The following is a 113,887-nucleotide window of genomic DNA, read 5'->3' as shown; positions in this document are numbered from 1 at the left end:
ATATTTTTATTGGTAATACCGCTCTGAGTGTACGTTGATCAATTGAGAAATAGTCGACCAAAATTAGGGGTGGCAATTTCGGGTTTCAGATCGTGTTCGTATTTGTAAATGGATCAATTTTGAATTAAGTTAAAATTACAAATAAATCAAATATTAAAATACAAACAAATGAAATTCTTAAAAATGGGTCATTTTGGGTTGAGCAGATCATGTTCGTGTCACTTCTGAGTTTTCTCTCTGTAAATCGGGTTACAGGTTAAATCATGTTCGTGTCGAGTTTCGGATCATATCCAATATTACCGCCTCTAACCAAAATGATGTGATTTCGTAAAAAAAATTATGACCAGGCTGCATTTTCTTTGTAAGAGGTCCGAAATTAAAATGCAATAGAAAGTTTTTGTTTTAAATCTCGAGTCTTTGAGTTCACATGTTCGGGAGAACTAAAAAAATAAATAGTTTTCTTCGTTGTCAAGTTTTTGATGTTTATTCAACGGTTAGGCTCTCATCTTTTCAGCATAATTTATCCTCCATGTTACACTAGATGCATGTAGGTAACATTCACAAACAATATCGTTTTTTAAATTATCATTCAAATTTTCAACTTAGTTGTGTAACATTTTCAAACTTTAGCCCGAAAATAAGGAAAACCTTGCCAGTAACTCATCTTCCAATTATTAAAATATGACATTTTGTTAATATCATTTGAAGTTACTTACAATCATGGTTATAAAAATCGGTAATCGATAGTAATCGGTTTAAGTACTGATTATGAGGAGATTAATCGGAGAAATTAATCGGAACAAAAATCGGATATATTTAAATATTTTAATAATATTTAATATATTTACCTTATTTATAATGAAATATATAATTCAAATATAATGTATAAATATTAATCGGATTTCAAAAAATAGATCAGCCAAATATTTTTTAAGGATTAATCGGAGATTTTTTTAAAAATCGGAAATTTTTAGAATACTGCTTACAATTAGTAATACATGATAAATTTACGAATATCTCGACTAATTCATGAGAAAACTAATAATGACAGAGCAAGTTTATCAACATAACTTTTAACAACGGCCCAAAATTAAATTTGTGACCTGTTAAAATCATGATCTCAACCGGTTTAGCTATTCGGGATGGGTCGTATCGTAATACTAGTGCTGCACTAAAGGGAGAGTGAGATATAAGTATAGTAGACTGCGAATAGATGAGGATACAGAAATAAAGCGTAAAAGCTTGGCAAACACGCTGGTCTGCGTTGGTAATTTACCTAAAAGGTAATCCGACACGTCAGATTAGAACATGCTTCCATGTAGTGGTGGGCCCTTGACGCGTCAGCACAGACACTAGAAATAACCCAGGCTAATTGTGGTTTCTTATCCAGTAACAGTACACCACGTGGCAGGATGTGGTGATGACTTTTCAAAAGAAGTGGTGGAGTAGGTGGCAGGGTACGTAAGAGCATGTGGGGCCCGCGTGAATCGCTGTCATTCAATGGAGCTTTTGTTTCCAAGTTGGATTTTAGAATAAGGGCCGCCACTGGGGACATGTGGGTCGGTTTGACGTTTGTCCAAATAACGACTATCACGTTCCGAATCCCAGGAATCTGTTTGCATGTGTTTTTGGTCCCACTTGCCGAACTAGGGCACCACCTAGCATAATTACCATCATATTTTTTGGGTAAGCTTTACGCTCACGAAATAGCCTACAAATCACGTGAACCAAATTATATGGGAAATGTTAACCACAACCTATATTTTAAGTATTAAATACGTATTTTCTCTATCAAAATTTATTCTTACTTCCATAAATATAATTGACCCCCTATATACACAATATGAGCACAAATTATAATATGTCAAGTATTGAAAATTAAGTTTTTATCCACAGCCCTAATAGCCGTTATCCAAATTATACACTTAAAATTAATTTAGGAACAATTTATAAAGTATTTAATTAGTACTACTTTTTCAATTTTTCAAGTTACTATAACAAATTTTGTTTCCTATTTTTAATAAGAATTATGATTACTTATTCTAACGAATCTCAGATTAGCGGTAAACTAATCTAAAACTGTTGCATGATTGTGAATTTTGCCACCGATATGGAATAAAATAGGGGTACATTGCCTATGGAGAAAAGGTCATTCCATATGTCATATCATATATGTTTGTTTGGGCAACAAATCTTCATTTGGTCACCAAGTTAATTTAAACTAGCTTTCTCTTCTTTTCAAATAATGAACAAATGCAGACTAAATAGACTGTGCTTTTGGCCGAGGAGGTGAAGCCTAGATAGCCATGCATGTTCAACATATGTTTGGTGCAAACTGTACATACAATATAATATTTCAGCTTTAACAAACCCCACTTTGGCTGCTCTGCACCAAAGTAATTAAATAATACTTCATGTTATCATCAGAACAAATAAACAACTTATAGACTCAAATTCAGACGATGAAGACAGTGGACTACACGTCAACTGAATCATATCAAATGTATTAGGTACGCATGACAACAAACTACAATTACAATCATGCACATTGGTGCAGTTGCATTATATATGCAGCTTCTCTTATTTAGTATAGGATCGATTTCGGAACAGGTCAGCTTGCTGCAGCAGCCTTGTGATTATTAGTTAGACTAGCCTTACTGATAGAGAATAAGAATAGAATAGTGCGGTCACGAAAATTTAATAATTTCAGGTTTCGTAGAATTTCTGCAATAGGTTACAATACAAAGTCGCAGAGACTTGTTAATATACAAAACTAGGGGCCAAAACCAAACGCATGGCCTTGGTATTACAAGCAGTAATCTCAGATGTGATTCTTGTTTTGAAAATAAGACTGGTTTATGCCAGCTTTATCAAGTTTTTCAATAAAAATAGTGTAAATTCGCTAAATATGAATTAAATTTTAATATATTAGCAGACTCTTGTTTAAATTCTTGAATGGCATCCCATTCTTTTTTCCAAACAATTAAACCAACAGACATAAGTCACATAACACTCATTGCTTCTATAAATAGTCACATAACTTATGCACACTCAAAAACTCATCTACAAAAACTTCTTTATTAGAAATAGTGCCTACAACTTCATCCATTTAATATCGGTTGAAAAAATCATTGATATTAAAAGATTTTTTAATATCGGATATTGTTTTAGCGATGTTAAAACTTGTTAAAGGCATCGGTTTGTAAATTAACCGTAGTCTATTCTCAAATTTAAAAAACAGAAAAACAAGCGGGTCTTGTTTTCCCCGTATTATCACCAAAAAAATTCCCGTCACTTGAAATTTTACTTTTCCCCCTTAGAACAAAATTATATCCACTTATTTCCCCCTTTTTGTTATCTCTCTCTGCTCTCTCTCTTTCACGACAGTTTCTTTATCACCATCTCCTCTCCATCTCACCTCCGTATCTCTCATATATCATAACTCATTTCACCTCAGTCTCAATCACCATACTTGCCTCTCGCCCACCATTTGAAACCCTAATTTACATATTCAATCGAAGAATACATAAATCTAAATTAATAGTTACCATCTCACAAATTCAAAGTACAAACTTGGATTAAGCATGAATCCAACTTGGTTTATCATTACTTTGTTGGTTTGATTTGTGCATTGTACTTTATTTCAAATTATATCCAAAATTAATTGATTATTAACCCATCTTTGTTCACATGTGTAGCTTTATCCAGTTTTGAATTGACTTTATGTTGTGCAAGACATGCCTATAGAATAACAAGACTAAGTCAAATTGACAGCCCTAAAATTTAGTTGTTTGATAATCAACTTTGCATTTTGTATTGTATTACTTGAGTCTGTAAAAATGGTTAGAAGATTAGACTGAAATATTTTTCTGTAAACAATTCAAGACTAAGGAATCAACTCTGAAAGAAGATCAAGTTGGATCCTGCCACAAAGAAATGATACAGAAGTTTGGAGTTGAATAAATCTGTTTTATGAAAAATATTTTAAGCCAAGATATCGACAAGTCACAGATCAAGATAGAGAAGTCATTCGAGAACTCCAGAATGACTTATCGAGAAGTCCAAAATTGCTTATAGAGAAGTCTCAGAAATATCGACAAGTCAAATGAAGATATGAAGATTGAAGATATCGATAAGTCATTTCTGCATATAGAGAACTCAGAGATATCGACAAGTCAAAATGAAGATGTGAAGATTGAAGATATCGACAAGCCAAATTATCATTAAAGATCTCAGAGATATCGACAAGTCAAAATATATAGAGAAATCTCTAAGATATCGACAAGTCAAGTCTACATGTAGAGATCTCAGACATATCGATAAGTCATTTAGCATGCAAATATCAAGAGACCTTGACAAGTCAAATATACCTATAGAGAACTCAGAGATCTCGATAAATCATTATACTCATCGAGATGTCACTTCTCTATAGAACAAACTGGAGATCTTGATATGTCTCCCAAATACCGAATGCAAATAAATGAAGATTCAAGATTATCAGTCAACAAATGATCGATCAACTAGATTGAAAAGTCTACAATGTAGCTGAGGGAAATACAAGATCAAGGGCCAAGATTAACTAGACAAAGGATGGTCACAAACCTACAAGATTCTGCACAGATTTGATAAGCCAAGAATGGAAATAAAAATAGTTCATTTTAGAAAAGGGTTTAGTACATTTTAGTGCAAGTTTTGTAAACTTGTGCTGCTAGTGTATAAAGCATGCACTGGTCCTTAGTTTAGAGGTATCAAACAGTTTTAGATTTTCTTGTATTCTTTCAAGCAAGAAACTGAGTTCTTATAATTTTAAGAACACAGATTTTGTAGTAAGACAAATTTAATTAATACAAATTAAGTTAGTTTTGAAATATTGTGCTTGTTGTTTTAATTCTGCTAACAGAATATCTTTACAAATTAAACTGCTTTGTTCACACACCATAATCCAATATTCAAACAAGCCAAAAATCAAGAAAACACATTCGCCCCTTGTGTTGTACTTAATAGCTAACATTTTACCCGTAGTAAGATAGTCCTATGTACTTTGTTTTGGTTATTTTTATTTTGTTTGTTTATATATTTTTATTTTTCTCTGATTTTTTTATGTAAAAATTGCATTTTTATAGGTTTTAATCAGGTTATTTGGTTCTTTGTTCATATATTTTCGTTGTTTTAGTACAATTTTTGTAGATTTAACTATCCATTTTTCTCAGATGAAAACATATATTCAAGGAAGTTTTTATTCAGCTTTTACCGCTCTTTTTACAATATTTGGTCATGGGGAGTGACATTATGTAGTGTTAGTTAGAGCATACACTTTTGAAGACAAAAAGGAGCCGAAAAACTTTCAGAAGACTGCGCAGGTAAAATTTTCTTCAGGTTTTTTTAAGTATAGTAAATTCATGAGATTATGCTTGTTGTCCTATCCTAATAGCGTGTTTATACTTTTTCAGCGTATATCTTACACAGTTACATATACTATATGAAGCTCGTGACAATACGGAAAACCCCTCACTATCTTAAGGTAAACAACTTAAAACATTCTCTAATTTCAAAAGTTAACACTGTATACAATGAATTTACAAACACAAAAGAAAATTCTTAGAAAACCCCAATTTCCCTAGTCGACCTGAACAACTATAGGTATAAAAAGAAAATAAAAACTTAAAGCACAGGGTGGTGATTTCTGAAACCAAAGACTAACCAGGAGAATTAGATGATCACACTCCTCGTCTGTTGACAAATTCTTGTACAAAAAAACCCTGTATGCTTCAAGTATAGTAGCAATAAAGTAGAGGTTGTTCTGTAGAGACCCCCTGACTGCACATCTTAATATCTTTAATTGAACGCAAATACGCAATGGTAATTGTTGATTTCTTTTATGTTGATTGCTTTTTCTTTATGATTAACTATTGTTAGCAAATACGCAATGCTAAACTGCAATAATACAATACAACTAGTACATCTCAGTTAATTGGCGTGCCTTGTGCATATATGATACATTTTTAAAAGGTTTTGTATATAAATATATTCATACGCTTTTATGTCTGAATATAAATTTTTATTGGACAGAATCAATTTATTTGTTGTCTGCTCGGTCCTTGGTTTATGTGTACTTCTCCCTCTCAATTATTGTAGCAATAAGAGGTCATCTGACGATCCACAATTCATGGATCACTTCACGATTTCAAATATTAGTGGAGGCTCAACCATGTAATGTTTGTTATGGTTTGTAAATCTGCACTGACATGCACAGTTATTGGTTAGTCATTCACCTCTGTTGCAAGATATTGGTATATAGATGTTAGAGAACTACTTGGTTAAACAAAGCTTACACATTTCACCAATGACCTTGTTCTTTCAAATGCGCCATTACAGGCAATGGTAAATTTAAAAGGCAATTTTTTAAAAATTTAATTTCAACTTATTGTGGATAAATGGGAAGAGCACTTGTTTGAGAATCATCTTACCCAGGTTTAACTTGTTAACACTACTGGAAAACCTTGGTGAAAAGAACTAAGAAAAGCCAGTAAAATTACATGCAATTTTTTTTCTGATATAACACTTGAATATGAACTGCTACTTCTTGTAGTTCTCTAATTCAAAATTAAACACCTTTCTCGTCTCACACTCCTGACTCATGGTCTGACCAATTTGTATTCTATTTTATTTCTTTTGGGAAGGGCAAGATATAAATTATGTGCTTATGTTTGGCATATTTCTTGAATAATAAGATATGATAATTAAGAATGTCGTATATTTTTTTTCCATTTCCCACATACAGTTGGATGATGCACTTCAGTCTTCAGTCATATTAGCTGGTTATAAAGTTGCCTTTAGACTTTAAGAATGATTTAATCATCAATTAATTGTCTTTTCTCTTATCAACAAGCTTTGGGTGCAATATTCTTGCTTATGGGTTATCACGTTGTATGTAGTATATGTAATATCCCATATTTTCAAATATTATTATTATTATTATAATTTGGAATTGTTTTTGCGATTTATGTGAATTTTAGTGAATTATATGATAATTGGAATTGATGTTTGGGTGTTTATATGTGATATTATTTGAGTATTTGAATTTTTATATGTCCAGAATAAAATATAGATAATTGTGATATTTTTCTGGTAATTTTTGGACTGTTATATGATTTTATAATAATTTATGTGTTTAATAATTATTTTCTATATAATTACAAAACTATTTTAAAAAGCCCGAAATCGTTCAACCTCAACTGTTTTTGCATTTTTATAACCCGAAACTCTTCCGAAAACTCCTTTCTAACCCAATTTGATAATTCCGGATATTTTTCGTGTTTTGACTTTTTCGATCCGGATTACGGTTTGACCTGTGTGCGGCCCGGCACAAGATTTTCGATACGACGATCATTTCGGTAATCAACAAAACCCGTATTCTCGAGAGACGGGATATTTTTACATTATTTTCGTATATGGTGTTTTATGAAAAGCTCGGTTTTGATAATTATCCAAATCTGGTATTAAATTGTATCGTTTTTATAATTACTTAGTGGCTAAATAATCTATTTTGGATCGTTTTGTAGTTACTTAGCGGCTAAGCAACTAATTTATGGATCCAAAACGATCCAGAACGAACCAATATTCCGTAAATATAAACAGCCTATTTCTTATTTCATTTATTTCGTTTATTCATTTGCAACCAGTAAATACAGAGAAAAACCCTGGAAACCGATACGTTCCTGAGAATCAATCGTACGAACGAAGGCGTTACCGAACTCCGATTCGGGCATGCAGCATATCAAAACGAAGCTCTCGAAATCTTCTTTCTGAATCAATCATCAGTTTTTGCCCAGGAATCAAGGTATTTTTCTTATTTAATTATTTTAATTCGAATTATTTAGTGAATAAAATATGAATTTTTGCAGACATGAATATCTGAGTGTTTTGATGATTCCGTGTTGTAGAGCATGTTTTTCTGGTCAATTTCATATATTATACTTAAAAAATAGAGTTCAATATCATGTAGTAATTGAAGTTTGATTTTTCTGAAAATTTTTAAAAAAGTTATTCTTGGTGTTGTTGAAGAGTTCTGAAAATCAAGGTCAATTTTGAAGGTGTTATTGAACACCAAATCACAAGTATTTGTAACCGTTGTGAAGCCCTTGATGAGAGCTATCTGTTTGTACCTATATCATCAACAGAGGTTGATTATTTAATAATTTCGATTTTTCAATTTTATTAGTTAAATTCGATTTTTGAGTTTAAGGGATTGTTTGATGTTTTGGATGGTTGATTATCGTTCCTGGAGTTCTAAGGATCAATTTGGTATATATTTTTGTTAATTTTAATTCCGATTTCGTGAAGTTCGAGTTTTAGTTTTTTTGAAATTTTGAATCGATTATCCAGTTTAAACCGATGTTTTTGATTGTTCTTGAGGCCTGGAATAGATTATAATTGTTGTGAGGATTATTTTGGTACCAAAATCGGGAATTTTGGTTTAGTATTGAGTAATTTCGAAGGTTCGCCGGAAAATTCAAGAATGTGGTAGGGTTTCGATCGGGAATTAGTTTCCCGGGGTGTTTGTATGATTCTGATCAGCCTGGGGGTTTGGGGAAGGTCAGGGGATTGATTTGGGGCCAAAAACGAAGAGAATCAGTGCAGTTTTTGGCTGTTTGGTGTTACCGGAAGGTGCCGGAATCCGGCACCGGTTTCTGGGTTTTCCAGATCCCGGTGGTCGTGTTCTTCACATTCCGGCCACCCACCACCCTCCTGCCCCGCCCTGTGATCCGGTGGAGAAGATGATAGAAGTACAGAACATGTTTCTGTATTTCTATTTTCTTTTTAATTCAAAATTCTATTTTTTGTTATTCTAAAAATCTTTTTTTTAAAATTCCAAAATTTATTTGGTTAATTATTTGATAATTAACTGAATTCTTTTAAATTTCAAAAATTGTTTTCTTTTATTATTTTCAAAAAATGCAATTTAATTTAATTATTTATAATTTATTTTAGTTAATTATTTATGAATTTAATTAATTGATTAATTCATTTAATCAATTAATTTTATTTATCAATAGTTAAATAAATATAAATTATTTATAATTAATTCAAATAAATCCTAAAAAATTGTTTTTAAGATTTTAAAAATTATATTTTTCTATTTAAAAATAAATTAATATCATTATTAATTGATTTATTCCTACTTATTCGTATTTTATTCGTTGAAAATCAACCGTTCGTCCGTTTAATACGAAATGAACGCCTCTAAACTCAGAAAAATATTCTGCTTTCAATAAAAATACTTTCGAGACCCAAATCTTTTTGTTTCGAAAGGTCGCTTGTTTTACAAATCATTCTGAGTCAATTATTTATCGATAAATCATATTTTGACCCGATTTCAGTTTTAAATGTATCGAATCGAACCTTTTGGCGAACCGAGTCATATGTAATATGAATTATGTGATATGTGATATGTGAGTTACGTGTTTACATGCTATGTGAATTACATGCGTACGTGGGTCAAGAATCTTGCGTTTGACTGTTTTAATTATGTATGGGGTATCGTATGGGTAGACGATAGGGTTTTGACGCGCAATTCGCCGAGTAATTATCGTTTAGACGATTAAAGTTGTATATTTTAATTATAGATGCGGATCATTCGAGTTTATCAGGACAGGGTGTTGGATAAAGAATGAGATGGAATGGCGTTGGATATCTGGCTTCTAGCAATCGCAGGAGCAACATATCAGTAAAGTGTTGAAAAGAAAGACAATGATGTTTTGAGACAGAATGTCAGAATAAATACGTTTTGCGAGTATGACTAACTGCTAAAATCCAAAGACAAGTATCCCTATCATCACTTATTATTCAAGTGATATTTATTTTAAATCTTCTTATGCAAGTATTGCTTTCCCTATTCTCAGTTCGGAATAGATAAATGTTTTACATATCGTTGAATTAAATAATTCTGTTTATGCAAGTACTCATCTGTTATTCTATGTTCAGAATATCTAAGTGATTTTACTTATCTAATTATCGGATTTATAAATGTTTTGGACTTCGAGAAAAATGATTTGGGTGCGAGTTTCCTACCCAAGTAAACGGGGGGATAAAATTATTTCGGGTGTCGATTATTATGACCCCATTTCAATAAAAGGTTTTAAGATTAGATCATAATTGCGTAAGTGACCGGGACGGACGGTCCAGCGGAGGGCTATTTCTAAGTGCCATATGGAATATTATGACACAATTTTTGCCACAAGCAGGTATATTGCCTTTTGTTTAAGTACTCGTGTTTTTGGGGTCACATTTCTACGAATCATGACCTTGTGCTATCACACAGGCTGATCAACATGTGATAGTACGTCCGTCGGAGAATCCTAATCTAAATTATCATATCGTTTTTGATATTCATAGAATAAATGATTTATCAACTGTTTCTGTTTTGGAATAATGGTGAAATGCAGTTTTGATTCAGATTCTGATTTATGATGATACTTACGTTGTTGTTAAATATCAAAGGTGGTATTAGTATAGATGATTGATGTTGACTTCAGTATGGGTGTTGTGAGCATCAAAGTTTGTATTGATATCTAATTTGATATGACAGCAAAATAAGTATTAATTTGAAGAGTTCAGTTTTGAGTAAAGTTTATGATTCAATCCATAATCATTGTTTCTTGTTATTATTGTTTACGATATTTCCGTAAACACTGTTTTGCGAGTTTGATTCTCGTCAAGATTCAAAGTACTGCTGAAGCATTTCGCTCAAAAATATCAAAATGGTTTTGAATACAATTAAGGAATCAATTCTGGGATTCCTCAACTAAAATTTTATGATTCAGCAATTATAATTTTAAATGTTCTGCTCTAATGCAGATGTCGGTTTTATATCAAAATGACCCTATATTCTCTATAATGATCTTGCTGAGCATTTCTTTCGCTCATACTTGCCTGTTTTCAAATTTAACCTCCAGTGAGGATTAGCTTGCGCTGTTTAGCTGCGAAATTCGAGGAAGCAAAGAAAAAGCTCTTGGAAGGTGGTTGGTCCAGGGTTTGCGGGCTAGTGTAAGTTTTATTGTGTAAAGTTGTTTATATTATATTATATTATAGTTGTATATTTTAATTGGGCCTAGTATACTTCTTTTCGAAGTTATACTAGTGGGTTTAGTTTTGAGTTGGAATTTATTGAAAAGAGTTTTAAAAGAAAGTGAAAAATTTATTTGTGGAATTTGGATATCTTGTTTCTAGAACTGTGACCTTAAAAGATCTTGGATTGGTTTGGGGTCATAGATGCTAAATATCTTCCACTGGCATTTATTTATTGATTAAACAGGTTGAGTTGGATTGAAGCTTCATAGTGACGACCAAATCCCCTGACCCCGGATTTGGGGGCGTTACAGTATACCTGATGCACAAGGTATATATGTCCTCACATTTTGTTAACATAGTGTGTATAACTTTCAAGGAACACATTTTTTTCTATTATTATCTTATTTTCCTACAGCTCGGCGGAGGAGTAAAGGTGGAAATTCGCTTCTCGACCACAATATGTTTCTAAAGATATCTAAGAGACGGATGTGATTAATTTTTTCTGACACTAACAACCAGTTGCTTGCTAGCGCAAAAAACTAGAGACTTACCTATACGAACATCTTAATATGGGATGCATTTTTTTTTCTTGCAAGTAACACACATAAAGCCCTGTTAGAAAATATTCTTCATGAAGGAGAATAATATTTTCCCACAATATAATTTATTGCTATTGGTTTTCTTATGAACATGTCACATGTGCTCAATACAAGATCCCTGACTATGTTTACATGTCTCAATACTGCAGGCATCTTCTTTCTTGCATACTTGTTGCTCCTGCAAGCAGGGTAAGTCGTATCGTTGCATTAAGTAGTTTGAATACATGAGGATATTGTAGAGGCTTTCGATTTATTACTGTGTTGTGAGCCTTGTGACAATATTGTTTCAAGTCTCCTTCATTTACTTTGAAGGACTTAGTATGAGGCTATGAGCCCTGCATTGTTTGTTATTTGTTGTTGCCAAAAAGAAAAGAGTTTGAATGTTCACCTAAATTCTTCAAAAATAGTAGTAGGTACAGTATCTTTGATTATCTGTCGTTATACAGTTGAAGTACTTCTGCAGAACTATTTTTTCTTCTTCAATTATACTGCAGTTAAATTATTCGTATCACTTTTAAATTTTGTTGTTCCTGCAGAGGATCACAAAGTTTTAAGGAATCTTCCATAGAAAGAATCAGAAGTTGGCCAAGACATTTTCTGCAGGAATAATCACCCAACATTTTCTTACTAGAGTTTGGAGTGCATCATGGAAATCGTTAAGGCCAGAAAGCCAGCATTGAATCATTTTCCAGTTATTAGTTCGATTAAAGGGTCTCGGATATTAGGATAATAGTACTAATTTGGTTAATGTTTAGAATCTGATTGTTATTTAGGTACTTCGGTGTGAAATAATTTTTTTAGTGTTGGATATTTTTGGATTGGAATGTAACTGATGTCTAATAAATATTTTAACATTGCAAAAGAAGCTAAAAACTGATGTCTAATAAAGATTTTAACATTGCAAAAGAAGCTAAAAACTGATATCTTTCAATGTACTGCACATCGGTTACTAAAATGAAACTCATGTGATGTATCACATTTAACATTGCTCTAGATAAGGAACTGGTGTGTTATAAGATATAAAACATCAGTTTTCTTTAGCTGACCGATGTCTATCTTCACTTTTAACATCGACTAAAAACCGATGTCAAAGACCCTGAACTTTATCTACACATGCGAAAACATCAATTTGAAAAAGAATATCGGTTATTAATCGATGTCTAATGCCATATTTCTAGTAGTGCCTTGATAAGTGGCATTTTATACCACTTAGAACGTCTTAAAATGGCTTAAATTGGTGTCTTGAAATCAAGTATTTTGTGTATTTGATGCGTTTTTCTAGTGTTTATGCATTTCAGGGTATTAGTTGCATTTCGGAGGAGGAATCATCAAGAATAAGCCTTGGCATGTGTTCACCATTGCGAGAGGAAAAGAACGGGCAGATTACGGCGAAGAAGCGGAGCAAACCTGGATTTTTTCCAGTAGGGTCCTGCGCGCCCGCGCAGCAATGCTGAGCGGCCGCGCAGCAGCCTTGCGCGCCCGCGCAGAAATGCTGAGCGGCCGCGCAGGGTCGGGGAAAAGATAAAAATTATTTTAGACTTCTACTTCTGTTTGGCTTTCAACTTCTATCTAATCTGAGTTTTAGGGGACTATTATATAAGTAGATTAGAGACGTTTTCACAGAGAGAATGAAGGAGATTATGTTTTAGATTGTGTTTTGCGCAAGAAGCGAAGGAGATAAGGAAGAAGACCGATTTGGCACACTGCAGCGAAGAGGAAGCATATTTTCTTGTGATTCTTGTTTCGTTGTAACGTTGGATGCTAGTTTTCTTGCTTTGACTTATTTACTCTTGTGACGTACTCTGTTTTAATATAATTAGTTTAGTTATTATTTTCTTGTATTGTTTATCATGATTTTATATGAACCCATGATGGCGATAAGTTCTATTATGGGCTAATTGTGATCATGGGGTTGCAACGGATTTATTATGGAATTCTTTAGTTAATTGTTTAATACGTTAGTGTGTGATGATTGCATGATATCTAGTATTGGTTGTGCGTATTCGTCTTATATGCGTCGCGAACATATAAGATAGGGTGTTAATCTCTTGTGAAGCGACGGTGGATCTTGAGATTTAGAACTTGCCATGCTAGCATAGGTTCATGTACGTTGTGCATGATTAGTGGGTAACTCTAACAGTTTTATTTGCCCTATGTAATCAAAAGGAATAACTTGTGCTTAAATCGTTATGTTGTCAATTTCTGTAGACATATAGGAACTCAACATAATTGATGACTATTCAACTTCTATCTTAATTGTGGATGTTTGGTAGAATGGTATTAGTACAATGAAAGTTGGCTTTTATCAGTTCCGTGTTATTCGATTAATATCATCACTGTCACATGCTAAAGGTAATAACAATGGCTATAGAAGGAAGTAATAATGAAGTTGTGATCTCATGAGTGTTTTATTATTGATAAATTGAAGTGTTAGTTAAGTGGTTAATTAAGTAGTTAATTATAATTAATATTTAATCAACAATTTTAAGTGTTATCTTAACATTGAGAAGTAATCATACATTGGTGAGTGAGTTTAATTAGACAATAACTTAGTCTGAGTCTCTGAGGGAACGAACTAGAAAGTATTCTATATTACTTGCGAACGCGTATACTTGCGTGAATATTAGTGCATGTTTTCGCCCTAACAAGTTTTTGGCGCCGCTGCCGGGGACTCGGCGTATTTGTTTAGTTTATGTACTTACCATCATTGGTCATTAGGACTCAGTGATTAGGACGTAGTAGTTAATTACTCTTTTCGGTTGTGTTTCAGGTACTTTAGCAAGCGTTTATGCAAACTCGTTCTCGTGCTCGCAAGAGGACCTTAGATACAGCTGAGGAGAAAGACGAAGTTCTTGATACTCCGGAGAAGTTAGATTTTGAGGATTCGGATTCAGGAACTGAGCAGAAAGAACCAGTAAACATGGGAGATCGTATTGTTCAAGCTGATCCAGCTCTTATGGATTTTTCTCGGCCTAAAATTGATGACATTCAGTCAAGCATCCTTCATCCGGCTATTCAAGCTAACACCTTTGAAATCAAGCCGGGCACTATTCAGATGGTGCAGAATTCTGTTTCTTTTGGAGGAGCGGCAACTGAAGACCCCAACATGCACATAAGGAATTTTGTCGAGATCTGCAGCACTTTTAAGTATAATGGCGTGACTGATGAGGCTATCAAGTTGAGGCTTTTCCCATTCTCACTGAGGGATAAGGCTAAAGACTGGTTACATTCTGAACCAGCTGGGTCCATCACTACGTGGCAAGATCTTGCGCAAAAGTTTCTAGTGAAGTTTTATCCAATGGCAAAGACTGCTGCTATGAGGAGTGCTCTTACTCAGTTTGCGCAGCAACCTACAGAATCTATGTGCGAGGCTTGGGAACGCTACAAGGAAATGTTGAGAAAATGTCCACATCATGGAATGCCGGATTGGATGGTAATCACTGGTTTTTATAATGGTTTGGGGGCCCAATCTCGGCCCGTGCTCGATGCAGCAGCTGGAGGAGCCTTATGGGCTAAAAGCTATACTGAGGCGTATAATCTTATAGAGACAATGGCTGCAAACGAGCATCAAAACCCAACTCAGAGGATGACGTCAGGCAAGGTCGCAGGTATTCTGGAAGTTGATGCAGCCACCGCTATTGCAGCCCAGCTCCAAGCGCTATCAATGAAGGTTGATTTTTTGGCTACGTATGGAGTTAATCAAATAGCTATGGTTTGTGAGCTTTGTGCAGGTTCTCATGCTACGGATCAGTGTTCTCTTGTCAACGAATCTGTTCAGTATTTGAATAATTATCAGCGACAACAGCAGCCTGTGCCAGCGACCTATCATCCTAACAACAGAAATCATCCAAATTTCAGCTGGGGAAATAATCAGAATGCTATTTAGCCACCATATCAGCAAGGAGTGAGTAAACAGTTTAACCCACCTGGATTCCAGCAACCACAGCAGTATGCTACAAGGCAATCATATCATCAACAAGGAAGTGCAGCTGCATCTACTAGTACTGATTTTGAGGAACTTAAGCTGTTGTGCAAGAGTCAGGCGGTTTCTATCAAGACCTTGGAAAATCAAATCGGTCAATTAGCCAATGCAGTGCTCAATCGTCAACCTGGCACTCTTCCCAGTGACACGGAAGTACCAGGCAGGAAGGAAGCTAAAGATCAAGTCAAGGCTATTACCTTAAGGTCTGGAAAAGTAGCTGATGCTGAAAAGGCAAAAGAAGTCGAAGCTGAAGTTAGAGATGAAGAATCTAAGCAAAAGGAGAAAGTGGCGGAACCAAGGAAGACTACTGTTGAACACACTCTGCCTGAGGCTAATACAGGAGAGAAACAGCTCTATCCTCCACCACCTTTTCCTAAGAGATTGCAGCAACAAAAGCTGGATAGACAGTTCGGGAAGTTTCTGGAGGTGTTCAAGAAACTTCACATCAATATACCTTTCGCTGAGGCTCTGGAACAAATGCCTAGTTATGCGAAGTTTATGAAGACTATTCTTTCAAGGAAGGTAAAACTGGATGACCTTGAAACCGTTGCTCTCACGGAAGAATGCAGCGCTGTTCTGCAGCAAAAGTTACCACCAAAACTGAAAGATCCAGGAAGCTTCACCATTCCTTGCACCATTGGCAATCTAACTTTTGACAAGTGCCTTTGTGATTTGGGAGCAAGCATTAATCTGATGCCCTTGTCGATCTTTAAAAAGCTGGATCTGCCTGATCCAAAACCCACATACATGTCGCTACAATTGGCGGACCGTTCCATTACTTACCCAAGGGGCATAGTTGAGGATGTGCTCGTCAAGGTGGATAAGCTCTTCTTTCCTGCAGATTTTGTTATTCTGGATTTTGAGGAAGATAAGAAGATTCCCATAATCTTGGGGAGGCCTTTCTTGGCTACTGGCCGTACCTTGATAGATGTGCAAAAAGGGGAACTTACTATGCGGGTCCAAGATCAGGATGTGACCTTCAACGTATTCAAGGCAATGAAATTCCCTACAGAAGATGAGGAGTGTTTAAAAGTGGATGTGATTGATTCTGCAGTTACTTCGGAACTCGATCACATGCTAATGTCTGATGCATTGGAAAAGGCCTTAGTGGGGGATTTTGACAGCGATGATGAAGATAGCAACGAGCAATTACAATATCTGAACGCTTCTCCATGGAAGCGAAAGCTCGACATACCATTTGAATCTCTTGGTACTTCTGACCTTAAGAATGCTGAAGGGAAGCTCAAACCATCAATAGAGGAAGCACCTACCTTGGAGCTCAAACCATTACCTGAACACTTGAGGTATGCTTTTTTAGGTGATTCATCTACGTTACCTGTTATTATTTCAGCTAACCTTTCAGGTAGTGAGGAAGACAAGCTCTTAAGGATTTTGAGAGAATTCAAATCGGCTATAGGATGGACCATAGCAGACATCAAGGGGATAAGTCCTTCATATTGTATGCATAAAATTCTGTTAGAGGAAGGTAGTAAGCCAATTGTGGAACAGCAGCGAAGACTGAACCCGATCATGAAGGAGGTGGTGAAGAAAGAAATTCTGAAATGGCTAGATGCAGGCATCATTTATCCTATTTCTGACAGCTCGTGGGTGAGCCCCGTGCAATGTGTACCTAAGAAAGGAGGTATCACTGTGGTCGCAAATGAAAAGAATGAGCTCATCCCTACTCGAACAGTTACAGGATGGAGAGTATGCATGGATTATAGAAAATTGAACAAAGCCACAAGGAAGGATCACTTCCCTCTCCCATTCATTGATCAAATGCTTGACAGATTGGCGGGACATGAGTATTTTTGTCTTCTGGATGGTTATTCCGGGTATAATCAGATTTGTATTGCACCAGAGGATCAGGAAAAGACTACCTTCACTTGTCCATTTGGCACATTTGCTTTTCGTAGAGTATCGTTTGGGTTATGTGGCGCCCCGGCCACCTTTCAGAGATGTATGATGGCTATATTCTCTGACATGATTGGAAATAACGTCGAAGTGTTCATGGATGACTTCTCCGTCTTTGGACACTCATATGATGAATGTTTGAATAATCTGCGCGCCGTACTCAAAAGATGCGTGGAAACTAATTTGGTGCTTAATTGGGAGAAATGTCATTTTATGGTGCGTGAAGGCATTATCCTTGGGCATAAGGTCTCTAGCAAAGGTCTGGAGGTGGACAAGGCCAAGGTGGGAGTCATTGAAAATCTTCCCCCACCTAATTCGATAAAAGGAATCCGTAGTTTTCTCGGTCATGCGGGTTTTTATCGGCGATTCATCAAGGACTTTTCAAAGATATCTAAGCCGTTGTGCAATTTACTTGAGAAAGATGTGCCTTTCAAATTTGATGATGAATGTTTGGCAGCATTCGAGACTCTCAAGGAGAGTTTGATCACGGCACCAGTTATTACAGCACCAGATTGGACAGAACCGTTTGAGATGATGTGTGATGCGAGTGACTATGCGGTAGGTGCAGTTCTGGGACAGCGCAAGAAAAATCTCTTCCATGTGGTCTACTATGCGAGTAAGACTTTAAATGGGGCCCAATTGAACTACACCACTACTGAGAAGGAGCTTTTGGCTATAGTCTTTGGCTTTGAGAAATTTCGATCTTATCTGCTTGGTACGAAAGTAACAGTATTCACTGATCATGCAGCTATTCGCTATCTGGTTTCTAAGAAGGATTCGAAGCCGAGACTCATTCGTTGGGTGTTTTTACTTCAGGAATTTGAGTTAGAGATCAAAGATAGAAAAGGTACCGAGAATCAAGTAGCTGACCATCTCTCTAGGTTGGAGAATCCCGATTCTACTTCACAAGATAGGACGTTAATCAATGAATCTTTTCCGGATGAGCAGTTGTTTGTAATTCAGGAGGAAGAACCATGGTTTGCAGATATTGTAAACTATCTTGTCAGCAATATAATGCCGCTTAATTTGACATCCGCTCAAAAGAAAAAGTTTCTGCATGAGGTGAAGTGGTATATGTGGGATGAACCATATTTGTTTAGACAGGGAGCTGATCAGATCATCAGGAGATGTATCCCGTTCTGTGAGACGGAGGGGATATTACGAGACTGCCATTCCACGGTTTATGGTGGACACTATGGAGGTGAGAAGACGGCAGCTCGTATTCTGCAAGCAGGTTTTTTCTGGCCTACTTTGTTCAAGGATGCTCATCAGTTTGTTTTAAGGTGTGATCGTTGCCAAAGAGTGGGAAATTTGTCAAGGAAGGATGAGATGCCATTAAATGTGATGCTTGAAGTCGAGGTCTTTGATGTATGGGGAATCGATTTCATGGGGCCTTTTATCTCGTCTTGCAATAATCAGTACATCTTGCTGGCAGTCGATTATGTCTCAAAATGGGTCGAAGTTAAAGCTTTACTGACAAATGATGCAAAGGCAGTGCTAAATTTTCTTCATAAGCAAATTTTCACAAGGTTTGGAACGCCTCGGGTAATCATAAGTGATGAAGGATCGCATTTTTGCAACCGTAAGTTCACTTCTATGATGCAGCGTTATAATGTGAATCATCGAGTAGCTACTGCCTATCATCCGCAAACAAATGGTCAAGCGGAAGTGTCTAACAGAGAGATAAAGCGCATTCTAGAGAAGGTTGTTTGTCCGTCAAGGAAGGATTGGTCTTTAAAGCTCGATGAAGCTGTTTGGGCTTACAGAACAGCATACAAAACTCCACTTGGGATGTCACCGTTTCAGTTGGTGTACGGTAAGGGATGTCATCTACCGGCGGAGCTTGAGCATAAGGCCTACTGGGCATTGAAGAAATTGAACCTGGATTTAGATGCAGCTGGTAAGAAAAGAATGCTTCAGCTTAATGAACTTGATGAATTTCGACTGCAAGCGTACGAGAATAACAAAATGTATAAGGAAAAGGTGAAGAGGTGGCACGATAGGAAGCTACATCCTAAGTTATTTGTGCCAGGGCAACAAGTTCTTTTATTCAACTCTCGGCTCCGACTTTTTCTTGGGAAGTTGAAATCAAGGTGGTCTGGACCTTTTATTGTCAAAACTGTGTTTCCACATGGAGCGGTGGAAATTTTTGAGAATGATTCGGACCAAGCATTCAAGGTTAACGGTCAGCGGTTGAAGCACTACTATGGGGACATGGCAAACCGAGAGGTGGTTAGTGCCATTTTGTTGACTACTTGAGAAAGGTACGGAACGTCAAGCTAATGACGAAAAAGAAGCGCTGCGTGGGAGGCAACCCATGAATTGTTGTTACAGGAACCCTTAGAAGTTAATAACCTATCCAAAAACACAAAAAAATCAGAAAACAGGGGCTGAAAATTTTATTTTCCAGAGACCCTCTGCGCGCCCGCGCAGCTATGCTGAGCGGCCGCACAGGGGTCGAGTTTCAGAAAAATTTTTACAGTTCAGAAAAAAAAAAAAACAAAAACACAAAAACCCATCACAGCCCATAAACCCACGAATTCTTTTCCCATTACCCCATGATTTTATCCCTCAACCCCACTCCTAATCTAATTTAACCTACTCCACACCCTATATATACATACACTTATCCCACATATCTCCCACAAATTTCCTACACTTAAACCCTCTCATAAACATCAAAAATCAGTTCTTACACACTTTTATTCACAAATCAATGGCACCCAAGAGAGCACGCACTATTGACAGCAGCATCACAGTTCCTACTGCTGATTCATCAAGGGGTACTGCTGCAAGGCCTTGGTTAACTGACAGAGCTGCGGAGGAGGAGTACACTAGGCTGTTGGGGAAGCCGATTCTGAAGGAGAGGGGGTTTTTACCATCAGGGAGGGATGGTGAGTTGTTGCCCATGATTGCAGAGAAGGGGTGGATAGCTTTTTGTGAGTCACCCGAAGCAGTACCGATGAGTGTTGTTCGCGAGTTCTACGCGAACGCGAAGGCTGAAAAGAATGGGTTTTCTGTAGTTCATGGGCTGACGGTTGATTATCATCCTGCGGCGATTCGCCGTGTGATTGGACAGCGAGAGAGGAAGCCCGAGGAGGAGAACTGGAATGAAAAGACTGCTGAGGATTTTGACTTGGATTTGATTTGTGCGACTCTCTGTCGACCGGGCACAGTTTGGAACCGCAGTCCAGCCAATAATGAGTATCGTCACTTTCCGGCGATCGCCATGAACAGGTTTGCCCGTGCATGGAATGCATTTATATGTGCTAATATTTTGCCTTCTTCACATGCACACGAGGTCACAGTTGAGAGAGCATAGTTGTTGTGGGGAATTCTGAATGAGGAATACTATGTGGACCTTGGTGAGTTTATCTACCAAGGAATTCTGAAGTTTTTGAGGGGAGCAAAACATATGAACATCCCTTATGCATCCACGGTTATGAAGCTATGCCGAGCAGTAGGAGTGAACTGGTCGGCTCATGAGCAGTTGCAGTTGCCAGCAGCTCCGATAGATTCTGGCACTCTGAATGGGATGCAGGAGTGGACCGGTGGTGAGCCTGAGGAGCATGGGCTGGGTTATCGTCTTCCAGGAGGGCGTCCAGCACGAGGTGCTACTATGGCTAGGCCAGGACGTGGTGAGGCTGGTTCTTCGAGAGCTCAGGAGGGTGCTGGGATGGGCGATGCCCAGTATAGGAGGCTTTCACGGCGGATGGATGCCATGTATGAGACGCAGAGCAGGTTTGCTCAGGAGCTCACTCTTGCGTTAGGGACTGCTTTTCGAGGCCTTGGAGCTGATATCCAGTGGCCAGTTTTTGGTGAGGACTCTGCATACCCGCCGCCTGATACTCCACCCACTGAGGGTGATGATGATGATGACTCCGAGTAGGTATACCCTGTGTTCCTTTCTACTACCTTCACTGGGGACAGTGAAGATTTTAAGTTTGGGGGTGGTAGTTAAGGAATATTTTGTGTGTGTCATATAGTTGCATATTCATGATAGTTAGTTCATATAGTTGCATAATTTTTGCCATATAGTTTTTTTATATAGCTTTATTTGTTGTCATATCATATAGCTCATGCATATACCATGATCCCTTTTGCAATGATTTATCGACTAAATTGTGATATTGATGCGAGTGTAGTGATAACATTAAAGTGATATTAAGTTGTGTAGGTTGATATGCATGCTAGAAGCACTTGTATTTTCACTAAGTCTTAGAGAATGCTTAAGGGCTAGATTGTTGTTATGATCTGATTATTTTCGAGGATAATCTATTTATTATGCTTAGAATTTGATAATAGGTTCTTAGTGGTAAAGGCATGAAAAAGAAAAAAAAATGGAGTAAAAATGGAATTTGTTGCTAGGCGTCAAATGGCTAGTAGCCGGCTCGCATGTTATGCGAGTAGTCTAGGGTTGAGCAAGATGGAGCGAAACGCATTTGCTCAGAAGAAAAAAAAAATTTTTTTTTGCATAATTGATCAAGAGTGGGCTCTTTGGTATTCGAGTTATTAAGTTCTTAGGGGACTTTGTGCCTAGTGACCTAAGGCTTTTAGAGTCTGGGATCCGCTAACCTAACGCTCGTTACATGGATACCATTGTATAAGTCTTTTGTGGACCTCACTCATTGCACGGTCAAATAAGCATTTGAGTTGTAAATAAAAAGCACAATTCCGTAGTAAGCTCCAGAGTTCTTGTAGTGTTGTATATCACTTTGTGCCTAGAATTTTTATTCTTTGTATAATCGTAGGATTGCCTTGAAGATAGTCTAGTCATAATAATTGGTCTAGTTCCGAAGCATATCTGTTAAGCATTTGCACACACCACGTTTCTGGCTGTATATCCGTTTGCATGAGTTTATTGATCTTTAGTTGTCTAACTGCATTCGTTGAGATGTGACAATTTGGTTGGTTAATTGTAGTAAGGGGGATCGTTGCATTTTCATATAGATTGCATTCATGCATATTTTTATTTGTTTTGAGTCTGTGATGCTTGAGGACAAGCATCGATTTAAGTTTGGGGGTGTGATAAGTGACATTTTATACCACTTAGAACGTCTTAAAATGGCTTAAATTGGTGTCTTGAAATCAAGTATTTTGTGTATTTGATGCGTTTTTCTAGTGTTTATGCATTTCAGGGTATTAGTTGCATTTCGGAGGAGGAATCATCAAGAATAAGCCTTGGCATGTGTTCACCATTGCGAGAGGAAAAGAACGGGCAGATTACGGCGAAGAAGCGGAGTAAACCTGAATTTTTTCCAGTAGGGTCCTGCGCGCCCGCGCAGCAATGCTGAGCGGCCGCGCAGCAGCCTTGCGCGCCCGCGCAGAAATGCTGAGCGGCCGCGCAGGGTCGGGGAAAAGGATAAATTATTTTAGACTTCTACTTCTGTTTGGCTTCCAACTTCTATGTAATCTGAGTTTTAGGGGACTATTATATAAGTAGATTAGAGACGTTTTCACAGAGAGAATGAAGGAGATTATGTTTTAGATTGTGTTTTGCGCAAGAAGCGAAGGAGATAAGGAAGAAGACCGATTTGGCACACTGCAGCGAAGAGGAAGCATATTTTCTTGTGATTCTTGTTTCGTTGTAACGTTGGATGCTAGTTTTCTTGCTTTGACTTATTTACTCTTGTGACGTACTCTGTTTTAATATAATTAGTTTAGTTATTATTTTCTTGTGTTGTTTATCATGATTTCATATGAACCCATGATGGCGATAAGTTCTATTATGGGCTAATTGTGATCATGGGGTTGCAACGGATTTATTATGGAATTCTTTAGTTAATTGTTTAATACTTTAGTGTGTGATGATTGCATGATATCTAGTATTGGTTGTGCGTATTCGTCTTATGTGCGTCGCGAACATATAAGATAGGGTGTTAATCTCTTGTGAAGCGACGGTGGATCTTGAGATTTAGAACTTGCCATGCTAGCATAGGTTCATGTACGTTGTGCATGATTAGTGGGTAACTCTAACAGTTTTATTTGCCCTATGTAATCAAAAGGAATAACTTGTGCTTAAATCGTTATGTTGTCAATTTTTGTAGACATATAGGAACTCAACATAATTGATGACTATTCAACTTCTATCTTAATTGTGGATATTTGGTAGAATGGTATTAGTACAATGAAAGTTGGCTTTTATCAGTTCCGTGTTATTCGATTAATATCATCACTGTCACATGCTAAAGGTAATAACAATGGCTATAGAAGGAAGTAATAATGAAGTTGTGATCTCATGAGTGTTTTATTATTGATAAATTGAAGTGTTAGTTAAGTGGTTAATTAAGTAGTTAATTATAATTAATATTTAATCAACAATTTTAAGTGTTATCTTAACATTGAGAAGTAATCATACATTGGTGAGTGAGTATAATTAGACAATAACTTAGTCTGAGTCTCTGAGGGAACGAACTAGAAAGTATTCTATATTACTTGCGAACGCGTATACTTGCGTGAATATTAGTGCATGTTTTCGCCTTAACATGCCTCTACTACCTCTGTTGAAGAATCGGAAAGAAATCCATAATATAGCAATACTAATTCTTAAAATATTGTATAAGGGCCTAGTTTTATGAGATTAAAACACATGCCTTTTAAATAATAAAAAAATCACATTTCATATCATTTTGTCTACAAGCAATAATTATTTTATTAGTTACTGATTACTGCAAACATTTGTTATTTTTTAGCTTGGCCCTTGATTATAAAAATATTAAGACTATAATAGAACTAAGAAATAACCATGCTTTGCCAAGCACTACGAATAAAAAAATTTAGATAATTCACTGGAGAAGTGCTTGCACTAAAAGTAACCCTAATTATGAAATTAATGTCGCGGGTCTTACTCCATTGAGAACCTTTTTTTGGTGAGATGTGAGATCTAATCTCAACCATAAAAAATTAAATCTATTATTTATCTAGACCATTCATTTAAATCCAATCATCTTCTCCAACCTTCATCTCTTCCATCTTCTTCTTTCTACTTACCACCCACCACCACCTCCAACAACCAGCAACTACCATTTTTGGCCACCACCACCACCGACGACCACCACCACCTCCGACGACCACCAGAAAATCACCAGCGTCAAATAAAAAATCACCACCGGAAAATCAAAAATCACCACCGGAAAATCAAAAATCACCCCCCATAAATGAAAAATCACCGTCGTTCAAAAAAAATCACCACACTCAGCCACTATTTATCTCTACCAGATCCAACCACCAGCTTCATTCATCACCTCCGACAACCAACATCATAACAAAATCACCACAAATAAACTATAAACACCACAACCATCACACCACCTCCTACAAAATCACCAAAATCAACACAACCATCATAAAAATTAACAAAACTTGATGGAAATAACTCGATCAACAATATAGAATCACCAAGTAATTACCAGGTTGTATAAAATCATAAACACTGAATGAAAATATGAGAAAAATCAAATCGTGTTACTAGATATAGATGAGAGTTCAATTGATCAGAGTTTCATATCGGAAAAAATAGGGTCGGAGTTTCGAGAGCATGTCTGAGAGTGTTTTGGCAGCGGAAATGGCGGAGCTAGTGGTGACAGAATAGTTGGAGTGGTGTTTGGCGGAGTTAGTGGAGGAGAGGAAGAGGGGGGGAGAGAGAGGGAGAGAGAGAGGGAGAGAGAGGGAGAGAGAGAGAGATGATGACGATGATGAACAGATTTGCGCTTACAGCTGACGGAGTGTGGCGGCAGACGGCGGCGTGAGTTTGGGCAACGGAGGTAGTGGGTGCAGGCAGGTGGTTATGGTGGGTGGAGAGAAAATAGGGTAGAGGTGAGAGATAAAGTAAAAAAAGTATATTTTAAGATATTAAATGTGTGGCTATGATTTAATTGGGATAAATAATGTATGGGGTGGGATTAGATCTCAGTTCTCATATTAGTGGGAGTTCTCATTTGAGCAAATCCCTTAATGTCGCATTAATTAGATCTGATTTGGTCCAGGGAAAAGCCCGATTAATAATGCCCAAACCCCTAATTATTAATTAATTTCGTAATTAATAAAGAGGCTAACTAAACAGCTAAATTAATGTGTTCAAAGAAGTAACTATTTCTGCAAGAAGTGGTCTCCAAACAACCTAAATTCAGAAGGAAAGTAATTCCTACTATTTAAGACTCCATAGTTCAATCAGAGGTGGAGACTTGTCCACCAAGTCATCCAATTCTATCTTAATTCCTAGACTCTCAACGTATATATAAAGAGTCTTACTCCTTCAAATTTAGTAGGATGTTTTGGGAACAAGAGCTCCACACGTTACAAAGCCGAGAAGCCTACAAGCCATGAGGCCATTACCTAGAATAATGTTTTAGACTCAATCCTCGAAGGATATGAAAGTTACTACGTCCTTGGTGAGCTCTCGCCGCCATAGCCTCGAGGGCAAATATCACCAAGAACTACATTTTGACTTGATTCTTAGCATACATCAAGGTACGTAGGCATCTTGTGAGGACAAATTCAAGCCACAAAACACAAGCACAAAAATTTATCAAACACTAACATTAAATACGCGATAAATTTATATTTTTTATCCATAACACGCACCCTATTAAAATGAGGGGTATAATATTGAATATCTTTTTAAATCAAGTTTCATATTATTTTAAATTCGAATATATATTCATATTTTGATTCAATCTTATTTTATTCAAATATATATTCTATTTTAACATCGGGATCCTACTCGAACATAATACTGGATCACCGGTAGTTTGTAACTTATAAAATATGAGTCAAATATGATTCATTAAAAGATTAAATATTTTTTTTGTTTGCTATATAAATAATCATTTAACCAATAAATATAATGTTATAAAAATATAATAATTACGAATTTAATTAAACCTTGAAAATATGATCTATTAAATAGATATATTGTTTGTCGTTTTTTATTTAAAATGTGTTAACAATGAAATATATATATTTTTTCATTTGAAGAAATACAATAGTTAAGTAAATTTGATGCTAAATAATTTAAATTTCCACTTTTAATAAATTTTGGTGAACTTTCATATTTTATAATTAGTTTTGTTGAAATGATAAATTTTAGTAAGCACATATACAGGTCAGGTTTTGTTATTCATTACATCAAAAAAGTCAAAATTAGGGCTGAACATAACGTCAATTGAGGTGCGAAAATGGGAGGAGATGGGCATGGAATCACATACAAAGGCGTCACTATTCATCAACCCAAGCGCTGGCATTCAGTCACCGGCAAAGGCATGTGCGCTATGATGTGGTACTTTGTTCTTCCACTCATTTCACCTCGATCTATTATTCTTATTATGATTTGATCTGATTCAAATTTGAGTGAAATTGCTGAGTGATAGAGAGTGAGCTTGTTGTTGTATGCTAGTATATTTTTCCGTGTCTTACGATTCTCGGTGCCGTATAGTTTTATCATATTATTTCCCACCTCAGCTCGACTCTTTATCGTTTCAAAATCATTAGTTGTATTTGCGGTCTAGTGTAATTGGTGCCTCATAGTTTGATTGCGCGAAACAAGTAGGTATAAATTGAATTTTCTCTGTTAAGTTAGGATTTACTGGCTTTTTGATTTCTATTAGAAGAGAACATTTCACACAGCCAAGGGCGGAACCAGAAACGTAAAATGGGGTGGGCCAATCACCCCATATATCAACACTCAATGTTCGGTGTTCAAAGTAGAACTCTGATCGTAAAATTTTTAAATAGAAGTACTAGTTTCATTTACACTGAGATTGAGTGAGTTGGACAAGTTTTAGTATAAATGGACTGGAAAAATGTGACTTAGCAATGGGCTTTAGATATAATTAGGATGTAAAGTAAGTATATATATAACTACTAATTTTATGTTCTGAAATTGTCCCGGGCTTAACCCGGGCTTAAGCCCAGGTACGCCCTAGGCCAGTTATGTCCCTGCACACAGCTTATTTTATGCAGAACAGAAACGAAGTTATACGAGAAACTCAATTAGTGAGAAAATTATTTTGTTTTCTCATGCTTAAAATTTACCGTGGATCCCCTTTTTATAGTGGGTGATCAGAATAAGAAAGATCTAGAATGTTTTGACATTAATTCTGATTCATAAATATTAAAGATGTTTCCAAAGCATATATAGAGTATATAAAGGTAGTGTTGAAATGAAAGGACCAGATCAAGTAGTGAATATTAGTTACATAATAGTAAATCAAAGTAGCTTCCAAATATTGAAATCTCTTGAGGCCACATCTGGGGTTTGAATTTAGCCGTCTTGATACTTGTAAATCTTAGCTTAGTGAAAATAATTTGAAGGAAGCAAAAGTGAAATTGAATGTTAAATGATACCAAGATCTTTTTCGCATTATAAGGTCTTGGTGGATTAAAAATCTAGAGAACTTGCACTTATTGGATATGTGGTTTGTCTTGATCTTTCTTATTATCAACTGTATATATACAACCAGCTGTTCTTACATCTGGCACCAATTTTATGTTACTTTCCCTAAAAAGAATTGTGTTACTCATCTCCTGACTTTTTTTTAAGTTACTAATCACAATAAAACCTTTCCTACAAATAACATATATTTTGCATATTGCTCATTATCTTTGTTTGGTGAAAAATACATATGTTTCAGTATATATAAAAAGCTCGATCTGATTATAATCCCTTGAAATTCATAGAAATATTATTTAAAAAAATTAAAATAAATGTATATATAATCTAATAATCAAATATATTCAACGATTCGTAATCACTAATCAGTATTGGATTATTAATGGTCATCACTCATCAATGTGCTTTTTAGGGAATAAAACATGTGTTTACCTGTCCTTAACACAATTATAACCCATGGAATTTGATGCGGAACAAGGAATTAGTAAATTTATTTGTATATATTATATTTTATTATTTAGGAATAAAATATATTATAGTTGATTAAGGATTTAAGTTAAATTAAGTAACTATATAATTAGGTCATTCTAGATTAGAGTAATAGAATAAAATAAGGTGTTTCCTTTATTTAAAAAATTATATGTATCTAAACTCTTGTAATGTATCATTATTGAATAGAGTTGATTGCCCTTCCCTAACCCCTGTCTTGCATCAGAATTCTATAATTTATTTCTATAAATGTTGACACACATTATAATTTTTCAATAAAAAGTTGGTCGTACCTGTTAATAAAAAAAGAAACATTATAATTTTTCAATAAAAAGTTGGTAGTACCTGTTATGAAAAAAAGAATGTCAGGAGTGGGATTTGAACCTATGCCCCGCAGGCCTTCGACCACTCGGCCATCCTGACTGTCCGTACCATAGTATAATTTTAAGTATTAAATTTTGTTTACTTGGTTATAGAAAGGCAAAAAGGTCCTATAAATATTATGCCTAGTAAATTTAGTGATACTGTGACAGTAGTATTAAATTTTTTCAAGTCCAATATGAACTTGGAATAATATTCGTGTGTGTGGGTGTATTCTTCTGATTTACATCACCAAGCACTCAAGCAGTGCACTTCTTGCATTCCTTCTCTTCCTTAGCTGTCGGCACCAGGATCTTCTCCGCTTTCTTCCTTTTGTATAGAAACATGTTTATAATTTCATGTTAAGGAGTCCCGACACAGAAACTGTGGAAAGCAATTGAAAAAATATTCAGAAATCAGTGATTAATTCTTGGGGGGGGTGAAGTTAAGGATGAAGATCCCTAATATATGGGTTATCTAATTGGAGTATTTATTAATATCATAATATGTACAGGGGCAAATCCTTAACAAAGCATTATAACGTTTCTGGGAATCATAATGAATTATTAAAATATTTTTTTTGTATGTTTATTTTTTCATGTATTGCACAGGTTATAACTTTGTCAATGAAATTGTTGGTAGTGCCTGTAAAAAATGAATGTGTCAGTGTCAGAATTGGGATTAGAACCCCACGCCTTGGGGGACCTGGACCTAACCCAGGCGCTTTGGAGGACTTGGCCATCGTGACTGTTGTTAACGAATTATAATTTATAAGTATAAGTTTTTTTTTAATTAGAAAGTAGTTAAAGTTCATAAAAAATGTAGAAATTATGTGTTGTGATAGTACTAAAAACTTTGACCAAGTCAAATATGAATTTGTAATAAGTTCGACACATCACACATTGTGCCAGTAACATGGAGTCTTCAGTTGTATATTTTCACACATGCACATATACCCTCATCAATTCTTCTGTATTCTGCGTGCATCCTTCTGATATACATCACAATCAGTGTTCTTTTTCCTTTTTGACACTCCCCTCTCCTCCGCCTTGGTTGTTCACGCCAGGTTTACTGTCATCGTCTTTTCCGCTTTCTTCCTTCTGTATATAAACATGAATACAATTCTATGTAAAGGAGTCCCACAAACCAACGGTGGAGATTTTTGGCATGAATGAGACTCATGATTTCAATACCTCTGGTGATGATCCATTGGAAAGTAATTGAGAAAATATGCATTGTGTAGTTCATGGGAAAAATTGTTTGTAAGAAGTAAGAGTTGCATAACGAAGATCCTAAAACCGTAATTGAGAATTAGATAGTTTTGTTTTTTAAGTGCTTCAAATGATTTGCGAAATTAGGACAGGAGTCCTAATATTAAGTTTGGTAATAATGAGTAGATTAAGACCCCAAAAGCCAATAGGAAGACGTGCTTGAATTAAAGGGCTCTAGCCACATTGAAGAGCTGTTAATGTTTCCTCTCAGCGATTCCATTTCTTTTGTTACCCGATCGGCCGATCCATCATCCTAGTCTCCGTGCTTTACAAATTTTAGTTGTACAAGAATTCTATCTGTAAGGAATTATTTATTTCATGTTTATTGTTATAGGGATAAAAATTAATCGGGAACAAACTTCGTAATTGTGATTTGACTCGAGCTTGTATGCTGGATATGTAAATTTATTTTGATAAATATAGCTGCTAAATGTTAAACTTTTCGGGATTTGTGTTTCACGATTCAGCATTTCGATTTTTCCTACCTACTTAAAGCTGTACAAAAGAAGTAAATTATATATTTAATAAGTAAGACATACAGGAGAATGCAGATTCTTTTGTTTTGATAGACTTGTTACTTTGCTAGTGTGTTCTTTCTCTGACTGCTACAACTCCTTTGATTTATTATCATCCTGTTGGTTGCTGTCGACCTTTTAACTTATACCACATATCTTGCTGCCTCAACCAAATGCATGTCATATCAGTAACATTCTGCACAGATCAGGTCTCATGTGATTGTGATTAGTCTATTGACAGAAGCTTTCCCTAGTAGATCAATAACTTTTCTGGTTGAGTGGTTGCTATTTGACTTGCATAGGTTGCAGGAAATAAGTAGGAAAGTGTTTGTTTCTCTAAAACAAGTATTGCTTGTTTGGTGGTATGTGTGATATGACTCTTAGGCAGAAATATAATTTTATTGCAGGCACTAATAATATAATATTCTTCATGTATTTTTGTTTCAGGTTTTGGATTTTGTACAGAGCTAAGCAAGACGGTCCTGTAGTGTTGGTGAGTATAAGTGTTAAAGTTCTTCAGTTTGATTATGTTTTTTTTAATATTGCTCTATCTGATCTTACTGGTGTTTCTTCTAGGGCTGGCGACATCCTTGGGATGGGCATGATGATCATTCCAGTGGCCATGGTTATTAGCTTTGGACGAATTTTCAATTTTGTGAGATTTCGTAATATAAATACTTTTATTTTAAAGTTCATATGATTTACTGGTCTTCAGCAGGATCATTTATCCAAGCAGAAGTCGTTTATAATTGAGGTTCCAATTGCAAACCTAAATAGCATAACAAGTCAATCACATAGTCAGCAGTCATATGTTATTGCCCGTTATGTCTATGAATTATATATGTATGCATGCATATTTATATCCCCATGCAATAGAAGAGAATATAATCTAAATGTCAATCAGTAAGGAAGACTTTTTGATTAATAAGCAGTTAATAACACACTGTCATCATAGGTGATATCCATTTATCTAATTAGAATTAGAATTCTTATCTATGAATTAGAATTTTAAGCTAAGTTTAAGCTGTTAGTTATGTCTATTTATATCAAATCAGAAAGTAGTTTAGATTATTCTAGATTTCCATTAATCTCTGAATTTGCACTCCGACTTAATAACAAGGACCCCACCTCCATACCAAGGTTATCACGGCGCCAAGTCGACCCTCGACGCTCGAGTACCTTCGTGAAGACTAGTCGACAAGTAGCCTGACTAGTCGTAAAAGTCGACAAAGTGTTCATTATACATATAATTACTAGATTTAATATATAATATAACTGACCATGTTAGTTTTATATTTAAATCAAAATTAATTGAATAATAAGTTCAAAATAAGCATGGTACACCACAATTATGGTTATGAAGGGCCCAAGTCAGACTACGAGACTCTTGGACGACCTTCACGTCAACTAGTCGATGACAAGTCGGGCTTCGAGACTCTCGGCGCCTGAGTACCTTCGCGTCGACTAGTCGGTGACTAGTCGTCGACTAGTCGTCTTCGTGATAACAATGCTCCATACTGCCAAGGTGAATTTTTATGTTACCAAGAAGAAAGGAGGGTACATAGATAGAGTATTGGCTTTTTGTGATTAATCAGCTAGACAGTAATTAATCACAAAGTATTTATTGTAAAATGATTCGTTTTAGAGTTGGAAGCTAGCTGAGCTAAATTTTGGTGTATTTGATATATATTTATCATTAAATATTTTTGTTAACACTGATTTCAGGTCCCCCTTTAATCTGCTGGAGGAGAAAGCATAGAGCTATCTGCCAGGTTCTTGGTACAGATATTCGGGCTTTGTATTTTTTCCTGAATAAAAAACTGTTGTAAACTTATTGTTTTTTAGTTTGTGATTTTGTTTCAAGTGTACATTGTAACATCTGTTAAAGCTATACTTGCTTTGTTTTTTACAATCTGTTTATTAATTTTCCTTGCCACATCTCAAGGTGAAGCATCAAGTACTCACTTGCTGTATCTTGTAATATTGTTTAATCACTTTCATCTTCTGAGTATAATTTACCAAGTGAAAGTACAAATGTATGTACACACATATCTTCCACGAGAGAAGCTTGTGGTGGGTGCTTTTACCATGAAGCGACGACATGACATTATGAAATGAATCCTAAACTTACATTATAAAATCAGTCAGTTCCGAATTCATCTTGTGAAACAAGATGATTCTCCAGATCAAAACTTATATACCTTATATAGGGAATTCTCGTGCAACAACCAATGGAATCAAGCTTTGTGAATAACAGAACAGATCACTTCAGCTGTACATACATGAAGCTACTTAGTTCTGTGATTCCTTTGAAAGTAAAATCTGTATGGTTCTTGATTATGTTGTCTGGTAGAGAATTTGATTATATACATTACTGTGATTCTAAACTATCTTAAATAGTGTTCACAGAGAACAAGTAAAGATTGTATACTTCTCTTTTAGTCAAAAAGTAGATATATATATATATATATATATATATATATATATATGTAAAAGTTCCACAGCTCACGTGGCTGTGGAATCAACAAATCTGGGCCGTTCAAGACAGTCAGCAATGAATCATTGCGGAAGGCTTTAATCCTAGCCATTCCTTTTTAACTTTAACGGCTTTGATTTATTGCCTCATAAACCTCTTCCAACCAATCTTGGTTGGTGAAGCGCACCCATATATATATATATATATATATTAAATTTCGTTTTTGTAATTATAAAACTGAAAAAAAGGCCTTTATTATAGAAGTTATCAATGTAAAGAATCAATGAATTGTTACAACTAACAGTACTTGAGAGAAGTTATTTGTTAAGTGTCTCCCAGTCTATCTTTTAGCTAGGTGGTGAATATGTTGAGAAGGGAAACTCTGGTTCGAATCAACCTTCTAAAGATGCAGTCTAACTCAACTTCGAGATCTTCAATGGCAGTCTCCACAGCTTCCAATATTCTGTTGCCTGTTTGAAATGTCTTCATGTCGCAGTTTTTCCAGAGACTTAGGCTGTTCACTCTCATGAATTTTGATCTAAATGACCCTCTGTTTGATTTGCAAACAGGACTAGGCATGGACATCAATGACATGAGTGACTCCACAATTGAAACATTTGTAGCCCTCACTTCTCTTAGCACATTGACAACCACCCCCAGGTTCTGATCAATAGAGTAGAGATCAGAGTGCATTATCTCATTGTTCTTCATTCCTTTCAATGTCCTCGAGCAATTCAACAGCTCTTTTCTCAGCTTCTTTCTGTAAACACAAAACCCCGAAAGTTTGTTTTCTGTTGCTGCAGTTTCACCAATGCTGATCCTACGAAAGGTTGATTGAAGCTCCTGGAGATGGTCTTTAACCAACAGAAGAACATCTTTAGTATTTCCGCAGGCATCCAACATGCAGAGAGATGCTTCAGAGACCTCATTAACATGTTTCTCTTGCTGGTGACTGACAAGAGTCTGTTTGATTACTGGGGAGTGAAGCAAATTGTTTGCTGTGTTGTGAAGTTCTTTCAAAGCTTCAAAGTCTAAGTGCAACATAACTTCAAAACTGAGAGATTGATTAAAAGCAAGATGACTGATGAAATATTTAGGAAGCTATTTTAAGAATCCCTGATGAGTACTTATGAATAGGTTAGTAGGCTAATTTCCGAGGTTCATATATATAGAGGGAGGAGTCAGCTATGTTGAGTAACCAGCTCATCTAAAACCTTAAGGTGTTCGAGGAAGACCCAATAGGATCATATGGTTAACAAGCTGCAAGATAAGATTATATGCGCGGTGGACAGGATTAGATCTGAGATTTTAAGGAAGGAGATAAGAAGGTGTCCTTGTTTGTACGGACTCGAAATAAATGACAACAGCTGGGATAGTTTAAACATAGCAGGAACTTACGTATGGTTTGTTGCAGAGTTGTAGGTTGCAGACAAAGTCTAATATAGTAAGCTCATGCATGCACGAGTGCAGAGGTGACAGCTTGTGTAATCTGTTTGACTGTTTGTATTATTGATTTTATGTTGCTAAGTCTGAACTAATTGAGCTACATCAGTGGTGATCAGGGAGTTGTATATTATTCAAGTGTGAATTTAAACAATAAATCTTGGATTAGGAGTGTAGCTTAGCTGGTATGTTTCTATACTGAACTTCCAAGAAATTCAGTTTTCATTTTAACTTAATTAGCTAAATATATTTTAACTGAATACTGCATAATTATTAGGGTCCTGGTCCCTGATAATAGGGGGCCAGTTAAGCCTTACTAACACACTGCTCCAGGGGCACTAGATTTATATTTTAAAGGCACAGATTCAAGCATTTTTTTTTATCTCGCGCATATTTATAGCGGAAAGTTCTCCCTTCTAGTGGAAAATATCCGAGAAAATGAGAAAACACTTTCTGCTATAAATATTAAAAAATGCTTGAATCTGCTCTTGAAATACATATCTAATGATTCTGGATCAATATGTTAGATAAACCTTCCGTGATAACCGGTTTCCGGGGATTAAGAGCCTAATTATTATTATTTCATCGGGTAAATAATTATTTTGGTTTTGGCTCTTTATGCATGAGCATGATACATGACTCATTCAAGTCCACACTTGCCAGCCATTTCTGCACAAGTACAACTAGAAATTGTAGTGCACTCTTCTGCTTGTTGGGCTAAACTGACATCATAATATTAAACTCGTTTTCAGCACAGCAGTCAGATTTTCAATGGTCTAACTCCCCTTATCCCGTTCAATTCTAAACAATTTCCTTTTTGGAACGAACCTCTTAATTCTATGAATTTCAAAAATAGTAAAGTTTTATAATATTAAAATTAATGGCTATTCACTACTTTATTCAACTAGACTCATTTTATACATTAAATATTAATCAGTCCCACCACTTTATTCATATTTCTTATTTTTCTTCATAAATTATAATTTTTCGTAACCTCCGTCGCACATCCCATGCGTATACAAATAGGTGGATCGGAGGGAGTATTTGACTCAACTTAAATGGGCTTGATAGAAAATATAGAACACCAATTTATAGCTCAGCCCATTTGGTATCTTGCTTGGCCCAGCTATGTAGGAAAGTCAAGTTATGTAGCTTAACATGCATTTAATCATACATTTTTTTAATAAACTTGGAGATAAATTTCGGATGAGCAAGAAAGAATCATGTAAATGTATTTGTACATGATTACTCATGAATTTTTCTGTGCTGTGCACCATACCTCCAATATTAATGATTAAGAACAAAGAATAGCCTTAAAATTTTCTTATCTTGAAGTTAAGAGCAAGAGCAACAAAAGCAATGGTGTATAATGAGTCCAGATATGGTACTGAATCATTCTCAGTATATATTATAACTGAAGTTGTAAAATATGTACAGATGTACTCTAATTCTTGTACAAACTAATAGAATCCTTGTTTAAAATGTAAAGGATGCTATTTGAGCCTAATCATTCAGTTCATTAGAAACTATTTGTTAAGCACATTGAGAATAGAGACTCTAATCTTTATCAAAGATCTGAAAACACATTCTAGGTCCTCCTCGCAGTGTTGCATGTTTGTGTCAAGTTCCATCAAACATTTCAGATCACTGACTTCATGTACACGTTTGGATTGTGTTGACTTGAAAACCAATGACCACCGGTTTTGCTTTGATGCTTCCTTTGCAGGAAAGACAGATGAGAAAAGAGACTCGAAAATTGTTATACTGACCACTTCAACTTCTCTTAGGAGGCTTACAATAGCAGAAGTCTCCTTGCATTTCTTATTGTGAGACTTCTTAAAACTAGCAAGGCTCTTGGAGACCATTTTGTTAACTTTTTTCAAACAGATTAAGTACCTTCCAACTTTGCTTGATACATCAGCTTCTCTTCTTCGAAGAGATGACTCAAGATCTTGCACTGATGCTCTCATTTGTGAGAATGCATCTTTAGTTAAGTTGCATAAATCCAACAGCCTAATAGATGCACCTAGAACTACTTCAGAATCGCTAGAATGCATAATTGGCAACTGAAGAAAGTCATCCATACACATATACAAGTCTTTCAAGCCACTGAGTCTGTTACATAGTGATGAAGTTGATGTAGCATCCGATGACCTTAGTCTGCACAAATGCTCCTCTACATCCGTGGCAGAAGGATGAGGTCTGGACGGTAAGCTGATTGAACGAGAATGGCTCATGTTTATACTTTATGTTCCAAGTAAAAGGCTTCCAGTTATTTATTGAAGAAAGAAAGAGAAAGGCTCAATGAGATGTTGCAGCTCATAGATTGGTTTGATCTAACCATTGCCTCCAGCACCTTTTATATAAACAAGAGGAGACAAAAGGAATCATATTGGCATGAATGCCTTTCATGTGCTCAACACAGAAGCCAACTATTATTCAGGATTTGTTTGCTTTTTTATATATTTGAGCACGACAAGATGGTAGTCATCCAGATGCAGAAAGTTCAATCATGGCATAGGCAATCTTTTTAAATAACCATTCACGAGTGGATTGCTAAAGTCTTTAAGACATGGACAGCACCATTATGGCTTTATGTATCTCAAGAATATTGAACAGATGCAATGGAAAATGTGCATATTTCAATGAGAGCATGGTGGTTGCAGACAGAAGGAACCTTAGCAGTCTGCACCTAATTATCAATGGCTGTGATCCGCATTTAAAGATCTTGCTCATCAGGAGCTACTTGATTTAAAGTTTCATAACTAAAATAACGAAGCCCACGAGTAACATGCTTCATAACCAGAGGCATAGGGAGGACATGATTTCATCCAATATCATTTCAATCCTATTTTATATATAAAAGTCCTGCATTTAGAGTCACAATTTAAGCATGGTCTGTGGTTTTATATAATTATCCACGAGAGGGATCATATTTTAATTATTGTTCATATCTCAATGAAATCATACTGCTGGGGAACAGTTGGAACCTTGGCAGCCTGTCAATAAATATTCAAAACAATCACTGTGATTTTTCACATCAATTATATATTGAGTGGATGATTCCGCAGATGCTACTTAGGGCGACTTCCCTTTCTGAAACGTGGTAACGATAAACAACTGGCGACATGCATGCTTCATGAGCAGACGCAGTATCACTTATTAGAGTGTAGTCTCTCTTTTATCTTCTAAAGTTTCTTTGGCCTAGAGCCCTAAACACATGTTGAATGAAGGCTGAGCATTCTTTTTTGAAAATTAACCTTAATATATCAAAGCCAACCTAGTTTTCAAATATCTAAAATCTTTAAAGCATTGTTGTTAATATTTAGAAATGTTTCACCCATCCGTCTTAATTGATTAAAAACCATCCATATGAAAGACCTTAATCATACACGCTATTAAAATGTAAGGGATGCTATTGAGCCTAATCATTCAGTTCACTAAAAACTATTGGTTAAGCACATTGAGAATAAGAACCTTTACAGCCTGCACTTAATTGTCAATGGCTGTGATTCATATTTAAAGATCATGCTCATCAGAAATTAGCTAGTTTATATCAAGTTTCACAATTAAAATAACGACATCCACGAGTACCATGCTTCATAGCCAGAGGCAAAGGGAGGACATAATTTCATCCAATAACATTTTAATCCTATTTTATACATTTTCCCTATTTAAGCAATTTATTAACATCCATGTGCAAGCAGTCTGTTATGGATTTTTTTACATAATATGTATTTGATTATGCCAAATATAATTACACATAATTACACATAATATGCACATTTTTCATTGTGATTTTGTTTTCTCGAGGCAAAAGAAGAGAATCATGTACTGCACAAGTAATTGCTAGAAGAAATATTAAAAAATGTGTATATGACAGTGAAGAAGTTTTCTTGTAATATATTTTTACTATAATTCCAATCTATCTATACATTTGCTTCTGATTCAAGCACAAAACAATAGATCCTTAACAAAAATTTAAAGGATGCTATTTGAGCATAATTGTAGAGCTGACTAGTAATGGTTTGAAAAATTGAGAATAGAGACTCTAATCTTTATCAAAGATCTGAAAACACATTCTAGGTCCTCCTCGCAGTGTTGCATGTTTGTGTCAAGTTCCATCAAACATTTCAGATCAGTGACTTCATGTACACGTTTGGATTGTGTTGACTTGAAAACCAATGACCACCGGTTTTGCTTTGATGCTTCCTTTGCAGGAAAGACAGATGAGAAAAGAGACTCGAAAATTGTTATACTGACCACTTCAACTTCTCTTAGGAGGCTTACAATAGCAGAAGTCTCCTTGCATTTCTTATTCTGAGACTTCTTAAAACTAGCAAGGCTCTTGGAGACCATTTTGTTAACTATTTTCAAACAGATTAAGTACCTTCCAACTTTGCTTGATACATCAGCTTCTCTTCTTCGAAGAGATGACTCAAGATCTTGCACGGATGCTCTGATTTGTGAGAATGCATCTTTAGTTAAATTGCACAAATCCAACAGCCTAATAGATGCACCAAGAACTTCTTCAGAACCGTTAGTAAGCACACTTGGAAATTTAAGGAAGTCGTCTAGACATTCATACAAGTACTTGAGGCCACTGAGTTTGGTGCATAGGGATGAAGTGGATGTAGCATCTGATGACCTTAGTCTGCACAACTGCTCCTCTACATCCTCGGCTGAAGGATGAGGTCTGGACGGTAAGCTGATTGAACGAGAATGGCTCATGTTTATTCTTTATGTTCCGAATAGAAGGCTTCCAGCTATTTATTGAAGAAAGAAAGAGAATAACTCAATGAGATGTTAGAGCTTATGGATTGGTTTGATCTAAGCTTTGCCTTCAGCACCTTTTATATAAAGAAGAGGAGACAAAAGGAATCATATTAGCATGGCCATTTCATGTGCTGGACATAAAAACAAGCTATAATTCAGGACGTATTTAATATTTGAGCACATACATGATTAAGACATCCAGATGCAGACTGTTCAATCATAGTGTAGGTTATATTTTTAGATGATTACTCACGAGTGGATTGCCAAAGTCTTCCAGACATGACAATCGCCATTATGGGTTTATGCATATCAAGAAAAATGAACAGATGCAATGAAAAATGTGCATGTTTCAATGATAGCATGGTGGTTGCAGACAGAAGGAACCTTAACAGCCTGCACTTAATATCAATAGCTGTGATTCATATTTAAAGATCTTGATCATCAGAAATTAGCTAGTTTATATCAAGTTTCACTATTAAAATAACGACATCCACGAGTACCATGCTTCATAACCAGAGGCATAGGAAGGACATGATTTCATCCTATAACATTTCAATGCTATTTTATACATTTCTCAGGGTTGAAACCTAACTAACTTAACATGCTGATAGGAACATTTAGAATATCTACACCTTTTTCTCTTCACATTTCAGTCAGTTGTTTAGGCTAATTTGCTAAGATGACCTATTTGAGAAATTAATTAACATCCATGTGCAAGCAGCCTGTTATGGATTTTTCACATATTATTTATTTGATTATGCCAAATGTAATTACACATAATTACTATGGAGATAATTGTTTTTTCGTTGTGATTTTATTTTCTCAGTGCAAAAGAAGAGAATCATATACTGCACAAGTAATTGCTAGAAGAAATATAAAAATGTGGATATGACAATGAACAAGTTTTCTTGTAATATATTTTCACTATAATTCCAATCTATCTATACATTTGCTTCTGATTCAAGCACAAAACCATAGATCCTTAACAAAAATTTAAAGGATGCTATTTGAGCATAATTGTAGAGCTGACTAGTAACGGTTTGAAAAATTGAGAATAGAGACTCTAGTCTTTATCAAACATCTGAACACACATTCTAGGTCCTCCTCGCAGTGTTGCATGTTCGTGTTAAGTTCCCTCAAACATTTCAGATCACTGACTTCATGTACATGTTTGGATTGTGTTGACTTGAAAGCCAATGACCACCGGTTTTGCTTTGATGCTTCCTTTGCAGGAACGAGTGATGAGAAAAGAGACTCGAAAATTGTTATACTGACCACTTCAACTTCTCTTAGGAGGCTTACAATAGCAGAAGTCTCCTTGCATTTCTTATTTTGAGACTTTTTAAAACTAGCAAGGCTCTTGGAGATCATTTTGTTAACTTTTTTCATACAGATCAAGTACCTTCCAACTTTGCATGATACATCAGCTTCTCTTCTTCGAAGAGATGACTCAAGATCTTGCACAGATGCTCTCATTTGTGAGAATGCATCTTTAGTTAAATTGCACAAATCCAATAGCCTAATAGATGCACCAAGAACTTCTTCAGAATCGTTAGAGTGCACATTTGGCAATTTAAGGAAGTCATCTAGACATTCATACAAGTCCTTGAGGCCACTGAGTTTGGTGCATAGAGATGAAGTGGATGTAGCATCTGATGACCTTAATCTGCACAAGTGCTCCCCTACATCCTCGGCTGAAGGATGAGGTCTGGAAGGTAAGCTGATTGAACGAGAATGGCTCATGTTTATTCGTTATGTTCCAAGTAAAAGGCTTCCAGTTATTTATTGAAGAAAGAAAGAGAAAGGCTCAATGAGATGTTGCAGATTGGTTTGATCTAAGCTTTGCCTTGAGCACCTTTTATATAAAGAAGAGGAGACAAAAGGAATCATATTGGCATGAGTACTGCATGGCCATTTCATGTAACAGTTGTAATATGACAACCAACATAAACATAAAGATGATACCAACAAACAGGAACACAGCTAGAGAAACAATTTAAGTGCAACTATGAATAAATAACCTTTCAAGTCAACTAATCCAATTGTCGAGAAACTAAACTATAATCCAGAAACTAAAATTCCAACATGACTCCTTTCTATGTAAATTGTGGAAGCTGTATAAATTAAGCATCGATCTATCCGAAATAATTTATTATTATGTGAAACAGTTAGATTTGTAACATTGAGAAGTCCGTGGTAGATCAATCTGGCTTCACTTGTATATCTTCTAATGGATTGCACAAAGCAATATAACTATATTTTTCTGTACTCAACCATTTTCATAATTTAATACCTGCTTCATCCTTGGGATTAGTCGAAGCAATGGAAGGAGCTAAACCTGTGAGTTGCTTTATGAAGATATTTTTCCTCATTTATTGTTCATTTCTAAGTACTAGTACAGTTGAATCCCTGGTCTACAACGTTGGTGATTCCGAAAACTGGAACACAGGAGTAAATTATCTAAGTTGGTTGCAGAAGTACAATTTCAGCGTTGGCGACACTCTTGGTTAGCATTCTCTCTAGCCTCTGTCCTGCCATGAACTGTCAAATTGTACTGGTTTGCTATGTTCTAATTTTTTTTTTTTTTTTGGCGAAATGTGGTGCAGTTTTTAATTATGTTCTGACGCAGCATAATACTTGTGTGGTAACACAAGCTACATACCAGTCCTGCAACTCAAGCACTGGAGTGTTGGCGAGATATGAGACTGGAAATGATCAAATTGTGCTGAATGAGGCCAAAAAATATTGGTTTATATGTGATGTGCCTGACCATTGTTCTGGTGGTATGAGATTTGGTATCAACGTAAACGATATTAATAATAATACAACTGCAGATGTTCCATCAGGCATGGATCAAAACAGCGCGACAAAGAAAAGGGATGCTAGTTTACTTGTATATTCTGTAGCTGCTTCATTAGCCTTTCTACTGAAAGTTCTAACATAATTTTGTTATTACTTTGTGATCATATTTTTGGATAATGTAGAACAATTGTAATCCATGAAGATGAAAGGCACCCTCATTTTCTTTACGCTATAATGTAAACCAAAGTTCATACATCAACAGAAAGTTCTTAATTTCATGAAGTAGCAAAAGAAACAAGGAAACTCGAAAAGAGGGCCCCTACAGGCTACAGCTATCAATTTTTCTTAATTATGGAGATGGTGGAGATGATGATTGTGGTGGAAGTGCATGGGATGTTGATGGTGGTGATAAGGATGGTAATTGTGATGATCACTGCCATTTCCATTTTCTGATGTAGCTGCTTTAGATATCTCAGGCCAACTTCGGTTCGGGTTTCTAGTTAGGTCCAGGAGAGACTCCCTTACATGATCAGCTTGAATCATGTCACAGTCTTTCCTCTGTGACAGCAGACAATGGTTGCAAAAACTCAGTTCACAAACTCTCAAATGTTATACTAATATGTAAAGCTTTATGATTTGAATTTACATACCTCAACTTTGAAGACATTGAGAACAAGTGATAATAAGCTAGTAACATTCACATTTGTTACTTCAAGCCCAAGAGAACTCAGAGCCTCCATTAACTTCACAAAACCACCTGGCTTGTGCTCACAGAATACCTTCACAAACAACTCATTTCCATCCAATTGAATCACTTCCACTTGCGGCTGCAGTAACATTTCAATAAAATTACACAATATATTCAAGACAACACACAGGCACATGAAAAAACAAGTACATATCTTACCTCCATTTGCTGCACCTTATCGTTAGTATTTTCAGAGTTCGGATTTTTCTTAGTGGAGACCTCAGTTCCAATACTTGATGACGCTCCCACATTATAAGTCCTACTGCAAGGTTTAACAACTTCAGATTTTTTTCCAATTTTAACTTCACTTCCATGTACAACCTCTGACTGAAGAGTGCTTTGATCATTATCATTTTGTTGTCCACCTTCATCGTCCATGTTCCTCTCCAGCTCATTTTGAAGATCTTCAACTTGTTGCTTTAACTCCATTACATATTCAATTGCATCTCCAAGAATTGAAGCTCTGTCCAACTGAATATAAGTGATAAGGTGAATAAGTATTCCATTGGTTTTGTCCAACAGACGTTCGTTCCATAGGTAATTACAAGAGTAAGTATATGTTATTAAAGATATGATTATGTCTTGCTAATCTATATATAGTACCTTGGTAATTTTAGGAACCAAAGACCTAAGATGATAAAGCCTTTCATTAAGCTTTTTCCGTCTCTTCCTTTCAGCTTCAAGGTTTTTACAAGCTCCACTTTTTCCATTTCTTCTTCTGTACTTCCCATCATTATTATCTTCATCATCATTATTGTCTTCATCATCAGAGACCGAATCTGATCTGTTCATGGAATCTCGATCATCACTTTGTCGTTTCTTGCTTTTAGTAGGCTCCACATTAGTATTGATCATTTGTGCATCAACACTTGCAATAGCATTTTTAATCAAGGACTTCTGGAATGTGTCAAGATCTTCTGGATCATATGCATTTAAGGGCCTATGATCCTCATTCAACTGATCATCGGGACTTTCTAGTAAGCTCTTGTTTCCGTTTTCCATATTGTGATCGTCAAATTGTTGGAAGAAGTTCATTGAAGAGTTGTGTAAATGAATTTGATCTGTGCTGATATCATCTTGAAGATTCAGATTTTGGATCATTGTTGCTGGAGAGACTGGTGGCTGGAAAAGCTCCTTGTGATTTTTTTGATCATTTTCAGTAATTATTGAAGTTGGTTTGAATGAGAAGTTTGAAGTGATCTGATCATCTTGTGAGATGTTAAACTGTGATGTTATAAAATCTATCAAACGTTGATCTTCAGATACCTGCACAAAGAAAACTAATTACCTGGCGATGCAAAAAGAAATCACATGCATGAAGATGATTCATGGACAACCTAATGACATAGTCACGAATGCAAAAACGATGCAAACAACATACACATCAGCCAAAAACCGATGTCTATTGACCCTTTTCTTGTAGTGATGTGAACTACAAAATAATGCTTGCAATTTATAGCATCACAGTTAAACATCTCACAAGTTTATATGCGACGTGAGTATATAGACTTACTTGTTTGTCTACAAAGAGCTCAACTAATCCAACTGAAACCGGAATTAAAACCCTAGTCTCCACTGCATCCTGCCAAATTAATGAGTACATAGAAGGTAAATTAACAGTTTTTCATGTCAAAGAAATTCACTGTTGTCTGTCATTTCCGGACAACAGTTTTTTAACCGTTGTGTAACATGTGTTGTGTGATCCAGTTTTTCTTGTAGTGCACAAACTGTCATGTCTTCAACATATGTGTGTGTGGTACTGGTACTCACCTCCTGCATTATGTCTGAGTGGCAGGTGTTAGAGAAGTTGAGCCATTTGGGTTGATTCGATATCAAGGCCTGTGCATGAATCCTGTGATTTACGCATAATCAAATATCAATCACTATGACTAATAAAACATAGTGATGAGGAAGTGAGATTATATATAAGTACCCAGAATCCATTGGAAGAGAAGAAGGTAAATGTGAAAGCAGCTGACAGGCCTTAGTTGCTGGATGCTGAAACATGATATCTCTGCAAGGATTATTATTACTCATACAAACAACTGTGAACAGAAGCTCCTCCTCATCTCCTGCTTCACCATTCATATTATTATCCACCTTGTTCTCACTCCCAGCGCAGCAGCAATCCATTAACTCAAGGAACCTAATTACGTACACACATTCAAACAATCAAAAACATCGATAACCCTGATTAAATAGTTCTTCTACATAAAATGATATTGAATAAAAATTGAATTGCCTTTGATCTTCACTCAGTTTCCAGAAAACACAGTAGTTCCAGCCTTTGACACCAACAAGTACTGGCCTTATTTTTTCCATCATAGATTGCAAAAAGCTCATGTTTCCTGTTACATGTCGACAATGTTAATTTATCAAATATATATTGCAAATACTTGATCATTTGTTTTTAGTGTTAACCCAGAAACTTTTATATACTAGTCCTAATTACACACCAACATCAGCTTTGCATTCATCAAAAGGTTGATGAAATGAAGCTCTTTCTGCCTAGTTTAAAGTTTTATGCATGAAAAATAGGTAGATAGAGTAATAATCAATATACACTTGAACCTCGATTAAGTAATAATCGATAAGATAATATCATCTCTAAGATAATATCTTTCTCCAATCTTAACACAATGAAGACAATGTATTTTTACTAAAGTAATAAACTCAGTAGAGTAATTTTTTTCGTGGTCCCGAGCGTATTACTTTAAAGAGGTTTAACTGTACCTTCCCACCACGAACGGAAGCTTTTGATCTTGGCAAAATACAGGATGATGTATCTATATCTTGTACCTGAGCATGCAAGGGTAAACAAAAGTAGGATGCTGCAAGAAACAAAAGTCAAGATAAAAAAACAGCAGCAAACATCCATACCAATACCAATAGATGGCAGATAGCTATGTCTAACTGCAACATCATGTTGTGAGTATCTTCATATCCTTACCTCACTATTATCTTAGCTATATAAAATAGATGTATATGTAGATAGGCCGTTACTGTGGTAGGTGAAGAGCAGGACATGCATGACATAGAGGGAGGGAGTTGGAGTTTGTTACCAGAAGAAGAGTAGCAAGTTTAGTGGAATTTAATTAGTTAGTGTATGAATAATAGTAATCAAGTGTTTGATAAATATTAGATTGAAATGTATTAGGAGAGGGATGGAATGCATGAGCTAATGAAAAATAGGGCCTACAATCCCCTAACTACCTTGTTAAGAGTCCTTCATTTCGTATTAGTTTCATGTTCTTCATGCTTCTTATACTCTGCAACTTCTAATCAAACACATATGTTAACAATCAAATACTATCAGACTTCATTACTTTCTTATTAGTTTACTTTTTTATAATCAAGGACCAGACTTAAATAGTATACTTTTATAAATCTTAATAGCCATGCAGGGGTGGCCCTGGCTATAGGCGAGCAAGACTTGCGCCTAGGACCCCCTACACTCAAGGGCCCCAAAAATATTGAACTTTTTCTCATCATATATACTCACCTTAATCTTGATACATCATATACATCTGCTCTGATATATGTACAAAATACTAGATTCCCTTTTCAACGATTGAAGCAAAGCTATACGAGCTTCAAGAAATGTTTGGTTCTGATCAAGTATCTTGCAACTTTTGTTTACCTTGAAAACCATTTTGTTTACCATTTTCAAACAGATCAAGTATGTTGCAACTTTTCGGGGCATATAAGCTACTCTTCTACAAAAATATGACTTATGACCTTGCACATAAGCTCTTATTTCTCGGCAAGTCTGAAATTCTCAACTACATTGAATTTTGGACTCTAAGGTTGAATATTGCACATAAGATGTGCTTCAAGTGATCGAAAATGCATCATAATAAGAAGTGAGCCGCTCTTTATTCCCAAAAAATGCATCATAATAAGAAGTGATCCGCTCTTTATTCCCAAAAATGCATCATAATAAGAAGTGATCCGCTCTTTATTCCCAAAAAATGCATCATAATAAGAAGTGATCGACTCTTTATTCCCAAAACTGCATCACATATCATTTACAAGAGTTGCATCTGATGGCCTTATTCCGCACAAATGCTTCTTCATGGCTGAAGGATGAGTTCTCGACAGTAAGCTGTTTGAACGAGAATGACAAATGGTCTTTACATCTTGTGGTTGTAGTAAGCACCGTCATGTTACATGTCAGAAAGAGATGAACTCGATGAGATGTTAAGTTTGAAAATTAGATTTGACGTAACCTTGGCCTTGGGAACCTTTTATATAAACAATAGGCGACAAAGGAAATATTATTGGCCTTCCATGTGAGGAGATTAAACTACTTTAAACATGGAAAGTTCTATCACAGCATGGTTTAATTTTGTATATGATCAACCACGAGGGGATTGCCGAAGTTTTCCAGACATGGATGGTACCATTGGCATTACTTATCTCTCGAAAATTGATTGGAGGCCATGGAAAATGTGCATATTTCAGTAATAGTATGCTACTATCTGCAGACACAAAGAAACTTAGCAGCCTGTCATGAATTAACAATGACTGTGATCCATTTATAAAGATCAGGCTTTAGCAATAAGTTTCAATCAGCGTTGCAATTTTTTTAAAAATAACACGATAACCATGCTTCATATCCAGAGGCATCAGGAGGACAGGATCATAGTCTATATCCTTTTAACTATATTTTAAACATATCTTGCAAGGCAGATCGGAACATTAAGAATCTTTACACTGTTTTCTTCGTATTTAAATTAGTTTAGCCTATCTTGCTAAGTTGACCTAGTTGCCAATTCATTAACATTCACAAGCAAGCACTTTGTTATAGCTTCATTACAGATAGTGACTCTAGTCTTGATCAGAGATCTAAAAAGATGCATCTTTTGTTGTGTTGCACAAATATAAGAGCCTAATAGATGCACCAAGAACTTCTTCAGTATTGCAAAATTTCATGATTGGCAACTGAAGCAAATCATCCAAACATTCATACAAGTCCTTGAGGCCAGTTAGTTTGTTGCAGAGTGATGAAGTGGATGTCGCGTCTGATGACCTTATCCTGCACAAATGTTTTTCTACATTCGCGACTGAAGGATGAGGTCTAGAGGATAAGCTGATTGAACGAGAATGGCTCATATTTTTTGTCATTGAAGTAAGGGCTTCCATGTTATTTATCAAAAACAAAAAGAAACTAACTCAATGAAATGTTGAGCTAAAAGATTGGTTTGATTTACCCTTTGCCTTCGACACTACAAATATAATGAACAAACTAAAGACAGAAGGAATCATATTGCATTAATGTGTTGGCCTATTATGTGCTGTACACAGAAGTTTGCTAATATTTAAGATATTCTCCAATCTTGTCTGCATTAGAATAAGACGATTTCATATATGATCAAGCACAAGGGTTTAAAGTCTTTCAGACATGGACAGTTCGATAACAGCAATACTTGTGATCAACCACGCATGGATTGCTGAAGTCTTCCAGACATGGACAGTACGATTATCGCAATGATTAATATCATAAAAATTAAATGGATACAATGGAAATGTGCAATTTCAAAAAAGTTAAAGAGTGTTAGCAGACCAAAGGAACCTTATCGCGCAACCTGTCATTGGTTATCAGTGTCTGTGATCTGCATATATAGATCCTGCACGTCTGCAATTATTTATGTTCAGTTCTCTGAACAAAGTAAGAATGCTACAAGAACCATGCTCCATAACAAGAGGCAGGAGCAGTAACATAGGTGGCAAAAACTTTTTCTGTTTTTGTAATCAAAATCTGCATTAAAACCTGGACTAAGTTGTCAAGGCCAAATGTCTTGAGTCCAAATTCTGGTATTACAATCCTAATAATACGGACAATGAAAAGTAAACAAGTACAGAAAAATAAATAGAATACAGCATACGAATAGGGACCATGTACATAATAGGCTGATGAGCCATAAAGCAAAATTATCTATATGTTAGAAGAAACATAAAAAATGTGGATATGACAATGGACAATTTTCTCGTAACATACTTTCACTATAATTTCAATTTATCTATACATTTGCTTCTGATTTAAGCACAGAAGATAGATCCTTAACAAAAATTTAAAGGATGCTATTTGAGCATAATTGTAGAGCTGACTAGTATTGGCTTGAAAAATTGAGAATAGAGACTCTAGTCTTTATCAAAGATCTGAAAACACATTCTAAATCCTCCTCGTAGTCTTGCATGTTCGTGTCAAGTTCCATCAAACATTTCAGATCACTGACTTTATGTACTAGTTTGGAGTTGGCCTGTGTTGACTTGAAAACCACTGACCACAGGTTTTGCTTTGATGCGTCCTTTGCAGGAAAGACTGATGACAAAAGAGACTCAAAAATTGTTATACTGACTTCTTCAACTTCTCTTAGGAGGCTCACAATAGCAGAAGTCTCCTTGCATTTCTTATTTTGAGACTTCTTAAAACTAACAAGGCTCTTGGAGACCATTTTGTTAACTTTTTTCATACAGATCAAGTACCTTCCAACTTTGCTTGACACATCAGCTTCTTTTCTTCGAAGAGATGACTCAAGATCTTGCACGGATGCTCTCATTTGTGAGAATGCGTCTTTAGTTAAATTGCACAAATCCAACAGCCTAATAGATGCACCAAGAACTTCTTCAGAATCGTTAGAATGCATACTTGGCAATTTAAGGAAGTCATCTAGACATTCATACAAGTCCTTGAGGCCACTGAGTTTGGTGCATAGGGATGAAGTGGATGTAGCATCCGATGACCTTAGTCTGCACAGCTGCTCATCTACATCCTCGGATGAAGGATGAGGTCTGGAAGGTAAACTGATTGAACGAGAATGGCTCATGTTTTTTCTTTAGGTTCCGAATAAAAGGCTTCCAGTTATTTATTGAAGAAAGAAAGAGAAAAACTCAATGAGATATTAGAGCTTACAGATTGGTTTGATCTAAGCTTTTCCTTCAGCACCTTTTATATAAAGAAGAGGAGACAAAAGGAATCATATTAGCATGTGTGCATGGCCATTTCATGTGCTGGACATAAAAGCAAGCTATAATTCAGGACATGTTTGATATTTGAGCACGACAAGATTAAAGTCATCCAGATGCAGAGAGTTCAATCATGGTATAGGTTATCTTTTTAAATGAACAATCAAGAGTGGATTGCCAAAGTCTTCCAGACATGGACATCACCATTATGGGTTTATGCATATCAAGAAAATTGAACAGATGCAATGGAAAATGTGCATATTTCAATGATAGCACGGTGGTTGCAGACAGAAGGAACCTTAACAGCCAGCACTTAATTATCAATGGCTGTGATTCTTATTTAAAGATCATGCTCATCAGAAATTAGCTAGTTTATATCAAGTTTCACAATTAAAATAATGACATCCACGAGTACCATGCTTCGTAACCAGAGGCATAAGGACAACAGGAATTCATCCAATAACATTTCAATCCTATTTTATACATTTCTTAGGGGAGAAACCTAACTAATTTAGCATGCAGATCGTAACATTTAGAGTCTTTACACCTTTTCCTCCTCATATTTTAATCAGTTGTTTAGGCTAATTTGCTAAGATGACCTGTTTAAGCAATTTCTTAACATCCATGTGCAAGCACTCCGTTATAGATTTCTTACATAATATGTATTTGATTATGCCAAATGGAGCTGCACATAAATATGATAAAGATTAAAAAAAAAAAATCGTTGTGATTTTGTTCTATCGAGGCAAAATAAGAGAGTCGTATATTGCACAAGTAATTGTTAGAAGTTATATAAAAAATGTGGATATGACAACAATTTTCTCTTAATATATTTTCAATATAATTTCAGCTTATCTATACATTTGCTTCTGATTAAAGCACAAAACAATAGATCCTTAACAAAAATTTAAAGGATGCTATTTGAGCATAGTTGTAGAGCTGACTAGTATTGGTTTGAAAAATTGAGAATAGAGACTCTTGTCTTTATCAAAGATCTGAAAACACATTCTAAATACTCCTCGCGGTCTTGCATTTTCCTGTCAAGTTCAATCAAACATTTCAGATCACTGACTTCGTGTACAAGTTTGGACTGTGTTGACTTGAAACCCAATGACCACCGGTTGTGCTTTGATGCGTCCTTTGCAGGGAAGACTGATGACAAAAGAGACTCAAAAATTGTTATACTGACTTCTTCAACTTCTCTTAGGAGGCTCACAATAGCAGAAGTCTCCTTGCATTTCTTATTCTGAGACTTCTTAAAACTAGCAAGGCTCTTGGAGACCATTTTGTTAACTTTTTTCATACACATCAAGTACCTTCCAACTTTTCTTGATACATCAGCTTCTCTTCTTCGAAGAGATGACTCAAGATCTTGCACGGATGCTCTCATTTGGGAGAATGCATCTTTAGTTAAGTTGCACAAATCCAACAGCCTAATAGATGCACCTAGAACTTCTTCAGAATCGCTAGATTGCATATTTGGCAACTGAAGAAAGTCATCTAGGCATTCATACAAGTCCTTGAGGCCACTGAGTTTGGTGCATAGGGATGAAGTGGATGTAGCATCTGATGACCTTAGTCTGCACAAGTGCTCCTCTACATCCTCAGCTGAAGGATGAGGTCTGGACGGTAAGCTGATTGAACGAGAATGGCTCATGTTTATTCTTTATGTTCAGAATAAAAGGCTTCCAGCTATTTATTGAAGAAAAAAAGGTAAAAACTCAATAAGATGTTAGAGCTTATGGATTGGTTTGATCTAAGCTTTGCCTTCAGCACCTTTTATATAAAGAAGAGGAGACAAAAGGAATCATATTAGCATGACTCTATTGGCAATTCATGTGTAGGAGCACCAAACTTTGCTGAAATTCCGGATATGTTTCAGATATGCTTGTTTTTTGAATCTAAGAACAAATTTGTATATAATCAAAACACGAGCGGATTTCTAAAAGTCTTGTATCCAGAGTAACAATTAAAGCCTTGTCAGCGATTGAGGAGATCATGTTTTTTATTATTGTGCATATCTTAATGAATCACACTGTCCGGGGAACAGATGGAACCTTGGCAGCCTGTCAATAAATATTCAAAAACAATCATGGTGATTCATATATAAAGATCCACCTCATCAACAATTCAGCATTTTGTTTACATCAAGTATAAATTTAGTGGATGATTCTGCATATGCTAGCTAGGAGTCTAGGAAGAATTCCCATTTGAAAGGCGGAAATGATAAACAACTTTTAACATGCATGCTTCATGAGCATAGGCAGTATCACTTATGTGAATGTAGTTCTCTTCTGTTTTTTAAGTTTCCTTTATCTAGAGCCCTGAAAACATGTTTATAGAGGGCTCTGCACACTGATCATTGATTTGTAACAAATTATAAGAGTACCATATGAACCAAAAAGGACTTCATGATATGTTCTACATCAGATATGTCATGTCTAAATTGCTTATTGCTTAAAAAGCCAGCACTGGTATATTTCAGAGGTGAAAAGAACTTACTTTGATTTCAACAGTTCTTCTATATCCAGTTTGTCTGAAATTAATAGCCGTAACCTTCTTTATAGACCGAAAGCAAATGTTCAATCTTCCAATAAGCATGAGGTTCAATCAAGATCACCTGACCCTTGCACCAATTCGATCAGTGGTCTGTCTCTCAAGAAGCATGAGTGTCTGTGTCTCTGTGGACAAGAGGAACCTCAGCAGCCCGTATACTAGTGTCTGTGGAAAGAACATTTGCAGCCTGTAAATTAATATACAGTAGCATGGTGTGATTTATCTTTTACAATTATATGATCAACCACGAGTGGATAGCCCAAGTCTTCCCAACATGGACAGTATCATCAACCATCGTGTCTTTATTTATCTCTTGAAAAATTGCAAATATGCAATAAGAAATTGTGCACAGTTCAATGATACTTCAGTATTGCAGACAGAAGGAATCTTAGCAGCTTGTCATTAGTTTAAAATAAGTGTGATCTGTGTATAAGGCTCATGCTCATAAGCAGTAATCTTAAATCTATTCTCCTAATTAGAATTAGAATGTGCATGAGAACGATGCTTCATAAGCATACGGTTAGGGACCGTCTACAAAATTATCTATATTTTTCTCGTATAATAAAATTATCAATAATTATCTATATGTTAGAAGAAACATAAAAAATGTGGATATGACAATGATCAATTTTTTTGTAACATACTCACTATAATTCAGTTTATCTATACATTTGCTTCTGATTTAAGCACAAAAGATAGATCCTTAACAAAAATTTAAAGGCTGCTATTTGAGCACAATTGTAGATCTGACTAGTATCGGTTTGAAAAATTGAGAATAGAGACTCTAGTCTTTATCAAAGATCTGAAAACACATTCTAAATCCTCCTCGTAGTCTTGCATGTTCGTGTCAAGTTCCATCAAACATTTCAGATCACAGACTTTATGTACTAGTTTGGAGTCGGACTGTGTTGACTTGAAAGCCAATGACCACCGGTTTTGCTTTGATGCTTCCTTTGCAGGAAAGAGTGATGAGAAAAGAGACTCGAAAATTGTTATACTGACCACTTCAACTTCTCTTAGGAGGCTTACAATAGCAGAAGTCTCCTTGCATTTCTTATTCTGAGACTTCTTAAAACTAGCAAGGCTCTTGGAGACCATTTTGTTAGTTTTTTTCATACACATCAAGTACCTTCCAACTTTGCTTGATACATCAGCTTCTCTTCTTCGAAGAGATGACTCAAGATCTTGCACGGATGCTCTCATTTGTGAGAATGCATCTTTAATTATATTGCACAAATCCAACAGCCTAATAGATGCACCAAGAACTTCTTCAGAATCGTTAGAATGCATACTTGGCAATTTAAGGAAGTCATCTAGACAATCATACAAGTCCTTGAGACCACTGAGTTTGGTGCATAGGGATGAAGTGGATGTAGCATCTGATGACCTTAGTCTGCACAACTGCTCCTCTACATCCTCGGCTGAAGGATGAGGTCTGGATGGAAAGCTGATGGAACGAGAATGAGCAATAACTTTTGTTCTTGCAATAGAGGCTGCCATTTTATTTGCAGGAGGAATTAGATGCCAATGAAATGCTGAACTCAAGGTTTGTTTGATTGAACCCTCCTCTTGACACCTTTTATATAACATGAGGAGACAAAAGGAATCATATTTTAATAACTTAATTTCCTTCACGAGCTGGACACCTAAACAGGAATAACATCAGAATAGGCAGATCTCAATTGTAGCAGTGTCCGTGGGAGGAGGAACATTTGATTGGTTTAAATTAGTATAAAATTGCCATAACCAGGCTGGTTTGATCAGCTTCTAGCACTGGTAAGCTACTTTAATATGAAAAAAATGAGACAACTAGTATACTTTTGTATCTCATGTGTTATATAGAGATGCTGTCCTCAAATCCACATACATTGTATTACTTGTTGCATCTTGTTGTTAGAAAAGATGAACATCAGGAAATAATAAATAATTTTTTGTACATATAATTTGTAAAATATTTACGTGCTTTTCATTGTTGTTAAGTATGGGCCTTGATGCATTAATGTTAAGTATGGGTCTAGCCCAATACTGGTCAATTGAATAAACATAAGACCCGACTGAAAATTACTTAAAATCCCACATCGCTAGCATTACACATACTTGTCATGTATAAATAAGATAGTCATGCATCAACCCAATGTGTTCGTAGAAAGGAGAGATGGTTGGCATCTCCCCTGACAGGGACGGGAACTGCTCTTCTGAGCATTACCTGTTACCACACATCCGGTTAAGGCCCTCCGCTTCGGCGGATCTTGTAACCCAATTTTTTTTACAACGGATCCGATTGGATTGACAAATAATTGTTACAACATACATTCTTTGATACCTAATTTTTTTTTACCTTCTTTGATACCTAAGTGTACTCAGATGAATAGCAAGTGTGATAAGTATTTTGCAACAATCATCCAAGGATACGGGCCCAATTTTATAGCCCTCCGCTTCGGCGAATCTTATAACCCAATTTCTTTTGCACCGGATGCGATGGAATTTTGGTGAAGCATATCGATGAAGGGGATCCGATCCCTGACAAATAATTGTTACAAGTTGATAGCTTATACATCATGTGTACTCAGATGAATAGCAAGTGTGATAAGTATTTTGTAACAATCATCCAAGGATACGGGCCCAATTTTATAGCTCTCCGCTTCGACGGATCTTATAACCCAATTTCTTTTGCACCGGATGCGATGGAATTTTGGTGAAGCATATCGATGAAGGGGATCCGATCCCTGACAAATAATTGTTACAAGTTGATAGCTTATAATAAGCACGTTAAGATAAAAAGAAAATTGTCATAATTGCTATAAAAGTGGATGAACCTTATATACTAGATAAATAACAAGTGGGACGAGTATTTTGCAACAATCATCCAAGGATCCGGAGCCAAGCTAGATGTGTTAATTTCTCATTTACTCTATTACTGCTTGATAGATAATAATGGAAGTGGAGGTAGTGCAGAGTAAAATTACTTCATACTTTCACTAACTCTGTTCATGAACATTTGCTATTCAATATGATACATGTGTACATACAATGGTTTGCTAAATTTGTTCAACGGCCAACTCTTCTCTGGTGCATGCATCGGCATCTGGCGGTGTTATAGACAAGCTCGAATTACGCAACATATAGCTCAGCCTTTCCGTCAATGAAAAGGCTCATGAACTCTTCTCCGTCAACACTTTCCTTCTCTATAAGGAGTTGAGCAAGCTTGTGGAGTATGTCGATGTGAGTGCTGATGATCTCTGTTGCCCTTGCGTATGCCTTCTCTACAAGCTCTCTTACTTCTGAATCCACCACATCAGCAGTTGCCATGGAGTAATCTTTCTGTGAAGACATCTGGATTGCAATAATGCAAAGGAATCAGTAATGCAGAGTAATGATTATATGAAAACAAATGAGTGGTATATCGGATGATACAATTAATACCCTGTATCAAGAAAAAAATTTACCTGTTGTCCTAAGAAGGGGTTTCCGCCAGGTCCACCTACAGCTACTTGGCCAATCTTTTTGCTGAACCCAAATCTCTCGACCATCTGGCGTGCAACCCTTGAAACTTGCATAAAGTCGTTTGATGCTCCGGTTGTTACGTTCTCTTTGCCAAAAATAACCTCTTCCGCGACCCTGGCATCATGATAAGGTCAGAACTACAATTACTATAAACAACTCTAGGAATCTATATTCAATAAAAGATTAGTAGAAATTAACATACTATCCCAAACTAGCCAATGCAGAACATGTGTATCATATGTGGATGAGAAACATTAACTTAAATACTCAGAAAATATAGAGTTTTGGCAACTAACCTTCCACCAAGGGCAACTGCCATCTGATTCTCAAGGTAACTTCTGCTATATAAGCCAGATTCAAGCCTTTCTTCACTAGGAGCAAAAAAGGTAAGACCGCCAGCTTGCCCTCGAGGAATTATAGATATTTTAGCTACTGGATCATATTCAGGCATAAGTGCACCAACCAAAGCATGGCCAGCCTCTGCATGTTGGAGGTAAACACGCACCATTATATACATGAAGATAACCAGGACATATACATCACAAAAAAAAGTTAAAAGATAAATTTAAATTACAAACCGTGGTAAGCAACCAATTTCTTTTTATCTTCTGAGACTACAGCATTTTTCTTTTCTGGCCCGGCAATTATCCTCTCCAAAGCATCGGCTATTTCATCTTTGCTAATTTCTTTAAGTTCGCGTCTGGCTGCTAAAATGGCTGCTTCATTCATTAAGTTCTGTAAATCAGCTCCTGTAAAACCTGGTGTTCTCCTTGCAATCTTATCAAAATCCACATCCTTTGCTAGTGCCTTTCCTCTTGAGTGCACCTACCATAACACAATAGTTAACACAATAAGACCCTTTTGTTTGATAATTAAGTAATCACAACGACACCATATGTTACATGGTCGCTCACTTTTACTGATTACAAGATTTTAATATATCAAGAAGCTAGGCAGAGACTCGAATACAAGTCGATCATCTAGACGATGTAAATTATAATTTACAGAGACAAAATCCCAAATTTGCAGACGCGGCCTGATTAGCCAATTATGACCCGAATTAGCTCTATTAAATATTTGAAACGTGTTCACTCAAAATCTAAAATTCCCACACCTTGACAGCGCTTAAAAAAGCATTTTTAGGGTTCCCACTTAGAGTCATACAAGTAAACTAGGGAGGCTTAGATGTAAAATACATACGAAATGTATTTTTGAAACCCTATATCGTTACTGTTTTAACTCTCTGACTCCCACGCTTTTGACAGGGCAGATCATATTCTTTTATCATGTTCTTAATCAAGAATATGGCTTTAATACACCAAGTAGACACTGACAAGTATACCGCATTATATGCAAACAGGTAATAAGTGGATTATGTCCTGGAGATGTCTACAACCTGAACCAAAATATGTTTTGATCCTGCCGTATTGGCAACTAAATTATTCATTTTTCATCTTCTCTATTGCTATTACTAGTCACATAAAATTATTGGAGTACAATTAACATCTAGAATACTGCAAACAAAAAACAACATACGCAAGAAAAGTATGACATATAAAGACCAGTGAGATAGTATGCGAACCTGAAGAATCTTGACTCTACCAGCAACATCAGGCCTGTCCACGGTAACCTGTCTATCAAACCTTCCAGGCCTTAGCAATGCTGAATCAAGAACATCAGGTCTATTTGTAGCAGCCAACACTATAACCCCGGAATTACCAGAGAACCCATCCATCTCCGTCAACAACTGATTAATAGTCTGCTCCCTCTCATCATTCCCACCTCCCATTCCAGCTCCTCTCTGTCTCCCCACAGCATCAATCTCATCAATAAACACAATACAAGGCGCCTTCGACTTAGCCTTCTCAAACAAATCCCTAACTCTCGACGCACCAACACCAACAAACAATTCCACAAACTCAGAAGCAGCACACGAGAAAAACGGTGTACCAGCCTCACCAGCAACCGCCCTAGCCAAAAGAGTCTTCCCTGTCCCCGGAGGCCCAACCAAAAGACACCCTTTCGGAATCTTAGCTCCCAAAGCAGTATACTTATCAGGATTCTTCAAAAAATCAACCACTTCTTGTAACTCCAATTTAGCCTGATCAGCACCCGCAACATCAGCAAAAGTAACACCTGTTTCCGGAACCTCCTGAAACTTCGATTTCGACCTCCCAAAATCCATAGGACCACCTAATCCACCAGGTCCTCCAGCACCACCTTGACCTCTCCTAAACAAAAAGAAAAGTCCAGCAAATGCAATCACTGGAAACAACAAATTCCCAATAACCCCTAACAACCCATTACTTGATTCCCCTTCAGAAACCGAAATATCGACACCATTCATAGCTAAAATGTCAATTAAATCAGGATCATTAGGCACAACAACACTAGCTCTTCTACCATCAATAGCAGTCAATTGCAAAACACCACCTTCTTTATTAAACCTAACTCTCTCAACTTTCCCCTTTTTAACAGCATTCAAGAACTCACTATACCTCCATTGACTCCCATCAGGCAAATCAGAAGAAGATGTAACAGGAGCATTTAAAGAAAGGGTTTGTGAAAAAGGTGAAGACTTTGATGAATTTTCAGCTTCAATCACTGTTATTTCAGGTGGGTTTGGCGGTGAAACGATGTCGTTTAAGGCAATAGCTTGTGGAGTGATGGAAGATAATAGTAAGGTAGCTAAAGTTGCAGTCTTTGAGAATTCTTGAAAATTTGAACCGGAGTTCTTGATTTTCTTGTTAAGGGCTGTTTGGGTGATAATTAATTTTTTTCTAGAGAGAGAAGGTGAAGAAGATGTTGTTTTTGGAGTTGGAGGAGAGAGAAGGACTAATTGGGTGCCTAAGAATTTAGATGAAAGTAGAGAATTTGAAGTAGAAGCCATGTTTTTTGAAGGTGGGTTTTGTGAAGTGAATAGTTAGATATATAGAGAACATGTATATTGAATGTGAAGTACAAGGTTTATATGTTTTGGTCAAGAAAGGAAGAGAAGAGAGTGTTGAGTTGTGGACATGCTTTAATTTAGTCCATGAGTTGAGGTGTTGCTTGGATAGCATCAACGTGTTCATGTAGATATCCCTCATTCATTTTTTTAACCAAACACTGCCTTACAAAGATTATAAATATAAGACTTTTTTGCACTTTGTTGGCCTGTACTATAATTAAATCGCACGGAGATGGCTAAATTAATAATTGTGTCATTGTGATGGCTAAATGCAAAATTACGTAGCGTTTTGGGTACTCCGCGTCCCTTCCGTTAGTTTCACAGTTAGATTATAACGACTGCAGGGGTATTTTCGGCAGATGAAGTTTATGAAGCCAAACCCAAGCAGCATCCCAAATCAATAGACTCCACAAGAAATTTCCTGGACTACAGAATGACAAAAGCACAGTAAAGTCCTCCATTCCGGCAAGAAAAATCAGAACAGAGAACGCCCATGTTGTACTAAGATGAAATCGTGCTGCCACACCCTCACAAAATCACTATCTTCCCCCCTCAAATTCGACCCCAACAACAATCCACTACCCTTACCCAGCTTCCTAAGAGTCCCGACCATCCAGACTAATCCTAAACCTACTATCTGGAAAAGACCCAAGCAACCAGACCAGCAAAAGCAACCCCTCCTCCTCGAGCTACCCTGACAAAACCCGAGAACTACACCCTGTTCCAAACTACTAAACCCAGCCCAGCAAAAATGAAAACCCACCACCCCCTGTCTACAACATTTGCACCACCCCAACAGCCACCTAACAGACCCAAGCCAAAGACCCCACCCAAGGACAACAAGCCTACCCTGAAAAAAACCCACCCCCTCCCACGAACACCCACACACGCACACACACTCAGACCACACACACATATCAGAGCACAACCCAACCAAGAGAAAACAGCTCCTGCACGAACAAGAACTCCGTCCGAGTAAAAAACCAGCGCAAATAAAATCCCAGAAACTGAAGATTTCACTTTGAGTAGCAAATTACAGACTAAAACTACTCCCTCTTGATTAGAAGAACTATTCCAAAGAAACGAACCCTGGCAATCTGAAAGACAACACACAGGAGGCAAAACATTATCACAAGGCAACCGAATAAAAATCTTCCACCCGTCTAAAATTCGTAGCACCCAGTCAATATGAGACACTCTGCACCAGAAACTTTCATTTAACGCCTCACCTCTATGCTCTCCCAACTAGACACTAACACCCCAAAATAGATAAATTCCAGCCCAACCTCTCCCTAACTTCGAGCACCTACTAACCAACCCCCCAAGATGAGACAGCTAAACCAAAAACTCTACACCAAAACCCGTCAACAATAAAACTCCAGACTTCAACCATCCTGATTTACTAACAACTGAACCACCATAAACAAAATCCAAAAGCAAAAGACCCCAACTTTTACTACTACCCTCTGTAGCCTCCTAAAAAAATACCAACTCAAGAAAATACAAGCAAAGAACATCATAATCTCATCACAAATCTGCAGCACTCGACCGAAAATCAAGCCACAAAGGAATACTCTCCCAGTACAAAATTCGAAACCACTCAAACTACCAATAAATCCCACTCCCACACAAATTCACCTACACTAAAGCACCCTTCAATCAAGCAAATAATCAGAAGTACAGAGATAAAATCCTTTCGATCTTAATGCAAGGGTGAAAGCTTCTCTTTGTCCCTAATTTTGAACTCCTGTATGAAGATACAAAGAATAGACTGTTTGAACGGATTACAGATTTGTTTGAAGACTAAACACACACATATGTGAAGATTTCACTCTGAGCAGCAAATTACAGACTAAAACTACTCCCTCTTGATTAGAAGAACTATTCCAAAGAAACGAACCCTGGCAATCTGAAAGACAACACACAGGAGGCAAAACATTATCACAATGCAACCGAATAAAAATCTTCCACCCGTCTAAAATTCGTAGCACCCATTCAATATGAGACACTCTGCACCAGAAACTTTCATTTACCGCCTCACCTCTATGCTCCCCCAACTAGACACTAACACCCCAAAATAGATAAACTTCAGCCCAATCTCTCCCTAACTTCGAGCACCTACTAACCAACCCCCCAAGATGAGACAGCCAAACCAAAAACTCTACACCAAAACCCTTCAACAGTAAAACTCCAGACTTCAACCTTCCTGATTTACTAACAACTGAACCACCATAAACAAAATCCAAAAGCAAAAGACCCCAACTTTTACTACTACCCTATGTAGCCTCCTCAAAAAATACCAACTCAAGAAAACACAAGCAAAGAACATCATAATCTCATCACAAATCTGCAGCACTCGACCGAAAATCAAGCCACAAAGGGATTCTCTCCCAGTACAAAATTCGAAACCACTCAAACTACCAATAAATCCCACTCCCACACAAATTCACCTACACTAAAGCACCCTTCAATCAAGCAAATAATCAGAAACACAGAGATAAAATCCTTTCGATCTTAATGCAAGGGTGAGAGCTTCTCTTCGTCCCTGATTTTGAACTCCTGTATGAAGATACGAAAAATAGACTGTTTGAACGGATTACAGATTTGTTTGAAGACTAGACACACACATATGGATACAAGATTCAGGGTGTACCTGAAATGGGTTTTGCTGGAGATTCAAGAAAGAAGCAGATACAAGGAGAAAAATTAAATCTATCTTTTACATTTTGTATTTACCTATATATCATTACACTTTTATTATTAAAATGATAATCTACTAACGGAGTTAAACATAGGCTAACGGTAGGGACACGGACCCACATAACGCTCAATAATTATGCATTTAGCCATCAAAATGGCACGAATATTTATTTAGCCATCTTCGTGCGATTTAATTATAGTAAAGGCCAACAAACTGCAAAAAACTCTAAATATAATGCTTCTTATATTTTCATAATAAACAAAAAAACTAGGTAATTATTGTCATTTTACTACGGTATACACATCGACAATAAATTATCCAATTTTTTAAAAGTTTCCAGACAAATCACAAATCAGTATCTTAACTTATTGATTCCGATTTCTAAAATTCGTAACAATGATATTATGTTCTAATGTGAAGACTAAAAATAATAAAGTTTTTGGATATATTAAATACATGTGAATGTAAAAATGAAATTTGGACATTATATGTTATAAGAAAATAGGTTCCACATGTAAAACAATTATCATGAAGTTAATAATTTATATGTAAAATGATACACTATTATTTGATTTAAGCTAGAAAAGAAACTCCACAACAAAAGACAATTAAGAAAGAGTTGAACAACATATAAGCTAAATAAGGGTTGAACTTCATGAAGGGCTGCATCAAAATCTTAGAAATATAGGGGTCTAAAATGGAACACCAATTTCTACAGTTTAAAAGAATAAATAAAATGCATTTTGCATACAAGGGGAAAGTTTTTTCTTTCAACTATTGAAATGAAGTTTCATAATGATTTCAAACATTCTATTACAAAATGTACTTGAACTGGATTTCAGATTGTTATCGAGGTGAGGAGGGCAGCTCTGGTGAATCGTCGTTTGGAGGTGGTGGAGGAGATCCAAAATCAAGATTTGGAAAGACACCAGGTGGTCTTTCTCGTGGGCTGATGGAAAGCAACTGGGAGGAGTCTCCTACAACATCCGCCCATCCGTAATGAGGGTCAGCCCTTCAATCAGATATCAAAAAATAAAATGTGTTAATGAGAACCTCATTCTCGTGGAGCTAAACTTTGATAGTACGAGTGTTAATTTCAAGATGAAATTCTCGGGAGAATTATCAGTAAAGTAAAAAATATGACTTACTCATAGTAAGTCTCTTCATCAACTACAATATCCCAGCTTTCGCCTGTTGTGCTCTTTCCATATTTGTGGACTTTGCTGTTAGACAAAGACCAGGAAAATTATTTACAGCAAAAGATTACACATCATATATGCTACATATATGTAATATGTCAAAAGAGAAAGCAGAAACCTTTTAAATATTTAAATAAATACATTACCAAAAAATAAGTTATCTTTGTATTAGCTATCTAATTAATCTGTATTCGCATATCTTGTTGATTATACAATGTTCTAACACAATTAATTGCAAAACTACGGGCAATACAATTTGCATTTAGAAATCAAAAGGTGAGGGGTTGAAGGCCAACATTAACCATAAAGCCACACAGATCCCACATATAGAACTTGTGTGGCACCAAAACTGATTGTTGCGTTACAGACATGCCGGGCTTTTAATTTTTAGGGACCCCGCAACAGTTTGGGGAGAGTGAGACTTTTATGCATTGCGAAAATGTTTATCACCTGCCACACATCAGAGGGACGCGCAACTATACACACGACGCGTTGTTTTCCCACAACTGTTATGCATCCAAGAAATGTGGGACACAGCCGGAAACAGGAGAAAAAAAATTGGCATGCGAATTGCAGTTTTTACATTACACCTTCCGCACCCTCATCCCAGTTTAGGGTAATTTGGTAGCACCATCCCTGAGTGGTTTTTTAGACATTTCTCTGGATTAACCTCAGCTGCTTCAATTAAAACTGAAGTAAAGGAAGTATTATTTTCTAAACTTGCTCATCTCAAAGTTCATCTCGAAGTTAATACAGAGAAAAAAGTTTGGGAGAAAATTGCCTTTTTACTTTGGAGCAGAGGGAGTTTTATGTTACTTATGACTCTTATAAGAACTTAATATGGCTTTTCATAAAACTAAATAATTAAATCTGATTTCACTGTAATAGCATTAAGAAAGTGTAGAAAGAGGTAAAGTATATAAGACTACAACCACTTTGCTTCACATAGATGCTGTAGGTGAATAGAAATAAAAAGAAGATTGCATCCAGATTAAAAGCATTAATGAGGCATACCCATTCCCGAAGTGTTCTTCTCCCCAAGTCCGTGACCAACCTAGATATCAGAGAAAAAAAAATTATGGACTGCACAGTAATTTAACAAACAAAAAAAGTCTAAGCAAATCATAATTTTTCATCAATTAAAATTAACAGTGGTAGTTCTGCTCATTTCAGTTCTGTATGTTCTGACAGGATCTAAAGTAATGAGCAGAATTTTTTTAAATAAAGATGTTCGCATTCTTATAATTATTTATATTTTCCTTTTAGCCCAATTATAAATTGTAGCCAAATTATCTTAATGACCTTTTAAGCCTTAAGGTTTGAAAAAATAGACCCATATGCCCCTGTAATTCAAAAAAGTTCCTTTTTGCCCCTGAAGTACTATATACGTATCTTTTTCCCTTGGACCGCCCAATTTACAATGGGGTTTTCTTTCCCGTAAATGGGTTTTTTTTCCCAGTTCAAGGTTAAAAAGATACGTTTTTAGTATTTCAGGGGTAAAAAGAAACGTTTTTGAACCACAAGGGCGGATGGGTATATTTGTGCAAACCTTAAGGCTTAAAAGGTCATTAAGCCTTTTACATATATTACTGAGGATCCAATATTTGAAAATTCAAATAAGTTTAAACCTGTTTATATTTTTTCACTTTATTAAATTTAACCTGGTCCAGTAGTTAATAGCTAACTATATTAATATACAATTTCAGTGCACACAAATGAAAACATACGGTCAGCACTAGGAGATACATGCCAGGTCTCCCCTTGACGAGAACCGATGCCAGCAAAAAATTTCTCCTCCCACTTGTCTCCCCATTTGGTTCCCAGTTCGGTCTCAGCCCATTTATCTGTCCTGAAATATAGATAAATGAAAATAAACAATTAATAATTATAAGCGACAGATGTATAATGCCGAGTGTACCTACTACCTACATGTCCACTTAATAATCACAAAGAAATTTGCATTTTCTGGAAGTAACTTCCAGTTTTCAGTAGACAGCCTATCAAGAATATCGAGTAAATGCTGTTTCGCAACAAGACCAGGTAAACAATCTTTCTGACTAAAATTTCAACTTTAAAGTAAATAACGTTAAGCGATTTGTTCTTTGGGTGCATAATCACAGACCAAGTCTCTTGCAAGACTCGAACCCTCTTCCTCTAGCTGAAGAGGGATAGCATAACAATGACAACCTTCTGGTTCGGTTTTGTCACCTTATCGATTGATATACACAAATTCTAGGCATGGTATGTACCAAGAAAGGACATGCAGCATCAAAACATGTAATAAAGAATACCATTTTAGAACTGATCCTCTTCCATCATAATGCTCTCCCCACTTCTCCCACCATGACTGTTCATTCAATTTACCATACTTATGAGCCCCTTTCTCCGTCCATCCTTTAGCGTCATATTTCTCCCACCTATGATTAAATATGGCATTCCATCAGTATTGAGTGTCTTATAGTCTAAGTAAACTGCATCTAGAAATGAATATTTACATACCAGTTCTCATACCATCCAGCGTTTTCTGTGCCCGACTTTGCTTGTTTTTGTGCACTCCTTTCTATTCTAGCAAGATTACTGCCATTTAACAGAGCAAGAGTTATTTCATCTTATTTATGAAAATGTAGATGGTGAACATTTTCTTATAATCGACTATAGTACTTTGTCACTGAAAAAGTGATATACATCTTAGTCTGGCTATAAATGATTGATCGTTACCTCCATTCATCTTGGTGAAGAACTTCTCGCCATGTTTCCCACCAGAAATCCCCTTCGGCATTTCTTCCCGATTTCTCCACGCCTACAAAATTACTGATGAGTTGATTATCAAAGAAGATGTGGAAGTCATTACAGAAAAAAGGATATATCCCTATACAGTCACGTAGAGTAAACAGCTTTTAGTATGCTTGAATGTTAATAAGCAATTATAAAGAACAAATTAAAACTAAAAACTCATGCTTAGTACAAATTATTAAATAAACTCAAAATTAATATATTATGAGATAGACTACTCTCCACGACGAAGTTAGGATACATGGAATTTCCAAAATAACATTGTTTATATTGATATAAAAATAGAAAGAAAACGGTAGCGAAAAAACATGTGATGTTCAGCACGATTCCGAACCAACATTTGTTCTTAGCATATGTTGCAAGGACACATATCTAAGCTACTAGCACACAAATTACAAACTAATTTGTGAATTTAAAAAGGACAGTATAAAACAGTAAGAGATCTTCTTCAGCTGATTTAATAAACAGACTGGCAAGAGTAAGAAGATGGCAGGATAAGTGACATACCAAGCTCTTTATATCCGGTCCAATCACTTTTCTCCCACCACTGTCAAGTAGATCAACAAATCCAATTAAATGCATCCACCTGGGATGATACTTAATAAGGTCACAAAATAATTATTTTCTTTTTAAAGTTACAGGAAGCAATTATATTTCTGATCATGAACTTAACAGTGCACCATCAATTTTTTATGTTTTGCCAGGTTCCAGATTTCATGATAACAAACAATAACATTCTAAAAAAACATAAGAAACAGAATTCCCAAAAAAATACAGTTTTTTTCATTCACATAAATGTTATCATGACGTTACAAGCTTCCACGAGAATTATGAAGTTGGACTGGTGTCGGGTCACTAATTAGCCTTACTACCATTCTTGTTCTTTATAATCATTGTTGTTTTAAACTAATTGGACAAGAATGTTATAAATTTCAATGAAGACCGAGGCTCGTATAGGGTGGGAATCAATTACTAAGATCTAAGCATTGAAATTGGTCTTAAGTAATGAAAAATAGCTCAAGTATCAAGTTTCTGGAAGAGTTGATTGGTCTGCAGCTGCTCCTATAATGTTCAAGTGCCGGTAAAAATGAGCTATAGGTGATTATTTAAATAATAATAATATAGCTGATTTCTTTAATAATTGAAACATCTGAATGAAAATTACGAGCAACACAGAGCAAAAAGTTATAAAATATAATCTGTAATTATATTATGTTAAAAATTTAGGAATACAATTTATTAAGAGTTTAGGAATATAAGTTATTAGCATTTCAGCTATATTTGAGAAATAATTACCAGGAATATTTAGGGTTGTAGTACTATAATAATAGAAGCACCTGCTTTCTTTCTAAAGACTTGAGTTATTGAAATCGAGGATTTCTCTTGTTATGAGTTGCGATCTAAACAAAATTTTCTCTTATGCAGATAAAAAATCTAGGGGTATGGTTCATTGTGGTTGGATCACCTTAGGACTAGTTGGTATTCTGCGGTAAATACACCCAAACGTAACCTTTTACCGGTTTACTTCATTCTAATTCTTAGTTCTGCATTACTCGAGGCCTTCCCAAAGCCTTGTGCGCTAAGTACGCAAGAGTAGCTGATTTTTGTTTTCTAATTGGGGAGGGAGTGATATTATTGTATTCTCCTGTTTTACCAAAATGCAATGGAGTTCGGATATGGAGTATCATTTTTATTTCAAAGGATTTAAACTATTCCTCATTACTTCTGATGAAGTTTGAAAAAGGCCCCTCAAATTGTCAGCCGTAAGTATTTGTTGGATGTTCCAACATACTTAAAACAAAACATTCTACTAAAATGAACACAAGGATCAATGTTACACATCGTTGACTTATTTACAATCTCATTAAACAAGACTTTCAAATATACTAAATTATACATTAAAAATCCTAAATAACATTTACCGTTTCTTTCCACTCCGAGGAGCCATCATGGCTTTGACCACCCATCCTTGCCCATCTACACCTGTATCCGTTATCGCCAATGTCTTCGCCACTTTCACGATACCAGGTACTACCATCTTCGTTAGTGCCAACCTCATTCACATGTTCATTTAGACTGATTCCCCAGTCCTTCTCATTTGCTATGCCAGTGTCTATAGTGAAAGCAGCAGCAAACACAATGAGCAAAAATATAGGTATAACATAGATAAATACGTATATATGTCATATAAAGGACAAGCTCAGACCCTCATATAATGTAACTACTATACCTCTTTTAGGAGGGGTATCACGGGACTGAGGACCAGAATTTCTCGGGGTACAGCGCGGGAAGAATTTTTCTTGTTTTGAAGAAAGACGAGATCTGTTGAAATTCAAAGGCCAATAGAAATTAGGAACTCAAGATGATGGACAGATATTTTAGTCACCACCAAGTAAAGAGTAACATTTAACTAATATAATTGACAAATACTTGATTAAACTAAATGCAGGAAGTGTTACAGTAAATGGTAGAAAGTTATCACTACATTAAATTCAATGGGATGTGATTGTGTCAAGATCCAGCAGCAATATGCAACATAGTAGCACTCATTCTATTTAGGAAGTTTAGCATTTTACAACATCATTGTGTAATTACGGAAGTTTCAAGAAGTAAATTTGCTAGAAGATTCCAATAAAAATGCAATCTTTATTAACATTCCTAAGCTAGCCAAGTAAATTTGCTAGAAGATTCCAATAAAAATGCAATCTTTACTAACATTCCGAAGCTAAACTAGTAAATTTGCTAGTAAATTCCAATAAAAATGCAATCTTTACCAACATTCCATAGCTAAACAAGTAAATTTGCTAATAAATCCAACTAAAAATGCAATATTTACCAACATTCCTAACCTAATTCGTAAAATCAACCAAATTCAACATCAAAATACTCGAAAAGGAGAGAGCTTTACCGAGACGAAGCAAAGGGCAATGCAGGAGTAAGATGACTCGGAAACCTCCTCGAAGAATCACCAACATTCTTGCAAAAAACAGGCCATTCATCCTGCTTCTTGCTTGATTTACAATGTCGAATTACGACAACTCTATCAGAACTACTACAGCATTTGATCCACGAGGACTGACTCAACTTACGGCGCTTCTTGTTAAGCTCAATCAACTCAATTCGACGTCGGTGATGACTAGATAAGTCTAGTTTGAGGCCATTAAACGGCGTCGTTAAGCCTCTTGAAGTAACCGCCATCTTGATCATTTATGATAATGCCATTGAATTATTCAACAATGGGTGAGTAAATAGTGAAGTGAGGTTTCTATAGATGCATATGTGTGTCTATTTATAAACCCTAAGACAGAGAGAGAGAGACAGACAGAGAGAGAGAGATTTGTTAAGAGTCCCAAATTGAGAGAGAGAGAGAGAGAGAGAGAGAGAGAGAGAGAGAGAGAGAGAGTCCTAAATTAAGTACAAACAACTGAGTTGAGCTTGAGTTGAGAGTTGTTGCTGTTGTCTAAGATTTCCCAAAATCTATCTTTTTAGTACATTTGTAGTATTCAATCCATCATTTTCAAATTTTGATTTTCGATTTTATGATTTCCGAAAATAAGTACTTATTTCTCGAAAAATTAACATTCTCAATATATTTTATCAATAATAGAAAAATAATTTTATGATTTCCGAAAGTGGGTACTTATTTCTCAAATATTAATATTCGAAATATACTTGATCAATAACAGAAATATAATTAATCAATCGTCGCATATACGTCAAATATTAACTATCTTTTAAGACTTTGCTTACAATAGTATTAGCATATATATTTTTCGAATTTAATTTTTGCTAAAAACATATTAGTGTATGAATGCTTTAGCCACAACCTTGACTGGTTGAAATTTCCCATTTTTTCTAACTAATAAATGAGAATACAATTGAATTTAATAATAGCAATTATAACTAATTGCAGACTGACAAGTGTCCGGCATCCACTGACCCACATCAGCAAGTGTGACAGACTGACAGTGATGGTTGTACATTGTACTTTAACTGGATACCTCTTACATGTAAGTATGACTTGGCACTTGCTATTCATAGCTGCCACTTGTCACATTTCTGTGTAAGCAGAGCCCTACCTCTGCTTCTTTTTCCTCTCTTCTTCCTCAACAAAAGGCAATGACAACTGACAAGTAGACCACAACTACTTGGCCAAGAAATGGCTCACAAAAATGAAGTAGCCAACTTCAATTCCTCACCATGTATCATCATAAGAAAGTAGGCCACATGTAACCACTTAATCTCATACATTATCCACATAATAGTCAGCAATCTAGTCACCAAACATGAAGCAGATTGCATTCAAAAGGTTGTAAATCAACCCAACAATACAGACAATAAACATCAAGGATACAGATTCTGGTACCTTACCATACCATACCATACCAAATAGCCAGGATATCCCGCTCGACTCGTACTGCTACACAAGCTGCCTTGAATGTATTATAAGACGAATCAATGTAGTATTCAATTCAGAGATCAGTTTGCAGTAACATAAAGAATCTGGAAAACAATATATGCAGCCAGCCAAGCTTAGCCTGTCTATGCAAAAAATTGACGATCTATTTACTACTATTAGTAACACAAAAGCTCTACCTGGCTGGAAAAAACAAGTAGCATTGAATCAAGAACTGCAAGGGAACTCAAAGATACCTAGATATTGACACAGGTGCAAAGTGCCATTTTGAGTTCTGGTTATCTTTTGTGAGTGTCACTTGTTTTTCCTAATAAATGAGTGTAGTGATATAGCCAAAGTCTAACAATAGGACGATAGGTTTAGAGGGAGATCGTGATCATAACTTCAACTATGAATCCTAGTTACATCTTTGTACTGGCAAACTATAATATTTATACGAATTTGCACAAAAAAATAAAGAAGGCAAGACAAATTTCTCTATTAATGCACAATTTATATCAAAGAATGTGTCGTACATATACAAAAATCATATTTCCTCCCAAATTGAATGACAAAGATGTGACTGCCTAACAGACTTGAAAAAATAAACTCTACTCGGCACTCTAAAGAATGAAAACCAAAAAACGACGAGGCAGGCTAATATCTTAAATGGACAAAGCATGAACAAGTGTCCTATTACTCTTTCTAATTCGAGAACAAAACATAAACATCAACAAAACTGAAGATAATAGGAAGAGCCTGAAGTATGTTCTAATCTCTTGCATTCCAAGATCAAGAACCTCAATCTTCTTCCCGTATCTACTTTTCCTTTCCATTAAATATCCATTTAAATAGTCATCTATGGAAACCAACTTCAGTTCGGAGAAGGTCTCAGATTTGAGTTCATCCATCTGGCGTGCACCCATGGTAAACAGTGTAAATAATGCACCAGACCAGTCATTTATAACTCTCTGAAATCCAAAAAGTAAAACAAGCGTGAAATATTTAACACAACTCGTCAGATAATAAGTGATGACAATCGATAGGAAATCCCTCCAGTTGCAAGCAAATCAATGGATGCATCCTAGGAAATTGAAGTGCAATGAAAGGAATATTTAGATTTTTAATGATAAGATAGAAAACATACATTAAAAGTTGGAAGATCGACAGGATTGAACATTTTAAAGCAATCTTTTGAGGAAGCTGTTGAATCTCCATAAATCTGCGTCCACACACCGTCAGAACATTAATGGATAATAGTCATTAAGGGAAAATTGATACCGCGCAGAACTCTGAAATACCTCAAAAGTGAAGGCCAAGGGAACCCTTGCAATGTCAAACATGTAATCTGTTGTTGTTCCGTGTGCGAGATACCTATTTGAGATTATAATAATAATGGTACAATTACTATAAGAACAATGAAAAAGGAAGCTGCACACTTACTCAATTTTTGAAAGAAGAAAGCTGAGCATCATCATATTATATATTAGTGCTACATTTTAGTGTAAAGCCTGTTCAGTCACATCTTTTATCATGCAAAAAGGGAATAAATATGCCTCACAGTGAATATCAATATTAAGCCCAATAAGAGCAATAAAGCTCATCTGCATAAGCATACGAATATCAATCTAAAGCCCAATAAGAGCAATAAAGCTCATAAGCATGCAAAAGTTACAGTCATGGTCATACAATTTTCTGATAGCAGACCGTATAAATAGTTTAAGATCTGTATACTGACCCCACAGACCCTCCACCTGACCCGACCACGCAGCGGTTGTCGCAATGAAAATAATTTAGCTTTTTAAGCATCAACTTCATTCTCTGTGATGGCAATCCATCCGGGGTTGTATTTTTGTGATCATATGGCATAAACAGGGCCTATAAACAAGCATCAGTTGAGAAAAATGTTTTTAGCAGCAAAGATGTAAATCAATTGTAAAAAACAAAATAGACAATCCCTTTTATACTTGCTACTATAATACAAAGCTGATTCCACAATTTACAACAAAAAAGTAAGGTAAGAGAAAGAGGAGCTGTCCACACAGGTAAATTGCAAGTACTGGTTTTAGATTTCTTCGAAGGAGGAATGACAGAATTTGAAAGACACAGGAATCAGGGGTATTGAATCAAAAGGGAAAAGATCATGTCATACCTCCATTCCAGAATGCATAGTGATCCACATGTGTGGTTCAAACGATGCAGAGAGGTTTCGCATCAACGAGGCTTCAGGCTCACTAAAGGGGCCAGTTCCAGGATTCTCTTCATAAGGATCATAGTCCTGGTAATACGTTGGAATTAAGGAGGGAATAAGGTAAAGAATGCTACAGCTCGCAGCATATCTTGGGCTCTCATTTTATGTTATTTAAAAAAAAGAACAAACAGGGGAACAAGAAATAGTAATGGTCTTCCCAGACATATTTTAAACAAAGCGGTAAAACAATTAATTAAAAAAGTTAGTGCTGGAAAAGCCATGAAGTCCTCATAGATTAGAACTAACCTTCTCCTTTTTTCCCCAGTCTACACTCCAATTTCGATTGAGATCAACTCCTCTTCCTGCACATTAACAAAAACTAAGCATCTGCACAATTTCAAAACAGTAATGTTAAATTTTGAATTACTAAGACAAAGTGCAAGACCATTTCTTCTTTCACAAAGATCTCCATCTTCAACAAGTTTGCGTCCATTAACATTTTCCATTGGTACCACCTGAAAGATCAATATACATAAGCTTTCTCATATTATTTGATGTTTCCTCTACCAGGCAGTTGAACAAACAACCAATATCAGATTTTTACCACCATGGTGAGTGGTGACTACAAAATTTAAGATAGCAAGGAAAATATCTCAAAAAAAAACATAACTTGCAGCAAATAAGCCCAATGCACAGTAAAATGTTAGGTTGCGTAATTGCCATGCCTCAGGCTTACAACTAAGATGTCTAAATATATACGGATGTCTCATCCCTACGGCTAGTTTAAACTGAATTTCAACATTACATGAAACTAGCAAGCACAGGAGATATGATAATCAACACTATTACTTGTAAAAACGTTCAGCAGCCAGAAGAAAGTTACCTTAATAATAAGCTTCTCCAGGGTGCGGTTTAATAAAAACTGATCCATCTTGGGTAGAAACTGTTCTTCGCTTAATATAGAGATGACCCGCAATGCAACCTCAGTTGTAATTAGCTCCCTCGCGTGCTGACCAAAACTCTGGAATACAAGCAATCATCTGTCAAAAACACCAGACATTACCAATCTGAAACAATCTAACCACTCTATACACACTTATAACTCCAAAATATCCAGCAAAATTATCCGACTTACAATAAGAATCCGAAACTTTGACTTCTCATCAGTCTCTTCTCTATTCTGGCAATATGTCACTACTTTAACATCAGCCTCATAGCCCCTATTTTTACCATTCAACGTTTCCATCTGTAGCATACATAAACCATAAACTCAATGAAAACAACTCAATCACATACCGCAAAGCCAAACATTTCCACAAAACTCACCGACAGCTTGTCCGGATGACGATCAACCAAACCTTTAATCTCTTCCAGTAATGCATCACTAAAAAACACACCAATTCAAGAACTTAAAATGTTTAACTTCATCAAAGATCACAAATTTGAACACATATCAAATCAAGATCCAATCTTTATCTTCTCAAATGATCAATACCTCATAATTCAACAAACCCAACAAAGATAAACACATAATCAACCACATACTTAACTAAATGATCCATAAAGTTACAACCTTTTTCCTACCATTAATTTTTTACCTCTATACACCATATAAATCAAGAATCAACAATCATTATGCATATACAAAACATGTAAGTAAAAACATTCAATATCTAGAATCAGAATCGAAAAGGGTCAAAGAATATTAGTACCTTTGATGATAAAGATCTCGATTAATGGGGGTAAAAGAAGGCAAGATTGGATCAGTTTGAGCATAAATAATGAAAAAATTTGAGATGAAAAAGATGAAAATGATGAAGAGAGAACAACTTTGTGGAAGACATCGACAACCCATCTGAATCTGTGTAGAAACAATGATTTACATTCATTTGATTGGTGTGTTCATCAGATTTGACAAATATTACTCGGCCTTAAAATAATTAACCTGCCACTTTAATTATAACATTTCTCTCGTTTGGATTTATGTGACATTTTTAACATTTTTATTTTAGGTAAGGCAATTAAATGAAGTATACTCGTATCAAAATGTTTTTAAAATCGTTCCGTGCTCATTTCTAAGTGTATTTATTGTATATCCAAATTAAAATTTAATAAATATCACGTTGTTGTCACTCGAGAAAAAAGAAATTTGAATATGAATATCTACATTTTTGAAAATTATACTCCCTCTGTTTTATTTTATTTGTCTCTTACCTTTTCTGCACACAATGCATTGACCGTATAGTAAAAATTATTATTTTTAAATTTTTTTTTTGTAAATAAAAGTTTAAGTTATATATTTTTATTCAGGAAAAGAAAATTTTAAAAATTATTATTTTAACTATGCGGTGAAAGCACCTAGAAATGAGTGCAGAGAAGTCAAACGACTATTAAAATTAAACAGAGGGAGTATATTATAGCTATATTTTTTTTAAATTCGTCATTGAGTTCGTGAAACTAATGCTAACATTAATTACAATGCTCACAAGTTTGTGAGAAGAGAAGAAAAAAGAAATATAGAAAGAAAATTCTAATAATCATGTTTTCTTAATTTTCTTCCCAAAAATAAGATTATTAAGAGAGAATTTATACCTTTTCCGTCTATACGTATATTATTTACACAAACTGTATCATAAATTATATTATATAACTGGAATTACATATATTATTTACACAAATTGCATAATATATATGACAAGAACAAATATAAATCATATTTATAAGCAAATTATAAATATACAACTCAAATTACATATATTATTTAAACAAACCGTGTCATATACATATGACAAGATTAAGTATAAATCATATTTGTAAGTAAATTATTCACGGCCAACTTTGCTGGGATACACCAGCCACAATGTTTGGCGAGTACTATCGTAATAAAATATTATAATAGGTGTCCGTCCAAGGAATGCTGAGGATAAATTTCCCATTCATGAAAGTTCTCAAAATTTAACAGGACTGGGATCCAAGGAAGCCAATGCCAAGAGATCAGGATCATGCACCAAAAGATTCATCTCTGGTTCATCAAGTGTCACCCATGCTTCTATCCCTCTCCCACATCTTGTGTCAATCAAAATGATGAAATTCATAAGCACATCACCTTCTAAACCAACATTACTCACCCAAACAGGCTTCCCAAACCCAAAATCTAACTCATAATATCCAAAATTACACCAGCTAGTACATCCATAGTGATCCCCTTCTTCTGATGACCCAAAGTTTCCGATATCGTTCATCGATTTACCCATCACTGCAGCCCCTTGATCACCCATCATGCTCTTCACGAATTCGACGTTAATTTCAGATACACCTTTCCTGACCTGATCTACCAAGCCCCAATACCCGAGCTCATCGTTCTTGGCCTTGCATTTTGCACTAGCTATCCAGATTATGTTCCCAATAGACTCGTCAGACAGATCTGGTGTAAATTTTTTCCTCAAATTCACTAAATGAGTTAAAAGCGACGATCTTCTGGCACCAAACCTCTTTTCTGATGCAGCCATTGCGCATTTCCAAAGAAAACCAGACACGGCCTCTACACGAGTAGGATGTTGCACCGCGATTTTTCCACTTGTCATAGTCTTAAGAGTGGCTATAGCGGAGGTATCAAATACAAATCTCCTTGTAGTACACTTCCCTTTCTTGAACAATGATCCCCACATGACCATTGATGCATCTTTGAGCCATAGTTCATCAGTAGGGAACAACAATGACCCGACAAAATCAGGATTCACGACTTTCTCTGATTCACAGGCAATGCCAGACCATGCTTTCAAGAAAGTGTATAGTGAAGCACCATCAAGAACTTTGTGTGAAATGCACAATGCAATGGCAATTCCACCGCACTCAAACGTGTTTACTTGAATATGAGTCGCTTGCACTCCACTACTTGATCCCGTAAATCCAAGCTCACAAGGTAGAAAACTACTTATCAGCTGAAGATTAGGATGCTCAAGAAACTGGTAAAGACTGTAACTGACTTTAGCTACCGCGAAATAAGCCCCTTGGTCATTACAATCGATGCAAAGATCATCTTTTATGATACCAGCTAGAGGGTAAAATCGAGTTAAAGTTTGTGACAACGATTGTTTCAAAAGGACTAGTCTTTCTTGGACATGAACATGCTTAGTAGCACCATTATCATTGATTGGAAAATACAGAACCATCGGAACGAAAGGAGCAGGGATGAGATGATCAAGCAGACAAAGCTTGAAAATTTTCAAGTGTTGAGGAGTTGCAGAAGATGGTTTGATGTTCTCTTCTGAAATTATCTCAACTTTCATCATTGTTGTATAAGAGAAAGTTAAAAAAAAATGTAGAAAATAAGTTATCACTAAATTTCTCCGAGTTGCTCTCGAGTTTTTTATGTAGCAAAGAGAATGTAGAGTTTCCGGAATTTGAACCGAATAAGAGAAGTGAAAATAAAATTAAAAAAAAAGTGATTATAGTATCAAAGATGTATGTGTATAATAGAATTTTTCCATTCCAGCGAGGAATTGCGTTGCAGTTTGTTGTTGTCTCGAACACTTGGGCGGACTTATTTAATCTACATAATGCTTATAGAAAAAAATTGTTATTCCACTTGTGTGCTATGAAAAGTATCCAACTTGAACAGGTGCATAGATGGTGGGCTGTACTCTTCAAATTTCAAAGTCTACCATTTCTTGCTGAGAGATTAGTACGTAGTACGAGAAATTTTAAAATAAGTAACTGATAACTTAAAATTAATAAATGACTTATGAATACTTATAAGTTACGTAAGTATTTGATTAATTTTACTTATAAGCCAAATTTTTTTTACTTAAATGAACTAAAATAAATAATTTTTAAATATTATTATCTTAATTCATGACTTTTAAATTAACTTAACATTTAAAAACTAAAATTAATAAAAAAAAAAAATCAAAATAAGTTGAGAAAAAGTACGTTATCAGCTTATAAGTTGTAAATTTGACTTATAAGTTGGGTCGACAAACAGTTCGAGATAAGTACTTACTGACTTATAAACTATAAGTAACTTATAAGTCCGTACACAAACAGACCCGTAATCTAGATTACTTATGTATAGATTTTCGGATAATTAAGGACTTGACTTATGCACAAGCTTAATCTGATAAGTCTATATCAATGTTAAGTTGAGATTAATTGAATCAAACACACACTTTTGGGACAATACATCAGCATATTATTAATGGACGACTGGGAAGAGTTTAGACCTTTTCAACAAACCTGCAACTATTATGTTAATCTGTCATAAGTAGACGGCATTGACATTTCTTACACATCTTGTTTGTTTAAAATTTATACTCCACTAAGCACCGCTAATATTCTCTTGTAGTTTTAGTCTGCAGATCAACTGATGCTATACTTAGGTTTTAACTTAGAACAGCATATTTAGTTTTGTCAGCACTGCCGAAAACTAATAGGGTTGGAATATAAACTTATAACTTCATAGTAGGTAAGGAGGTAATGTTCTGCTGCGTTTATTATCTGCGAGAATGAGTTTACCCTAATTATTTTCCCTAAGCTCGGGCTACTTTAAACAGAGATTCTATTTATACGACTAAAAATAGTTTGAAGGCTTGGAGAGGTATCAGTCCACCGGATGAACATGGTCAACCAAACACTGGCAAGTCCTCTACCACATATATACATTAAGCTAACTGCATTACATATATACACCTATGGATAACTCATAACTAGCATAAAGTCCTGAGAATTAGTATCCTTTACCATTTACTTCCACTTAAAAGCATCTAAAAAAAGTTGCGACAACATCTCAAACTTCAACAGCAGTTGCTTGCTTAATTTCCACGCCAATGTCCACCAAATTTGATCTACTCGTTGGCTTCAACAGACGTTACTTTGTTGCCTTCTTCAACTCTATAATAGACCTTGAAAGAAGAAGAGACTTGAGTGAGTCAATTCGTGACTCTAAAGAGACCACGACTAGCTTCAGTTATATCATTCAACAATTTGTTGTAACACAATATATAATAACATTTTTATTTTATAATTGATACTATCCCAAATGAAATTTAGTATTTTCCAAGTATTGAAGGATTTGAGTCCACAAAATTTTATCTTTAGCTATTATAATGCGGAGACACTGAATTGCACCTGTATTGCATTGCTACCTCACCCCACTGGTCAACTACAACACACAGACTTAACCTAAAGAGAGCACAGAAAAAGGAAGCATACCACACATGTACGAGGTGGGGAGAGTACTTGGAACGAGTTGGGACGGTTATTGAAGTTTGTTTCTGGGACTCCAGGTATTCCTTCTGGAGATGTGAAATGATCCACTTCATGGCCCACCTGCATATAAATCATTACCAATGAGATTAATGGCCGCTGAACATTCAACTTTAGAGTGGATACAATAGTTTCACATGCATTTGATACAATAATTTTATTATAAAATTTCACTCATCTCATATTCATTTACAATTTGTTTCACTCACTTCATATTTCCAATTCATGAATTTTACAATAAGTTCGTTGATTTTAAAAGTTCGCGGATTTTAACGAAACTGATAAAAAAATCTAGTGTAGTCTTTATGAATTCGTGAAATTTCTTAGAAATCCTTCAAAATCTCGTGTATTTTGGTTAGATTTTAAAAGATAAAAAATATATTACCAAATCCATCAAAATCCACATATTTTTCAAATAAAACAAATTCATGGACTTTTGAATAATGAAATTTTTAAAATTATTTTATAAGATCATATTTGACTCGGATCCGATGGATCACAAACTGCCCGATTAAAAAAAATACAATATTGGCTCATATCTGGTTTGGATCTGAACTTCCAATATCCGGGATCAGTTTATATCCAAATAAAACGACACTGGACCCAAATCTGAACACTAAGTTTGTAGGTTATTATGTGAGCTCGTAGGGTTTACTCAGTGCGCACCGAAGGGTAGTAGCTGCGGGTTACCTACGATAAAAAAAAATGATTCAAGACTTGAGAAAGGGGTGCCGTTATCGCCCTGGACATTTTACACCCTTGTACGTATCAATGTAAAGTTGACATTAATTGAACCAAACGCACACTTATGTGTAGAGCGGGCAATCGGGTCGTGTACTTTCGTGTAGTGTAAATTCGTGTTTCGTGTACGTGAACATGAAACTCATATCTGATTCAAATCGTATACTTTCCGTGTATATTATATAAAAAATTAATATAATATATATATACATATACTATATAAAAAATATCTATTTTAATGTATAATTTAATGAAATATGGAGAGTGTATATATAAATACATATTTTTACATAATATTCTATAAAAACTTGTAAATATTTATATTATATACTCCCTCTGTCCCCCTCAATTCTTTACATTAAGGGATGGAGGCTCGGCACGCACTTTAATATTCTTATTAAATGTAGTTGCATAAATTTTTTAAAATATTTTTTCTTTTAAATAAAGATATAATGTCCAAACTTTTTTTAAAAAGGGAAAATTTTAAAAATAAATTACGAAAGAATACTTTATAGTTGCTTTAAAATGCGTGTCAAGCATGTGAAAAAAATGTAAAGAAATAAGAGGGACAGATAGTACATAAATATATGCATGTGTTATATATATATATATTAATTTATAAATATATTTATCCAGTGTAATTTCATATCCTTTCGTCTATCCAAGTTATGGGACAACGTCAGCAATTCATGTTATTAATGCACGCCCAGAAGGGTTTTAGACCTGTTCCACAAACGGCATTGACATTTCTTACCATCTTGTTTGTTTGAAATTTATCCTCCATTGAGCAACCGCTAATATTCTCTAGTAGTTTTAGGGCCTGTTTGGCACGCTACTTATAAGCCACTTATGGCTTATAAGCCCTTAACAGCTTATCGACGAGTGTTTGTCGACCCAACTTATAAGCTGAATTTACAACTTATAAGCTGATAAGTTGAAAATTGGAAGTGACGTACTTTTTTCCAACTTATTTTCATTTTTTCACTTTTTTCTAAAGTTTTGATTTTAAAATATAAATTTTTAAATATTTTCTAATTTAAGATTCATGAACTAAGATAATAATATTTAATAATTATTTGTTTTAATTCATTTAAGTTAAAAAAATTCTGACTTATAAGTAAATTTATCCAAACACTTATAGAACTTATAAGTATTTATCAACTTATCACTTATTTCGCACTTAATCATTTTAAGTCATAAGTTACTTATTTTAAGATTTCCCAAACGGGCACTTAGTCTATAGATCAACTAATGCTTTACTTAGATTTCAACTTAGAACAGCATTTTCATTTTTGTCACCACTGCCGAAAACTAAAAGGGTTGGAATATAACCTTATAACTTACTAGTATTCTGTCTAGAGTTAGGGAGGTAACGTTCTGCTGCGCTTGTTATCTGCGAGAATGAGTTGATCCTAATTATTCTTTCCCAAGCTTCTGCTACTCTAAATAGGTATTCAGTCCATTACATATATACACCCAAGGACAACTAGTATAAAGACCTCGGAATTAGTCGTCTTACATGCCTTCACCATTGGGTTCCACTTACAAGCATCTAAAAAAAGTTGCGCCAACATCATAAACTTTAACAGCAGTTGCTTGATTAATTTCCGCACCAAATTTGATCTACTCGTTGGCTTCAACAGACGTTACTTTGTTGCCTTCTTCAACTCTATAATAGACCTTGAAAGAAGAAAAGACTTGAGTAAGTCATTTCACGACTCTAAAGAGACCACGACTAGCTTTAGTTATATCATCAAACGATTTGATGATTCACTATATTCAAAATGTTTTAAATATACTATTCTGAATGAAATTTAGTATTTTCCAAGTATTGAAGGTTTTGAGTCCTCAAAATTTTTATCTTCAGCTATTATAATGCGGAGACACTAAATTGCAGCTATGTGTTGCATTGCTACCCAACTACTGGTCGACTACAACACCACAGACTGAACCTAGAGAGAGCACAGAAAAAGGAGGCATACCACACATGTACGAGGTGGGGAGAGTACTTGGAACGAGTTGGGACGGTTATTGAAGTTTGTTTCGGGGACTCCAGGTATTCCTTCCGGAGATGTGAAATGATCCACTTCATGGCCCACCTATAATATAAATCATTACCAATGAGATTAATGGCCGCTGAACATTCAACTTTAGAGTGGATACAATAGTTTCGCATGCATTTGAGACAAAAGGAGAGGTAGGACAACTTGGACACTAGCAGCACATACAAACCTTATGTACTAACTGTGAAAGCATATAAACTACAATATTACATACCACGTGCACACACAAATGACAGAATTTAAACAGAAACAATTATGTGATATTGTGAAAAGGAATAATAATGAATGATATCTAATTTGGCATGGAGATTGTTTACGTGCTTGGATTTGATAAAACAATGAAACCGGAAAGTGATTAGGTTTTGGCTCTCCTATTTCTCTCTTTCTCCCAACTCGGCAAAAGGGAAAAGCGGTAAAAAGTATCGAGAGAAGCAGCAGCAAAAAATACATGCAACCAGACTTTGTTTCCTCTTTCCATTTAGAGGTTCCCCGCCGAAGGAAAGTCCAAAATTGTCATGGCATCAGTAAATCTAAATCAGCATGGAACTATAACGGAAAAGATTAGATACAAAATTAACCAAGTTCCGAGGCAAGATATCAGAAAAACCAACTAAATAGCAACGCATACGTCATGTCTCGTCCAAAGAGTTTGCTAGAATCAAGAATCTATATTTTTCTATATAAACGAAAAACAAAAAACAGTATCAAGAGTTTTCTTACTCTTCCATGCCCACCGAACTCCAAAGCATCACTATCCAGTGCAACTCTATATTTCCCGGGCATGTCACACCCAACTTTATACCTGCAATACATGATTTCAAAAGGTTTAAAGCATACAAGAGGTTAAATAAATTGTGTATTAATATCCACCATGAAATATCGTTTAGCTTGGAAGCCTTTTTCCAGGAGACAACAAAAGAAAAAAAATACTGCTTAAACATTTTTGGGAGGCAGACCAGTTCTTTTAGTCACACCTGCACACACTCACAACATATACGTGTATAAAGATAAATTTGGATGTACCCGTCATATGTATTCTCTGGATGAAAGTTGAAAATAAAAACTAGATCTCCCCGTTCAAATACAACAACCTGAAGAGAAAATAACTCAATATTCTTAGCATACATAAATAGAATTTGAGTACCTCAAATGTCTGTTACCCAATGGATATGAAAGCAAAATAATGTCGATAAAAGTTCTACATTGAGATTTGTATCTTGATAGATCTGATGAAATTCAAAATGCTACATTCATCACTTATAATGGCCATAGCTATCTATGCAATATCTACAATATATAGTCACGGTTATTTAAATAGGCAAACAATTACAAAATATCCTATGGGCCAAAAATAATGTAATGAGCCGATCCTATCAGCTTTAGGCAAGATCTGCCAAGTACTACTTATGTTGTGCTTATTCACACACACACAGACACACACACTTTTTAAACTTCTTGAAAGCATTTTTTCAAGAATATTAATATACATATGCAGTAGTTTCTGTCTCAGGAGATTACATACCTTTTCCTCATCATTTGCACAGCTCACTATCTGTTTATTTGAGGCTAGAAACGCATAATTTTCATCCAGTGTATTCATAGCTCTATCAAAAGCACACATGAACTACATTTACAAAAATATAGAACAAGTTAAGATTCAGTTGTACTTGCGTAGGCCAGAAAGTGAAAACAACCATGCAAAGTTGAAATTATTTAAGGATGAGAATTAACTCCTACTCTCCTAGTAAGGATGTCATGGTTACATAGAAAAAACACGTCACTTAAACTACCTTATATCTCAAGTGATCTTCATCTACCAGATTCCACTGGCGTCTGCACTTATCGTAACTCCAATTATTTCCTTCTCTAGGAAAGTCTATCCACTCTGGATGACCAAACTATAAAAGCAGCATTCAGGAAAAGTTATAAATAGCATTACTTACTGCATCTATCTTAAAAAATATGGGATCAGTGTTTCTAGTTCCTTGGTAGAAGACAAAACGAATTAAGAGCAACAGGAAACAGTTAAACTTGCAGATGACTCTTTACCAATTTGGGTTTGTGTGTATGTGAAGATGAGCCTTTAAAAAATTGTCGGGTTTCATCTACTGTGCTCATCTTAATTGTAGGTAATTTCTGTTATTCTTATTAATTCTTGATGAACCAATTGATGTGCTTTCAACCTAAGTTTTTATCAATAAAATTATAAAATCCTTTACATGACAACAGAACATCAATATTACTGTGCATAAGGCACTATATTATAAACTTGCTCCTCCTAGTTCCTGGTTTATGCTGAGAGCTAACCATGGCGGCATTCTAATTCTTACCTCATTTCCCATGAAATTAAGATAGCCCTCCCCTCCTAAAGCCATAGTCATAAAGTGAATCATCTGCGAGATTAAATAAAAAAAGTGAGAATGACATGGAATTTATTATAGACACCTATTGTCCCATCTCCTTTCCCACAATTTGGAAATAGAAAATAAAATGAACGAAACCAAAAAATAAAATTTTAATTACATGGAATTTGATATAGACACAGTTCGTCCATCTCCTGTCCCGCAAATTGGACATAAAAAATAAAATGAACGAAACCAACAATAAAATTTAGATGATGTGTAATGCATGGGAAAGCTTAGCAGATGGTTGAATAATAAAATTGCCATCACGTGAAAAAATGGATACTAATTTGTTGCATTAGCTGTGCATAGTATAGTTGGGCACTAGATGTAATTTCAGATCAGCCCGTGTGAGGCAATGAACAAGAACAAGCAAACAGACCTTGTGAAGTGCTATTCCTCGATCAATTGTTGGAGAAGCTGGTCCTAGAGCAGACATGCCTGAATACATCTCTTGGTCCATAAGTAGAAATGCAATAGTCTTGTCTCCCACTATAGACTGCACAGATTATGTTCAACGCCACAAAATGGATGTAAAAGGAAGGACCACATATTGATGGAAAGATAGCTTCCGGAGAAGTAAATTAACAATAATAACTGTAATAATAACATAACCACCGCAATTAGGCATGCATAATATAACCTTTAAATATTTCTATTTAATATGTTTTGTGAATTCAGCCTTTAGCTTGTAATGTTTTATTGAGGACCAAATGGTAGGCTACCATTCTGATTTGGACTTCATCAGACACTAATGGGAATTACGTATACCTGGTCATGACTTTCAGCATAAGCTATACACTTCTCTGTGTATCTTCTATTAGTCAAACTCCAGGATATCTCCTTCATAGACCACTCTTTATCTTTCTTATTTTTCAAATAATCAATCCACTTGTCAGGTATAGCCATTGCCAGACGATAATCAAAGCCAATTCCTCCCTCAAAAACAGGCCGACCAAGCCCAGGCGCACCAGAAACATCTTCTGCAACCACAGTTGCATCCAGTAGGATATTGTGTATCAGACTGTTAGCCAGCATCAGGTAAACCACTGCGTCAACATCTGTTGACTCGCTGAAATATTCATTGTAGTTCCCTGTAAATGCCATGTTGATTCCATGATGATGATACAACATTGAAGTTACTCCATCAAATCGAAACCCGTCAAATCTGTACTCCTCCAGCCACCATCTCAAGTTAGATAATAGGAAACGAAGAACCTCCCAGTTAGCATAGTTAAAAAGTTTACTATCCCACAACTGGTGGTAGCCACGGTCTCCAGTGTGGAAGTATGATTCTTGTGAACTTTGGCCAACATCGAAGCCATTAAGGCCATCAGTAACATTGTTGCTTGCATGGCTGTGAACAACATCCATTAGTACCCGTAAACCTAAGCTATGTGCTTTATCTATCAAATACTTAAGGTCTTCAGGGGTTCCCGACCTACTGCTCACAGCAAAAAAATTTGTGACATGATATCCGAAGGAACCGTAGTAGGAATGCTCCATCACGGCCATCAACTGGACTGTGTTATAATTATTTTCCCTAATACGAGGTAAGACGTCATCTGCAAATTCTCTGTATGAACTTACACGGGGTTCTGAACCACTCATACCGACATGAGCCTCATAAATCCGTGGTGTTGTAGATTTTGGCGGGCGGGGGTATCTGAACTCATACCTGAAAGGTCAAAGAGGACAGATATTTTTTTGAGGAAAAAATGAAAAGAAAGGCCAAAGAGAAAACAGTTTAGACAACAGAGTTATGTTCATTTGCAAAACAGTAGGAGGTGCATGACATGATGTCTAACATTCCAAAGGATTTAATTGGGGATAATGGAATTCAATGAAAACAAATTATACCTCTCTGAATGTGGCGGGTCCCAGTACACACCATCATAAGGTGCGGCAAACCTCGCTGCATCCACAGTGGCATACTTTATCCAAGCTGGGATCCTGTCAACCCAAACTCCATCACCATGCTTGAATCGAAACTTGACTCTTGAATTATGCGGTATGCCTGTTTTCCCACCAGAATCAGGAATTGTAATAAACCAAACACCAAACTGATCTTTCTCCATCTTGTGATTAAATCCATCCCATCCATTGAAGTCCCCAATAATTTGTGCTTCTCTGCAACATCGATAAATCATCTCTAAAGTGAACGGCTTAACAGATTATATAGACCTTTCTGTATGGCACGAAACTTACTGAGCAGCAGGGGCCCATTCACGGTATACAAGGACACCTTTCTCTCTATTAAAACCAAATTTCATATAACCTGCCACACAAGAGCAAGAATTATCAGAACTCATAATTACTATATATGAACATAAGAATTCATTTAATTTCAATATTTAGACCAAAGAAAACAGGAACTAGATCCACAAAGCTTAAAGGTTTATACGAGTTGTAGAAAATTCCACACAGCTTCTCAGGCTTGAAACAAAACAAAAAACAAAATCACCTCAAAAGTTGATGAGTTGCTATCATTACCTTGTGCAAAATTTTCAACGCTTCCTTCATATTTTTCAATTAGCTTTTTCTGCTCAATATATCTTTTCATTCTATATCTGAAGTGATCTTTATATGGTTGCAATCCTGGGTCGAGATCCAAAATAGCAACTGCATCAGTGTATTCTTCAATTTGCATCATATCGGAGTTTTCATCAGTCAATACAGCTGAGATGGAAGGCCTTTGTTCCATCTGTTGAGAAAAATGCATCATGTATATATTTAACAGCGAAGTTAGTTGGAAGAAAGAGAATCAGAGAAATGGAATGCACCCAAATAAATCAAGAACATTTCACAAAGAAAGTTTATTAATAGACCAAGTGTCATCCGTTTAGCAATGAAAAAAGAATCGCCGAGGAGAGGTATTCTGAATTGTGTTACATTCTATTCAATTGTCAATACTAGGCTACTGAATAGTAAATACTATTAGAAAGACCATTAAAGACCTTTACTTTCACCCTACCATTATAAAAAAATAAATAATATTATAATCACAGACAAATGGATATCAATTGACTGCATCAATACATATTAAGTTCAGTAGTACACTATGATTTGCCTCCATTCCTGCTAGATTATTAGATGGCAGTACTTTTAAATTCTGAAAACGTACACTACTAATCTAGTTCAGCTATGTGACTGGGCAGAGAGATAAGTGGAGATTATACCCTCCTAAATTTTGGAAATCTTGATGAATAAAGAAATTTCTGATACTCAATTGATATCCCAGGTCCAGAAATTAGTCCGCGCTGATTTGCAACAAACCAGTTATTCCTCGAGCCCTGTAGATGAACCATACCAGATATCCTTCGTTAAGTTGTCGTGAATCAGATATAGTGATATATTATCAGTAACATCACAAGCTGAAAAGGTACGTTTTGGGCTTTTGGAATTGATGTGTAGTCTACAACATGTTATAGGCATCAGAACCATCAAATCAGGGGGTTTTTTAAAGTCCTTCCAATACAATTCTACAAAGTAAAGCATACAATAATTGTCACAACATTCACAAGAACTACCTAAATCTCTATAAACAAACTCTTAACTTCATATTATGTTTAATGTAATTTAAAACACATGTCCATGGAACCACAACATTCGACAATTAATTGTCATTTAAAATTTTCCGAGATCATAATATACTAAAAGGCCAAATTTCTTTAACCTAACCAAAAACGGGCAAAGGGAGCAAAGCTAAAAGCTTTTCGCTAGTAAAGCATCATCATACACTAATTAACTAAATGAATGATCAAGATTCTTGATTACCTTTTCTTAAAAACTAGTATATTTTATGTTAGCACTTGAATCTAGTTCTTGACAAGAAATTGAAGAAACACTTGAGTAATATTAAGCAAGGAAATGATAGTAAAATAGTACATAAACACCAATAATGTAAAAAAGAAGACATAAATTATATAAGATACCTGAGTAAGAGAAGCTAGTTGAATTGAAAAGGGTGTTAAAGAAACAAGTGCCATGTTTTCCCAATTGATCCCTCTGTTTTTCTTACATCTCTCTCTCTCTCTCTCTCTCGTGTGAGTCAGTGTGTGTGACTCTATGCAAGTGTATGTTTACTGTTTACAGAGTATTTCGTACTAAATCAGTACATGTATGATTTTTGTGGTCTTTAATTAGTTACCTAAATTACAAATTTACTATAGTTTCTTTTATTTATTTATTTATTTATATTTTTTGGAAAAGAAATTATAAATTTTTACAAATTAAAAGGAAATTAAAATGTATATATTTATCTTCTTAAAATTAAGTTTAAGTACAGCAACTGATACAGGCAACAGTATTTCTTAAGGAAGAATAATAGACCCTGGAATTTGGTTACTTTTGAGCGAAATTAGTTTTTGCATTTGATCTACGTGTGTACACGAAATACGAATGTATAGTAACGCAAAAAGAACATATCCACCGGATAAAAAAAACAAATCTAATGCATGATATGAGTTTTAATATATTTTTTAAGTAAGCCAAAAAACTAATATAATGTATATCAATTCGATGTATTTTGAATTCTGGATCTCGCATTAAGTACATAAATCTTTAACAAATTTAGTCTCACGTTCAAGTAACGAAACACGAAAGTAAACGGGCAGATAGTGATTTTGTGTTGCGTCTAAACCAGAACAGAAACAAACTCTATCAGAACAATGCTTGAGGTGTACTCTATAAGTGGTGTACTTAATCACCAGAATCCTACCACTCATATTGTGTCTCTTCTACTGCTTTTGTATCACACGCAAAAGCAGACTCTGAAAAATCTAACTGGAAGAAGACAACTAGAGTTAATAACAGCCTGCACTGCAAACTGGCCAGACTTACAGATAGTTTGGTTGTTTTCGTTTAATCTCATACTCGTCCGCTTCTTCCCTCGACAGAGACCTGCTACATTGTTTTGCCTGAAGTGTGCAGGACTTCAGTGAGTAAATTGCGAGACATAATGTCTTTGCCCGAAGATTCAGCTCTTCGTAAAGGCCCTGAACATAGATAAATTAACATTGTTGTCTCTAGGTATCATCAAAAGGTAAGTATTTAACATAGATTCTAAATGTTCCGATCTGCAGGGTACAATAGGTAGCTTTCTCCCCCAAAAAATATATAATAGGATTGAAATGATGTGGGATGAAATCCTGTCCTCCCTATGTCTCTGGTTATGAAGCATATATGGTACTCGTGGGTGTCGCTATTCTGATTGTCAAGCTTGATATAAACTAGCTAATTGCTGACGAGCTTGATATTTAAATACGAATCACAGCCATTGATAATTAAGTACAGGCTGCTAAGGTTCCTTCTGTCTGCAACCACCATGCTATTATTGAAATATGCACATTTTCTTGAGATACAGAAAGCCATAATGGTGCTGTCCATGTCTAAAAGACTTTAGCAATCCACCCGTGAATGGTTATTTAAAACGATTGCATATACCATGATTGAACTGTCTGCATCTGGATGACTTCCATCTTGTCGTGCTGGAATATATAAAATGCAAACACGTCCTGAATTATAGCGAGATTCTGCACTGAGCACATGAAAGGCCCATGCATTCTTGCCAATATGATTCCTTTTGTCTCCTCTTCTTTATATAAAAGGTGTTGAAGGCAAAGGTTAGATCAAACCCATCTATAAGCTGCAACATTTCATTGAGTTCTTCTCTTTCTTTCTTCAATAAATAACTGGAAGCCTTTTACTCGGAACACTAAGAATAAACATGAACCATTCTCGTTCAATCAGCTTACCTTCCAGACCTCATACTTCTACCGCGGATGTAGAGGAGCTTTTGTGCAGACTAAGGTCATCAGATGCTACATCAACTTCATCACTATGCAACAGACTCAGTGGCCTGAAAGACTTGTATATGTGTATGGATGACTTTCTTCAGCTGCCAAATATGCATTCTAGCGATTCTGAAGAAGTTCTAGGTGCATCTATTAGGCTGTTGGATTTGTGCAACTTAACTAAAGATGCATTCTCCCAAATGAGATCATCAGTGCAAGATCTTGAGTCATCTCTTCGAAGAAGAGAAGCTGATGTATCAAGCAAAGTTGGAAGGTACTTGATCTGTATGAAAAAAGTTAACAAAATGGTTTCCAAGAACCTAGCTAGTTTCAAGAAGTCTCAAAATAAGAAATGCAAGGAGACTTCTGCTATTGTGAGCCTCCTAAGAGAAGTTGAAGAAGTCAGCATAACAATTTTCGAGTCTCTTTTCTCATCAGTCTTTCCAGCAAATGAAGCATCAAAGCAGAACCGGTGGTCATTGGTTTTCAAGTCAACACAATCCAAACGTGTACACGAAGTCAGTGATCTGAAATGTTTGATGGAACTTGACACGAACATGCAACACTGCGAGGAGGATTTAGAATGTGTTTTCAGATCTTTGATAAAGACAAGAGTCTCTATCCTCAACTTTTCAAACCAATACTAGTCAGCTCTATAGTTATGCTCAAATAGCATCCTTTAAATAGTTGTTAAGGATCTATGGTTTTGTGCTTGAATCAGAAGCAAATGTATAGATGGATTGGAATTATAATGAAAATATATTGAGAGAAAACTTGTTCATTGTCATGTCTACATTTCTTTATCTCTTTCAGCAATTACTTGTGCAATATATGATTCTCTTCTTTTGCCTCAAGAAACAAAATCACAATGAAAAAACAATTAATCTGTAAATTATGTGTCGAATTACCTTTGATGAATGATGGATATTATATACCGAAATCATCAAGTCTTGACCAGGATTAACTTTCTAGTTTCCAGGAAGTTCATCAGCAACTTGAGCTCTTCGAATGAGAACCTTTAAAACTGACGAGTCCACGACAATGAATTTAAAGAGTTACAGACCAGTTTACTGGTATAAAAGGAAAGGGATGCAACCTAGAGGAGGATGTGGATAAAGACGCATCGACTCTCATTTACGCAACGTGTCAGGTACTTAAGATCCTTGATGTCATCATGTGTATGAGGCCTTCCTCGTAAAACTCTATCAACTTCTTCTTGGGAAACAGTTGTCAGTTTCCACAATCTGCTTGCACTTCTCGATGAGTTCTTCAACTGTTGTTCTGATCACCGTAACTGCTTGCTCAGCTTTAACTTGTCTCGGGATAGTCTTACATAATGCTTGAATCTGCAATGACAATGAGAGAAGAAATTTTTGACATTAACGAACAAAAATGTATATCAAAATTTGGATTGATCAACATTGATGTAAGAACCAACCTTCAGTTCATCGAGCCTCTGCTTCTTTTAACGCGGTGTAAACTGCTTCAATAACAGGACTATCAGCATTAAGCGAATCAAAGTTGTAATTGAACACTGATAGACCAATTACATTGAGGGTCAACTGAGAAAACTGTGCCTCCATGCATGCTTTAGGAGAACGATAAAGAATTATTACTAACATATTTGATACAGTTACTCTGTTCATGTAATGCAATCACAGGAAGACGGTATATGTGGTCAAAAACCTCTAGGGGTATGTCTGAACGGAAGGTCTCCTCATTCCTGTAATGCAATCACAGGAAGACGGTATTTGTGGTCAAAAACCTCCAGGGGTATGCCTGAACGGAAGGTCTACTCATATTATCAATTAGTGTTCTTATTGGGGATGTGGGGTAAACTTTGATGTGTGCTTTGTCAGTTCTGTCTATGTAGTAAACGGGTATACTTGTTGGGAGACTACGGAGTATCCTGCACTTTAGACCCAAAAGTTTGGGATCACTTGTCTTGTAATCTGGTAGGGGCTCCTTACTTGGGGACAAGGATGTGTCCAACATTTGGTATAAACCAATGGCTATTGGCGCAGAAAAAACCGGTAGCGAAGGATTATCCCCGATCGGGGAGATGCCTTATCCGCGAATTCTCGAAGCCGTGGATGAGTCTTGGGCTTTTGTGGTTAGGTCTCATCGACGAACATTCCTAAAACTAGTCGAAGACGCTGGGCCTCGGGCTGAGAAATTCAAGCACATTAGATTTCTTATTCCGCAAGAATTATGTGGGCAATAGGGATACGTAGGCAAATTGCAGGGGGTCAGCAGTTGAGAGCGCAAAGAAGCCAACACTAACCCTGATAGGGATAAATAAATCCTGATTACATAATTAAATATTACAGTTTGGGCTGCAAGGCCCAATAAGAAGATGTATAACATTCAGACCAAAAAGGTCAACACATTGATCAGGCCTGATGGACCAGATCAGGCCAGATGGAACAAAGAAGGCCCAAAAACCTGTATATTAATTAATTTCGTAATTAATTAATAAGGGAAAAATCAGCTATTGAGAAGAGTCCCAATAAGGATATAACTCCTTGCGGATTAGCCTCAAGGGGACCTAAAAGGATAAGGAATCAGTTTCCTACTATCTAGGACTCCAAAGTCCATTCTAATTATGAGACTTGCCCACCAAGTCTCCTATATCAAGTCCAATTCAAGGACCACCAGCATCTATATAAGGGGCCTCACCCCACAAATCAGAACTACGTTTTTTGACTTGATCATTGGCAATCAGCAAGGTACGTAGGCATCTTGTTAAGGCAGATTGAGTCACGAAACACAAGAACAGTCAAATCGAGCCTCGAAGCTCACGTTCCTTAGTAATAAATACAGCGATTATATATATTAGTTTTTAATCCATAACATTTGGCGCCGTCTGTGGGAAAGCACAACAACAACCATGGCGAGAACACGGAGAACAATTAGAGCTCTGGAGGAAGGAACACCATCGGGGACAACCCAGGTGATTTCGTCAACTGTAGAGATACCCCCTCACTCAACTTATGCAACTACTCAAGGGGAAGCCCAGATAGGGGCAACTCAACCTCAGCCACAAGGGACAACTCCCCCAACTATTCAAGGTACGAATCCTCAAGTTGAACAAGTACATGTACCTGTGAATTCTCGACCCGTCGGGTATGAATATTCAACCGTTGTTACTACTAACCCCCCTTATGGGATGCCCCTTTACCCCGAGGTTGGAGGAAGCGGACATGCTGGGCGAAGTGAAGCACGAGGGCAATCGCCCCCCTACATACGAGGTTTGGCTCCTATCCCCGAGGATCGGGAATTTTCTGGTCCTTACACTGAAAGAGACTCTGAATCTTCGGATGATGAAGTGGCCCCAAGAAGGAGGCGTGCTGGCAAAGAGCCGATGGATGATGGAAGCCAACCCCCTCAAAACACCCAAGGGGCGAATCCCCAAGAAGTGCAGGAAAGGATCAGGGCTCATGAGGCTGAGATTCAAAGGCTGAGGCGCGACTTGGAGGCGCACCAGACCACCAGACCCCAAGCACCTCCTAGAGGGAGAAATCCTCCTCCCATCATAGACCTGGACGGTTCGGTGTAGAGAAGGACTGTTGTCTCAAGGGCTGATCCGAGCAATCTTCTTCTCCTTGGAGATCCTGATGATCCTACTCCGCCCTTCACGGAAGGAATAATGAATACCCATATCTCAAAGAAGTTCAAGATGCCAACTATCAAAGTTTATGATGGCACGGGAGATCCCGCTAATCATGTTAGAACATTCTCTAATGTACTACTGTTGCAGCCCGTAAATGATGCTATAAAGTGTCGGGCTTTCCCTCAAACCCTGTCGGGTATGGCTCAAAGGTGGTACAGTCGCTTGCCCCCAAACTCTATTGGGTCGTTCAGATAATTAAGCCAGGCTTTTATTAAGCAATTCATCAGTGGGAGAGTTCATGAGAAAAGTTCAGCATCACTTATGAGCATTGTGCAGGGAACAAAGGAATCCTTGAGAGATTACCTGAATCGATTCACAAAAGAGGCTCTAAAAGTCCCGGACCTTGATGATAAGGTAGCCATGATAGCACTACAACAAGGAACTAGGGATGAGTTTTTTAAGATGTCCTTGGCCAAACGACCCCCCGAAAGTATGTTGCAGCTCCAGGATAGGGCAGGGAAGTATATCAAGGTTGAAGAAAGCATGAGGAAGACCGTAGTAAGTAATGAGCCCACTGGAGGCAAGAAGCGGAAAACTGATTTGGAGTATATTGCTAAGGACAAGTATCCTAGAACCGAACAAAACTCTGATTCAACCCCCAAGAAGGGAGGACCTGGGCAAAAGTTCACTGAATACGCTAAGCTGAATGCTCCTAGAAGCCAGATTTTGATGGAGACCGAGAAAGATAGAGATATCCGTTGGCCTAAGCCCTTGAAGGCTGATCCCGTCAAGCTAGATTAGAGCAAGTATTGTAGATTTCACAAAGATGTTGGCCATGACACCGATGAGTGTAGGCAATTGAAAGATGAAATTGAGTTTCTGATCCGAAAAGGAAGATTGAAAAAATATACTGGAGAAGGAGGGGATAGAAACAACAACGTGAGAAGGAACTTTGATGACCGAAGGAGAGATCAAGAAGATCAGGGGCGAAATCCTCAACCTAGGGGACTGGTGATAAATTCAATCTTCAGAGGACCGCGCCCACAGGGGCCTGTAATCAACACAATTTTTGGAGGACCAACTGCTGCTGGATTATCCAAAAACTCCAGAAAAGCATATACTAGAGAGGTTATGCATATTGTTGGAGAAGCCCCGAAGAGGGCCAGGACAGAAGTAACATTGGCTTTTGATAATTCTGACCTAGAGGGTGTGAAGTTTCCTCATGACGACCCGCTGGTCATAACACCGGTAATAGGAAATACCCCGGTCAAGAGGGTCATTGTGGATAATGGAGCTTCAGTGGATATTTTGCTCCATGACACCTTTTTAAGGATGGGATATAATGACTCCCAATTGACCCCAACCGACATGCCGATATATGGATTCGCGGGAGTGGAATGCCCCGTAGAAGGAATAATCAAGTTGTCAACAACCATAGGATAGGAACCAAGGCAAGCAACTCAGATGTTGGACTTTGTGGTGGTAAAGGCTAGTTCGACCTACAACGCTATCATGGGAAGAACAGGGATGCATGCCTTTAAGGCAGTCCCTTCTTCTTATCATTCAGTTATGAAATTTCTGACTCGAGATGGGATTGGAGAAGAAAGAGGAGATCAAAAAATGGCAAGAAGCTGTTATGTGGCCTCTTTGAGGGCAGATGGAGTTGGGGGGCAGGTTCTTCCTATTGAAGATCTGGATACCCGAGAAAATGATGAGAAAAGGGGAAAGCCAGCAGAAGACTTGGTTTCGATTCCTTTAGACCCCGAGAATCCTAAGAGGATGACTTTCATTAGAGCCACATTAAAGGAGCCCCTTAGAGGGAAGTTGGTGAAGTTTTTGCAAGAAAATAGTGATGTTTTTGTATGGTCAGCAGCTGATATGCCTGGTATAGACCCGGAATTGATTACTCACAAGCTGAATGTAGACCCAAATCGGAAGACGGTAAAATAAAAGAAAAGAAGTTTTGCTCCAGAAAGGCAAGAAGCTATAAAACAGGAAGTGGAGAAGCTCTTAGAGGCTGGTTTCATTGAAGAGATTCAATTTCCAGAGTGGTTGGCAAACCCTGTAATGGTGAAGAAGGCTAATGGGAAATGGAGGATGTGTATAGACTTCACTGATCTGAATGATGCGTGCCCTAAAGACTGTTTTCGGTTGCCAAGAATTGATACTTTGATTGATGCCACTGCTGGGCATGAGATGGTGAGCTTCATGGATGGATTTAGCGGGTACAATCAGATTAAGATGCACAAGGATGACATTCCAAAGGTATCATTCATCACTGACTTTGGTATTTATTGTTATCTTGTTATGGCATTTGGTCTTAAGAATGCAGGAGCCACCTATCAAAGGTTGGTAAATAAAATTTTTAAGGATCTTATTGGTAAGACTATGGAAGTCTATGTTGATGACATGTTAGTCAAGAGTCTAGTAAAGATTGATCATATAACCCATTTGAGGGAAGCTTTTGAGGTCATGAGGTACCACAAGATGATGTTGAATCCTACAAAGTGTGCTTTCGGAGTAGGATCTGGAAAATTTTTGGGATTCATGGTCTCCAAGAGAGGGATCGAGGCTAACCCCGATAAAATAAAGGCAATCCTGGATATGGAACCACCAAAAACTGTCAAGGATGTTCAGAAGCTCACATGAAGGGTTGCTGCGCCGGGACGATTCATCTCCAAGTCAGGAGACAAGTGCCTATCATTCTTTAAGTCACTAAAAAGTGTTAAGGACTTTATATGGAGTGAACAAAACCAGAAGGCTTTCGAGGAATTGAAGAAATATATGGCGCAGGCCCCGTTGTTGGCCAAGTCAGTTTTGAGTGAAGTTTTATTCTTGTACTTGGTTGTTTCAGAGAGTGCCTTGAGCGCAGTGTTGGTTAAGGAGAAACTGAAAGTCCAGAAACCCGTATACTATGTCAGCAAAATTATGCATGGTGCTGAGTTGAATTATTCAACTATTGAGAAATTTGCTCTAGCCTTGGTAATGGCTTCGAGAAAGCTGCGTCCTTACTTTCAGGCTCATCAGATTGAGGTGCTAACAAATCAGCCCCTGAGAAATATCATTCACAGTCTCAAGGCAAGTGGGAGATTGATTAAGTGGGCAATAGAGCTGGGTGAGTTCGATCTCAAGTATAAGCCACGAACGGCAATAAAAGCCCAGACACTAGCTAACTTCGTGGTGGAATGTACCATACCCAACCAAGAAGTCGGGGGGCAGGAAGATACCATACCTCAAGACAAGGGAGTCAATAATGGGGACAAAGAGAAAGATAATAAGGAGAAAGAATATTGGATTCTCTATTTTGATGGAGCATCAAAAACAAACTACAGTGGAGCAGGATTGGTTTTATAAAGCCCTGACGGGTTCTTGATCGAGTATGCCATGAAATTAGACTTCCCAACCACAAACAACGAGGTAGAATATGAAGCCCTGATAGCTGGCCTTAGCCTAGCTGGGACACTTAGAGTAAAAAACTTAAAGGTCCGCGAAGATTCGAAGCTGATCATATCCCAGGTAAAGGGAGAATTTGAGGCAAGAGATGATACGATGGCCAAGTATGTCCGCCTAGTAAGGGCTGTGATGACCCAATTCAATGAATGCCACGTTGAGCACATTCCCAGGGAGGAAAATGCTAAGGCAGATGCCTTATCCAATTTTTCTTCATCTGAGATAGAGGAAAGTTCAGGAAGTGTATACTTCCGCGTTTTGAAGACATGGAGCATTGATGTTAAGCTTGTAGCTCCTATAGGCCTGGGGACGTCGTGGATAGATCCCATTAAGGCCCACATTCAAACCGGTTGGTTGCCAAACGATGTAATTGAAGCACGGAAGTTAGCTGTTCGGTCACTAAGATACTCTTTGATAGATGGGATTCTGTACAAAAGATCTTTCGTGGTTCCTTACTTAAGGTGTCTCAGGCCCGATGAGGCACGCTTGGCTCTTGAAGAAGTGCATAAAGGTATTTATGGGCAACACTTGGGGGGCAGGGCCTTGGCTTATAAGATAACCCATTTAGGCTTCTATTGGCCAGAAATGATGGCTGATGCCAAAGAATATGTAAAGAAGTGTGATCGCTGTCAGAAGCATGCACCTGTTGTTAGACGACCCCCCAAGATGCTGACCTCTATAAACTCGCCCATTCCCTTTGCTATGTGGGGAATGGATATTCTGGGGCCTTTCCCCATGGCCACGGCACAAAGAAAGTTCCTGATTGTAGCCATTGATTATTTCACCAAGTGGATTGAAGCCAAACCCTTGGCCAAGATCACAACTAAGCAGGTTGCACAAAATATTATGTGACGGTATGGAATTCCCCGTATCCTAGTCACCGACAATGGAACACAATTCAACAACGAGGAATTCAAGAAGTACTGTGAAGAAAATGAAATTGAGTTACGGTTCACCTCTGTGGCTCACCCGCAAGCCAATGGGCAAGCGGAGGTAGCAAATCGGATAATCCTGGATGGATTAAAGAAGAGGATCGAGAAGTCAAGAAATAATTGGGTGGATGAAATACTTCCAATATTATGGGCCTACAGGACTACCTGTAGAGTCACGACTGGAGCAACTCCCTTCATGTTGGCATATGGGGAAGAAGCAGTAGTTCCCGTGGAGATATCACATTTCTCTCCAAGGATTCAGGCTTTCAATGCTGAGGAAAATGAGGAAGGTCAAAGGTTGGCTCTGGACTTAATCGATGAAGTGCGAGATGAGGCACATGCAAAGATAGTAGAATATTAGAAAAAGGCTTCATTCTACTACAACCTAAGGGTTAAAGAAAGGTTTTTCAAACAAGGTGACCTAGTCTTGAGGAAGATAGAAGCTTCTGGTGTAGGACAGAAAGGGAAGCTTGCCCCAAATTGGGAAGGGTCGTATAAAGTCAAGAGCGTTCAAGGTGGAGGAACCTACAAGCTGGAGACAATGGATGGTTTTGAAGTCCCAAAAACTTGGCATGCACAAAACCTGAAGGTTTACTATGTGTAGGGCAACTGAATACGATTCTCATTTGTCAGGATGACAAGTAGGTTGAAAAGCACCTTGAAGCTTTGCTTGCGTAGGATTTTATATTCCAGTAGAATTTACATTGTCAGGTTATTATTGTTCAGGGTCGGACCCATACTATGTAAGGTTTTGGAAAACTACACTTCATATTAAAGAGCTTGAAATTATTTCAACCTATGGATGTTTAAGTTGTGATAATACCTTGTGAGGTTTTAACAAAAAATCATGCTTTGATCATTGAAAAAAGGAAGACTTCACGGATTCTTTTATAAGAGTGCACGTTGCACAATTCAAAGGGCCAATTAGTTCAAGTTTAAATGCATATTAAGTATTGGAAAGATAAAGGAGAAAGAGGCGAGTAAGAAAAGCAGCATATGAAATAACCCGGAAGGGTAACAAGTTCTGATATAAACAAAGTTCATATATTGTCTAAAAAGAAGAAATACATAAAAAAAAGCTTAGGCCTTGGAAGGCTGGGATTCCTCGGAACCACTATCTGAAGTCTCCTCGGATGTCTCAGTCGTCCCCTCGGACGTCTCAGTCGTCCCCTCGGAAGTCCCCGTAGAGGTTTCATCATAACTGCCTTCGGGCGCTTTGGATGCTGCGGGAGATGTTGGTTGCTGAGGCGCTGCCCTTGGAGGCTCTTCCACCCTGATCTTCTTTGCAACGGGCTCAGACTCCTCTTCGGAAGAAGCTTCCTCCTCTCCGGAGCTGGACTCAAGCTCCTTCCTCTTTTGGCCTTGGCTCCCCGACGGGTCGTCCTTGATCAGGCCAACGAGCTTGTCGGTAACACCCCCAATTTCTGGAACTCGCACAAGGCAAGGAAAAGAGGACTGCTCGAGGACTTCTGGAAATTCATCCTGAATGGCCTCCACAGCAGCATCCCAACCTTCTTTATAGCTAACTGAGTTTAGGAGGGCATTGTGCTCCACCATTAAGTCCTTAACCTCCTGAGTATCCATCCAGCCGTCAAAGGCTTTATCCTTCTGAGCCTTCAGGATAATATTTTCGGCCCGGGCCGTTTTCAGGTCAGAAGTAGAAGAGGCAAGTTGGGCTTCAAGGGCATCTATTCTTTGGTTGGCCTCCTCCAACTTCTTGTTAGCATCCTCCAGGCCAACCTTCCAAGCCTTGGCTTGGTGAATCGCCCCTTGAAAATGGGCGTTCGCCTACAAGAGACACAACAAAAGTATGAGACGAGAAAATCAAAAAGGGCAACTATGAAGGGAAAGGAAAAAGACGTACTGTCGCCAAAGCCCGGGCTCCGAAAAGCTCGTTCCCCTCTAAGTCTTGTTAAAGGACAAAGTTTTGATAGTCCACCGGGGAGATGGAATGCTTAGACCATTCCTTGGCAAGCGCCGTGCTGCCAAGGATTGAATCCTTGCCCCGGATTCCCCAAGCAGGTTAAAAATAAGCCTCTGGCCTCTACTTAGTGCGCAAAACTTGGCTGGGGCCTTCTTCGCCTGGTTCCACTGCTTGGAGTAGGAACTCGGGGAATCGATCCCCAAGGCGCGGGTCTTTAAAGACCTTTCCGGCACGCTTCATCCTGGTTGTCTCCAGGTCTTTAGGCTTTGTAGCCTCCTCAATTTTCTCAGCCACTACAATAAATGAGATAAGTAAGTTGAGGAATCTGCAAAATAGAAAATGAAGGAAATAAAAAGAGATGTATAAGGAAGGAAACTTACTTTTCTTAGGGACAGGAGAAAGGCCGCGTTCTACAAGAACGGTCTCCCTAATAAGATCCCAAGAATGGGAAGTCCCATTATCTTGCGTCAGGAGGTTGAAAGCTCTGGCCTCCTCCTCAGACAAAGTTTTATCATTTGGGCTCCCATCAACGGCGAGCCCAAAAGACGATCGAAATAGGGTGCCCCAATCGCCACCCTCCCAAACGACGAACAAAAAATCTTTCTTCCACCCCAAGTTGTTGTCAGGGATGGACTTCCCGTTCACAATATGAGGAATAGTAGAGCGCTGGTTTATAGAAACCCAACCCGGATTCTTATCAGGGATGTTCTTGAACTGAAAAATCTTTCTAAAGACAACAACAGAAGTGGGGACATCATGCTTGGCACATTGTGACAGATAGCACAGAATGAGCCTCCAAGAATTAGGGGGAGTTGGCAAGGGGAGTCTGATACCTGCCCTTAGAGTATCCCTATAGACGCATAATGCATCCTTCTTCCACTGGCAGGCCCTATCGGCCGGACCTGCAAGAACCGGTTTGAAAGGTTCCTTGATTTTGAAACAGCTGTTCAACTTTTCCAGCTCTTTAGGATCCCGCAAAGCACTAATATGGTCGTGCGCGTCCAGATGCGCATCAGACGGGTACTCGTCCCCTCGGGTGTTGATCATGTCGATCAAGGAAGTGTACCTTGATCGAATAGGGAATTCATTGGACTTTCTAGCCACGTTCATTTTGGCCAAGCGAGTCATTTTCTTATCAGCCATCTGAAAAAAGGGCACATAAAGAGATAATTTAAAAGCGCACACTATGTAAAGGTAAGCACAAGAAGTAAAGGGAGGAATTTTACCTGAATAAATGCTCCTAGAAAAGGCTTTGATACTCTGACTTGCTGTTATTGCTCTAAGATTCTTAGCAAGAGAAGAAAGATGAAGAACTTAGAAATGAGAAAGTGAGGAGCAGTAGACTTTCCTCACTTCTTTATATAAGAGCAAAAGTGAAGTTGAAGGGACAAAAGCCCAGTAAGGATAGAGGCCCAAAGAAAAAAGCCCAAAAAAAGGAACATTCCAGAATATTCCAAGGAATTCTAGAGAATTCTAAACAGGGTATTTTGATATATTAAGCCCAGATCAATAAGAGGCCCAATAAGAGTTAGAAGGCCCAAAATCAAATTAGGATTTTGGAAAAGCCCAGTAAGAGTTAGAAGGCCCAAAATCAAATTAGGATTTTGGAAAAGCCCAGTAAGAATTAAGAAGGCCCAAAATCAAATTAGGATTTTGGAAAATCCCAGTAAGAATTAAGAAGGCCCAAATCCAATTAGGATTTGGAAAAATACAATGCCCTAAATTGAAGCCCTAAAATATGTAAGGCCCAATAAAGAAGGTTAGGCCCAAACTGAGGCCCAGTAAAAAGTGGAATAAATGGAAGTCCTAAAAGACCAGGATTCTAGTCAAAATCCAGGTCGGGAATCCTGCTCGAAATCTTTCGAGCAGGCACCCGAAAATAACGGGTATAAAAGACCAGAATTCAGGTCAAATTTCAGGTCGTAAATTCTGCTCGAAATCCTTCGAACAGACACCCGAAAATTACGGGAATAACAGAACTGGATTGAGGTTGAAACTTAGACCAGGAATGAGGTCGAATCAAACAAAACATTTTTTAAGTATGGGGTTTAGAAACCTAGACTAAAATCCAGGTCGAAGAATCGACTAGGATCCTGGTCGAAAACCAGGTCGTGAATCCTAGTCAAAATCTATCGACCAGGAAGCAAGAGATATCAGAGAAATTTCGAACTAGATTCAGGTCGAGGTTTCTGTTATTCCCAGTGGACTAACAATGAGATTTACAGAAGGGGGGTTGAATGTAAATCTCAAAACTTTTTCAAGTTTTGAGCAGTTTCTAAGGCTAAGTGTTTCTGAGAACAAGTGTGTGTGAATTGCTTGAAGCCAATGCAGACAGATATATATATTCAAACATAAATGTAAAGAACACAGAGAACTTAAAAACTTTTCTGGTGGATTTGTTGTTCCACCAGAGATGTGTTATTTCAGAAAATCTGTGATTCAAAGAATTAAATCACAGCTGCTTCCTAGTACAAACTAGATGATTTTCTCTCTGAATTTTTCTAAACAGCTCATGAAAATTCATATCTAATTACTAGCTGCTACTTGGTTTATATATCACCAAGTTTACAAGTGAAGACAAAACTGTAAAATACAATTAAAAAGATTCTTCACATGTTTCTTCTTCATTTCTCTATCAAATGCAATTTAGGCTTGGCTGTAGATCTTTGAATACTTCCTTGTTTGCATCAGATTGGAAATGCTGCATTTTCTTGATTCCTCCTAGAGGCTTCCACATTCCAGTTTGTCTCTGTCAACCCATGTGCCTCTGTCATCTTGTGAATTGTCACTATCAACTGCTAATGAACTAAGCATCCGTTGAAGCTTTCATCCGTTGATGCCTTATTCGTTGAGGCTTTATCCGTTGAAGCTTTATCCGTTGATGCATTATCAGTTGAAGTCTTTATCCGTTAAAGCACTTATCCGTTGATGGATATTATCCGTTGAAGCATTAGAGACATCCGTTGAAGCTTTGTTTCTTATCCGTTGAAGGTCTTCAATATCCGTTGATACTTCTTCACTTATACAAAATTACAAGGCATGAAATATTTACAATTAGCCCTCCTATTTGCATATCCACTAGTAGTCAACATGACTGATAATTTCCTACAACATCTAAGAATTACAACTTGAATCCAGAGAATGAAATGTGCTACAATACTAAACTTATTGCTAAGTAAAGCTACTCCTTCAACGGATAGCCAAGATGGTCTTATCCGTTGAGGCTACAAACACTAGATTTCTACTTAAGTGATTTGTTTAACTTATCATCAAACTAATACACATATTTCTAACAATCTCCCCCTATTTATGTCTACTAGAACTGTAGGCATAAATGGGTTTAGCTTGATGATAACAAAACACTTGACAAATATATAAACTGTAATAAAGCAAAAATTCAAAAGTGCTGCAAAAATGTGTATGCTGAGATGGAATTGAAGAATTACATTGTTTCCGAGGGTGCTCCTTTAGCCTGAGCAGATTAGTTTCTTTTCCTTTGATTCCTTGTTTTCTTTCCTAGCCTCCTGTCATTCTCCTCTATTTGAAGTTGAAGTTGTCTGTAGAATTCAGCTTCATCTTCTTCATTGATGTCCAACTTAGATTGCATATCCTTGAGAGTTTCATTACTAACAATCTTGAGCTGATCTTCAATTCTGAAAAATCTTCTGACTCCTTTGTTGTCTCTAAAATTCATCAACCAATGAGGTGATTTGTGAACTGTAATTCCTCTTTCTTGAATGAGTAATGTTCTAGGCAAGGCATTGGGCTCCCACCAAGTTTTCCTTATGTTGGCAATCTTGTTGAGAATCTCAGTCTTGGCAGTCCTGGTAAAGCCAGAATCCATTTGTATGGCTGAGTAGACTCTAACCAAGGTAGAGTAGCCTTCATTCAGAATCCTTTAGAGAGGCCAAGTTCTTTCCCCATCTCCTTTGTATTTGAACACTAGTCTTTCTGGTAGCTGTCTGTAGGCAGCTATTCCCCTTACTTCCTCCAGCTCATCCAGATAGAGTTCAATGTCTGAAAATTCTTTTATGTCACATATGTGAACATAATCATCCTTAGAGGCTTGAGGCTTAGGCTTAGGCTTCTGTGTGAATTTGATTGAGGCTTTAGAGGGTGTTGATTTGATTCTTCTTTTCTGCTTCTTTGATGGTGGAGAAGAGATTAGGAAGGTGGGCAATTTGATGGTGTCCCAATCAATTGGTTCCTCCTTGGGAATGATTGTTTCACCATGAATGTTCATGAAGGGATCAGGCACAATGGGTTCAGGAATAGAGGGTAGTGGTTTGGATTTTGATTGGATTTTTTCAGTCTTATCTACCATCTTTCTCTTTGCATTGGCCTTCTTTCTGTTCCCTTTATGCCATTCTTCTCTTTCCTTACTTCTCTCTTCCATATCAGTATCAACCATGTCCCCCATAGCTTCATCTTCACTTTTGTCTTCAATTTTTTTTTGTTCTTCAGCCTGACTTGAATTTAGCTGTTTTTCAAGCTTTGCTTGTGCTCTTTTGTCAGCCTTTAGCTGTTTGGCTTCTTCCTTCAACCTTCTGGTTTCTTCCCTCTTGGCTATTGAGAATTTGGGATGTCCTTGCATCACACATATGCTCTTTCCCTCTCTGAAGATAATAGCCATGTTCCTCCTTACAGCCACATCCATGGTCTCTTTGAGCTTTGTGATACTTCTACCCAAAAGCTTGTCCTCATCAGCCTTTGGAAGAGGAAAATCCACTTCTTTCAGAGGATTCTTTGTAGAGTCCTTAATGGATCTGTTGTTGAGCTTGAGAACCATAGGTTTCAGATCCTTGGAAGAAGTCTCTCCAACCTTATTCCTCCCTACTGGCTTGAGCTCCATAATAATTGATTCCACTTTTGTGCTGTGCTTCACAAATTGTGATTGAGAAATTGTAGAACCAAATATTTGTTGCATCTTTTCATCAATCTTCTTCCTTTGCTCTTTGACTTGCAATTCAGGTGCTGCTATCTGGATTAGATCAATTCCATCAAGCTTTCCTTTGATTTGAATAATTGGAGAAGTGGTGATGGCAGGAACTAGCACTTGAGAAATTTGAACTGTTGTTGATGGCTCTCCTTCCCCTTTATTCTCCCCCTTTTTATTATCATCAAGGGTAGGGGTCAAGCCTTGTGCTTTTGCCAGCTGCATGAGTAGATTTGTTTGAGTTTGTTGATTCTGAAGAATAGTGACCATAGAGTCTTCAATGATCTGAACTCTGGTTTCCAATATGGTCAGCCTCTTGTCAGCATCAGATTTTTTCCTCAGTCTCCCCAACAAATCTTGCATAGTACCATAAGGTATGACTGAATCCAACTTCTCAGCATTGTAGGATTTCAGATCAGCAATGTCCTGCTTGAGCTCATCCACACTTAGATTCTGTTTGAAATGTTGTAACTGCAAGAGATGCAGAGATTCCAGATGAGCTTGAAGTATTGCCTTGGTACCAGCATCTGTAGTCTCCTGAAGGGCCTTCTGAATTGTCATGACTTGTTTGACCAAAGTGACACCAAACTCTCCTGGTGTTGATGCTTTTGCCCATGCCCATTCAGGAAGATCTGGAACAGAACTTGGGCCTGCTCCTCCCCCTAAGTTCATGCTCTCATCCAAAGAATCAGAGTCATCATCATTAGAATTTACTCCAAATTCTTCAGATGGCTCACCAGCTTGAGTAGGCAGCCTGTTAACAGCAGCTTTGTCTCTGAGAAGAGATTCTGAAGTGTGTACAATGTTTAAAGTCTGTTCTGCCTCCACATTGCCCTGAGCAGCCAATAATTGATAGGCTGAAACAGGATGAGTAAAAGTGTCAGTATCCAAGGAAATGTTATCAATTACAGCTTTGTAATGTTGCAGAAATTGTCTTTCTTTTTCTGCATCATCCACTGTCATTGACTCACTAGCAATGGGTGGATCCACCCTTATAGCTTCTGTACCTGCCTTTCTCTCATTTTCTCTATGTTCTTGCATCAGGGGCTCCCCTGGCTCACACACACCCTCACACCCTCACCCTCACCTTCTAAGGTGGCACTCCTCTCACTCACTTTTGCCATGCTGGAAGAAATAGCATGCATATGGTGACTCTCAACCTCTCCTTTTGCCTGGGAGCAACCCAGCCTCTCACTCAAAAGATCACTCCCTTCCCTCAAACCTAAAAATGATTGTACAGTAACCATGTCCTCTACAGTTGGAATTATTTCTGTGATTTGTGTAGAGACCATCAACGGATAGGGAGTATCCGTTGAAGTGGAAACTGATGGTATCAACGGATAACTGCTGTTAAGCTTATCTGTTGAAGAACAACCACTTGTCAACGGATGAGAGATATCCGTTGAAGAAGGAAAAGATGTAGATATTGAAAGTGACACAATTGTTGAATATGTGTGAATTGATTTAAATGAGGTAACACAGATTCTTCAACTACATCTGAAAGAATTGGCTGATGATCCAACAAATCATATAAAAGATGATGATCATCAGGTTTTGAGTGGGGCTCCTCCCTGAGTTTTAATGAGGGAGAATCAGGAATTGATGTGAATATCATATCCACATCCAGAGAGGGTGATGGAGAGTTTGATGATTGGTGTGTTTCTATTATGAGAAAATGGGATTGTGACTCCACATTTTCTGGAATCACATCAAGCTGAATTTGAGAAGGCACAGATACAGGTGGATGTATCTGTGCTGTGTGTGCCCCTTGTGTGGAAACTAGGGTCTTGGCCTTCTTCTTCCTTGAAAAGGCTTTAATTGGTGAATGTGTGGCTTCAGTGTCCCTCCCTCTTTTGGTCTGTGTCCCTGGTTGGGGACTATTTTCAATAGTTGCACCCTTTTGGGAGGATGCAACTAGGGATGTGTTTGACTCCTTTTGAACCACCACAGTCTTTTGAGAGATTGTGGCTTGGCTGACTTGGGTACCACTCACCTCTCCCACCTTATCCTGGGGGGTTTCTTGATGCTCACCTCTCCCCTCACCACTCACACCCTGTTCACTCCCTTCAGGGTTTATGGTAGTTGTTACAACTGTTGTCTTTTGAGAAACAACATAGGTAGTTTTCTTTGACTTGAGTTTTGAAACTTTAGTTTTGGTGGCTTTGGTAGGAACCTGTTTGGACAAAGACACAGATTCCATTTCCACACTGGAAGACAAAGAAATAATGGGGTTGGAAATAGTAGGAGTTATAGAAGTGTTTACCTCACTTACCTGTGGTGCATTCATGATTGGCAAATATACCAATGGCACCTGACTGTTGAGGTTCATTCTCAAAAGGTCTGCAAGGACCCTTTTCTCTTGTGCCCAGCATTTGAGTTTATTATTCTCATTTGATATAACCAATCCTTCAGCAACATGGTTAGCCAATAACATAAAAAATCTAGCATAGTAGATGTTATGTGTTCTATTAGCTTTGTTACCTAATATGGAACCTAATTCTAGCATGACACAGTTGCTAAAATTAAAGTACCTATCAGAAACTAGCATATAAAGCATATTAACAAGAGATGAAGTTATGGCATCAAAATTGCTAATCTTCCCAGAGAAAACCTTAATAAAGGCATCTCCAAGAAAACTCCATTCTTTCCTAAGGCCTTTCCTTCTAATGCTACCTAAACTAGCAGAATCAAAAGCATAGCCTATAGAATCTAACATAGCAGATACATCTTTATCAGTGTGTGTGGTGTTATGGCATTATTCTCAGGCAACTTAAAGCAAGATTGTATATCATCACAGTTAATGCAATAATCCTTACCTTTGAGAGAAAAGGCAATAGTCATATATGTGGAGTTGAACTCTGCAGTTGTCCAAATCTCCTCAATCACCTCACAGTAGATGGTTGGGGCTTCCAGCATTGCATAGCTCAGTTTGCAGTTTTTGATGAAGTCCATCATCTTATGATAATTAGAATGGGCTTCATTCTTTTCAACCAAGGCTACGAAATTATTCTTTTCATAAACAAATCATGTTTGAGACATAATTTTGACTACTGGTGCCATTGTTGTGAGTAGAGGTTGCAGAGAAAAACTTGAGAATTTTGGGAGAGAAGGAGAATGAAAATTGCAAGAAAGCGTAAAGTGAAAATAAGAGTTCAATGGGCTTTTATACTTTCATGAATTAAAACGTAAATAAAATGATACTTTTAAGTAAATTACAGCCGTTCAAGAATAAATAAAACTGTAAAATTCTAAACTGCCTTTAAAACAAATACATACAACAGTGTATATCTGTATCAACGGTTAAGTAAAGAAATCAACGGCTGTGACTTACTGAAAGTAACTGATGTGACAATTCAACGGATAAGGTAAATAGTTATCCGTTGATGACCAACACTATTTTATCCGTTGAGGGATAAAATTACCAGAAATGTATTTGTCTTTCAACGGATAATGAACATCCGTTGATAGAACAATTTTGGCTTTCAACGGATAGGGAATATCCGTTGATAGGATAGGTCTTTCTTAAAGCCAACTTTGTTCTTGCAGCAAATTCATTTCAGACTTCAATGCAGATTATATAGAGGACATAAATTTATGAATAATTAAGCATACCTAGCTCACTTACTAATCTTGTGAATGTTGATTCATCAAGTGGCTTGGTAAATATGTCTACAATCTGCTTTTCACTTGGAACAAAATGAAGTTCCACTGTACCTTTCATCACATGTTCCCTAATGAAGTGGTACTTGATATCAATGTGCTTGGTTCTTGAATGCTGCACTGGATTTTCAGTAATGGCAATGACACTTGTGTTGTCACAGAATATTGGAATTTTGTCAACAGTCAAACCATAGTCAAATAGTTGATTCCTCATCCATAGTAACTGTGTACAGCAACTACCAGCAGTAATGTACTCAGCTTCAGCTGTTGATGTAGAAACAAAATTTTGCTTCTTGCTGAACCATGACACAAGCTTGTTCCCTAGAAATTGACAGGTGCCAGTTGTGCTTTTCCTGTCTATTTTACAGCCTGCATAATCTGCATCTGAGTAGCCAATTAGATCAAAACCAGACTCTCTAGGGTACCAAATTCCTAGATTTGGAGTCCCTTTGAGATATCTGAAGATTCTTTTAATAGCCACTAAGTGAGATTCTTTAGGGTCAGCTTGAAATCTAGCACAGAGACATGTAGAAAACATTATATCAGGTCTACTAGCAGTTAAATATAAAAGTGAGCCAACCATGCCTCTATAACTTGAAATATCCACAGACTTTTCAGCCTTGTTTAATTCAAGCTTGGCAGTGGCCATGGGAATTTTTGCAGATGATCAATCCATTAAGTCAAACTTCTTTAAAAGATCATAAATGTATTTGGTTTGACTAATGAAAATTCCATCACTAACTTGTTTAACTTGTAAACCAAGAACATAAGTTAGCTCTCCCATCATGCTCATTTCATATTTACTTTGCATTAACTTAGCAAACTTTTTACAAAGCTTATCATCTGTAGATCCAAATATAATATCATCTACATAAATTTGAACAAGTATTTTAGAGCCATTAACATTTCTAAAGAAGAGAATTTTGTCAACAGTACCTCTTGTGAAGTGATTATCTAGAAGGAATTTTGATAAAGTCTCATACCAGGCTCTAGGTGCTTGCTTTAGTCCATAGAGTGCTTTCAACATATAATACACATAGTCTGGAAAGTTTGGATCTTCAAATCCTGGAGGTTGGCTTACATAAACTTCTTCCTCCAATTCCCCATTTAAAAATGCACTCTTGACATCCATTTGATAGACTTTGAAATTGGCATGAGCTGCATAGGCTAGAAAGATTCTGATGGCCTCAAGTCTGGCAACTGGAGCAAATGTTTCATCAAAATCTATTCCTTCTTGTTGAGAATAGCCTTTAGCAACCAATCTGGCTTTATTCCTTATGACAATGCCATTTTCATCCATCTTGTTTCTGAATACCCATTTTGTGTCAATAGAACTCTTGTTCTTTGGCTTGGGTACCAGCTTCCATACTTTGTTCCTTTCAAATTGGTTTAGCTCCTCTTGCATTGCTAAAATCCAATCTGGATCCAATAGAGCTTCTTCCACTCTCTTAGGTTCCTCCTGTGATAGAAAGCTACTATACAGACATTCATCTTGAGTAGTCCTTCTAGTTTGCACTTTAGATGTAGCATCACCAATGATCAGTTCAAAAGGGTGATTCTTGGTCCATTTCCTTTGAGGTGGTAGATTAGCCCTAGATGAGGTTGCCTCAGTATTGTCATGATGTGAGATAGAAAGTTGATTGGTTGAAACTCCCCCTGAGTTGCTGATCCTTTGAAAGGAATTGGGAGCTCTATCAACTGATGAAGTGAATTGATTATCCGTTGACAGACTGTGATCAACGGATGCTTCATTATGAACTTCAACGGATGATGCACTTTGTCTTTCAACGGATGCTGCATTGCTTCTTTCAACGGAAGCTGAATTATGACTTTCAACGGATGCAGCATTCTGTGCATTATCCAAAGGCAGATTTTGAATTCTTCTTGAGATGCCTTCTTCATCATTCTCATCTTCACTATCATCACAATATATCTCAATGTTGTCAAATTTGAGTCCTTCATGGTGTCCCTCATCTGTTAGTCCATAAATCTTTTTATCATCAAACACAACATGCACAGATTCCATGACAATGTTGGTTCTTAGATTGTAGACCCTATATGATTTTCCAGCAGAATAACCAACAAATATTCCTTCATCAGCCTTTGCATCAAACTTTCCTTTGTGATCAGATTGATTCCTTAAGATGTAACATTTGCAACCAAAGACATGCATAAAGTTTAAAGTTGGTTTTCTTCTCTTGAATAATTGATAGGGAGTCATGCCTTTTGCCTGATTGATTAGAGAAATATTCTGAGTGTAACATGCACAGTTAACAGCCTCAGCCCAAAAGTAAGTTGGGAGTTTTGACTCTTCAAGCATTGTCCTTACAGCTTCAATTAGTGATCTGTTCTTCCTTTCCACCACACCATTTTGTTGTGGGGTCCTTGGAGCTGAGAACTCATGCATGATCCCATTTTCTTCACAGAACAACTTCATGGTTAAATTCTTGAACTCAGTTCCATTGTCACTCCTAATATTCCTTACTTTGAAATCAGGATGATTGTTGACTTGCTTGATATGATTGATAATGATTTCACTAGCTTCATCCTTTGATCCAAGAAAATAGACCCATGAAAACTTAGAGAAATCATCAACAATCACTAGGCAATATTTTTTCCTTGAAATTGACAATACATTGACTGGTCCAAAAAGATCCATGTGTAGCAGTTGTAATGGTTCATCAATTGCAGATTCAAGCTTCTTACTGAATGATACTTTCTTTTGCTTTCCTTTCTGACAAGCATCACAAAGTCCATCCCTTGTGAATTCCACTAGAGGCATTCCTCTAACTAAATCCTTTTTGACTAGATCATTCATTGTCTTGAAATTCAAATGGGACAGCTTCTTGTGCCATAGCCAACTTTCAACTGCACTTGCTTTGCTGAAAAGACAAGTAATGGATTCTGCATCTGTAGAGTTGAAGTCAGCTAAGTACACATTCCCTTTTCTAACTCCAGTTAGAACCACTTTATTGTCCTTTTTACTTGTGACAATACAGGCTTCAGAATTGAAGGAAACGGTATTCCCTCTGTCACATAGTTGACTGATGCTCAATAAGTTGTGTTTGAGACCATCAACCAATGCAACTTCATCAATGATGACATTTTCTTTTGAAATCAAGCCATATCCCATAGTGAATCCTTTGCTGTCATCTCCAAAGGTTATGCTAGGGCCAGCTCTCTCCTTAAACTCTGTGAGCAGGGTGAAATCTCCTGTCATGTGTCTTGAACAGCCACTGTCCAAGTACCATAGATTCCTTCTTTTTCCCTGCACACAATAAAATCAATCAAGTTGATTTTGGTACCCAAGTTTCCTTGGGTCCAGCCTTGTTAGTCTTTTTCCTAGACTTCATTCCTCCTGCATCTTTTGACTTAGGTAACTTTGGGTCAACCTTGATCTCAGATGTGGTTGGTTGAAGTGTAGGGTTAGTCACAGAATCATTTAGCACATTTGATTGAATTTGATAAGGCATAGATTGTGCAAACATGTTATTCCACATAGACATATTGTATGGCATTTGAGGCATACTAAATGCAGTAAAATAAGGATTATTAATATATGGCATGTTTGCAAAATATGCATGGGGATTCTGATGAGACATAACAGGCATGGCATGCAGAGGTGACATAGACATGTTAGGCATTGAGGGATTTGAAGACATGGGAGCATTTTTAACAGATTTGCAATTATCAGATAGGTGATTAACACTTTTACAATGCACACAGCTTTTTCTAGGAGCATACCTATCAGGTGTGTAATTGTTATGTTTATTAATCCCTACCTTCCCATTTCTTTTAGATTTTCTTTTAGTTTCCTTCTTATCCTCAACCAACTTAAGCCTATTTTTCAGCTGATCTAAAGTCATGTGTCCTATATTCACCTTACTGACATTTTTGGATGTGCTAGCTCCTTCTTTGACAAAGTTCTTGAGAGTTGAATCATTCTTCTTATTAAGGTTTTTATTTTTAAAATTACTTGTCTATTTTAATTGATGAGCCTTCAACGGATGCTCCTTTTCTTCCTTCAACGGATAACTTTCATCATCCGTTGATTCCACATTCGTTGACAATCCATCAATTAATTCTAACTCCTTTTTGTTTTTCTTCCAGGCATCCTCACAGAATGATTCAATTCCCCGAACCTTGGCAATTTGAACACTAACATCCCTAGATGTTTTCCAGGCCTTGATTACCTCTTGCTCACTTTCTAACTGTTTAGAAAGAATTTCTACTTTCTTAACAGCTTCTTCTAGTTCACTCTCAACAGTCAAGCATTTAAGTTTAATCTTTTCAAGCTCAATTACCTGATTCTCTAACACAGCATTCCTATCACTTAAAAACACATTATTCTCTTTGATCCTAGTGTTTTCTTTAGCTAGTGATTTAAGGGAAACACGTAAATGATATAATTCATTGGACTATCATTTATGGCTTCATTGCATTCATGTTTAGAAAGCTGAGAGAGATCAGTAGTAATTACCTGGTTGCTTGATGAACAAGTTTCATTTTCATCAGAATTAGCCATCAGGGCTAGGTTGACATATTCCACATCATCATCTTCATTGACCCCATCTGCTGCCCAATCATCTTGAGTGAGAAAAACTCTTTCCTTTTGTTTGAGCAAATCAAAATACTTCTTTGTATAATCAACTTGCTCAAATTTCTTTTTATCAGAAGTTGGCTTCCTACACTCACTTGCAAAGTGTCCACTAATGCCACAGTTGTAACATTTGAACTTTGATTTGTCCACCATGTTTTTGTTTGGATTAGTGAATTTTGTATTTTTCCTGAACTTCATATTTGCAAACCTCCTGGACAGAAAGGCCAGATGTTCATCAATATCATCAGAGTCATCCTGACTGGAATTGTCTTCATCCTCAGCTACTTGCTCTTTACCCTTGCTTGATTCTGATTTGCTTGTGCCAATTTTGAGACTTGGCATTGTCTTTTCCTCATTCCTGGCTTCAACTTTTTCACTGTCAGCTACAAGTGCAACTGATCCTCCTTTTCTCTTTCCTTTTTCCAACAGCTCATCTTGCTCCATCTCAAGTTCATAAGTCTTCAAAATTCCATATAATCTTTCAAGTGTGAAGTCCTTATAATCTTGAGAATTTCTTAGAGAAACAGTCATAGGCTTCCATTCCTTTGGTAGAGACCTTAGAAATTTTAAATTGGAGTCCTTGACTTGGTACACTCTCCCATACAGCTTCAATCCATTCAACAGTTTCTGAAATCTGTTGAAGGTATCATTCAATGATTCTCCTTCTTCAAAGTGAAAATATTCATACTGTTGAATGAGAAGTTGCATTTTGTTTTCTCTAACTTGCTCAGTGCCTTCACAGATAAGCTACACAGTATCCCAAATTTCCTTAGCAGTTTGGCTGTTGATGACATTGTCAAACATATCTTGATTCAGGCCATTAAACAGAATGTTCATGGCTTTCTTGTCCTTGTGGGCCTCTTCAATATCTTCAACAGTCCATTCTGCCTTTGGCTTGGGAATAGACTGTCCAACAGCAACTGTTGTAGTAGCAGCTGTGGCCATCTTGTGTGGGATGTGAGGACCATTTTCAATGCAGTTGATGTAGCTTTCATCTTGAGAGAGAAGATGTAAATGCATCTTCACCTTCTAGTGATGATAGTTATCTCTTTCCAGGATTGGAATCTTTACACCAGTATCCTTCTTACTCATGATGTTAGCAGAATAGATCTTTAAACTCTTTGTATGTTACTGATACCAATTGTTATTCCCAGTGGACTAACAATGAGATTTACAGAAGGGGGGTTGAATGTAAATCTCAAAACTTTTTCAAGTTTTGAGCAGTTTCTTAGGCTAAGTGTTTCTGAGAACAAGTGTGTGTGAATTGCTTGAAGCCAATGCAGACAGATATATAGTCAAACACAAATGTAAAGAACACAGAGAACTTAAAAACTTTTCTGGTGGATTTATTGTTCCACCAGAGATGTGTTATTTCAGAAAATCTGTGATTCAAAGAATTAAATCACAGCTGCT

General features: G+C 36.8%; 15 protein-coding genes and 2 non-coding genes across 22 annotated transcripts; 3 read left to right on the top strand and 14 right to left on the bottom strand.

Moving 5' to 3' along the window:
- Window positions 1-14,982: 14,982 nt before the first annotated feature.
- LOC141709599 (small nucleolar RNA R71) lies at window positions 14,983-15,089 on the bottom strand. The gene has a single exon (XR_012570165.1). It is a non-coding gene; the product is annotated as a small nucleolar RNA R71 (small nucleolar RNA).
- An 11,578-nt stretch (window positions 15,090-26,667) lies between these two features.
- LOC141706459 (NADH dehydrogenase [ubiquinone] 1 beta subcomplex subunit 2-like) lies at window positions 26,668-32,534 on the top strand. Its single transcript, XM_074509220.1, has 4 exons — window positions 26,668-26,842; window positions 31,038-31,083; window positions 31,167-31,245; window positions 32,316-32,534. Exons 1-3 carry the CDS (start codon window positions 26,742-26,744, stop codon window positions 31,221-31,223), a joined length of 204 nt encoding a protein of 67 aa, XP_074365321.1. The 5' UTR covers window positions 26,668-26,741; the 3' UTR covers window positions 31,224-31,245; window positions 32,316-32,534.
- Window positions 32,535-33,322: 788 nt separating this feature from the next.
- LOC141706458 (uncharacterized) lies at window positions 33,323-34,273 on the bottom strand. Its single transcript, XM_074509219.1, has one exon. It carries the CDS (start codon window positions 34,108-34,110, stop codon window positions 33,418-33,420), a length of 693 nt encoding a protein of 230 aa, XP_074365320.1. The 5' UTR covers window positions 34,111-34,273; the 3' UTR covers window positions 33,323-33,417.
- Window positions 34,274-36,035: 1,762 nt separating this feature from the next.
- Window positions 36,036-36,746, bottom strand: LOC141705068 (uncharacterized). The gene has a single exon (XM_074508143.1). The coding sequence runs from the start codon at window positions 36,744-36,746 to the stop codon at window positions 36,036-36,038; it is 711 nt and encodes a 236-aa protein (XP_074364244.1).
- Window positions 36,747-38,526: 1,780 nt separating this feature from the next.
- LOC141705059 (uncharacterized) lies at window positions 38,527-39,240 on the bottom strand. Its single transcript, XM_074508136.1, has one exon. It carries the CDS (start codon window positions 39,238-39,240, stop codon window positions 38,527-38,529), a length of 714 nt encoding a protein of 237 aa, XP_074364237.1.
- Window positions 39,241-40,314: 1,074 nt separating this feature from the next.
- Window positions 40,315-41,028, bottom strand: LOC141705051 (uncharacterized). Its single transcript, XM_074508125.1, has one exon. It carries the CDS (start codon window positions 41,026-41,028, stop codon window positions 40,315-40,317), a length of 714 nt encoding a protein of 237 aa, XP_074364226.1.
- A 579-nt stretch (window positions 41,029-41,607) lies between these two features.
- Window positions 41,608-42,229, top strand: LOC141705040 (basic blue protein-like). Its single transcript, XM_074508116.1, has 2 exons — window positions 41,608-41,791; window positions 41,892-42,229. The coding sequence occupies exons 1-2, from the start codon at window positions 41,608-41,610 to the stop codon at window positions 42,227-42,229; spliced, it is 522 nt and encodes a 173-aa protein (XP_074364217.1).
- Window positions 42,230-42,317: 88 nt separating this feature from the next.
- LOC141709077 (transcription factor ABORTED MICROSPORES) lies at window positions 42,318-45,922 on the bottom strand. 2 transcript variants are annotated; one of them, XM_074512976.1, is made up of 10 exons: window positions 45,786-45,922; window positions 45,569-45,666; window positions 45,078-45,183; window positions 44,769-44,981; window positions 44,606-44,687; window positions 44,349-44,417; window positions 43,439-44,101; window positions 42,995-43,306; window positions 42,738-42,914; window positions 42,318-42,645 (listed from the first exon to the last, which is right to left on the bottom strand). In XM_074512976.1, the coding sequence occupies exons 1-10, from the start codon at window positions 45,869-45,871 to the stop codon at window positions 42,433-42,435; spliced, it is 2,019 nt and encodes a 672-aa protein (XP_074369077.1). In that variant the 5' UTR covers window positions 45,872-45,922; the 3' UTR covers window positions 42,318-42,432. The 2 variants fall into 2 exon arrangements, with proteins under 2 accessions (XP_074369077.1, XP_074369078.1); XM_074512977.1 differs by having other exon boundaries at window positions 45,569-45,634; window positions 45,716-45,911.
- Window positions 45,923-48,814: 2,892 nt separating this feature from the next.
- LOC141706457 (uncharacterized) lies at window positions 48,815-50,004 on the bottom strand. Its single transcript, XM_074509218.1, has one exon. The coding sequence runs from the start codon at window positions 49,663-49,665 to the stop codon at window positions 48,946-48,948; it is 720 nt and encodes a 239-aa protein (XP_074365319.1). The 5' UTR covers window positions 49,666-50,004; the 3' UTR covers window positions 48,815-48,945.
- Window positions 50,005-50,385: 381 nt separating this feature from the next.
- LOC141705036 (uncharacterized) lies at window positions 50,386-51,461 on the bottom strand. The gene is made up of 2 exons (XM_074508109.1): window positions 50,810-51,461; window positions 50,386-50,489 (listed from the first exon to the last, which is right to left on the bottom strand). Exons 1-2 carry the CDS (start codon window positions 51,459-51,461, stop codon window positions 50,386-50,388), a joined length of 756 nt encoding a protein of 251 aa, XP_074364210.1.
- Window positions 51,462-53,110: 1,649 nt separating this feature from the next.
- LOC141705026 (uncharacterized) lies at window positions 53,111-53,860 on the bottom strand. Its single transcript, XM_074508103.1, has one exon. It carries the CDS (start codon window positions 53,858-53,860, stop codon window positions 53,111-53,113), a length of 750 nt encoding a protein of 249 aa, XP_074364204.1.
- A 636-nt stretch (window positions 53,861-54,496) lies between these two features.
- Window positions 54,497-54,627, top strand: LOC141709972 (U6atac minor spliceosomal RNA). The gene has a single exon (XR_012570519.1). It is a non-coding gene; the product is annotated as a U6atac minor spliceosomal RNA (small nuclear RNA).
- Window positions 54,628-55,313: 686 nt separating this feature from the next.
- Window positions 55,314-58,890, bottom strand: LOC141709076 (ATP-dependent zinc metalloprotease FTSH, chloroplastic). Its single transcript, XM_074512975.1, has 5 exons — window positions 57,447-58,890; window positions 56,443-56,689; window positions 56,161-56,344; window positions 55,807-55,978; window positions 55,314-55,693 (listed from the first exon to the last, which is right to left on the bottom strand). Exons 1-5 carry the CDS (start codon window positions 58,752-58,754, stop codon window positions 55,472-55,474), a joined length of 2,133 nt encoding a protein of 710 aa, XP_074369076.1. The 5' UTR covers window positions 58,755-58,890; the 3' UTR covers window positions 55,314-55,471.
- A 3,256-nt stretch (window positions 58,891-62,146) lies between these two features.
- Window positions 62,147-68,874, bottom strand: LOC141709074 (protein EARLY STARVATION 1, chloroplastic). Its single transcript, XM_074512973.1, has 11 exons — window positions 68,416-68,874; window positions 67,738-67,829; window positions 67,430-67,620; window positions 66,015-66,054; window positions 65,433-65,514; window positions 65,214-65,291; window positions 65,006-65,131; window positions 64,442-64,563; window positions 63,729-63,768; window positions 62,664-62,738; window positions 62,147-62,527 (listed from the first exon to the last, which is right to left on the bottom strand). Exons 1-11 carry the CDS (start codon window positions 68,712-68,714, stop codon window positions 62,362-62,364), a joined length of 1,311 nt encoding a protein of 436 aa, XP_074369074.1. The 5' UTR covers window positions 68,715-68,874; the 3' UTR covers window positions 62,147-62,361.
- A 1,504-nt stretch (window positions 68,875-70,378) lies between these two features.
- Window positions 70,379-74,079, bottom strand: LOC141709075 (uncharacterized). The gene is made up of 11 exons (XM_074512974.1): window positions 73,807-74,079; window positions 73,421-73,478; window positions 73,230-73,340; window positions 72,978-73,115; window positions 72,540-72,609; window positions 72,401-72,456; window positions 72,056-72,181; window positions 71,642-71,781; window positions 71,205-71,277; window positions 71,051-71,125; window positions 70,379-70,874 (listed from the first exon to the last, which is right to left on the bottom strand). The coding sequence occupies exons 1-11, from the start codon at window positions 73,947-73,949 to the stop codon at window positions 70,569-70,571; spliced, it is 1,296 nt and encodes a 431-aa protein (XP_074369075.1). The 5' UTR covers window positions 73,950-74,079; the 3' UTR covers window positions 70,379-70,568.
- Window positions 74,080-74,786: 707 nt separating this feature from the next.
- LOC141709073 (epi-neemfruitin B 7-O-acetyltransferse L7AT-like) lies at window positions 74,787-76,865 on the bottom strand. The gene has a single exon (XM_074512972.1). It carries the CDS (start codon window positions 76,384-76,386, stop codon window positions 75,043-75,045), a length of 1,344 nt encoding a protein of 447 aa, XP_074369073.1. The 5' UTR covers window positions 76,387-76,865; the 3' UTR covers window positions 74,787-75,042.
- A 769-nt stretch (window positions 76,866-77,634) lies between these two features.
- Window positions 77,635-87,651, bottom strand: LOC141709072 (1,4-alpha-glucan-branching enzyme-like). 5 transcript variants are annotated; one of them, XM_074512968.1, is made up of 14 exons: window positions 87,500-87,651; window positions 86,744-86,857; window positions 86,058-86,271; window positions 85,773-85,842; window positions 85,425-85,694; window positions 84,336-85,242; window positions 83,947-84,063; window positions 83,493-83,555; window positions 82,953-83,060; window positions 82,685-82,786; window positions 82,186-82,253; window positions 81,883-81,964; window positions 78,305-78,421; window positions 77,635-77,994 (listed from the first exon to the last, which is right to left on the bottom strand). In XM_074512968.1, the coding sequence occupies exons 1-14, from the start codon at window positions 87,551-87,553 to the stop codon at window positions 77,938-77,940; spliced, it is 2,343 nt and encodes a 780-aa protein (XP_074369069.1). In that variant the 5' UTR covers window positions 87,554-87,651; the 3' UTR covers window positions 77,635-77,937. The 5 variants fall into 5 exon arrangements, with proteins under 5 accessions (XP_074369069.1, XP_074369068.1, XP_074369070.1 ...); XM_074512967.1 differs by lacking the exons at window positions 77,635-77,994; window positions 78,305-78,421 and adding exons at window positions 80,420-80,779; window positions 81,082-81,198; XM_074512969.1 differs by lacking the exons at window positions 77,635-77,994; window positions 78,305-78,421 and adding exons at window positions 80,420-80,779; window positions 81,082-81,198 and having other exon boundaries at window positions 86,058-86,268.
- Window positions 87,652-113,887: the final 26,236 nt, after the last annotated feature.

The sequence above is a fragment of the Apium graveolens genome, chromosome 2 (assembly GCF_009905375.1).
Source record: "Apium graveolens cultivar Ventura chromosome 2, ASM990537v1, whole genome shotgun sequence".
Classification (NCBI taxonomy): domain Eukaryota; kingdom Viridiplantae; phylum Streptophyta; class Magnoliopsida; order Apiales; family Apiaceae; genus Apium; species Apium graveolens.
The sequence above is the reverse complement of the archived record's forward strand: the minus strand, read 5'-3'. Positions and strand labels throughout refer to the sequence as shown.

Coding starts and splice junctions, on each gene's coding strand:
- LOC141709076 (XM_074512975.1), bottom strand. CDS start 58,754: ATGGCTTCTACTTCAAATTCTCTACTTTCATCTAAATTCTTAGGCACC. Junction 56,345..56,442: donor GAAATTGGTTGCTTACCACG/GTTTGTAATTTA, acceptor TCCAACATGCAG/AGGCTGGCCATGCTTTGGTT. Junction 55,694..55,806: donor ACCCCTTCTTAGGACAACAG/GTAAATTTTTTT, acceptor ATTGCAATCCAG/ATGTCTTCACAGAAAGATTA.
- LOC141705068 (XM_074508143.1), bottom strand. CDS start 36,746: ATGAGCCATTCTCGTTCAATCAGCTTACCGTCCAGACCTCATCCTTCT.
- LOC141709072 (XM_074512968.1), bottom strand. CDS start 87,553: ATGGCACTTGTTTCTTTAACACCCTTTTCAATTCAACTAGCTTCTCTT. Junction 86,272..86,743: donor GATTTCCAAAATTTAGGAGG/GTATAATCTCCA, acceptor CATTTTTCTCAA/CAGATGGAACAAAGGCCTTC. Junction 84,064..84,335: donor ATGCTGAAAGTCATGACCAG/GTATACGTAATT, acceptor TAATCTGTGCAG/TCTATAGTGGGAGACAAGAC.
- LOC141709074 (XM_074512973.1), bottom strand. CDS start 68,714: ATGATCAAGATGGCGGTTACTTCAAGAGGCTTAACGACGCCGTTTAAT. Junction 67,621..67,737: donor TGATACCCCTCCTAAAAGAG/GTATAGTAGTTA, acceptor CTTTCACTATAG/ACACTGGCATAGCAAATGAG. Junction 63,769..64,441: donor TGTATCTCCTAGTGCTGACC/GTATGTTTTCAT, acceptor TCTGATATCTAG/GTTGGTCACGGACTTGGGGA.
- LOC141705051 (XM_074508125.1), bottom strand. CDS start 41,028: ATGAGCCATTCTCGTTCAATCAGCTTACCTTCCAGACCTCATCCTTCA.
- LOC141706457 (XM_074509218.1), bottom strand. CDS start 49,665: ATGAGCCATTCTCGTTCAATCAGTTTACCTTCCAGACCTCATCCTTCA.
- LOC141709073 (XM_074512972.1), bottom strand. CDS start 76,386: ATGATGAAAGTTGAGATAATTTCAGAAGAGAACATCAAACCATCTTCT.
- LOC141705059 (XM_074508136.1), bottom strand. CDS start 39,240: ATGAGCCATTCTCGTTCAATCAGCTTACCGTCCAGACCTCATCCTTCA.
- LOC141706459 (XM_074509220.1), top strand. CDS start 26,742: ATGGGAGGAGATGGGCATGGAATCACATACAAAGGCGTCACTATTCAT. Junction 26,843..31,037: donor GGCATGTGCGCTATGATGTG/GTACTTTGTTCT, acceptor TTTTTGTTTCAG/GTTTTGGATTTTGTACAGAG. Junction 31,084..31,166: donor AAGACGGTCCTGTAGTGTTG/GTGAGTATAAGT, acceptor TGTTTCTTCTAG/GGCTGGCGACATCCTTGGGA.
- LOC141706458 (XM_074509219.1), bottom strand. CDS start 34,110: ATGTTGCACTTAGACTTTGAAGCTTTGAAAGAACTTCACAACACAGCA.
- LOC141705026 (XM_074508103.1), bottom strand. CDS start 53,860: ATGGCAGCCTCTATTGCAAGAACAAAAGTTATTGCTCATTCTCGTTCC.
- LOC141709075 (XM_074512974.1), bottom strand. CDS start 73,949: ATGGGTTGTCGATGTCTTCCACAAAGTTGTTCTCTCTTCATCATTTTC. Junction 72,182..72,400: donor ACTGGGGAAAAAAGGAGAAG/GTTAGTTCTAAT, acceptor ACGTATTACCAG/GACTATGATCCTTATGAAGA. Junction 70,875..71,050: donor TCGATCTTCCAACTTTTAAT/GTATGTTTTCTA, acceptor TTTGGATTTCAG/AGAGTTATAAATGACTGGTC.
- LOC141705040 (XM_074508116.1), top strand. CDS start 41,608: ATGGAAGGAGCTAAACCTGTGAGTTGCTTTATGAAGATATTTTTCCTC. Junction 41,792..41,891: donor CAGCGTTGGCGACACTCTTG/GTTAGCATTCTC, acceptor AATGTGGTGCAG/TTTTTAATTATGTTCTGACG.
- LOC141705036 (XM_074508109.1), bottom strand. CDS start 51,461: ATGAGCCATTCTCGTTCAATCAGCTTACCGTCCAGACCTCATCCTTCA. Junction 50,490..50,809: donor CCGCGAGGAGTATTTAGAAT/GTGTTTTCAGAT, acceptor ATTTATGTGCAG/CTCCATTTGGCATAATCAAA.
- LOC141709077 (XM_074512976.1), bottom strand. CDS start 45,871: ATGTCATGCATGTCCTGCTCTTCACCTACCACAGTAACGGCCTATCTA. Junction 44,982..45,077: donor AAACTGAGTGAAGATCAAAG/GCAATTCAATTT, acceptor GTACGTAATTAG/GTTCCTTGAGTTAATGGATT. Junction 44,102..44,348: donor AGCTCTTTGTAGACAAACAA/GTAAGTCTATAT, acceptor TTCTTTGTGCAG/GTATCTGAAGATCAACGTTT.